The following is a 111991-nucleotide window of genomic DNA, read 5'->3' on the forward strand; positions in this document are numbered from 1 at the left end:
ACTCCCCCTCTCCCTCCTCCCCCTCCTCCTCCTCCTCCTTCTCCTCCTCCTCCTCCTCCTCCTCCTCCTCCTCCTTGTGATGAAATATGCCTAACATCAACGTTACCATTCTAGCCATTTAAAAATGTACAAATCAATGGCGCCAAGGACATTCATAATGTTGTACAACTATCATTATTATCCAGTTCTGGTAAATCCCCGTCTCTCCCTCCCCCAGTTCCTGGCAACCACTAATCTGCCTTTTGTCTCTGTGAGTTTGCTTATTCTGCTTATTTCCCATGAAAGGAATCCTACAGTGTTGGCCTTTTTCCTCTGGCTTCTTTCACCTAGTGTGATGTTTCGAGGTTCATCCATGTTGTAGCATGTCAGCACTTTATTCCTTGGACCATAGGCTGTGCTTGTATGTACTACATCTGGCTGAACCATGCATCAGGTGATGGACATCTGGGTTGTTTTCTACTTTGGGCTGTTCCCAGCTGGAATCCAGGGCCCAACGCCAGACCCTGCGTGCATCACCCCTGAATGAGGCAAATGGTGCCGTCTGTAGGTTTCACTGAACTTTGAACTTCTGGACAAACTTCATGGAGCTTAAATCTTCATAGGATGGGTCATCAGGGCACACACTGCCTGTCGAGACCTGGCGGGCAAGACCTGCAGGAAGGTTTCCCAGGTATTCCTTGGACAGCTTGGCACCTAGTAATCAATGCTCTCTGTGGGTAACAAATGGGATCCTGCAAGGAGTCACTAAACCCCTGGAGACCACCCTTGGGTGCAGCCCATTGTGACCTTGAAGGAGTTCCTGGCTCAGGCAGCAGCAGCTCTGAGCCAACCCGTTTCCCAAAAGCAGACCTCCTGGGCCCTGCTGTGTCAGGCGGGGGCATCTACCGTGCTGAACTGGGTGTTGACAGTTCCAAGGTGGATCCCCTGCTGGGTACAATTATCTTTGTCTGATCAGCAACCGCTCCCCCCCCCCCCCCCGCACCTGGTCCCTTAAACAAATTGTGAAGTCAGAAAGTGTAAGTCTTCCTCTGAGACAGGAAGTGCAGAATGACGATTATACAAATCTCTTTTGTTTAGTCTTCTTTAACAGGGAACAATGGCCTAGCCCGGTGGCTCAGTTCCTTAGAGTATCATTCTGTACACCAAGAAGGTTGCAGGTTTGGTCCCTGGTCTGGGTGCATCCGGGAGGCAACCAGTTGATGTTTCTCTCTCACATTGATGATTCTCTCTCTCTCTCTCTCAAATCAATAAACATATCCTTGGGTGGGGATTTTAAAAAAAAGGAACAATGGATCAAGCAATTTCCTTGGCCCAAAAAGAAGCATTGTGGTTATTAAAATAGTGTGTTTACTTTGTGCTCTGAGAACAGCTGAAGGCTGTTAACAGACTCATGGACTCCACAGAGCCCCGATTGTCTGACTCATCACACAAAGGTCCCAAGCACAATTAACTGGACCCTTTTCTGGTCTCTATCGTAAAAGATTTTCTGTGATTATCTGGCCATTCCATATAAAGAGATGAGAATTTTCTTGTCACTATTTTCTACATAGTCTGCCTTTCCTTTATAAAATATAACCCTTGATATCTCTGTACCTCAGTTTCCTCATCTGTAAAATGGGGCAATATTACTCCATAGGAATACTTTGAGGATTTAAGAACTATAAATCACTTAAGAACTGTGCCTGGAACTTAGAAGCAATAAATATTTTATCATTATCATCACCATCATCATCAATATAAATTTTAGATAATTGAGTGAAATCATAAAACATGGCTAGTATAGGGTGCAGTGACCATCCTCCGCCTTCCCGTCTACACTGACACCCCTAAAGACGCATCCTCTGGCCTCTCCTCTTCTCCGTGCATCTCCCAGATGATGACAGCCCCTCCCACGGGGTTGGTGACCACCGTCCTGCCAATGATGCCCAAATCGTTCCTGGTGCTCAGCAGCCTGGCTGCTGGAGCCAGGATGATCTCATTCCGAGATTGAATCCAGTCTTTATGCTTAAAACTCAATGGTGTGCCGTTGCTTAGAGGGTTCAGCCCAGACTCCTGGGTCCAAGACTCCTTGTCATCGGAACCCTGCCTATCTCCCCCTTGGTCCCCTCATCAGCCGGCCCCACATCTCAGTCCGCCCTGCCCCGCCAAGCAATGTGTGTGTCCTCGCAGGATTTCCCGACTCTCCATCCTTTGACTTGTAGTCCCCTCTGCCAGAACACGTTTGCCCCAGGAGAGTCCCACTCACCCCGCAGTAGTTATCCCAAACACAGCTCCCTGCGTGAGGTTCCTCCCCGCCCCCACCTGTGAACGTTGCCAACCAGAGCACTTCTCCTCCGAGTCGCTTGGCTTCTGTCTGCCCATCAGCACTGCATCTGGTATGTGATGTTTGTGAATTAATTAATGGCCAAGCTGAGCCGACCCTAAGGTGGTCCTGAGGACACTCAGTCCTGTCACAGGTCCTCCTGGTAGAACCTGCCCAGAGCTGAAGGGGCTTTGCACCCCTCCCCCACCCCGCTCCACCGCAGCCTCCCAGGGCCGTGCCCAGCTGGCCAGGGACTGTTGATCAGGAAGCTCAGGCACAATCCCTGGCACCCTCCTAACCTGTCCTCTTGAAAGGAAAGAGCCAGGGCCACCTCCTTTCCTGCCATCCTGAGATGGAGCTCGGGGCCCATCAGCACTGCCTCCGGCTGAGGCAGGTGCTCTAAGCTCACATCCCTGCTCAGCAGCGCACCGGCACCCCCACGTCCTGCGGGGTGGCGCAGTCCTGCGCTGTGAAGGCGCCCACAGGCCACGTCTGCTGGGGGCTGTGTGGCGGGGGCAGGGCGTTCAGGGTGGGGTGTTAGGGAAAGGTAAGTTAGCTCACCCCCGGTATGGGTTGGACTGTGTCCTCCAAAAACACATGTTGAAGCCCTGACTCCCAGCACCTCAGAATGTGACCTTATTTGGAAACAGGGTTGCTGCAGAGTAATTAGTGAAAATGAGGTCATACTGGAGTAGGGTGGGCCCTGAGTCCAGTGTGACTGGTGCTCCTGTAGAAGGGGGTGAGGTGCAGACACAGGCGGGGACAACACCGGGTGGGACAACACCGGGTGAAAACAGGAGCGGAGATGGAGTTTCGCGGCCACCAGCCGAGGAGCACGGAGCAGGGCTGGGAGCCTGCCGCGGCCGGGAGCACGGAGCAGGGCTGGGAGCCTGCCGCGGCCGGGAGCACGGAGCAGGGCCGGGAGCCTGCCGCGGCCGGGAGCACGGAGCAGGGCCGGGAGCCTGCCGCGGCCGGAGAGGGAGCCAGGAGGCCACTGGGGCTTCCGAGCGAGCCGGGCCTGCCGGCACCTGGCTCTGGACTCCGGCCTCCAGGACTGACCAGCAGGGTTGTTCCTTGTTACGTCCGCCCTAGAAGCGAACACACCGGGCGAGGAGAGGGGCCTCAGCTTTGGAGATAATGTCTGATTCCCTGCCGGGTTGTGGCACCCCTGTCATGCCTGGTTCATGTCCCCACTGGTCCTCCCTGTGAGGCCGACAGGAGCGAAGACGGAGCGATGGGATGGCTGGGCGGAGAGCCCGGAGCCCGGGCCGAGCGCTCAGGGAGAAGAGAAAGCCGCAGGCGCAGCACCTTCTCCACCTGGGTCCCTCCGCCAGCGGCGCTGGCCCCGCCCTGGCCACTCCCACGGGCGACCTGCTGTCCCCTCAGCACTCCACTTGGGCTGGGATTCAGACAGGCCTGAGCTAGGCCCAGCCCGTCTCCAAGACTGGGGTTTCTCTCCCGTTAGCTGTGGCGCCAGAGGCTCCCCAAGTCTGCCCCACCTGCTAGGCCCAGACAGCCCCTCCTCCCCATCCCTCCGGAACCCTCCCCAGGTGTCCTCATCCGTCCTGTTGCCACCAGACAGCTGAAGAGGCCCCCTGGTGTCGTGTAAAGAAGGGGAAGAGAATCAGACACACCTGCCTTCTAATCCAGGGGCCGGCTGGTCCCACCTTGCGTTGTCTCCTGTCTTCCCCTTTGTAAAGGAGAGACCCCTGCAGGGCTGGGGGGGGTGGGGGGGGGTAGCGAAGCAAGCTCGGGCCAGCTTCGGATGTTCTGTGCAGGCGTGGAGGCGGGTAAATACTGTGTACCCTCTGCACACGTGGCCCTGAGGAGAGGGTCCTTCCTTTCCTCTGGGTCTCAGAGGGGTCATGGACCCCTGCGTGAATACCGGCACCCAGAGCCCCCCGCCCCTGCCTGCTGCCCACCTGGCTGAGCATCCCCCCTCCCCCGCCAGGTCCTTGCATCTTGCTCTCAGGTACATTTACCACGTGGCACTGTGGTCTGTCTCCCACACTCTTGGAGGAGCGGGGCTCACGCAGCTGCATCCTTGTTGCCATGCCTGACCCAGGGGTCGTTCACCCAGTAGGGTCTTAACAGTGTCCCTTCTCTTCCGACCACTCTACCCCACTCTCCTGGACCCTCGCTCCCAGCCTCCTTCCCCGCCACCTCCCCTTCGACTGCCCTTTAAATGTCTGGCTCCCGGGGCCTGCGCTCCCCCACCCTCTCCCTGCCCTGGCTCCTGTGCTCAGGGCTCCTGCTCCACTCTGGCTGAGCCACACCAGCTGCTCTGACGCACGCCCCAGCTTTCGTGGCTCACAGTAATGCAGTAGCAGCCTTTCTTCACATCAAATCCAACTGGCTCCGTGCTCCAGCCCAGGGACCAGCCCCTGCCATCTACCACGTGGCCTCCACGGTGGCCTCGGCGTCTGCGTCAGCCAGCACCCTGGAGAGGACAAGGAGAGTGGTGTGGGAGGTTTTATAGTCCTTATGGTAGACACACACGTCACCTCCACCCACTTCGTGGTGGGAACTCCGCCGGCTCAGTCCCCTGGGCCGCTGTAACAGAAAACCATGGACCCGGAGGCTGATAAGCAATGGACATGAGTTCTCACCGTTCTGGAGGCTGGAAGTTCAAGGTCAAGGCACCCGCAGAGCGGTGTCTTTCTGGTTCACAGCCGGCTCTTCTCACTGTGTGCTCACACGGCAGAAGGGGTGAGGGAGCTCCCTGGGGTCTCTCCTAAGGACACTCATCCTGCCCATGGAGGCTCCACCCCCTGACCAACCACCTCCCAAAGGCCCCCTCCTACCGGCACACTGCAGGCCAGGATCTCCACACAGGAATTTGGGGGGGGACACGCACACTCAGCCCACAGCACCGCCCATGGCCACATCTAACCGAGGAAGGTGGGCCCTGTGGCCTAGAGGGGCTGTGGCAGCAGAAGGTCAGGTAGGGTGAGTGGCTAACTAGTCCCTGCCACAGGCTGCCCATCTGGTCACCAAACAGCCGTTTCACTCTTTCCGTCATATGTGGAACACAGTCATCACTCCCCTAAGAGACAGCTGAGTCCATGCCCTCACTGCCTCTGGGGACCTCTGTCCCAGGCTGGGACCTCCAGGGCATGCGTGGTCGTCTCTCCAGGTGCCATGTGCTTCCTTGAGGTCTGCAAACCAAAGAGCTGAAAGAACAAGTTACCTGTGCCCTTCCCTCCCCATCCCTCTCTCTCTCTCTCTCTGTCTCTCTCTCACACACACAGGCACACGTGCACACACGCATATACAGGCACGTGCACACACAGGCACACGTGCACGCACACACACGCGCACACACATGCATACACATACTATTCAGTAGTAGGGCTCGGACAGGAAACCCACAGTACAACACCCCAATCAGGAGGACTGAAGGTACAAACAGGCTCTGATCACAGGTGCTGGGAAAGCCCCTACTTAGGGGGTTCTTCTCGCGGGAGAAATTGCGCCATCCTGTCCTCTGTGGCTCCAGGGTCCTTCTTGCCTCTTTGCTCCAAGGCCACACGTGAGTGTCAGGGATGTGCCCTCCTGGGTTGCTGCTCATCTTTTTTTGGGTTACAGCTCCTGCTGATAAAAGGTTTAGAGCCTGAAGGTGGTTTTAAGCCCAAAAGGTTAAAGAGTTTTTTTCTTTTAGTTCAGGCTTCTGGTTGGTTTGACAGGACATTTCCCTGGAACCTGAAGGGCCCTCATCTCTCTGCTTCCGAGTCCGTTGAGGCCCAGCGACCACATGCAGAGCTCACTGCAGACAGCTCTCCAGTCTGCCTTTCCTGTTTCCTGCACTCAGGTGCTCCCCCGCGGTCTGCTCAGGGGGACCCCGAGGCTCCGGGCGGGAAGGACACTCTTACTCTCTGACCCACACAGGCTAGGCTAGTGGGCTCTGCTCGGAGGGCTTAGACATGGTCTCCGGTTGGGCCTCCAAAGGCAGTCAGCTTCCCAGCCTAAGCCCCACATTGCCGGACTCTTTCTATTTCATTCGTTTTGCTGGCAAATCAGCCCATTCTTGCCTGGGCTCATCTCACTCCTCTGATACCTGCTAAATTCTGCCAGCAACAACCAAGGCTCACCAGGACCTCTACAACCTCTTCCCGAGACGGACAGAGGGAGAGGACAGCTGGCAACCGCTCCACCAGACGTCCGGGCCCAGCTCGGCTCCATCTCTCCAGGCTACACCCCGGCCTCCTCACTACCTGCCCCCGACCGCGAACCAGTACCGAGCGTCACAGGACTTCATTCCTGGTACCAGCTTCTTCTTCGCTAAAGTAACACTGGTGTCTAAAGGAGATAAACTCCCAAATTTTATTTCTAAACACACTGGAAGTTTATTTTTCTCTCATATGAAAGGCAGGACAGGGGATGGGCGCGAGGGATTAGGGGCCTGTTTCTCATCGTCCTCCAGTGACTCAGACAGGCTGAGTCTGTGCCATTTTCAATATGTGGCCTCTGCGGGAGACCTGGATACCGGAGCCGGCAGCAGACGGAAGAGGAGAGCAGGGCTTGGCCTGATTCTGCAGACAAAGCTTTACTGGGACACAGTCAGACCTGCTCATTTGCATATTGCTATGGCTGTGTTCCGGCTACTCCCAGAGAGCCAGGGATTAGTAGCTTGAGATCGTGTGGCTCACAAAGGCCGATTGCTATCCGGCCCTTTACAGAAACGTCCAGGCTCTGGTGGCTTCGGGTTCAGCGTTTATGGGGCTGACTTCTTCCCTAAAACGTCAGATCCGTATTCCTAACAGTGTGCCAGACTTCTCACACTTCATGTCCCCAAACACAACATGGTCCTCTTCCCTCTGGATCTGGTTCTCTTTCTGGGGTTCGTAATCCAGTTAGTAGTCCGTCATTCGCTCAAGGTCCCACACTAGAAGCCCCAGGATGGCCCATGACCGTCCCAGTCCCTCAGCTCCATATCCAGTGCTAAGTGTGTTTGAATTGAGGGTCTCCCAAATCTTCCCCCCTTCCCTGTACCCTGCCAGGCTCTGGTATTCACACCCCCCACCCCGGAAACTTGCATACAATGGAGTCAGCACCTTCACAATCGAGGTGGCCTGAATTGCTTCGCTGCATGAACTTCTGCTGTCTCCCAAGGACACAGACACCTCTCCTGAGGTCATGCACCTGGCATTGGCAGAACCCAGCCGGGCACTCTACTTTATGAGCCTTCAAAGCCCAGCTGTTCCACTCCCCCATTCTTTGCAGGATAAAAGCACCAGGAAGCACAAAGAAAATTCTTTGCATAGCAGAGCTCGCAGACCAGTGCAAAAGAAGCCCCTTCCCACACCCTCAGAGAAGAATCTTGCTATGGGCTGAGCGTTCTGCTCTGTGCCCCGCCTCTCCATTTCTACCTGTTCTGTCTGTCAGAGATCCCTCACACCCAGAGCTCGATAACCGGGACATCTTCACAGAGTCAGCCTGCCTCGAGACTCCTAGGATGCCAGCAGGTCCCTGTGGGTCCAGTCCTCCTCCACCCCTCCTAATGACACAGCAGCCACTTGGGGGGACAAAAAGAAGCCAACTGGGCTGGGATCCCTCTGGGGAGTCTGGGTTTGGTCCTTGGGGCTGCGTGGGTGATCATCCTGCCCAAGCGCCACTCCCTCAGTCACTCTCGGCCACTCTCCAGTGTTTGCTTGTAGCACATCCTTCTCCAGAATAGTCGCATCTTTACGTGTGTTTGTTTATTCATCACCCGTCTCCCACTGGAAAGTGAGGTACCAAATCAGAGTGCCGCACTGTCTCTCTCCTCTGCTGTTCCCCAGCATCCAGAAAGGTGTCCGCCATATGCTAGACACCCAGGACATTTTTGCTGAGTGAATGAATGAATGAATGAATGAATGAATGAGTGAATGAATGAAGTGGCTCACGACACTCTGGCGGCCTCTTGCTGCCCCCACACGGTGGAAGGTGGGCTCCTCAAGCCTTCACATTCCCCCAGGTTGCAAAGACCCTGTTCTCTCGGAGGACTTTTCATGTCTAAAACTGGGCCCTGACAGAAACTCCTATCTTAGCAAACAGCAGGTTCATTTGTCTGCTTGTTGAGACTAAAGTGCCAGCCATCCTTGACTCCTGCCTCCTCTTCCTCCCATGCATCAGCAGATCCTTTTGGGTCCACCTTCAAGGTGTATCCCGACCGACGGCGCCCGGTGGCCTCCATCGCTACCACCAACTCTCTCCTGGACGACGCCAGCAACCTCCTAATGGGGCCCCCACTTCCATCACAGGTGGCCTTTGGGAAACAGAATCTGGATGCCCCCCCTCTGCTTGCCACCCTCCCTTCACACCTGGAGTACAACCCAGAGTTGTCGCCAGTCCCACAAAACCCCACATGGCTGGCCCGGCGACCACCATAATCTCACGTCTTGCTCTCTCTGCTCCGCTCTCTGTTCCAGCGGCCCGGGCATCACTGTTCTGCAAGTGCCGGCCACCCCAGAGCCGCCGGGGGCCTTCCTCCCCGCACCCGCCCGCAAGGCCGCTCGCGGGCTCCGTCAGGTCTCGCTCGAACCGTGGGCCAGGCCTTCCCTCACTGCTGCCTCAGACGGAGCCTTCCCTGCTGCTTGTTTCTTTCTAGCACTTTCCGACCGACGAGAGCCCTTCGCAGCACTTTGCTTATTGTCTCTAAAATGTGAGCTCAGAAACGGCAAAGGCTCTGTCTCTGTGAGCTGCCGTGGCCCCAGGGTCTGGGCAGTCAACGCTTGCTGGCTGGCAAGAAAGGGCACTGCTGGGGTGATACTGGAGGGGGAGGTCGCTGCGCCAGAGGCAGGGTGGGATGGGAGCTCTGGTCAAAGGGTCTTGGTCAAGTGCACAGAGGCCCATCCGTCCTCACCCTCCCTGCTTCCTCAGCATGTACACCCACGGTCCTCGTGCCCCTCCCTTGGCCTGTGGGCTCAGCCGAAGGCCTCGCTTGGCCAGTAGGATGTTAGCAGAGGAGACAGCAGCGGGCTGTCCATTCCGGCTACTCTTACCCTCTGCTTCGCTGTGAGAACATGCCCAGGCAAGCCTGCTGGGTACGGGGAGACCCGTGGGTATGTAGGGGAGAACATTCTGGGCTGAAGGAATAGACAGAGCAAAGGCCCAAGGGCAGGAGCTCGCCGGGTGTGCTGCAGAGACAGTAGCGGGCCCGTGTGACTGCAGCCCAGTGCCAGGGGTCAGTCGCAGGGGAGTGACAGGGGCTGGGCTTTGCAGAGCATTATAAGACTTGGGTTTTTCCTCTGAGCAAAATGAGAAGCAGAGGCGGGCATGGCTTGACTTGGGTATTAAAAGGATGGCTTTAGTGCTGGTGGAGAATAGATACCCAGCTGGGGCAGAAGCAGGGAGACTAGGGGTCCGAGGGATGCTGCAACAATGAGACCAGGGTGGCCACCAGTCTGGAGGCCGCCAGCTGTCTCCCTTCCAGCAGCACCGGTCCTTTCTTCTCATCCCGCAAACACATTGAGTTCTTTCCTGCCTCAGGCCCTTGGCACTTGCTGTCGCCTCTTTTCCCTTCTCTTTGCTGGGCTAAATTCTTGTCATCAGGGTGACAGCTTAAAAGCTTCATAGAGACCTTCCTGGGACCCTCACCCCCTTACCCTCTATGGTCTTCTCTGCTACTCTACCCTGTCCTTTCCCTTTCCGGTGCTCATCATAATAATGTCCCCAGCCCTGCATTTACTGTCTAATGTTTAATGTCTGTCTCCACTGGATTACCAGAGAGCGGGGCCCTTTTCTAGCTGGGCCCCAAAGATAGGCTCACTGGATTCAAGTCCCCATTCATTTTGACCCATGTGAACCTGGGAAAGCGAATGAACCATCTGGCGTCCGCTTCCTCCTTGGAAAGACGGCAGTGACTTCAAGGGTAAGACCCAAGATCACCGGCACACAGCACTGAGCTCAGCACCGGGCACACTGCAGTAAGCTCGCTGTTACGCCAGCCATGGGAAGAAGACTGGCGTAAGGATGATCCAGAAGCACTTGGTCTGTTCACAGCACGTGGCTGCATTTGGAAGCTCACGGAGCGGCATCAGCAGCGCTCCGGGTACAAGACTACCTAAACGAGGCAGGCTGGAAACTGCCTCTTGGCAAATGCACGCTCAGGAAAAGGAGCTGTATGGGATTTGTTGTTTTCAGTTGCTTAGCATCCAAACAGCCATGGGAGGGTGAATCCCTGGATGGCGTGAGGCGGTTTCCCCAGGGAAGTCCAACAGGGCGGGACTCCTCCTAGAGGCCCTGGGAGAGCTCCGCTCAGCCTGAGCCCGTCCTGCCCAGGACTGTTCACACTGAGGAGGGTCACAGAGAAGTGGGACCCCTGAGATGTCACTCCTCTGGTGTGTGAGGGCCAGCAGGGGGCACCACGGGTCAGCTCTGGCCATGATGTCGGCAAGCCCATCCTCACCAGTCCCAGCCTGTGATCCTGCCCCCCACTTTCAGGGCTGTTGCCCAAATGATGAGCCCGGTTCTCTAGCCTACCCTGTGGTTCTGTGGGCCACTCATTATTTTTCCAGAAATTTCCTTTGGGGCCGGAGTTAACTAGAGTTGTTCTCTGTTGTTTGCAACCAGGAACTCTGACTCATCTGTCCTCCCAAACAGGGCTGAGCACCAACCCCTAGAAAACCTCCGCGGGCACCCTTGGCCCCACCCTACACGTTACCAGGAGCACAGCACTTCCCTGGGGGCTGGGGGCTGTGAGTCAGCCGGACTGAGCGCCCAGAGAACAGGGTGAAAGGTGTGGCAGGCTGCTGTTTGGAAACATCGCTGGGCTTCCTTCCTAGAACGTCATCCCCCTCTGCCCCAACACGAATGGCATCAAGGACATCCCCAGGAGCACGCGGGACTGTTCCAGAAGAAACAGAGAAGCAAAAGGAGGTAGGTCTGGAATACTGAGCTCAAAGTTGAGGTCAAAGCACGCGAGAACCACCTCATCGCATTCTCTGGGCTGGAGAGGGGGTACCACGGAGCTCAGGGAAGAGGGGCCTGCTTCCCGGGTGAGGGTGTGTAGGTGCCATCCTCTCAAATACCCTCCATGTGTTTACACGTGATAGCGTGGCTTATCTGGCAGAGAAGGCCTGAAACAGCCCCTCCCCCAAGTTCCCTGTAGAAATGTCTGGGAGAGGGTTCTGGGCCAGAAGAAGGGCAGAGGGCAGTAGGGATGACACAATGAAAAGGAGGCTGGACAGCGTATGGGCCCTCTTCGTGAATGCTGGCAGGTGCGGGCACCGGCAGGGTGGACGCTGGCATGGGCAATGGGGCCAGAGATCACCTTTACAGATGCCAGCAGAGACCGCGAGAGTGGCCAAGATCAGAAGCCCTCTCCCTCCTGACAGCACTAGCTGGAACCCCAGGGGGAAAGGGAGGCGAAACCGGAATGACTGAGGAAACCCTGAGTTCTACAAGAAAAGGTTTCTGCACCATGCAACGCAGAAAATTCAGGTGGAAAGTAAAGTTGGTTATGGAGCCTGTCCACACATCTGACTTTGTGGCCCGGAAGGTTGCACCTGCCACAAAGGCGTCCCACCCCCAGAGGCCCGCCCATCACTGCCTGAGAGAACAAGGGCAGGTCTTCCTCTGGCCTGCGGAGCTTCTGGGAGCGTTGTGGGCGAGCCATTAGCAGGACTTTCATGCTAAACACTAAATACATTGTTTCCGAACTAAGTGGAAAATTATTTCCATTCTGCAATTGAGGAGACTGAGGCCAGGAGGTATTGAATAGGGGCGCCAGGATACACTGGGCTGATCTCCCACAGGATGGCTCAGGTGGCGGTGCCTGCACAGATAGCTTCCTTGGGTAAACTGGGATACTGTTCTGGGGCTTTATTGAAACCAGAAGGTATTGCTGGGAGAGATGGGATATTTGGGGAGGACGAGATTAATTCAAGTGCAGATTCTTGCAGGGAACTCAGGCAGGAGGACGGCGGCCCCTGGTGGACATGAGGGGAATGGCAGCTCAGGGGCTCTGCCCAGCTCCGACAGGGGCCCTGAATGGAAAGGGAGGGCAAAGCTCGAAGCTGTGCTGAGAGGGGCCACGTGTGGCGTGGGGTCTGGGCGGCAGTCGTTACTCCAGGAGGGTCGAGTCTGCCAAGGAGCATTCTGTCAGGAGAGAAAGGGAAGGAAATGGGCCTTCACTGAGCGCCGACCGTATGCCTAGGAGAGAAATGGGAAACAGCGCTATACACTTTAAAAATGGGCAAAGATGCACAGGCATATGCAAACCAAAAGAAAACCAAGGGCATAACCTGAAGATCAAAATTTAAAAATTTAAACAAGTTAAATTTAACTCAGGAAGAATTGTATGGGACAGAGCAGATCTCTAATTTCTCAATCTTAATCTTCTTCCAAACCCCAGAAGACAAAATGTGCACCAAATAACATTAAAAAATGTATATTAAGAAAGTGAAGACAACCCACAGAATGGGAGAAAATACTTGCAAATCATATATCTGATCAGGGACTTGTATCAGAATACGTTTTAAAAAATCTCTTACAGCTCAACAACAAAAAGACAAAGAACCCAATTTTAAAATGGGTAAAGGATTTGAGTAGACATTTCTCCAAAGAAGATCTACAAACGGTCACTAAGCACATGAACAGAAGCTCAACATTGTCCGTCATCAAGGAAATTCAGAACCACAATGAGATAGCACTTCACACCCACTAGGATGGCTAAAATGAAGATAGGCACTAACAAATATGGGCGAGGATATAAGTACATTATAACCTTTATACATTGTTAGTAAGATTATAAAACGGTGCAGCCACTTTGGAAAAGTTTGGCAGTTCTTCAAAATGTCATACATGTGACCTGGCAATTTCACTTCTATAAACATACTCAAGAGTAATGTAAAAAACAGGCATCTATACAAAAATGTGTATAAAAATACTCATAGCAGAATTCATAAACATCCCAAAGTGGAAACAACCCAAATGTCCATTAACTGATGGATGCATCAATAACATGTGGCAACTCCATGCAATGGAATTATGCGTTAATTAAAGGGAATGAAGTGTGATGCATTCACAACATGGATAAACCTTGAAAACATTATGCCAAGTGAAAGAAGCCCGACACAAAAAGCCACACGGTGTGTGATTCCATTTATAAGAAATGTCCAGAATAAACACATCCATAGAGGCAGAAAGTAGATTAGTGGTTGCCATGGGCTGGGAGGGAGAATGAGTGACTGCTAATGGGGACAGGGCGTCTTTTCGTAGTGATGAAAATGTTCTGCAGTAAGATAGTGGTGTTGGTTGCACAAGACGGTAAATATACTAAAAACCACTTTAAAACTGGTAAGTTTTATGGCATGTGAATTATATCTTAATAAAGCTATCATTAAGACAACACATATAAAGCAAAAGCTTTAGGAAATGCATTAAAAAAAAAACAGATAAGGGAAACACCCCTCATCCCTTAACTGATCAGATATTTGAAAAACAAAGAAAAGTCTATGGCCATACCACCCTGAGCGCGCCCAATCTCGTCTGAAAAACAAAGAAAATAATCATGTTCCTCAGAAGTTACATGTTGCAGACAAAGAATACACTTTACTCATCTACTCCTTTAGTCGATCAATTTATATTGAGCACCCACCATGTGCCAGGTATTGTGTGGAGCCCTGGGGAGAGACGGGGACGGGGCAAATCTCTGCTCTGGGATAGCTCACATTCTAGTAGTAACATGATGTTGATAAACATTTACAAAAATGACTTGGGCCTCAAAGGAAATGTCAATAAATTCCGAAAGAAACTACATACGAGCCCCATTCTTTGCCACAATGGAAAACAACAGAAATAAATAATAAAGGTGAAAATGAAACCCTCCAACCACTTAGAAACGTTAACGCGCTCTTATAAACAAAGAGGACATCAAGACCGCCCTGCAGATGGTCTTACGTGCTTAAACTTTGGGGGTAGCGGCACTGGGACACGCAGACCACCCACCACTCCAGTTAAGCTCTTGGACCTGCCTTTGTTCCCTTCATCCTGTGTTCAAATCCCCAATTCGCACAGCCACCCCAGGACTCTGCTCTGCCACCCACCCTTGTAGTTCAAACACTGTAAGGTGGTTAATAGCATGTCTGTCCATGATCAAGTCAGCATCCTTCTCAAGGGAGCCATCTTGCTGAGTTCAAAACCAAACAACAACAAAAATTATATGGTTACATTGGTGCCACATAGCACTAAGAAGAAAACAAACAACAGGTGAGGGAAGGTAGGGCAAACTGGTTAAGGGCCTTTGGTAAAAGACCTGTCCCTGAAGAAATGGAAGCTCCCTTTCTCTCCTGCCCCCTAGTGGTCAAGGTCCTCATCTGAATTGGTTTCTCTAAGGCCACAGGGGTTCTAACAAGCAATGAAAATAGACAACAGACACAGAGCTGTCTCTGCAGGTGGAATAGGTGGTATCATTTTTATCACCCATGGTATAGATGAAGACACTGAGGCTCAGGGAGAAGTTAAGCAAACCGCCTGCAGCTCCATACTTCACATAACAGATAGGCCTCCTCCTCCTCCTATCCCCTCCTTGGGTTCTCAGAAAGTCAGACTAGAAAATTACTCTGGCATGTTACAAGAGTGGACATTTTATTTTTATTTTTTCTTAATCCTCACCCAAGGATACTTTTCCTTTGATTTTTAGATAGAATGGAAAGGAAGGAGGGAGAGAGAGAGAGAGAGAGAGAGAGAGAGAGAGAGAGAGAAACGGTGATGTGAGAGAGACACATTGATGGTTGCCTCCTGAACGACCCCAACCAGGGCCGGGCATCAAACCTGCAACCCAGGTACATGCCCTTGACCGGGAATGGAACACGTGACCCTTCAGTCTTCGGGCTGATGCTCTAATCACTGTGCAAACTGGCCCGGGCGAGCCCAGAACACCTTGAAGTGCCAGAAAGCATGCAAGCGCTCATAAATGAAGGAGATGCATCACAGGGCATGGAAAACAGTTGCAAGCAGATACCATATAAAGTTGGGATAATTTGAGCATCAAAATAAGTAATGATGGTAATCCCACTGAATAAAATGAAAATCTGTCAGCCCATGTTGGTAATAAATTAATGAATGAGAAGGAAAGCTCTTTCTTCAGAATACCAAATAATTAATGCAGAAAGAATAATGGAGCCCCGGCCAGTTTGGCTCCGTGGTTGGAGCGTCAGCCTGTGGACCAGAGTCCCGGGTTCAGTTCCCACTAGGCCCTAGCGGCTAGGGGCATGTACCAAAAAAAGAATAATGGAATTAGAGGGTCACCATTTTGCAGTCATCACGGTAACAGTTGATTCAAGCCAAAATCTTCAACGGATTCTAAAAACCAAAAGGTGAGGATTTGAAGACTAGGATATCTCCATGGTTTCACAATCTCTCCCCATAAATTACAGGTTAATTACAAAGGTTAAAAGACAAACTTTACAATGAAAAAACCTGGCAGACACCTTTCACAAGTGATGAACGTTACCACCCCCTAAAACGGGACAAAACCAACGTGTCTCCCCGTGCGATGTGCTGAGAAAGACATGCCAGCCCTTCTGTGGCCTTCCTGCCGAAGCGGTAATGTGCATCCAGTCACAGGAGACGGACAAACCCAGCGGAGCGACAGGAGAATGAGGGCGAGGCGGCAGAACTGTGTTTCCATCTCCAGGCCTCCACACCTCAATGCCCATCCGCTCAGGTGACAAGGTACAGAATGGCTCTGTTTATAGCTGGTCACACCCTGGTAGCTGGGTGACCAAGGTGCATTTTCTTCCCTCTTCTCAAGTCAGGCCAGGAGGACCCCTGCTACTTCCTCCTGCCTGCGGGGTTCTTCTCTGCATGGGGCAGAAAGGCCCCCTGGCATGCTGGGCGGCAGCGCCAGGCTGGCCACCAGGGCCCAGATCTAGCCCCAGGCCTGTCTCCAGCTGGCCCGACTGTTGGTGAGCATGTCCCTACCTTGGACGGGGTTTTCTCCATTTGTTCCTTAAGCATTTTGGCCAAATTAGCGGTTCTCAGACTTCGGCCACACATTAAAATCTGCTGGGGACCATGAAAACATTCCAGGGCCCAGACGGCGCCCCAGATCAACAAAGTCACAGTCTTCAGAGGGGAGGACCCAGGCACCCAGGGTTTTTATGGCTTCCCAGGTGATTCCAATGCAAGCTAAATTGAGAACCTGTTGGCCATGATCTCCATGGTCCCCTCCAGCTTTTTGATGCTGAGGCCACCCTGATGCCCTGCCCAATGCCCTGTCTTCTGCCACTGGAGGGTTAAATGAAAAGTGAGAATCAGCCCAGCTGGTGTGGCTCAGAGGATTGAGCACGGGTCCCATCCCGTGGACTGAGAAGTCTCAGCTCCATTCCCGGTCAGGGCACGTGCCCCGGTTGCAGCTCGAGCCCCAGCAGGGGGCGTGCAGGAGGCAGCCGGTGGGTGTTTCTCCGTCACATCCATGTTTCTCTCTCTCCCCCTTCCTCTCTCTCAAAAAAAAAAAAAAGTCAATAAAAGTGAGAATCAACCCCCCACACCCCCACCTGTGGGTTCCTAGCCCAGCCCCACCCACGCTTTGCTGAGCCTCCTGCTCCAGCCCCTGCCGCCTCCATTGTGATGTGTGGAATCCAGGGTCCTCGCCAAGGCGGTCGTCCAGGTATGGGTCAGAGTCTTCCTGGTTTCTTGTCCCGCTGAAGGAAAGGGAGAAATAATTGGGGAAGAGGGGGAGCTGTTCACTTCAAGATACTAAGCGTTTGGCTTTTCTTATGCCCGAGGCAGCAGCTGCTGACCTTTCCCAAGGAAGGCTGACTGCCTGGGTCTGGCCGGCTGCTGCTGCCTCCCAGGCCTCCCGCCCAAGGGGCGCCGTTCCCTGGGTGAGCTCTACCGGCCTGCACTATCTCCCAAGGGCACAGCCTGAGGAGGGAGGAGGGAGCCTTGAATTCCCCTCCCTCCCTCCCTCCACTTGCTCCATCCTGTGCAAGTCACACAACAGTGAGCTTAGTGTAACTATCTGTAAAACAGGCCGACACCCGCCCTCTCTCATTGGGCCAATGACAAGAACATGCTGACCCACGCAGACAGGGGCACTGAGGCTGCAGGACGTGCTGTCGTGTTGGCCGGGAGCTAGTGCATACATGTGGGAGGGCCTGCAGACCCGACGAGTACAGAGCTGACCCACGGCTGAAGCCCAACAGGAGGCAAGGGAGGAGCTCACAGGTGAGTTTGGAAGTCCTGTGTCCAGCAGGGGCCTCAGGGAGGATGGGGAGGGGCCTGAGGAAGGGAGGCACAGGGGTGATGCTGCAGCCACAGGGCCCGGGGTGTAGTCAAGGGCAGAGTGAGACCAAGGGTCCTTTGGGGGAAGCAAGTGTTGCCCTGGCCGGTTTGGATCAGCGGTTGGAGCGTCGGCCTGTGGACCAGAGAGTCCCGGGTTCGGTTTCCGCTAGGGGCACGTACCAAAAAAAATGGGGGAAGCAAGTGTCAACGGCTATGATAGACCCCGTGACTGGTGCTCCCTGCATGCCAGGAGAGGCTGTGCTTTCTCATCTGCTCATCTTGCGATGTAGAGATTATTGACCCCATTTCCAGATCAGAAAACGGAGGCTCAGCAAGGTTAAGTAGCTTGTCCCAGATTTCCCTGCTACTAAGTGGCAAAGAAGAAATTCAGATCCAAATCTGCCTGACTTCAGAATGCGTGCTTTCTGATCCCTTTGAGACCCTGTTCATCCACAGGGTAGCCTCATCTGACAGCGTAATCAGAGAATAAAATGTTTTTCAGTGCAGTGGGCCAGGCTGGGGGGAGGAGGTGGGGGAGGAGTAGGGGTTGGGAAGGTGTTTTGGGTCAGGTGCCAGGTCTCTGGGGGGCTGAGGCCCTGGACCCAGGGCTGAGCTCCCTCCAGGGCCCAGACCAGAAGGGCAAAGACGAGACTCTGAAGATCCCGTGTCCTGGGAAGGGCCGAGCCGGCAGGAGCATGTCATTTCGGAGGCGGCATTCGGCAGCGTGGAAAGAGCTGGCCTGAGCCCTCAGCAGGACTGGCTTCATGGGCTGTGATCAGAGCACTGGGTAGGGCAGTCATTTTCAGTGTTTTTCTTCTTGTAGCACACATAAACTAATTACTGAAACATTTTTTTGTTTTTTCAGATCTGACCAAAAAAGGGGGGGGGGGGTAAATTTGATTCATCCACACCAGATGGCTGTTGTTGTGCTGGCTGTTGTCATTTTTTGACAATCTAAGGAGAAAGAGGTCAGTGCCCCTGACTAGTCTAGCCGGGTAATGCATGTTTTCATAATTCTTGGGGCACACCAGTTGAAAATTGCTGGGGCAGGGCCTGTATTCAGAAAGGCCCCACACTTGAGGTTGCACACTCTGTGGTCTCCGTCCTGAAATGTTTAATAATTTCACTTTTAAGTTTATTTTGTGAGTGAAGTCATGTGTGTGGTCCCACTCTCAGCCCACTGTCCCTCCCCACAACTGCTGTAACCTCCACTGGAATCACGCCCCCCCATCCGGGTACTGGCACATTCAGGTGGGGAGGTTGCCATTCCTTTGGGGGGTGGGGGAGCCCATCTGCCTGGGTTTAGGAAGGTGGCTGGTGGGAAGCCATTTGGCATTTTTTTGCACTGGGCTCCACTAATTATGTAGCTGGCCATGGTCACATCCAGGTCCTGCCATTTACTAATGGCGTAAATTTGAGCAAGTTACTTTACCTTTCTGTCTCAAGTTGGTATTTTTTCCAAGATAGTGGCGTTTCTGTTTGCAAAACAAACAAAAGCACAAACCAAAACCAAAACAAATTCTAAAATGCATGTCTGATTATAATACCCCCTTGCTGAAACCGCCTCGTGGCTTGGGGTTGTTCTAAAGACAAAAACCTTTCATCTAGACCAGGACTGTCCAATAAAATTCACAATGAAAGCCACATATGTAATGAAAACTTTGCTAGCAGCCACATTTTAAAAAGTAAAAACAGGTGAAGTTAACTTTAATCGATTTACTTGACCCATAGGTCAAAGTCCAGTGTGTATCTTATACCTAGAGCGTATCTCACTGCATGTGACTAGTGGCTACTGCTGAGACAGTGCTGGTCAGCCCTTCCATAACCTGGCTGCTGCCCGCGTCCTCTCGCTGCCCCTAAAGCCACATTGGATGGCCTTTCTTGCATCAAAAGTGCCACTGTCCCTCCCCACTTGGGGCCCTGTGGTGTTCTGGGTCCTGGAAAGCTCATCTCTTTCTCTTCCTTCTGGATTTAAAGCTGACTCATTCTTCAGACACCAGTTCAAATGCCCGGCCTTCAGATTCCTTTCTAGAACTCCCTTCCATGCATTCATATTTTATATCTTGCCCTCACTGTGCCCACAATTAGAATTTTACATGTACTTGAGGCCACTTGATGAGCATCTGTCTGCCGACTCTCTCAGCCTGCAGAGGGTCGTTGCAATGCAATGAACTACAAGCAGACACTGCTTGGAGTGAGGGGGATCATCGCAAGGGAGCAAATGCTCCAGATCTCTGGACGCAGTCCAATTTATTTGCAAAATGGTTCCCTAGGTTACATGGTGTTTTACGTAATTAAGTCCTTGAGATGGCATCTCTGCTGACCATACAGCCAAGTCCAGTCTATTACCTGTCTCTCTCACTGTTCAAAGGAGATACAGTGATACCTCGGTTCTCGAACGCCTCGGTTTTCGACCAAATGGAGATTCGAGAAACTTTTGTCTCGGAATCCGAACAAATATTTGGAACTCGAACTTCCGAGATGAGCCGAGTTGAGTCGAATGGCATTCATTCGGCCCAGCGCGCCTTGCTTGCGTCATCAGTGTGAGTGCAGAGAGAGAGTCACGCTTTGTGGAGTCACGCTTTCCTATTGGTTTCATTGCTTCGGTTCTCGAACAATTTGGTTCTCGACCGTCCTCCTGGAACGAATTATGTTCGAGAACCGAGGTATCACTGTACATCAAAATAAATTCATTCACACCTGAGCATATAGCCCATTGTCTCTTTGGGGCGGTGGTCCAACCGTTTGTCATGCAAACCTTAATCTATTCACGCATATTCAATACATTCAGTTCAGACAGGGTGGCATTCCAACCCTCCAGGCACACCTTATCTAGTCACACACATACCTTGATCCTTGGCTGGCCAAGTCCGAGAGAATGTATGCCTCAAGGTTACATTTTGTTCATCCACCAAACCCCCAACCCTACATCTGTCTCTACTGTTAGCTTGTGAACTCCAGGACAGAGGGCGGGGGGGGGGGGGGGTGGCTTTTGTTGTTTTAATAATTTCCAGCTTTAGCACACTGCCTGCAGCAGAGTAGGCTTTCGGCTTCCTGTGGGATGGAGATTGTGAGTTACTCTGTGATGGTCATTCCTTCCCCTGCCCTCTGGAAACTTCTCCTTATGCAGGGACTCTTCTAGCTGTATAACTCTGCTGGAGACTGGAGACACAAAGCCCTCGGTGCCAAAAATATTTAAGTAGACATTTAAGCACACAGATTATAAATATTTCTTCCCCAGGTCACGCACCACTTAAAAATACTGTCTCAGCTCCTTTTCATGATTTGGGCTGTGATTAAGGAAAATTACTCTTCAAGCTTGAAAGTAATTACTACCCCTATTGTGACTGTTTCTCCCTTGAGGAGGAGGAGCTGCAGAGTAGGAAGTGGAGATCATTGTCCCTGTTTAACTGGCAGATTTGGCCCAGAGCCAAGTGCTGGGGTGCTGCTGGTTCTCCACTCCTTCCTGTTCCCATGTTCCCATGTTTCCCCAGGCGAACAGAAAGAAGAGAGCGCAAACCCACGGATGCGAACAGATCCAGGTGATACCAAACCGTTAACACCAGTCTAGATGAGGACTCAAGCCCCTTGGGCATGTTGCAAAGCCAAACTCAGCATTTGGCTTCCTCCACCTTCAGTCAATACTGCTCCTTCCGAGGACAATAAGTTTGCAGACTCCCTCTATGCCACTGTTCCAAAAACATGGTAGAATTATCCACTTCTCAGGGCCGACTTCTCACCTTGAAGTCCCAGGGGACTGGTGGACTCACGTGGGAGTGAGGTGCATCTCTGCATGACGGCTTCTCAAGGATAGAGTCTCGGGGCGACACATTTCCTTGAAGTTTTCCAAAAACCCAACCAAGTGCAAACAACTCCCAGGTGTCGTGCAAGGGTGATGCATTTAAATAGCCACAGCATGTTTTAAATCCTAGCCTGGCCCCACACTGCAAGCTTTTTGTCTGTGGTGGGTTTAACAGGGTATACACCCCAGAGCCTGCCCAGCACTCCAAGAAAAGCCTCAGATGATGGAAAGATTGTACTTGTGATACAAGCTTCATGTCTACTTATTATTCAGTTCTTGGGATTTTCTGTGCTGTAAAACTTGATAATGCTGAAAGGCTTTAAAATGGGTATTTTGTTTCTTTTACAAATGATTTTGTGAGTGCTCTACAGCTGGTGCTTTAAGTCAGAATTCAGAGTCCCAAAGAAAATGACTTCATTGCCCTGGCCGGTTTGGCTCAGCGGTTAGAGAGTCGGCCTGTGGTCCAGAGGCCCGGGTTCGGTCCCCACTAGGGGCATGTGCCTCGGTTGCGGTTTGTCCCTGGCCCTGGTTGGGTCGTGCGGGTGGCAACCACTTGATGTGTCCCTTTCACGTCGATGTTTCTCTCTTCCTCTTTCCCTCCCACTAAACAAAAAAATGTCCTCAGGTGAGGATAAAAAAAAAATGTTCACTAATTGAAAAAAAAAAATAAGGCCCTGGCCGGTTTGGCTCAGCGGTTAGAGCGTCCGCCTGTGGTCCGGAGAGACCCGGGTTCGGTTCCCGCTAAGGGCACATACCTCGGTTGCAGTTTGTCCCCGGCCCTGGTTGGTCGTGCGGGTGGCAGCCACTCGATGTGTCCCTTTCACATCGATGTTTCCCTCTCTCTCTCTTCCTCTCTCTCCCTCCCACTCTGTCTGTACAAAAAATGGAAAAATGTCCTCGGATGAGGATAAAAAAAACAAAAAAAAAAACAAAAAAAAGAAAAAAAAAATAAGAAAATGACTTCATTGAAGCTGAACTGAACAGACAAGAGCTGAGTTATCAAAATCGTCTAAGAATGAGTTGCTGTGACCTGGGGATTAACCCAGAGCAAAGTGGAGATCAGAAAGGTACCAGACACACTGCTCAGAAAGGTCGAGTTTACAAGTTTCTAAATGCAGACTGGGCTCAGTAAAATTATGTACAGTGAAGCCAAATAATTTATTTAGCTGTTGCATTTCTTTGTTTTTAATCCTCACCTGAGGATATTTTTCTATTTAACTTCAGATAGAGTGAAAGGAAGAGAGAGGGAGAGAAAGGGAGAAAGAGACATTGACACATCGTGAGAGGAACACATCGACAGATCGCCTCCCGCACAACCCCGGCCAGGGCCGGGGAAGAACTGCAACTGAGGTACGTGCCCTTGACCGGAATCAAACCCGCAACTCATTGGTCCGCGGGCCAATGCTCTACCCCTGAGCCAAACTGGCCAGGGTAGCTGTTGCATTTCTAACATAAAAACAAAACTCAAGAAATGAGAAATTGTGGTTACAGGATGATCAAACATGGCAGCTAGGTAACTATCAATCTGGTGCTTTTGCAGATTTGCACACTTAGTTCATAAACCCTTTAGAATTCTCTGAATTACAATGAATGCCCAAATTTAAGACCCTAGTTCAGTATGTGATGGCCTGCAAAACGGATTGGTTAACAACACTGGCGTGGTCCCCAGGACAGAAAATACAAGCCCATCCTTATTTGTTTAGCAACAGTCAACCTTTGCAGTTTCAAATATTCTTTTTTTGCATGTTTAAATATTTTCAAAACTCAAAAAAGAGATTTCAATTTTTAATGCCAGAAGAAAAATCTGATTTTTTTGTGCATTACTTTAAGGCTTTCAAAATGCCTTTAGCAATTCTTATGGTGTCTTGGGTAAGGTATCTTCTTTATAAACTAACAGTAAGTGGCAGAATGATCATACTTTCTGGTTAGCTTTTTAAAAACATCCTGGCCCAAAGACTTTTCTTGGGCAGTATTAAATTGGGACTATATTTCCATTTGGTCCCTGCAACAGGTACAAAACAAAAGTAAAGAGAAGACTTCTCAACTGCTAAATCTTCTTGGTTATGGACAGGCAGAAAACAATACAGAACTTAGTTTAGGCAAGAACGACAGATGCTAGCCAGCATTAAGCCTTTTTATCTGAGTAATTCCACATGGTATTTGTAAACCATTCTATAATTTTATATTAAGGACAGATAGTCTGAGACCATGGGACTTTGAGGAGGTAGACTAATTTCAATGAGAAATAGAAGTTCTGAGTTGATTAGATCACACACCATCTCAGAGAAGCCCTGCTATAACAGCAGTGCTGCAGAAACGAAATTAAAAAAATCCCAGAAATGAAAAACTGTTATCTGTCTTTTGTAAACAATGAAGCCTGGATCCACATACAAGTTTGCTAGTTTTGTGTGTATACTTAGAAAATTGTTTCCAGCTTCTCTGGGCTGGGAAGAGAGGTTGAGCGCTTTGACAGGCGTTAAGAAAACTAATATGATGCCAAGGATAGTTTAACGTGTAGTTGTGCCCCAGTCCTGACCAGGCATAGGTATGTACTGCTGAGACTGTCAGAACAAATGGCCTGGCTCTGGTTCCTGTCAACTCCCTCAGGGCAGGGTAAGCTGATGGAGCTGGGCAAACCAGGACACACTTGGCACGTTGGTTCAACCAATGCTTTATTTTTAAAAACATCTCATATCATTTCCTATTTACACACTTACCTAGGAAATGGCATGACGTGACTCAAGTGACTACCTGTGAGGCTTATTTTATTTTTTATTCTCGCCCAAGGACATTCTTTTGCATTTATCTTTAGAAGAGGAGGAGAGACAGAAACATCAACATGAGACACAGAGTGGCTGCCACACCCAACTGGGGCTGGGGACAGACCGCAACGGAGGCACATGCCCTTAGCAGGAATCGAACCTGGGACTCTCTGGTCCATAGGCTGACGCTCTAACCGCTGAGCCAAGCTAGCCAGGGCCTGTGAGGCTATCTTTAACAGGCAGCTTGCAGAATGACCACAGCACATGCCACAGCATCTCTATTACAAACAGGTGAGAAATACAAGTTGGGGCCTTCACCAACTCACTCAAAAGTGTGGTTATCCCATCCCATCCCATCCCATGTTAGGTTCCTCCCTACCACACTAGCCAGTATTTTCTGGGCCAACTCTGACTTCTTATAACCCCTTACACTGGGTGAAGTGTATGCACACCCGCATGCTTCACTTTCCTCCGAGCAGCATCAGGAGGGGTACCCGAGCCCCACTTCACAGATGAGGAATCAGGCTTGGATGAAGTCATCTGACCCCAGTGCCTCCAAGGGGAGAGCTAAATCTCAGCTCCATGTCCGTACTTTCTGCTGTGCCAGGCCCATTGAGCCGCCTGGTCTACAGGACAGTGTCCCATCTCATTCATGGACTGTAAGGAGTGAATCTGAGACCTGCAATTTGCTCAGTATCCAGAGCCCCCTTTTTATAGTCACTTTGTTTTAAAACTGTCACCCTGGTGAGATGACTGATTTGGGTACCCAAAGGCAAGCTCTCCTCCACTCTGCCACCAGCTCAGGCCCGGGGCAGTGGGTGAGCCTCCACAGCCTTACAGTAGGGGCACTTCCGCACAAACTCCTCTAAGTCACATTGTTAGGACAGTCATTCCACATAGTGCTGTGTTCCAGAGGACTGTGATACAAAATGACAGGTCAATTTCCAAGTGCCACTTCCATTAGGTATTTTCAATTTTGTTTTGAAATAGTGAGGACAATTTTACTTAGGCAGGGGCTCAGCTAAGGGTTGGTAATGTTTTGGGTTTTTTTATCCTCACCCGAGGACATTGCATTTATCTTCAGATAGAGCAGGAGGGAGAGAGGGAGAAAGAGAGAAACGTCAGTGTGAGAGAGACACATCAACTGGTTGCCACCCACACGACCCCAACTGGGGCCGGGAACAAACTGCACCACGGTATGTGCCCTTAGCAGGAACCAAATCCGGGTCTCTCTGGTCCGCGGGCCGACGCTCTAACTGCTGAGCCAAACCAGCCAGGGCATGGTCAGTAATGTCAATAGCCTGAAACCATCATTTGTTGAAGCGTGTGATTTCAGGCTGTATTTTTTAGTGAACACAGCAGAATAAATTTGAAAAAAATTACTGTTGGGAGGAAAGCTTACACTATCCTAATAGAATATTCACAGGTTTTGTCTGGTGGTTAATTACAGTAAGATCAACAAGGGCAGCAATTTAATTATCACAAGGATCAGAAAATTCAATACCCATTCCAAGTTGTTCAACACAGCCAGCACCAAAAGCATTATGAAAAAACATTTCCTCTGATAAACATGAACAGTCTCAAGGTTGCAGATTAATAATAAAAATGAGGAGCTTCAAGAGTAATATTTTTCACTTCATCCAGACTGTGAAACCTAATCTGAGTAAGGTGCAATTCCACTGAAATTTTTTTGTCATTTTAAGATTTTTAAGAAATTGAAATGAATCAAGTACCAGAATGCTATCTTTCAAGTTTCAGAACATATTTAGGTTAAATACAGAATTACGTAGAATTGATGGTCTTTCCCACCGTTAATTTACAGTGGGGTGACTGCTAACTCCTAATACTGCCTCTTTACACCCCTCGGAGCTGAAGCCCTTCGGGGAGGAACACCTGGCAGTAATGGCTGTCAGTGATGTCTGAATAAATTGATGGCTAAATCCTGAGCTCACACCAGGGGGATCCCAGTCTCACCTGGGGAGCATGTTTGGGGGCAAGAGGGCCACTGCTATCTAATAAACCTGTAACACTTCGTGGTACCCCTACTAGTAGAACAAGGCCAAACAGCAGGCTCCCTGCGGTGACCGTCTAAGTCAAACAAAGGGAAGGACCGCGCCGACTATGGGCGAGGAGTCCGACTCTTCTCAGCCAGCAGTTTGCCCTCCCGGAATGGCATAAACCTGAGAAAAGCTTCCTTGGAAGTTGCTTCAACAGCAGAACAAAAGCAGCAGCTCCCTGGCTGACACCCAAATGAAGATTATGTCAAGATGAAAAACACAGTTAAGTCTTGTTTCTAGCTTTAAAAAAAACTACAATTAAGACCCTAAATTTGGCATTCAAGAAACAGTTCTCTCTTAAATCTGCCACAAATTGAAGGAGGGTTCAGTTCATGAAATATATTGTTTATACATCTATTTTATTAGGCACTACCTACACCATAACCTGTCCCTTTAACTTGAAATTTTATTAAGAAATATCATACAGACAAAAGCATATAAACGTACAGTTAAAAGAAAACGCCCACCCAACTTCATTTATTTAAAAGCCTAGTTTTAACCCTCGCAGAAATAGAACCAGAGTGGGTGTTCTTCTGTAACTTGCTTTTCTGACCCCAGATGCATCCATGTTCACACCTGTAGTTGTAGTTCAGTTTGACTTCTGTGGAATTCCACTGTGGAACGTATCGCAGTGGATTAGTGAAGGACATCTGGGGTCTTTCCAGTTTTTTTTTTTGGTGGTGGTTGTTTCCTTTTCTTCCTACTACAAATAATATTATGACATTTTTAAGTCCATCTCCTGGAACACAAGTGTCCAGTCTCTCTAAGGTAATGTATCTAGGTGGCAGAAGAGCCACAAGAGAAGTTATGGCACAGCCAGTTACACCAACTGGTTTCCACCATTCCTAAACATTCTTAGATCTGCTGACAACTGATCTAATTGGGATGGTTAAGGGGAAGAAAAAGATCAACTAAGAAACTCTCACTGCATTTTTAAAGTAGGAACTAAAAATCTGACATAACAATTTCACTTCTCAGTGTTGGTATACTTGAAATGCACTGCTCTCCTCCCATGTTTCAAATGGTTCTAAGTATGAGTGAAACAGCAAGATTCAGAACATGTGGAATATTATCATATATTTTTAAAATCTATACATGTATGGTTACATCCCCCAAAGCCCACCTCCCCACAAAACACCACCTGGAAGAACTGTTAACAGTCATAGCTCCTGGAAAGGAAGAACAGAAGAACAGGAGAAGGAAGACATGGATCACTAAACACTTCCACTGATATATTGTTTTTGAAATTTAAAAAAAATTTATTTTTCTACTGTTGTTTTTTTGAACCACGTACAAGCATTATATTGTAATACAAATTTTTTTTAAAAGTAGTCACCTGGGGTTCTTTCATAAACAACTAAAAATCAGTCTGAACTCAAACTTGAAAACCTGGAATGAAGTCCCATTCCGTAGAAAATATACACAATAAATTCTCAAGTGTATTTTCCGTTTCATGCACTTTAGAAAAAAATGTTTTAAAACATTCACACAGCTCATCTACAATGCATTTTTTAAAAAGCACAGAATGGACGCAAGCCCAAAAAACTTCTAACCTACATTGTTCAGTTTTAACATCTCTAGAAACTTAATCAGCAGGTTGCTGAACTCAGTGTGTTTGTGTGCACATATATATGTGTATATATATGATCATCGTGTTCTCAAACCTTGACTACAGGGTCCGTTACCCACTGTGACATTAATTATATTGAAGAAACCGAACAGATCATCTGCAGATGAGTGCACTATAAGGAGAGGACATAAATACCTAAGGCTGGGCGATATGACTAGTTCAGTGTAAGTTCAAGAAGATAAGAAATGTGTTTTCATTCAAACTAAAAAATATATGTACTGTGATTTAATTTTAAAAAGTCTTAACAAAAGGGGTAGGATACAATGTAGAAGAGTCTCTACATTGCAACGGGGAGGATGCCAGAGCAGGAGACTCAGTTCCTGGGGCCTCTTGAGAGGCACAATTAAAAAGTAAGCTATCAGACCAATATTATAGGTGATAAGTGGCCAACTAAAAGTTCACCCCAGCCCTGATCGGTCTGGCTCAGTGGTTAGAGCATTGGCCTGCGTACCAGAGTCGTGGGTTCGATTCCGGCCAAGGGCACGTACCTTGGTCGCCATTTGGGCCCTGGCCCTGGTCGGGGTAATGCAGGAGGTAACCAGTCAATGCAACACCCCCCCGCCCCCACCTGAAAATAAATGGAAAAATATCCCTGGGTGAGGATTAAAAAAAAAAAAAAAATTCACCCCATTTATTTTAATCAATGAATTATTATTTAAACCCTTATCTTTTAGAGATACATGCTGAAATATTTACAGATTAAATGGTACATCTGAGACTTGAAAATAATAGGGGATAGGGGATACACACATGAAATAAGACTGGCCACTGAGTCTTACTGGTAGTTACTTTTTTAATAGAGGGTAAGGACACTGGTTCTACTATATAAATGTTTTTGAAATTTCCAAAATAAAAATAAATCAGTTGCTTTTATTCCAATTTTATGAAGTAACCTGATTAATAAAAATTGGCTCCCGCACTGGCTGGTTTGGCTCAGCGGTTGGAGCATTGGCCTGTGGATCAGAGAGTCCTGGGTTCGGTTCCTGCTAGGGGCACATATTAAAAAAAAAAAAAAAAGGCTCTCCTTAAAGGCTTTTCAAAAAGGAAAAATGGCCCTGGCCGGTTTTGCTCAGCGGTTAGAGCGTCAGCCCGGGGACCAGAATGTCCCTGGTTCAGTTCCCACTAAGGGCACATACCTCAGTTGCAGTTTGTCCCCAGCCCCGGTTGGGGTCGTGTGGGTGGCAACCACTCAATGTGTCTCTCTCTCATTGATGCCTCTCTCTCTCTCTCTCTTCCTCCCGCTCTATCTCAAGTCTGAAGATAGATGCAAAAATGTCCTTGGATGAGGATTAAAAAAAAAAAAAGTAAATATGCATTAATCAACTAACAACTTTTAGGTCTGCAAGGCAGAGATGTTTTTTTCTTATACGGAGCCTTTTTATATTGGATTCTTGTGAATTTGTTTACTAAGAATCATTTCCTCTTGAACCTGATAAATTTTGGGTGTTTGGAGTGACTAGACTTCTAGATCTCCATAACTAAGACCAGACATTAACAATGGACACTTTAAGGGGCCAAGCCTCCCCCTCAAATCCCACATAACTTCAAATATGACCTAAGTGTTTGTAGAGATGAAGATTTTTCATAAACTCATTTCCTATACATCATTAAAATGTTAGCTATAAATTCTAGATGAAGCAGAACAGAATAAACCTAGCATTTTAATATCTTGATAATTTAATATCTTAATACTTCAGTAAACTATCACTTTAAATTCTTTCTTAGCACAACCACAATCTACACAAAGCAATGCTTTGGAGGTGGGAGGTGGCTGATTTTGTGTAAGATTGCTTTTCCATCTCAGTCCTCACACAAATCTTCTCTGACAAATTCAGAGATAACCCATTTGCTGCATTTTCAGGATCAACTAGGTTAGCCAGGAATGCACTGTCCTCAAAGCAATATCTCATAGAGCCTCTGAACTGGCAGTTTCATTATTTTCCAAAGTGCGGTAGAGAGTATTTTAGTACATTCTGCAACAGTTAATTATGCCTACTGAATAAATATAGTGGCAGGACAGTGAGGCACTGGACCATGAGGCAGATTCCACGTCCTAACTACCCAATATGGAACCAGATGATCTTGGGTAAGTCATTTAACCCACCTACTCAATTTTTTGCCTATAAACTGATGGCAATATTTAAAAATTATAAATCACAAAATATTACTATGACATTGTAGCTGGAGATAATAGTTTTATACAGTCTCTGACAAAGCGGGCTATCAACAGAAACTTGCTACCAAATTTGCATGTGTGACCAAAGGAGGGGGGGGAATCATGTTTCACCATCAGCTTTTTAATCCTGTTATATGTATTACACACCCCACAGAAATAAATACATTTGTATTCTGACAAGATCAAGTTAAGAGAAATCTTGATACAGGATTTAAAACAAAGGCCAAAAATGAGTTTAAAGTTACCGAATGCTCTTCTACATCATTATATTATGCTACATGATGATAGTGCAGATTTTGAATTTACTACTACTAAACTAAAGATCTCTCAGGGATGTAAAAATAGTTTCTAGTTTACTGTACACTTTTGCTATTTAAAATCAAAATTCAAATTTATTCATAACTACCCCAAATTGAAGCACCATTATTAAAAACATTTCAACTGTGGAAATTCTATAAAAATTAGTCTTAAACAGAACAACTAGATAAAACTGTACACCAACACCTCTAGTAACAGTGTACCTCTTATATTTAAAACAAGGGACTAGTTCAGAGTCAATACCTTTATTAGAAAAAGATTAATACTAAAACTTTTCAATGACAGAGACAATCAAATTTGTAACAGAAAGTCAGAGATACTTTATTTTCACTTCTAAATCCAAAGGCTAGGTATAGCAGTTGTAAAAATGGAATCCCACTTAGTCTGATTCACACGAATACTAACGTTTAATCCTGTTTTCAAAGTCCAAGAGTGAAAACTTGCAATTAAACACTGAGCAAGCCACATATTTAGGTAATATTCCTTAAAAAGTCTTAAAGAAAAAAAAATATGATACATGACCTAAGTTTTCAGTGGCATATATATGATATTAACACATGTTCTGAAATCTGGTAGGTCACATCAGTCCTGAATTAATTTTTAATAAAAAAACAAACAAACAACTAACTGAGCTTTATACTTTTTCTATGCCACTATAGTTTTCTTTCACCTCATTTTAATGTTGGTCTTCACTTTATGCCGTTTTCAGTTTTCTTCCAAAAATCTTCTAACAGTAGTCCTATAATGCAAAATTTGGGGAAAAATGATAATTAGACAACATGTAAAAGGCAAACTTTTATGACTAAGTGTTGGCCCAGTCACTAACTACTACTAATATATGTATATGGAATGTTTTTGTATTCTTTTTCATTATAAGGCATCAGTGTGGTCTTAAAGCCATGTGCCTGTGTATGCTTGCCTATGTGGGAATGGCTCACACAGACATCACATTATATTACTGTCCTAGAAAAGGAATGCCATCGACAAATCAACTAATTGGTACTTCCTTTCATCAGGAATATTCTATCCCATGCCACTAGCCCAAAGAATGAACAGTTTATAGGTTTTAAGAACTCTTATAAAACCTGACTTTTAGTAGTTCTTTAAAAACCCAAATTCATTCTATATGGTTCAACAGTTCTTTGTACTTCACAGATTGAAATGGCTATCCCTTGCTATTCACTGCTGCTTTAAATGTATCAGCCAGTGACTACTCCTATATACCTATGGCTGACTGCAAAATTCTCCTACACAGTAGGAAATATTAAACACATACCTCTTAAAGACTTGAGAATTGCATTGAATGTAACAAGGCGAATAATATGAAGTGTTTATTGTATTTAAAATTCTTTAAAGATATCTAATTCTGGGCACCACTGCATCCCTACATACAGTTGAAAAAAAATTCCATTCTGTTAACATTTGATTTATAAGTTTTCACGCAATACACAAAAAACCCCTCTGTGCTTCTTGTAAAGAACAAAAAAGATACACAACAGTTAAGAGTAAAGATCACAGGCAACAGCATTCAAACATGGATGTGGGTAGAGAAAGGAGTACCTGGCATGAGTACCTGCTTAGTTTGACTGAATCCTTGATTTTTAATTTGGCTTTTCATGGGCCGCTCACAACACCAACGCTGTGTGAGGTATGGTAGTCAGCTGCAATAATTCATAAACCCTACACTTCCATCAATCCAATGCTACTGGCTCTCGAGTTACAGAACAAACTGCATTAGAATGCAAGGCAATAAAGCAAAAAACTAGAAACATCCTTGACAAAGAAATAACTAGCAGTTTAATTAAAACAAAGTAGTCCAACATGTGCCTCAGAAATATTTAAGTTTTTAAAGCAATGTCTCTGCCAATGTACCAACACAAGATGGACTTAATAGCAAAAAGAAAAAAAACAGTTCAACCTTTTTATTAAAAAAAAAAAAAAGAAATGACAGCAAAATCCCTAAAAAAAGGATAATTAACTTTTCAATGGCGACTATATTACAAATGTGGGCAATAATTTCCAAAGAGGCACACTAATGGGGGCACGAGTCTGCTACAAAATAGCTGAGACAAAACAATGTACCTCAAAATGTTTTGCAGGACTACACTGTCTTTTCCTTCAGAAGATGTATGTCTTCTTACTCGGCTTAGTTCCATCTTCATCTGTGCATACTTACGCTGCACTGTCAAACAGTAACAAAAAGCCCTAATCAAAGTGAGAAACAATACACTTACCTCTGTCTGATCTGAGGTCTTATCAGATCAGTTTTAATTGGACTGAGTGTCACCTTCAGATTTAATGTCTTCACTGGTCCCATTGACCTCATTCTTAGTATCACTTTCCTTTGATTCAGTGTTTGTGTCTTCATTCTGTTTTTCTCGACTACTGGACTTCACACTACTTTTTTTATCATCAGATCCCCTCTTTTCTGCCATAAAAGAAGACATTGATCATGGATTTTAAAGCAAAATACGATACATACATGCCACTTTGAAAAGTGAAACAATCAAGAGATAAAAAGACAATCACTTCCCACCATCTACAAGTACAGTTTGGTCAATCTATCAAAGAAATAAAACCTGTAGTTTATGAAGGATCAGGGAATCAGAGAAAGTAAAAGGTAAAATAGTGGGCAAATTCTCAAACTAGCGAGAAGCTCAAGTACAGGCAACTCCAAATCACTGTAGAGTCTAAAAGACAGTACACAGAAGCTGTGTTCACATGAAGTAAATGTATTAAGCTAAAAAGGTAAAAATAGTTAACTGCAAAAGGTGAAAAAAAGTTGAATATTTAATAGGCACATTTCCCCAACTATCTATTTTTAAATGCAAAAGATTACTTATCTATATATTTGAATGCCCAAGAAGGACAAGCCCAATGAAAGAAAATCGATCTTGAATCCTAATCCAAGTACTGAACTTTTATGCTTTGCTAAGTAATATACAGGCCAACTCAAGAGTTGTTTTTCCAAAAGGAGAAATTAAAGTTCAACTCAGCCACAAAAAAAACCATGAAAAAGTGAATCTTGATGTTTTCCTTGGAATGGGTAAGTCTCAGAATAGTGGTCAAAAGCTGTACACAGAGCAAGTATATTCTAGCCTTTTCAGTTCCAAGTATTACCTAACAAAATATTTCTACAGAAAATGTTAAAGCAAACTACAAACTTTCTGGAAAAATTTTTTATCTTACAACTAAGTTAAGAATGGCTGGTCCAGCAGACTAGTTCATCAGATAGACATTTTAAAAGAAGCAGAATATTCCACAGAATCTGGACAAAGGTGTTAAGATGTATAAAATGGTAATGAAAATAAAATATGGTATGGGGGGCACCCAAAGAATGTAAGAATTGAAGATCTCATGTGAAGGGGCATCTTCAGTCCATAACATTTGCAGAATGTACAAAACAATGTCCAAGAAGCTGCCTGCAGGACTTGCTTCATGTCTGTCTGTCCACTTATTAGAACTGTGCCAGCACAGTGTGCTCTAACTGACCTTGTGGAAAAGTCCTCCCTTTGTGCCTTATGGGCTTCTCCGGTGCACAGGTAGCTTCAATGAGGAAGAGTCGTCTTGTTGCCCCGTAGAGGACTAGTAGTCAGTCCAATAATCTTATCTTCTGCCCTATGTAAATATGGTAGATCTTAATAGTCCTAAGGACATCCACAAAGTGTGGTGGATTTTAGGGCTATGGATTAAAAAAAGGAAAACTCTCCTGACAAAGAGAGCATGCCTAAATTGCTTGGTGTTAAGAAAAATAGGTTTGTGTAAGAATCCACTTTTCATTTGCGGGGTTAGGTAAAGTGCTTCCATCACAGCACCTGGAGTAGTGAACTCCCTCTTACTCATTTGCGTTATCAAATGTTTGCTACCGTTCATATCTGGCCTCAAAGTTCAGGACTTCTGACAATTTTATACCTGGGATTGCCTAAGTGGCTACATGGCATTTTCAAAAGCCAATTAAATCATATCATCACTTCTAAAAGACCCCAAAGTTTAAGATAATCCATCACAGCATACCCAACCTTTCAAGATGGACCTGACACAGTTTTCTCTTAATCAAGTCTTCTATCCTTCCTCAATATCTCACCAGGAAAATCCCTATTTGTCCATATTCTAATCACAATGTATCTATTGTACTTAAGAGCTTTATTACATTCCATGATGTCATTACTACAATCAGGATTAATAAGCAATCCAGATCATGTTTTTTGCTCTAACCAGAAATTACAAATACGTCTGTTTTAGTCAGGCCAGTGGCATTTATTGCTCAGAAGTTGGCTATGAAAGCTAGCCAATTTCTGTCCCTGAGAACCAATCCAACTATTTTAAATAATACGAATGATGCCATACCAGAGTTTTAGTTCTCAAAGATAAGTGATTATATTTTTTAATAAAGTACACTTATTTAAGGAAAAATAAAATCCAAACAAAAAAATGTTTGTGCTGCTAGTTCTCTAATTCAATCTAGCAAAAAACCCAAGTATGCCCCACACTAAAAAAAAACCCACCACAGGATAGTTCCACAAAAGAAAATAATAAACAAGTATCACACGAAAGTCCAGTACAATAAACTCAAACAGCAGCACACCTATTATGATGATGATCAAACATGGACACAGATAGGCATAAACAGGATGGAATAAGCAAAGCCATGAAAATTAGAAATAAGCCCTTTCTCATTCCTAAAATTCATGCAAAGCAGAACAGCAATTAAAAGATGCTCAAAGAATCTGTAGAAAATATAGAAAGAAGACCCTGGTGATTAAAAGAACTCTCTTTCAATAAAGGCTAAGTTAAAGGATGGAATATCCTTGTGAAAACATGCCAAAGACAAAATGAGATAGTCCGTTAACAGTGCACAGTAAACCAAATACTGGAATGCCACAGAAAACCAAAGGAAAAAATAGAGGGGAAACAGTTTGTTACAATAGAAAACACGGTTAAGACACATTAAGATATTCAACTTCTGTGAACTTAGAAGTTAATTACTGAATTAAATGAATGTTATACATGAAGACCAATGCAACAATGTACATTTACTCTGCAAGACACATTATGGAAACACTACAGCAGGTTTTTAAAAAATGTGGCTAATAACCAAGTTAATATATTCTACAGCCTAAAATCCCTGAAAGGTAATGCAATACCTGGAAGACTCTGGATGCTAAAACTTCAAGTTATCAATTGAATACTGTGGTTTTAATGTGTTTTAAGAAAACATGTGGTCAACTGTCAGTCTCACAAATCAGAGCAGGAGAGGGGAAAATGCCTATCTCCCACTGAATGGTGTTCACTGTTAAGTGAAACGGTGTATAGCTTGAAATGGAATGCTGCCTATGTCCAAAGAGTGAAGAGACAAGAGTGTGAAAACAGTCTCTTAATGAATCAAATTCTCACATAAACTAACCTTTCTCCTTGGATTTTCTATCTTGTTCTCTGTCCCGACTTTTGCTCCTGTGCTTATATGACTTTCGATCCCGGCTTTTTGATCTTCTTCGATCCCGACTACGAGATCTATGCTTTCTTTCTGATCTACCATGGCTTCTACTTCTTCGGCGATCTCTACTTCTTCATTTAAAATAAAAGAAAACTAATGTCAGTTGATATTACAGTAAGAAAAAACCTTGAAGAATTATACATCATTGAACTAATAACAAGATTAAACTAAACTTAACCCTTATAAGGCAAATAATTATCTACTACTAAAACCCATTTATACCAAAAATCTTAACTGAAAATCTAACTTCAATTTTTCAAATAGTGTTAAGATAGTTATGACTGTGCTCTTTATGATCCCTCTTCTTCAATCACAACTCTAATTAAAACAGTAAAATTTCACATTTTTGTTTTTAAAGAATTAGTTACATGACGTTTTAGTTCTTAGTTATGCTTGATATTGTTCAAAGCAAAAGAGCTAATCTTACATAAAAAATTTATGGTTTAGCCCTGGCAGGTTTCGCTTAGCAGTTAAGAGAACTGGTCTGCAGTCCAGAGAGACCTGGGTTCGGTTTCCGCTAGGAGCGTGTACCTCAGTTGCAGTTTGTCCCCAGCCCTGGTTGGGTCATGCAGGAGGCAGCCACTCGATGTGTCCCTTTCACGTCAACTTTTTTTTTTCTCTCTCTCTCCCCCCCACCCACTCTATCTGAACAAAAAATAGAAAAATGTCCTCAGGGGAGGATAAAAAAAACCCCAAAACTTCCGGTCTAAATGTCTTCATAGGACAAATAAAAGCAGCACTTAGAAGACCACCAGTAAACTCACTGCCTAGTAGGACTGCATCAAACCTCCCCAGACTGATGGGAAACAGCAAAGAATGTGCCTTGAGGCAATTTTCATAATCCATCCTAGTGCTTAATGAATTTAAGACCATCCCAAGTACTAAGAAATAACTCTAGTAATTACTACTCTTTACTGCACACTCACTGTGCACCAGGCACTGTTTCACGTGCTCTACAAACCTGCTTCGCCTTCTTTCTCTACTTCGCGATCTTTTGTGGTCCCTAGACCGGCTGCATCTTCGGTCAGAAGTTCGGCTTGAGTGCCGACTTCGTGAACGACTTCTCTTTCTTCTCTCCCTGTCGCGAGCCCTCTCTTTTTCTCTTTCTTCCTCCTCTCTTCGTCTTTTCCTTTCTCTTTCTTCTCTTTCTCTCTCCCGCTCTTTTTCTCTTTCTTCTCGTTCTTGTTTCTCCTTTTTTAAACGCTCATCACGATCAGGTTCTTCGGTTCTTTTTCTTAATTTTTCCTATAAAAATCAATTTTTACAGAACCTTTAAAGACTGTCAAACAATGATTACCTAATGTGAAGCATCTGTAAACTAACTTATGAAATGTTATGCCCTAAAAGGAAAATTCTAACAGCATGTATGTACACAAGATATCATTACTTGACTAAATCTTCAAGAAAATTCTTTCCCCCAAATTCCTGGCACTAAAGAGTGAAGAAAATAAAGTATTTTGCTAATCTAACCGACCAGCAAATTTTATAGAGATTATCACTGCTTCAAATAACACATATCAGCAAAATATCAACAGGTCTATACCTATGTAATCAACTTTTAGTCATAATATAATCTAGTATTAGCTATAGCTAAAATACATGTTTAAAAGACACTTACTTTTAATTCTTCTACAGTAGTTTTAATTTTGGCATAGCCCATGTGCTGTTTTCCCATTAAATGGTCATCTACCCGGGACTGTGCATCTCCTACTATCAAAAAAGCTCCACACACTTCACAAACTTCCATTTGTTTTTCTTGGGCAGCAAAACTTTCAATTGTCTAAAATGACAAATCAGTTATAAGAATGAGGGGGGAAAAAAACAAATTCCAAAAAGGTACTTAACATTTAGAATAGATTTTCATTTTGTGAATTGCTATTTTCCATCCCACCCCTACCCCGTCCCTGCCATAATACTGAGTAGCAATTGGTCAACTTTTAGAGAGGGGAAGGATAACAAGTTAACCAACTCACATCTTATCCAGGAAGTGTTAAGTTCTCATCACTCAACTATAACCATTGAATTAACTGCACTGCCTTGAAGAAGTAAAATTATCTTTCTGAAACCTACTCATTTTAGTCTAAGTTCATTACTTGCTTAGGTTCAAGAGACTAAAGGTGTCATCCTCCATATTAAAAATGTTTTTCAAAATCATTAAGGAACTAACTGAATATAATCTGAACACATCCCATTCAATAGTTGTGAACCAATGACCGATTACATTCTATCATCAATATCCGTGTCTGGCTGGTGTGGCTCAGCGGTTGAGCTTCAACCCATGCACCAAGAGGTCGCCAGTTTGATTCCCAGTCAGGACACATGCTCAGGTTGTGGGCCCGAACCCCAGTGGGGAGCATGCAGGAGGCGGCCTATCAATGTTCTCTCTCATCGGTGTTTCTATCTCTCTCCTTCTCTCTTCCTCTCTCTCTAAAATCAATAAAGAAAAAAATAAAAATAAAAGATATCCGTAACATATATATTCTCTAATTAAAACAGTTTTTAAAAAGTTACAGAGCCCTGGCTGATGTGGCTCAGTGATTAGAACGTCGGCTCGCGCACCAAAGGGTCTCGGGTTTTATTTCAGGTCAAGGGCACATACTTGGGTTGCAAGTTTCATCCCTGGCTCCAGTTGGGGCACATGCGGGAGGCACCAACCTATATGTTTCTCTCACATTAATGTTTCTCTTTCCCTCCCTCCCTTCCACTTTCTCTAAAAATCAATGGAAAAAATATCCTTGGGTGAAGATTTAAAAAAAAAAAAAGAAAAAAAGTTGAAGTTATTTTTAAGAGTATTACCAACACTGAATATTAGTATGTACTGAATAACTTATTGTAACAAAATAAAAAAAATTAAAAAAAAAAAAAAAAAGCCCAGCCAGTGTGGCTCAGTTGGTTGAGCGTTGCCCCATGCACCAAGAGGTCACCAGTTCGATTTCTGGTTAGGGCACATGCATGGGTTTCGGGTTCGATCCCCAGTAGGGGACATGCAGAAGGCAGTCAATTGATGCTTCTCATTAATGTTTCTCTCCCTCCCTCCCTTCCTAACTCTAAAATCAATTTTAAAGCATAAGTCAATAAATAAATACAAATAAAAACAATAATCCCAGCTTGCCCACATTTTCACTAACACTTAGTATGGTCTTTTTCATTTCAGCTATTCTTTTTTTTTAATCCTCACCCGAGAATATTTTTGCATTCATCTTCAGATAGAGCAGGAGGGAGAAAGAGAGAGAGAAACATCGATGTGAAAGACACATCGACTGGTTGCCACCCACATAGCCCCAACCTGGGCAGGGGACAAACCACAACCGAGGTACATGCCCTTAGCGGGAACCGATGAACCTGGGACTCTCTGGTCTGCAGGCCAACACTCTAACCGCTGAGTCAAACCGGCCAGAGCCATTTCAACTATTCTGATGGGTGTACAATACCCAAGTGAATACTCATGATATAAGGCACCAGTTGGCAAGCCATTAGCTGTTTTTGTAAATAAAGTTTTATCAGATACAAAGCCACACTGTATTGTCTGAAGTAGCCTTCATAATATATAGGCAGAGCTAGGTAGCTGCCTCAGGACAATATGGTTTGCAAATCTAAACTATGTACTATAGTCTGGCCAGTTTAGCCAGTGGCCTGAGCGTCGCCCCAGGGACTGAGAGGCCCAGGTTCAATTCCTGGTCACGGCACATACCCACGTTGTGTGCTCCATCCCCAGTAGGGGTGTGTGCAAAAAGCAGCCAATCAATGTAGCTCTCTCACATCGATGTTTCTCTCTCCCTTCTCCTATCTCTAAAAATCAATTAAAAACATATTAAAAAAAACATTTGCCTGGCTGGCTCAGTGGTTGAGTGTTGACCCGTGCTCCAAGAAGTCGCCAGTTCAATTCCTGGTCAGGGCACATGCCCAGGTTGTAGGCCTGATTCCCAGTGGGGGACATGCAGGAGGCGGCCGATCGATGTTCTTTCTCATCGATGTTTCCATCTCTCCCTACCTCTCCCTTCCTCTCTCTCTAAAATCAATAAAGAAAAAAAAAAACTTACTATGCAGCCCTTTGTGATCAAGGTTGCTGACACTTGATTCAGGACACTAGGAAATTGTTTACAGAGGTTCTCCAACAGGAATAGGTCCTGGTAATTTGCAGCAAACAGCCTGGGTAAATCAAAATGAAGTTGCTACTCACCGATGTCGTGGACCTAAGCAACTCTCTCTCTTCTTTCAACTGTTCAACTAATTTCATCATTCCCTGGGCTTCTTCTACTTTTCCTTCAGATCCTAATTCTTCAATCTAGGGTGGATTAAAAAAAAAAAGTATTTAAACTCCTTTCTAACCAAACTATCCAAATATGCACCCCCACCAATGCTTCATTAGAGTGGTGGTTTGGGTCTTTTTGTTTGGTTTTGTTCACTGACGCCTTTTTGTGTTTAATTTATCCCTTTGATTTTTTTTTATAGCATTAAGAAAGTGTACTTGATAAGCAATAAGCTTACTTATTTTAAGGTGCACAATATGTAAGTTTTCACACCCATGAAACCAATACTTTCATCTAAATAATGAAAACATCCATCACCCCAAAAAGTTTCCTCATGCCTCTGTATTACCTCCTCCCCAAGCAACCACTGATTTGCTTTCTTACCCTATAAATTCTGCATTTTCTAGAATTTTATATAAGCGGAACTATGCACCTTGGGAGGCAGGCAGCGACCTGGCTTCTTTCACTCAGCCCAATTATCTTAAAACTTATCATACTGTTATAGGCAGTTAATTCTTTGTCTTACTAAATAGTAGGAAACATCACAATTTGTTTATCCATTCACCTGTTGATAGACATTTTGAGATGTTACCAGTTTTTTACCTATTATGAATAAAGCTGCTATATACATTGGTATGCAACTCTGTGTAAACAGGTTTTCATTTCTCTTGGGTAAATATCTAGGAGTGAAATGGCTCATGGTATACTCTTTAACTTGTAAAGAAACAGATAAACTCTTCTCCAGAGTGGTTGCACCATTTTGTATTTCACCATCAGTGTATCATAGTTCCAGTTTGCCCACATCTTCACAAACACTTGGTATGGTCAGTCTTTTTAATTTTAGCTATTCTGATAGGAGTACAAGTATCTCGTTGTGGTTTTAATATGTATTTCCCTAAGGACATTGAGCACCTTTACATATATTTATTTGTCATCCTTATATCTTCTTTGGTTAAGTGTTTATTCCAAATATTTTCTGGTACTAATTCACACAGTCCTTACCTGTTGCAGAAGTACATCAATTTTGTCTGTTAGAACCTGAATTTTTTCTTCATTTTTGCCTGTTGGGCCAGCTGCCTATTGAAGACAATAAAATGTATTATCAAACAGTAAAAACAAAAAAATATTCAAACTCTCACATACCATATATATTTTTATATCTAATAATTAAAATGTCAAACCACAAGAATTGTAACTCAGTTATCTTCAATTTGTTAAGTGGATTACATAGTGTCAGTTACTGATATTTAAGAGAAAAACCTTATGATTAGCAAAATCAGTATTACATTTACTAATAAAGACTGAAAAAAATGCCTTTTAAAGTTTATGACATTCTAAAAGGACACAAAGTAATGAATGAACCTGAATACAAGTTTCAATTCAAGAAAGGTCTCCAGAGAACATGGACTCTTTACAAAGACTGTAAATTAGTTTCATACTCACCCCAGAGGACTGCTGGTTTTGAGATAATGCCAAACGAGCATGGCCTCGTCTAATTCTACGTTCTACTTCTGCAAGTAAGCTCTGTAAGTATCGCAGAAAATCTCTCTCATAGCCAACTTTCATGAAACGAGAACTTTTCTCATACCTGATAAAAATGAAAATAAACAAGCATTACATTTTTTTCAAATCTGTATTCATTACAATTCACACACACTATCTTAACTAGTCCCTCAGACAGTTGCATTTCTAGCTGTCCCTCCTCCTGGTAAAGGGAAGGTAGTATTTAGCATTATGTTTAAATTAAGAGCACTGACTATAAAATCAGGCACATCTAGGTGCTTCAACACCAGCTCTACCACTAATGGATCTATGAACCTAGACAAGTCTCTTTTATAAAATCGGAGCTGTCAAAAAGCCACTGTAGTGCATCATTATTGAAGCCTTTTGACTTTCTACTACTCCCAGTTAATGAATAGGACCTCTTTCAGAAATTCATTTTACACTAATTCCAGTTATTTCTTCAATCCTTGTCCCCTTTAAACCAAATAATGACTGGGAAGAAAGAGGGGAGAGGAGGTGACAAAAAAGTAACTTACTGTTTTCGTAGATTTTCATCATGAATTTTTTCACATGGACCTGAAAAAAAAAAAGAGAAACATGAACGAATATTAAGTATTGGCGACCTTAACTCTTTCTCTTGCTAAAACAAAAGGAAGTTCTTTCTTCAAAAAAAGAATAAAAGATTCATTTTATCATCTGAATACTCAGTAAACACCTAAGTTGAGCCTAATGGAGCAACATGCCCAAATAAGCACATGAAAATTGTTTTCCTTAATCTTCAAGATCAATATAATGGAGAGCAAGTATATGTTAATAGGGAGGGGGTAGAAAGAGAAAATTGTTCCTTACTGCCACTCAAGACAAAAACTGATAAGGGTGAACCACTGGTCAGAACCACCACTGACACCTTATTAATTCTGAATATGTGCACATGTAGTCAAACAGTACAAGACTAGCAACCTAATCTCATCCCTTCCCACCTCTAAAAGGCTACCAATTTTAACCCTTTTAGCTATTCTGGATATTTATAAATTCTCCATATTTATAAACTCTATGCTTATTTTTCTTTCTCCTGGTTTGTCCTGGGCATCAAAATTTTAAGTTAAATATTCAGTGTTTATAGTTTGACTACGCAAGTACTATTTTCACTGCTGAGCCAAACAAAAGGTGCATTATGACATTTTAAATACACTTCATACTTTGTGGGAATTTTTCATTTGTTTAGTTTTCTATTTACTTCAAATTCTTCTTAAACACTTTAACTCAGTTATAGAAACTATCTCAATACTAACTTCCCTCAAGATTCAAAACGCATCAGAAAATCAGCTTCATTTTCTTCCATGAGCTTTCTGAACTCTTCACTCTGGGCTGCATATTTTCTAAGCTCACTAACCGAGGCATCATCCTGAGAAATTCCTTTTCTGGTCTGTGTTGGATGCAGTTTCCTGGATCTCTTGTTTTTCTCCTTCTTGGTTTATGCTTGTGTGTCGGTCGAGTTTCCAGAGAAAAGGTTCATGGGAGATAAATTTGTTGAGACCTTGCATGTCTGAAAAATCTTTCACCCTCACATACTTTCATTTTGGCTATAAAGCCAACCTACATAAAAATATTTTTCAGTCAGAATCCTCGAAGTGTTTCTCCAGTGTCTTCAAGCTTCCAGTGTTGTTACTGACAAATCTGAGGCCATTCCAATTCACAAGCCTGTGCGCCCCACCCCCACCCTTGGTGTTCTGAAATTTCAGTGGTGTCTTGGTATGGATTTGAAGACCACATTCAATCTAGAAACTAACATGCTTCAGTACTGCAAAACTTATATTTTCTCTCTTCTGTTTATCTAGACTCTTATTTAGCTATATATAAAGAGAGCTAGACTGACATTTTTTTTTTTTTACTCAACACTGCAGCAAATCTCTTTGATCTTATTTTCAAACTTTCCCACTGATTTCATTTCAGATTTTTCATTCTAATTTCAAGAGCTCTTTTTGGTTTTTCAAAAGTTCAATTTTTATATAGCATCCTATTCTTCCCGATTATCTTCTCTTATTTCTAATACTAAATCTAGTTAAAACTTTTACATTTTTTTCTCCTGCCTTCCCCATTATCTCTAACTCTACTAAATTCTTTTCTACTGCCGGTTTTGGTTAATCTTTCGTGTTGAAGGTTTTTCTTCAAATGTCTGACTGGTGTCCTTGGCTGGCAAAACACTTCCAAAATCTGATTGGAAGTTGATATGCACAGGCAGGGTTTGTCAACTAATATGAGCTTTACCCACTGGAAAATCAGGCAGCAAGACTTTCTTTTAGGAGACTCCCCAAGGGTCAGTACCTGTAGATCACTTCTCTGGAACTGTTCACTTTCTCTAAAGAATCCTCTTCTCTTCTGCCTGGGGAAAAACATCTGGCTGTATTCTTCTAGGAACAGGGCAGAGGAGGGAATGGGAAAACCCCACTATTAAGAATATAGACTCATTTAATCTCTTACAGTCTCATTTTTACTCTTTACTGCCCTGTGCTTGTGTCTAGAATCCCAATATCTAGACTTCTCCAGCCCTGTGCTCCTAATGCTCTTGGGCAAACATTGTGCTTAATGAATTAACGTCTCTTTTATAAATCTAAAATACTAGTTATGTACCATCCTTGGGAGAATAGTCACTCAATTATTATTATTTTTACATTTTGTGGTTCAGTTGAACTAGTCTCTTTAATTGAATTTATCCAGAAAGCAACCCTCTAGTCTCCTGGAGTATAGGGGTATGAGAGCAGAATCACTATAAGCACAAATTTTAAGAATCAGACTACCAAAATTAGCAGTCCTCAACAGAGGGGAATTATGCTCCCCAGGGACATGCGACAGTGCCTGGAGACATTTTTGGGTGCCACAAGTGGGGGGCGCTACTGGCATTTAGAGAATAAAGGCCAGGGATGCTGCTAAACATCCTAAAAAACACAGGACCCCTAATATAAGAAAATAACCCAGCTCAAAATGTCAAATGTCAAGGTTGAGAAACCCTTAACTAGACTAATCTGTCATTTTCAGCCCATGACTTAACTCTGCCTTCTATGGTACCTGGTGCCTCCAAATCCTGAGCCTGTCCAGGGTTTTGCTGATCAAACACTGGCTTCTGTTTAACATCCCCTTCTGCAGGCTTTTAGGGTACAGGTTTCTCTGCTCTGTTGAGTTTGCTGCTACTCTTCCATCCACTTGTCATCTTCCAAAAATTTGTTGACATCTCTAATGTTATCTCCTCTTCCATTTACACCTTTTTTGTTTTTAAATTTTCATTTTAGTGAAGGGAATTCAGGAGGGAATGTAAATAGACATGAATTGTATAATTAACTAAACTGACATTTATTAATATATTCAAAAATCTAAGCAAGGAAAGAAATTACTTTATCAACAAACCTTTAAGAGAAAACTTTTCAGAATGATAAAGTACCAGTTTTTTTAAATAATAAATTTGATAAGAGTTACATAGAAAATTCACTTACCAAGATCTGAACGAGTGTTTGTGAACAATTCCGCAGGACAAAAACCACAGAGATAATATTTACAAACCTAGTGAAGAAAAACAAAGGTGCTTAACTTTTTTAAATAGTTCAGCTTTAAAACTATATTGGAAAAGGTGCCAAATAACTATTTTCTCATTTCTGGATCTTCATCTTTCAACCAAGTAAGTGTAAGAACAACTTCATTTGTTAGACCCTATTAGTTAGGTGAATTAGTAACTTGTGGACTCCTGCATTTCAGTAAGAGATGTGTAAGACTGACGAAGAGTTACCAGCTTTTAAAATCACTAACCACCCCCTCAATAGCAACAATTATGGGAAGATACCCAGAAAAAAAGAAACATTTTATTTTTATTAAAAACAAACAAACAAACAAACAAACAAAAACACACCCTACACTGTTCTTATTGTTCTAACATTGTTAAAGACCAGAACCAATTTACAAATTAGGATTTGGGAACCACTATCTACATTACAAATTGAACACTTCTTTAAAGCAATCTGGTTTAGTATTTTCACTTAAGTGATCCTGTAAACTGCCCTAAACTGTATTGAATATTTTCATATATACCAGCACTTTACTGAGTGCCTTTTTAAAAAAATTTTTCTTTATTGATTTTAGAGAGGGAGGGAGAGGGGGAGAGAGATAGAAACATCAGTGAGAGAGAACACCCACTGGCAGTCTCCTGCATGCCCCCCACTAGGGATTAGGCCCACAACCTGGGCATGTGCCCTGATTCGGAATCGAACTGGTAACCTCTAGGTGCATGGGTCAATGCTCAAGCACTGAACTACACCAGCTAGGCTACTGACTGACCCCTGATGGGCTCCTGTGGTATGGGGAATTAATATGAAATTGACTTAATTCTCTCCCATTAGTTTTGTAACTCCTTTAGCTATATTCTAAGAGTATATTATATATATATATATTTTTTATTATCCTCACCCGAGGACATTTTTCCATTTTTTGTTCAGGTAGAGTGGGAAGGAGAGAGAGGAACAGAGAGAGAGAGAGAGAGAGAAAGAGAAAGAACTATCGACGTGAAAGAGACACATCGAGTGGCTGCCACCCGGACGACCAACCAGGGCTGGGTACAAACTGCAACCAAGGTACACGCCTTTAGCGGGAACTGAACCCGGGTCTCTCGGGACCGCAGGTCCACGCTCTAACCACTGAGCCAAACCGGCCAGGGCAGAGTATACTATATTTAATTCTGTAACACTGCAAACCAAAACCTGGTAAGCAAAAATTCCAAAATATCTCCCTTCCTTCATATAATACTTGTTATCAGATAATCTATCAATGTACAACTATGACATATGAAAGAAAAGGTATGTTAAATTTAAGATTGAATGAGAGTTCTCTCTAGACACTTTAGGAAATAGATGTTAAATATGAAGTAGTTTTCTGTCTCAAAGGCCAATTGTTTTACACTTGTATGAAGCAATGTAACTCCATAAGGTATGTCCAGAAAAACTAAGGTCATAAAGAACAATCAGCCCTGGCTGGGTAACTGAGTTGGTTCGAGCATCTTCCTGACATGTCAAGGTTGCAGGTTCAATCCCTGGTCAGGGTACATATAAGAAACCAACCAATACATAAATAAGTGGAACAACAAATCGATGTTTCTCTCTCTCTCTTCATCCCCCCTTCTCCCTCTCGCTCTAAAATCAATATTTACAAAAACAAAACTAAAGATTCAAAAATCACATCTAAGTATAGAAAGATTTCATGTTTTTGTAAATACTCACCCGAGGATATTTTTCCATTGATTTGGGGAAAGGGGGGGACACTGATGTGAGAGAGAGACACACACATGGATTGGTTGCCTCTGCACAACCCTGGCTGAGGCCAGGGGTTGAACCCACAACCCAGGTATGTGCCCTCAACCGGAATCAAACCTGAGACCCTTCAGACCACAGGCCAATGCTCTAACCACTGAGCAAAAACAGCCAGGGCTAGATTTTGTTTTAATAGCAAATATATATATATACATATCTCCATATCCATAAGACATAATATCTTTGTATCATTTTCTTTCCTTCAGAAGTTCTTCTAATACTTGATTTTTACAATGACTCTTTGAAACTTAAACATTATTCTTACAAACAATTAAAAGGATCTAGCTCCAGCCAGTGGCTCAGTTGGCTGGAGTATCATCCCATGTACTGAATGACTGTGGGTTCAATTCCTGCTCAAGTCACATACAGGAGGCAACCAATTGATGTTTCTCTCTCCCTTCCTCTCTAAAATCAATGAAAAAAATATCCGTGGGTGAGGATTTAAAAAGGGGGAGGGGGGTCCTATATGCTTGAACGATTACTGGTTTTTCAAATTATTTCCAAACCTCCAATGCTCACATAAAATGCTTTAAAATGCTATATATATCCTAATTACTAAAAAGTGATTTGTTAAACTTTGCATCCACTTTAAGTGTGTTACAATAAAATACCCATGCCAATACTTAATTTAAAAAAAGATTAAAGAATCTCTTGCCCTGCCGGTGTGGCTCAGTGGATTGAGCATCGTCCCATGGACTGAGAGAAGTCCAGGTTCCATTCCCAGTCAGAGTACATGCCGGGGTTGCAGGCTTGATCCCCAGTAGGAGGTGTGCAGGTGGCAGCCAATCAATGTTGCTCTCTTTTTTTCCTTTTTTTTTTTTTTTTTATCCTCACCCGAGGATATTTTTCCATTTTTTGTACAGATAGAGTGGGAGGGAGAGAGAGGAAGGAAGAGAGTGAGAAACATCGACGTGAAGGGACACATCGAGTGGCTGCCACCCGCACAACCAACCAGGGCCGGGGACAAACTGCAACCGAAGTACGTGCCCTTAGCGGGAACCGAACCCGGGTCTCTCTGGACCGCAGGCCGACGCTCTAACCGCTGAGCCAAACTGGCCAGGGCGATGTTGCTCTCTTAACATTAATGTTTCTCTCTCTCCCTTCCCCTCTCTCTAAAAAACAAATAAATAAAAACATATTAAAAAAAAATTATTCAGTCCCTGATAACATAGTTTCACGTTTCAACTATATTGTGATCACACTTTCTATAGTCATTCATTTCCATGCCTTTTATCACATATACACCTTTGAAGTGATAGTTCAGTCTTTTTATTGCCCACTTTACAAACTTTTGGTAAAATTTTAATCAATTTTCCATAACAGCCGGATAGTAAAATTCTCTCCTGCTTAGAAGTCTTCAATTGTTTTCCAATGTAATTTAGTTTCAACGTTTAATAAGACTTAAAAAACCAAAACCATGTTTGTACCCATCTATCCACATACCCCCTCCCCTCAATGAATACAAACAAGGACCCCAGCTGTAACACTATTTACAATTTCTCAGGCCTATGATTTCCTCCAGCTCCTAGTAACATTTGTCTTCTCTCCCACTCCTTCAGGCTAATTCCTACTAATTCTTTAGGTCTCAGTATTTAAGGGTCACTTTAAGAGGCCTTTCTGGAATACCCAAGTCTAGGTTAGGTGCACCTCTCATGTGTGCTTTTCCCCACTGTGGCATTTATCACATTGTGTTATTAAAAAAGCACATTTACTCCTTCATATATGCCACTCGACTGGTGGTTCTCTCAGGCCAAATGCTGTATCTATACTATGCTATACTACTATAGCTTAAGAGTGATACATTTTTGTTGAATAAATGAATAAAGGAATTTCCCCAACTTACAAGTAACAAATGATGAGAAAATTAAACATATTTCATAAAATAAGAAAGCAACACATTACTAACTTAAGCTACTTTCTCCCTTTGTGAAGAAATCAAGTCGAATATTAAGGAAATACCTTAATAGTTTCAGTGTGATAGTAATGTGGTCCTTTTTTTATTTTTAGTCTTTGTATTTCAGAAGTACACAGTGATCTCTTTAAGGTTGAAGTGATGGAATTCTCCAAAATAATGGAAGAGACCAAGAATATAGAGGAAATAATATTGGCCATGTGTTGATAATGACATATTGTGTGTGCGTATTTTTCCCCCTTCCTCACTGGAGGATACACTTTTCATTGATTCCAGAGAGAGAGAAACATCGACATGGAGAGGGAACCATCAAAGTGAGAGAAACATAGATGGGTTGCCCTCTGTCCATGGAACTGGAAACCCAAGCGTGTGCCCTGACCCGAAATCAAACCCTTGACCCTTCTGTGCACGAGACAATGCTCCCAACTACTGAGCTACACCAGCCAGGGCTTTTTGTATAAGTTTGGGGAAGAAAAAGCAAACAGCAGTTAAATACACACATTAAACACGGACTGCTGGCAATTCTGAGAAGCCCAACACTTAATGATGTATTGAATAAAGCAGGAAATGCCTGCATTTCCTACAGAAGAACATTTTGGTGACTCTGAATTAAAATTATCTAGTAAAATACTTAAAAGTTCACAAGTAAACGTGGACAGAAGCCTTAACTGGTTTTTCTTTTCTAAATAACTTCCAGTGTCAATGACAGTATTTGCTAACATTCTGAAGATTTTAGAAAAGAACAGTTCAATTCCCTTTTTAAATAATTAAATCTTCACTTAACAGAGAGTATACTTAATTTGACAAATGATAAAAGAAATCTCATTTTAGGTATTATCAGAATCAGAGTTAAATCAACAGTTACATTAATTTCACATTTGGGTTGATATCTACAATGTAAAAACCTCAATTTGAACTACAAAATTGCTGTTATCTATTCAGATTAATAACAAGGCTTCTAATGTCTTCTCTGGAAATCTCATGTGGACACTAACTGAAAGGTGCTTACACTAGGCAGTTAAAATCACATGCTTTCTTCATTACTGTGGTTGGTTAGGATTAACAAAGTGGAACAAACTGTTTAATGCAAAATACTAATAATCTCAAGGAATAAAATATTAACAAGCAAGGCAAGGTGTGCCAACGAATCCTTGGAACAGTAGCATTCAAGCTGATTTCACTTCAGCTGAACACTACTTTCTCTCAGATCCAGGGTAATCTGCAAAGAAGTTGGAAAGGTCTGGTAAGTACTAACCCCAGTAAGGCACTTTCTGAGATTCAACTTTGATAGTGGTAATATATACATTGTTACAAATAAATGAAAGGTTGATAATTTGTATCACAGATGCATCCTTCACTTAAGAACAAGCTTTCCCAAGTGGCTACTCACAATTAAGAACTCATAGGTGGGTCAGAAAGCAGTGTAATGCATAAGAGGCCATTTAAAAATATGCAGATGTCTAGGGCCTTTCCTCAGACACACAAAATTAGAATGGGGCAGAGGTGAGATGCAGAAATCTGAACTTAAAACAAACTCTAAAGGTCTGATAGGTACATTTAGGAACTATGTTTATCACAGATAACAGGTTGCATACTGGATCCTTGGTCAGGGCACATACAAGAAGCAACCAATGAATGCATAAATAAATGGAACAAACTGATGTCTGTCTATGTCTCTCCCCCTGCACCCATCTTTCTCTCTCTCTAAAATTAATAATCAAATAAAAAAAAAATTTAAACCTGCCCAGCCGGTGTGGTTCAGTTGTTCAGCATCGACCCATGCACCAAGAGGTCGCAGGTTTGATTCCCAATCAGGGCACAAGCCCAGGTTGCGGGCCAAATCCCCAGCGGAGGCATGCAGGAGGCGGCCAATCTATGTTTTCTCTCATCGATGTTTCTATCTCTCCCTCTAAAAAAAAAAAAAATTCAATTAAGAAAAAAAATGTAAAAACCCCATTAAGGTGAAGTTTCCATTTCAATTGTTAAACAAAAGAACCCCACCCAGCTGAAAGTGCTTTTCCCAACTAGTCCAAGTCTTGCAAAGACAAATTTTCAGATATAATAGGAATACAAAAATATTTTTATGCCCTGACCAGTTTGGCTCAGCGGTTAAACGTAGGCCTGTGGACCAGAGTCCCAGGTTCGGTTCCCGCTGGGGGCATGTACCACCAAAAAAATATATGTATATATTTTTAAGTATTAGGTTACAGTGATGGTGAAACCCCTTACAGTATATGCTGGGGTTGTCCATTACTCCAAAATTTTAGCACTAACAGCCAACAGCATAAAATAGGCAAATAACCCAGAAGTGATGCCACAAACTTCCCCAGCTTTATTATACCCTACATTAATTCCGACTTCTTTATAAGAGGCCATGTGCTTTGTTCCTGATCGATGGCAGCCTTTCCTCTGCAGTCCTGAATGTGAAATACTAGGAACTGACTTTTTCAAATCCCTGAACCTAGAATAAAGTGCAATCTGTCATTTAATGTTGGTGACAAGCACCAAAAGTTTAAATCAGTGAGAAGCACTAAAACTGAAAGGAAAGCAGATTTATTACAGCTGAGATGACATAAAACCTAAACTGCTATTCTGAGAGCCTCACTGCTAATGTTATAAACCAGTAACATATAATGCAATGTGGAATAAAACCACTACAAAAACAAAGTTTCTCCACAACACTGTTCAAAAAACCAAGGCATAGGCATACGCTGATCCAGTTGATAAGGAGGCAATCAAAAGCAATTTTCTCTTGGATTCAAAATTGATAAATGTCCTATTTACACAGCAACTAAGTCATAATGTCTTCTGGCAAAGTCTAGATGGAAAGATGACTGAGTTAAGTGGTAAAATAAAAAGTTCCTTTACTGTGACAAAGAAATGTCTACCAAAAAAGGGTCAAGACAAGCAAAAAGATTACTGTTTCCTATTTAGACAAGTAGGGGAAAAACCCCAAAATATTAGATATCTATAAACCTTGTTTGTTAACACTCACCCAAAGATATTTTTCCATTGATTGTTTTTTGAGAGTGAAAGGAAGGGAGAAAGAGGGAGAGAGACACACACACAGATCAGTTGCCTCCCAAACGAATCCCAACTGGGCCGGGGATGGACCCTGCAACCCAGGTACATGCCCTTGACTGGGAATCGAACCCGGGACCCTACAGTGTGCGGGCTGACGCTCTAACCACTGAGCAATGCCAGCCGGGCAAATACCTATTAACCTTTGAAAAGCTTCACCTCGCACCTCCCTTGAGGTCAATGCGGAACATGTGAATCTGACCCCACACAATGAATTCTACCATAACACTTCATACTACTTTGGAATCACGTAGCATTCCAGTACTTTAAACACTTATTTAAAGTACTTGAAAGGACTCATGTAGCATTAACTTGTTTTTATGCACTGCAAAAGAGATTTTACTCTGTCTAAAACCTATGTTTAAAGAGTAACCAAGTAACTTTTCAAAATATATTTATTTGTTTATTCCTTCATATTTTGATTAGCAACTGCCTTTAAGTTACCATGCTGTTCGATTATAACTGCAAGCCGAGTAAAATTAAAACCCTACATCTGTTCTTCAGGTAAGGCCTGAAATAAACTAGTAACCTGCATGTTCAAAACATCTGAAATACATCATGGTTTTTTCAGAGAACCAATTGCATAGAATTGTGGAAAGTGAACAGGATCACAAAGATTTAGTCTCGCCACTTAACTTGCCAACACATCTTGGGTGAGCCTCTCAGGTCTCATCTGTGAGACTGGGATTATAATATTTACCCTTACTCACAGGGTTAAGAGAACCAAATGAGTTTAACGTGAAAGAAAAAGCGTTGACAACCGTCTACGTGAAGGGCTAACTAAAACGTACTGTTATCAAACAAGTTTTGTAAATCATGACGGGTAAACCCTAGCAAGTTATGACCTCTTTTAAAGATTCACTTCCCCATATAATCGTCCATTCAGAAATTGGACCATTACTGAAATATACTGCCACGACTTTTACCACTAATCCTGGCCAGAAATTTCGGTCTAAATACGACGCTCAACCTAAACAACGGAAGAATTTGCCCTTTTCCCTACTTCATTGAGGTGAAAACTCTGAAACCTCCAATATAGAATAACTCCTTCCTTTCCCGCGTTTCCCTGCCTCATTAAGGTTCTTTTCAATTCTGCCAAGGGCCCCCTACGCTTCCTCGACACTAAAAACAAAAACAAATCATCCCGTGTCCCAAGATCCGGGCGGACTCCTCCCTCCCAGTCCATGCTCCCAGCTCCCTCCGGCCACGGGGTCAGACACTCGACAGCGTCTGGGTCCTGCCCCCCGCCCGGAATCGCGCCGCGGGACCCGCAGGCCCAAGCCCGCGCCGCTCCCCTCCCCCACGGCGCCCGGGCACAGGCCCAAGGCCCGCGGGACTTACGCTCTCGTGGTCCCACCGCACGTTGCTGCGCTTCTCATCCGGGGCAAGGTTTCGGTCCCGGCCCATTAACTCATCCAACAATTGCGCGGCCGAAATCATGGTGCTTCCCTCGGGCGGCTGCTCTCGCCAGCCCTGGCACCTGCTGAAGAAAACGCCGGCGACACCGTCGCCAACCTCTTCGGCCGGCTCGCAGGCCGAAAAAGCCTCCTCCAAAAAGGAGCCGATAAGACAAAATGGCCGCCGCGCGGGCGCTTTCCCAGCGTGCAAAGCGCGCGCGTGCGCCCTAGGGATACTCCCAAGTCTGGGAGGCGAGGTCGGGCCCGCTTCCACCGGCCCAGGGGCGGGGCCTGCCGAGGCTGGGCCGCGACTCCGCCCCTGCCCGGTGGCGCCGCCCCACTCCCGCGCTTTGCGGACCCAGAGGCTAAGGAGCACTGCTAACTCAGCCCACCCACTTCCTTGAGCACAGGTCTTCCCGAGCTCTTTCACAGTGAGAAATAGGAGCCTAGGTCTTGAAGCTTCGACACCGTTCCGAAATGGAGAAAAGCGCAGTGTGTCCCTTTGTCCCACGCGGCGCACTCGTTGCCATCTTCCAGTGGAGGAAACTCATTCCTTGTTCAGACTCCATTTTTCCCGGCACTGCGCTCGCGCCTTTTCTACATGGCTTGGTCCTCGCACCCCGATTGCCCTGATTCACTGGGTGGGAAAGCAAGGCAGAGATAATGCGGTTCCTACAACGTAGCGCAGAATACAGAGATTCTGTCCTGTACCTGATGCTTCCCAGTCTGGAATATTTTTTAAATTGTTGATACACTGCCCGGGCCGGTTTGGCTCAGCGGTTGGAGTGTTGGCCTGCGGACCAGAGAGTCCCGGGTTCTGTTCCTGCTAGGGGCACATACCAAAAAAAAAAAATTGTTGATACATTTATTTAACAATTACCTGACTATTTACTACGTGCCAGGTAAGCTCTTGAAGCTAAACTCTGAACCTTTCAGACGGCCCCTGCTCCCGCAGACCTTGAGTATTAGTGAGGGAGACAGTCACTAAAGAAATAATATCAAATATGTTAAAATAAGTCATAGTAAATTAAAGGTACGGATGCGAAAGCCAGATCCCTGGTTTAGTAATCCCAGCTCTGTCATTCTGTCTTCCTTTCCCTATCTGCAAAATGGGGCTTATGATAATAATAGTCCCCTACACACATGAAGTTATTGTGAATATTAAATGAATTGATACAATGTGAGGCATGAAAAAGAGGCCCAACACATTTTGAGTCAATTTAATCACTAGCTCTTGAAGCAGGGGTCTGACAAAGAGCAAATGAGAAGCTTCTCTGTGGAAATGACTTAAGACATAAAAGGTGGTAAGACTCCAGCCAAGCAAAATGGATAGAAAAGAATTCAAGGTGCCCTGGCCAGTTTGGCTCAGCGGTTAGAGCGTTGACCTGTGGTCCAGAGAGACCCAGATTCGGTTCCCACTAAGGGCATGTACCTTGGTTGCAGTTTGCCCCCAGCCCCAGCCCTGGTTGGGTTGTGTGTGTGGGAGGCAGCCACTTGTTGTGTCCTTTTACGTCGATGTTTCTCTCTCTCTGTCTCTTCCTCTCTCTCCCTCCCACTCTATCTGGACAAAAAATGGAAAAATGTCCTCGGGTGAGGATAAAAAAAGAAAAGAATTCAAGGCCTTATCCCCAATACTTCAGAATGTGACTGTAGAGAGGTGGCTAAATTAAAATGAAGCCTTTAGACTGGGTCCCAAATCAATCTAACTGGTGTCCTTACGGGAAATTTGGACACACAGAGAGAAACCAGTGATGCGCAACACAGAGGAAAAACCGTGTGAGGATGCCGCAAGAAGGCTATACTATATGCAAGCCAAGGAGAGAGGCCTCAGGAGAAACCAAAACTGCTGACACCTTGATCTTGGACTTTGAGCTGCCAGAACTATGTGCAAGTTCCTTTACGTTAGACACATTTCTTATTCATCCTTGTATTCTCAGATTCTGGCACAATATATAACATGTAGGAGGTAGCTCTGATTCACTCCTAACCCCATTGATAGTCTGGCTGCCATCCCCACCATTCCATGGCAAGTTCCCTTTCCACAGTCACCAGCAACCTCCTTGGGGATAAATCCATTCTATACTTTTTGGTCCTTTTTTTTTCTTGCTTTTTCTATAGGATTTGGCCCTGTGGATCACTTTTTTTCCCTTCACACCCTCTTACTCCTCTGCTTTTCCTCCTACTATTCCAGCTGCTCCTCTTCAGTCTCATTTGAGGATTTCTCCTCTTCTGTCCATCATTAAAATGTTGGGTATTTTTTGGGTTCTATCTTTGGCTGTCTTCTCTCAGCACTCGATACACTGTCTTGGGGCCATCTCTTCCCTTCCCATAACTTCGGCTAGCACCTTTTGCTGATGACAGCCAAATCCATATCACTACCCCAGAACTCCTTCCTAAATACCATACCCATACATAACTGTTTACTGGGCATCTCCACTTAAATGAAAATCAGAAAAGAAAGCACGGGCTCTCGAGTCTAACTGCTTGAGTTCAAAGTCTTGCCCCGTCACTAAGCTGCTTGGCATTAGGCAAGTTACTTGCTCTCTGTGCCTCAAATCACCACCACCATCATCATCATCATCATCATCATCATCATGGAGTTGTTGTGGGTACTAAATGAGATAATTCATAGATAATTCATGTGCAGCACTTAGCATAGTAGTAGTGCCTAGCAATAGTAGTAATAAAAGGTCTTCAGAAAGCTCAATTCAACAGACTAAAAAATGAATTAATCACTGTACCTGAGACCTTCTCTTCATGCTTTGTCCCAAATCTCAGTAAATGGCAGCTCTATCTACTTAGCCAGAAACCTGGGTGCTATCTTTGTTTCCTGACCACCACTGCCCTCCAATCCTATCAGGGGCTCTTTCTTGACTTAAACTTGTTGGAACATACCTATGATCCATTGTTTCCGATGTAGGCGTTACACATATGCATTCATTCATTCCATAGAACAATCCTGCAAAATAGATACTATTATTATCATCCCTATTTTTCAGATACAAAATTTGAGGCACAGAAAGATTAAATAGCTCATCCAAGATTATATAAAAGACAAAGCTGGGATACAAACAGGCAATCTGGGAGAGGGAGGGGGGAATCAGTGGGGGAAACAGAGGCAATCTGGTTTCACTCTCTATGCTCACAACCACTATGCCATATGCCAAACTGTTTCTATTGTAATACTTATCACATTCTGTTGTTTCCCTCTTCTTTCCTGATAGACTGTGTATTCTTTGAAGTCAGCGCTGATTTGTTTGCAGCAGCATCTTCGGTGACTAGAACAGTGCCCAGCAAAAAGGTGCCAGCTTACTAATTCCATTGAGTTGAATAAAATATAAATAATATATATAATTTAAAGACAAAATATAAATAAATGGAAGCAACAGAATAGCCATTGGCTTCCATTCAGTTATGGCCAGGATTAGAAATGTTGCTTGTGGAAAAGGTTTTGCTTTTGTTTTTATTTTATTGTATTTTATTTTTTAGAAGTTTTTTTTTTGGTATGTGCTCCTAGCGGGAACTGAACCCGGGACTCTCTGGTCTACAGGCCAATGCTCCAACCACTGAGCCAAACCAGCCAGGGCCTAGAATATTTAAAAAAAAATTTTTTCTTTATTGACTTTTTTTTTTAGAGAGAGAGGGAGGGAGAGGGAGAGAGAGATAGAAACATCGATGAGAGAGAACATTGAATGGCCACCTCCTGTATGCCCCCCACTAGGGATTTGACCCACAACCTGGGCATGTGCCCTGACTGGGAATCCATCCAGTGACCTCTTGGTGCAGGGGTTGACGCTCAACCAGTGAGTCACACAGGCCGGTCTTGCTTTTATTTTTATATGTAAGGATAACAAGTAAAAGATTGGAGTTAGAGGTAATTAGAGGATGAGTTTAAGGAGACATTAATATTCACTGATTCAACAGTCATACTAGGGCACATGCTATAATCCTTTGAAGAAAGGGATATTTGACAAACAAATTCTTATAATAAGAGCTCACAGTTTTTTTAGCACAGTCACTACCAAATTTTTTAAACTGCTTTTTTGAAAAAGAGGCTACTACCTACTTCCCTGTCACTCAGATAGTGTTAAAGGACCCAATTTCAGTGTCATGCAAGGCAGTTCAGATGAAGTATCATGTTGGATCTGAGAATTAAATTTTAAATTGGGGGACAAATAAAAATGTAAGCTCAGAGTGCCAATTTGCCTTGGAGGTCAATTTCAGTGAGCAGTTAGTTTATATTCAGCACCACCTGGTGTGCACTGTTACTGTGTGGATTATCCTATCACAATAAACAGACTTGTTGGTTTTCTTAAACTCTAGCAAGAAAAAAAAAGCTTGCTGTGCAGGCCCTGGGCAGCCCCAAGAGAAGAAAATGAAAACTCCATGCCTAAATGTGTCCCTTCCTAGTTCATCTCCTCTCTTTGTTCAGGCCTTCCTCCTTTTCACTGCAGGGTTATTTCCTTAATCCTCCTGACCCCATCTGCAAGGTTCCATCCTGTGACACTGGAAAATCTCTCAGAGGCACCTGAGCTCGGCAAAACAATATCTTCCTTTTAGCCCACTGGGTAGTAAAGCAGTGCCAACCAGGCTTGGAGCCTCATTAGATTGACTAGGCAGAGTCAGGCCAAGTGCTGTTTATATCCACACCATAGCTTTCCCTGGAGCTCCTGGCATCAGGACCAGGATAGCTCCAAAAAGCTTCTTTGGTGTTCTTTTCTTTCTTTTTTTCCCCTTACATGGCCTTCATGAAGAGTAATTAATTATGATTTATAAGCAGTAATAACTTACAGTTTATGGATTCTAGGCACAATATAAATATTTTCCCTGAAAGCTGAGTTAGAAGAAATTCCTGTTAGAAGAAATGAGATGTAAAACAACGGCAATAGAAAGAAATATTCGAACTAAATGGTCCCAAGCACTGTCAAAAGAAGAAAGAACAGTGTAATCTATCTCTGCAATAATGGACATATAATAATAGGATCGCTTTTCAGCCCATTTCCCCATCCTGCTGGGCAAGAGTTGGCGCAAATAAGGAAAAAGAGCCAAAGGAACTGGAGGGAAAAAACCCACCAGTTATTTGTGATGCCTGGTAAACAGCTTGCGCCAAAGGATAAGGCTTTTCTGGCTCTCAAATGTGCTTTTTAAAAATTTCTATGTGTCTGGCCTCCTCCCTTGAAGCTGTGGGAGTGGAAAGGTCTAAAAATAGTCGATGAATCACGACAGATAATGTTGTGAAGCAGTTACATAAACAGCCGGCCCCGGCGCCGGGACCGGGGGTAGGAACGGAAAATATCTGGGTCAGGGTTGTCACTCCGAATAGGGTCCCCCGGAGCGGGCCTGCGGGAGGCGCGGCCGGGGAGGAGGCTTGGGCCTGCGGGCGGGGAGCAGCGGGGGAGCGGCGAGAGGGAGCCGAAGCCCCGGGACGGGCGCGGGCGGCGGCGCGAGCAGGGCGGGCGAGCCCCGCGCTCTCTCCCCATGGCCGGGAGCGGTCCGCGGCGGCGGCGGCGCTGACAGGCCCGGGGCAGGGCGGGCGGGGGCCTGGGGCCGCGGGGAAGATGAGCGCTCTCCTAGAGCAGAAGGAGCAGCAGGAGAGGCTGCGGGAGGCCGCGGCCTTGGGGGACATTCGGGAGGTGCAGAAACTGGTGGAGAGCGGGGTGGATGTGAACTCTCAAAATGAGGTCAACGGCTGGTAAGTGGGGAGCGGGGGAAGACCAGGGTCAGAGCAGCGGGCCTTGCCGTGGGGCGGTCGCCCGTGACCTCGGACGCCAATTATGGCGTGGCCTGGGGCCTCCGAGGTTGTGCGTTCTCGAGGCCAGCCCCGGTCTCCCTGTCTGGTGTCGTGGGCCGCGCTGCCTGCCGAAATCCTGGCCCACGTGGTCTTCCCCGGGCAGCGCCCACTCGACCCCTGGCTAACTTGGCCTGAGCGGTGCTGGCTATGGTTCTCACGCTAATTTGGAGTTCACCCCAGTTCAATTGTTGAATTGTTTTGCCCTAGGTGCTTTTGCAGAACACATCTGTGGAGCAAAAAGCATAAGTAACTGAGCAAATACGAATCTTATAAACTAGCACGATTTCTTTTCTCAAGACCAGAAATAAAATCACTTGCATCACTGTTCTGCTTCTCTATTGTCTCTGCAGCAGTGATTGCTGCTGCCTACAGCTGCGTGTGGAGGGAAGCCTCATTCATCTATTCTACAGTGTTTTGCTTTGTTTTCCTGTTACAGTTTCTAATAGAGAATTTGATCCAAGGCGTTAGATACCTGCCTGTAACTGATTCCTTCCCAATTAAATGAGTCATTTTGAGATGTGCTGGTGGTCAAATTTTTAGTGTTAAGGTACTGAATGTGGTATTGTCCCCTCTTCACGTTTAAATTCAGTTTTTATTTGATCCTGCCTATTTTGCTAGCTTAGAGTTAAAGTGAGTTTGCAAATGTTTTATTTTTTTTAAGTGGAATCATACATTTGCAACAGTAAGGGAGATTGGAGATGGGATCAACCCCAGAGAATAACTTGCCATAGGTCTCACAACTATTAATGTCATAGCCAGGACTAGGAACCGGTTTCCTGACTCCTCACAAATCTGTCTTCCTCCTTATCCTAAAGAAAAATGCCTGAGTAGCTGTTGAGAAAGCCAGGAAACTGGATACTGCTGTTTTGGTTTGTTTAAAAGTGTTTGCAAACAAGCTTGCTGTTAGTTCTGAGTATTGTTGGGTGGTACACAAGCTGTGAATCACTGTTCTGGCACTGGGAGGCAGTGTTGTGTAGATGAATGAGCCTGGTCGTTCCTGCAGGTTCTCCATTCCTGCCTAGCTCTTCAAACTTCCTGGAGTCACTTCATTTTCCAATTATTTTAGAAGAGTGTTGTGAGCATCTAACGAGATGAGGTATAATATAAATAGCTAACATTTGCTGAGCTTACTCAGTAGCACAAATGAGGTTCTAAGCACTTTACATGTATTGTCATTCACAACTACTCAGGGACTTAGCTTTGGTTATTCTCTCCATTTTACAGATGAGGAAACTGAGGCCCAAAAGATTAAGTACAGTAACTAGTGGAGCTGGGAAATGAGCCAACCATCGGACTCCAGACCCCAATTTTCTAACCATAGTGCCTGCCACATTATAGGTACTGTTTGAAAAAAGGAACTATAGGCCCAAGGACAGTAAACCAAGACTTTATTGCAGTTTCAGCCCCTCCCAGAAATGTGACCTTAAACCAGTCAGATTAGGAATTACCTGATCAACACTGTTGAGGTTATTTACCTAGTAAGAGTCCTGCTGCTCCCAAAGAAAAATGCACTTGCCTGGGGAAAAAAGATCCATTCTTGCCATATGCCCATAACTTTCTTGTCCCGCTCAATTTCTGCCTATAAAGACCTTTCATTTTGTACAGCTTGGAGCGCCCTTCTATTTGCTAGATGGGATGCTGCCCGATTCATGAATTATTTAATAAGGTCAATTAGATCTTCAAATTTACTCAGTTGAATTTTGTTTGTTTTTTAACGGTGTTTAGTTAATGTAAGTTGAATCTGAAGTAACCTGAAGAGGCTTCTCATAGATTTATTGGGACAGATACCTAAAAGGCACCTTAAATTCAATGCATTAAAGATTGAACTCCTGGTCTGCTTTCATCCCCTAACTGGCTCCAGCCCTGCTCCTCGGTGTCCTCCTCATCTAAACACCTGAGGTGCTCAGGCCAGAGAACCCTCAGTGCTAACCTTGTTTCTGGTCTTTCCCTCACCCCACATCCAGTCAATCAGCTAATTCTGCCAGACCCACCTTCAGCTATAGTCAGAATCTGACCACTTCTTACTGGCTCTACCACTACGCATCTGGCACAGAGCCACCCTCATTCTGTCACCTGGATCATTGCAGTAGCCTCCTAACTAGTCTCCTTGCTTCTGCCCTTATCCCCAACAATCTTTTTCAACATAGCAGCCAGAGGGATCCTAACTTAAAGCGTAATTTGGATCATTTCACTCTGCTCAGAACCCTCTGATGGCTCCCATCTCACTCTAAGTAAGAGCCCACAGAGTCCTACAGTTTCTACTCCTGTCTCTTTTTTTTTTTTTTTTTTTTTTTTTTTTTTTAATCCTCATCCGAGGACATTTTTCCATTTTTTGTACAGATAGAGTAGGAGGAAGAGAGAGGAAGAGAGAGAGAGAGAGAAACATCGATGTGAAAGGGACACATCGAGTGGCTGCCACCCGCACGACCAACCAGGGCCGGGGACAAACTGCAACCGAGGTACATGCCCTTAGCGGGAACCGAACCCGGGTCTCTCCGGACCGCAGGCGGACGCTCTAACCGCTGAGCCAAACCGGCCAGGGCACTACTCCTGTCTCTTGATCCTCCCTCCTTACCTCTATGCCTCATCTCTGGATTTCTCACCTTGCTTTCTGTATTCTGCTCCCCTGGCCTTGCTTTTCCTGAAACATCAGGCACAACCCTGATTCAAGGCCTTTGTGTTTTCTCTTCCATCTAAAATGTGTTTGCTCCTTCACCTCCTTTAGGTCTTAGCTTAGATGTGACCTTGGTGAGCCTTTCTTTGGCCCTCAATTTAAAATTGCACCATGCCTCTCCCCTACCTCTGTTATCCCCTAATTCCTTTCCTTGCTTTATTGCCCCTATAACACTTAATAACAATACTTCATAACCACCAACCATACTATTTGTTTTGCTTATTTATTTACTGGCTGCCTCAGTTTCTTTATCTGGAAAATGGAGGGAACTTTGATAATAGTACTTAATTCATGGGTTGTTTAGAGGATTAAATAAGTTAATATATGTATTGCTTTGAGACCAGTGTCCAGCATGTAAAGCATTATATCTGTGTTTATTTTATAAGCAGTGTGCTGGATAATGGGGTATAAAGATTAGCCTCAAAAAGCTTACTCTCTAGCATAGAAAAGCAGAATGGTTACTGCTTTCGTTCTTAGTTGCTCAGTAACCACAATTTCAGCACTGATGAATGATGCCCAGGGCTTCTGGTCTGAAATACTTCCCAGCATTAATAGGATATTCTGACTGCAAATTTAAAGCTTAGAGAGCTAAAGTTCAAAGATAGAACTCCCACATCAACTATAATTTAAGTGTCATGCACACCCCTTGGCTTTAAGGAACAAGTATAATGGCTCAGGAAGAATTTGAAAATATTGCCTGGTTGCAGTGGCTCTGAGTTATGACTGCTCAGAGCCACACAGGTCTGGACTGTAAATGATGATCAGTCAGGGCGCAGGGCTGTGGGATGGGAGCCGTGTTGACTTAACCCCATTTTACATGGTGATACTTTAGTTAGTTGCTTTGTCCCATAGTATCTCAAACCCACGGGCAGTAAATTACCTCCTTCACTCTCAAGCTTGTCATGAACAAGTTTGTCATGATTTACTATTAGCAAGTGAGCACTTATTTCCAAAAGGGAACATATTTTTCTCATCATGCTTTATTCATTCTTTTTTTAAAAAAATAGTTTAACCTAACTTATATATAAATTAATTTCAGAGACAGGAAGGGAGGAGGGAGTGATAGAAACATCAATGAGAGAGAAACATGGATCGGCTGCCTCCTGCATGCCCCCAATCAGAGATTGAGCCCACAACCCGGTCATGAGCCTTGACTGAGAATTGGACCCGTGACCTCCCTGTGCATGGGATGGACAACAATTAACCAATTGAGGCACACCAGCTGGGCAGCTCCATTCTTGAGTGCTCACTTATTATAATTACTTACTCTCCAAGCCTATGCTATAGACATCTGCACACAAACACACTGTTGGCTGCAGTTTGCCCAGAGTCAAGGATGCATTTTATCCTTCCACTTCTAGCAATATCTATCTTGTCTTGGTTCACTCATTCAGCAAATACTAATTAAGCACCTGTATGCCCAAACAGATTCTTCCTTATCTTCATGGAGCTTATGTTGTAGAAGTCTAGATCAAGACTCTTTCCTTATTTTTCCCAAATTGACAGTCACTTTGTCATAGAGTGTACCTGAAAAGCACTTGACTAGTCTAATTTTAATGAATAATATTCTAGAATGTCACTCTGAAACATCAGTGGTGTTGCTCCCAGCCAGTCAGATAAGCTAGCATTCTGTAAGTCATAAATGTCAGGGTACCCAGCTTTTTCCTGGAACCAAATGAACTTTCTAGATATTCTATCTCCCAGGTGAGTGACCTAATTCTCACTATTGAACATATCTTCTATTCTTTTTATTTTTTTGATCCTCACCCCAAGATATTTTTCTGTTTATCTTCAGATAGAGTGGGAGGGAGAGAAAGGGAGAGAGAGAGAGAAACTTCGATGTGAGAGGGACACATCGACTGATTGCCTACTGCATGACCCTGACCAGGGCCGAGGATGAACTGCAACCGAGGTATGTGCCCTTGGCCGGAATCGAACCCATGACTCATTGGTCCATGGGCCAATGCTCTACTGCTGAGCCAAACGACTATTCTTTTATATATATTTATTGATTTTAGAGAGAGAGGAAGGGAGACGTGGAGGAGGGGGAGAGAGAAACAGAGAGAGAGAGAAACACTGAAGTGAGAGAGAAACATTGATCAGTTGCCTCCTGTACATACCCTGATCAGCAATCAAACCTGCAACCTGGATATGTGTCCTGACTGGGAATTGAACCGGCCACCTTTCAGTGCATAGATGACGCTCAACTGAGCCACATAGGCCAGGGCATATATATTCTATTCTTTATCATACCTGTATTTGCTTATATGCTCTAAAGATATTTATCTCAGTTCAGCCCTGGCTGGTTTGGCTCAGCGGTTAGAGCGTCAGCCTGCGGTCCAGAGAGACCCAGGTTCGGTTCCCGCTAAGGGCACGGACCTCGGTTGCAGTTTGTCTCCGGCCCTGGTTGGTCGTGCGGGTGGCAGCCACTCGATGTGTCCCTTTCATGTCAATGTTTCTCTCTCTCTTCTTCTCCCTCCCACTCTGTCTGAACAAAAAATGGAAAAATGTCCTCGGGTGAGGATACAAAAAAAAAAAGATTTATCTCAGTTCAATTAGAGAGTTAGTAAATGAGGACATTTGAAAACAGTGGGAAAAAGTCTTTTCCTTCCATAATATCATACAGCTTTGATAACTGGGGATGAATTTAGTAGCTCTGAATCCTTTCATTTCTGTTAACATGGAGCTCTGGCTGGTTTGGCTCAGCAGTTAGAGAGTCGACCTGCAGTCCAGAGAGATCCGGGTTCAGTTCCCGCTAAGGGCATGTACTTAGGTTGCAGTTTGTCCCCGGCCCTGGTTGGGTCGTGTGGGTGGCAACCACTCAATGTGTCCCTTTCATGTCGATGTTTCTCTCTCTCCCTCCCACTCTATCTGAACAAAAAATGGAAAAATGTCCTCGGGTGAGGATAAAAAAAAAAAAAGGATGGAGTTTTTGCTGGCATGCTAATTATATGTCTATACAGTGTTAAAATAATAGCCCTTCAGTGTGTGCATAACCTCTATGTGCACAATATTAGTTAGTTTTACTTAAATGAGTCTAGTATGGTAGAAGAGTTCTTGAAATTGTGGTGGTTGATACACATTTTTAAGATGCCTTAGGAATGAAAGTCTGTGCGGGGCTTTACATTTAAGCAGATGAGGGTATGTTTGTAGCCTTCTGGAGAGAAAAAGAGAAGCCAACTTTTTAAAAAATGGGAATTTGGAAACGTTTTTTGGTGTGTGTGTGAGTGTAAAGGAAAGAAAAAGAAGAAAAGGGAGCAAGCAACTGAGATTCAGACAGGAATATTCTCTATATTACTACTAATAATTTTAATAGCAGAGCAAGCTTGTAGATAAGAGATGGTTATTGGCCTGGTAATATTTAATCTTCAAGTAATATCTGATACATATAAAGCAAGTTTCCATAGTCCCTAAAAAGGAATGTGGCACCATAAAGATATATTTCAAAGGGATTGTGACAATCTAATGAGCAACACTGATAGACTAACACTCAGCAATACCATTAGTTATCCAGCCAGCCAGCCAGCCTGTCAGCCTTCTGGAAGCCATTGAAATTAAAGCTCCCAGAGAAATTAGTTTCTCCCAAGGGCCAGAAATGAAATTTAAAAATAAATTTGAAGCATACTAAATATTTTGATCATCTGCTTTCTGTAAAGAAAAGTTGAGATTACCAGCCTGGTTTCCTGGTTCCAGCTGAAATCTTGCATATATTTTATTTATTAACATGTAGAATTTGAAATCCCAAATCACCTCTCCTCTTTTTAAATCACTCTTTTTTCCCCTTTTTTTTGGGACAGGACCTGTTTACACTGGGCATGTAAACGCAATCATAGTCAGGTGGTCTCTTACTTGTTAAAATCGGGAGCTGACAAAGAGATTCTTACCACAAAAGGAGAAATGCCGGTTCAATTAACATCAAGGAGAGAAATAAAAACGATGATGGGAGGTGAGTCTGTGTTTTGGGGCAGCTTTTGATTTTATCAAACTAATTTAAGACTTGTGGTATTATTGGCTGCATTCTTGATGCCATTCAAACAGCCAGTCTGTTTCTAAAAGCAAAGACTGTATTACTGTGCCAAGATAGTAATTCTGTGTTGTTTCTGGAAAGGTAGGCATCATAAGGTTTTATTTTTTTAATCTGTAAAATTTAAGATGATAAAAATGGTCATCATAAACATAATGAAATATTCTTTTTCTCCTGACTTAAAGAGGCACTAAATACTGACCAGAGTATTTGTCATATACCAAAGAACACTAGCTTTCACAAGACACTCTTTTCTTGGTAATTTTTAAAGGACTATGTAAAGATTCTGTGTTTTCTTTTTTTTTTTTAAGTGGAAGATGATGACAATGGTGACAACCTCCCTCAGATGAAGAAGGAGTCAGAACTGCCCTTTGTTCCCAATTATTTGGCCAACCCAGCCTTCCCTTTTATCTATACCCCTGTGGCAGAGGATTCGGCCCAGCTACAGAACGGGGGCCCCTCCACACCTTCCGCATCACCCCCTGGAGATGGCTCTCCTCCATTGCTCCCCACTGGGGAACCTCCCCTACTAGGGGCCTTTCCACGAGACCACACCTCTTTGGCACTGGTTCAAAATGGGGATGTGTCTGCCCCCTCTGCTATACTCAGAACACCCGAAAGCACAAAACCAGGTCCTGTTTGTCAGCCTCCAGTGAGTCAGAGCCGATCTCTGTTCTCTTCTGTTCCGTCCAAGCCACCAGTGTCTCTGGAGCCTCAAAATGGGACATTTACAGGACCAGCGCCCGCATTCCAGCCATTTTTCTTTACTGGAGCATTTCCATTCAATATGCAAGGTAACTCCTCATCAGCAACCGCCTCTGCAAACAGGCAGAGGATCCAGAGGGCTAGTGCTTCACTTCCTGGTTTTCTGCGGGTGGGATTTATTTATTTTGAGTACAATTAAAGATTTACAGAAAACTTGCAAGACTAGTACAAGGAACGCTCTTTATTTAGATTCACAAATTATTTACCTTTTGCCCTTTTACCCTGAACTGCTTAAGTATGTATTTCTTAAGAACAAGGATAGTCTTTTATATACTTATCCACAGTACTGATCAAATTTAGGAAGTGTAACCTTGATATATAATACTGTTCTATAATCCATAGTACATATTTAAATCTTGACACTTGTCTCAACAATGCCCTTTATAGCTATCTTTACTCCCTCCACCCCTGCCCCCTGCCCAGGGTCACCCATAACATTTAGTTGTCATGTTGGTTTAATCTCCTTTAATCTGGAACATTTTCTCAGTCTTTATCATTTTGGACCTCAATATTTTTAGAGTACAGGTCAATTATTTTGTAGAATATGATTTTCATTATTTATTAGTTGGTGTTCTACTGTAAAGGGCTTTCCCTTCTCCTCCATTTATGTATCAGTATGAACTCAGAGGTTCTTGTTTGCTTCATTGGGTTATAATCCATCACTATTAGTTTAAATTATGCCACATTTGTACAGAGGGAGCTTCTTCAAGCCAGTTCTCGTGTCTCTTGGACATGTCCCATCCTTCTTGGAGAACTACCTTACTTTCTTGTACAGCAAGATGTTTACTCCCAGAGCCAAAACTCCTCCTTTATTAATGTGTACTGTATTCAAATCATAATTAGACTTTAATTTTTATTAGTAGCTTTTTGCCCTTTTACTGTGTTTAATAAAGGAATTGCATATTCCATAAACACCTTTAGATCCAAAATTGGTCACCCTTTTTAGAGTAATCCACGTACCGTATCTTGCCCATGATTCTTTTCAGTGCTCTTCTCCTTTCCTTGCTTATGTGCAGCTTGACTCCCAAACCCATTCTTAAGCCTTTACCTCCCTAGTTCCAGCAGCAGAAATAAATTATCCTCTATACAGTTGTGAGGGTTGTGCCCTCCCCAGCCCACCTCCACCCCGCTCTGTACTTCTGAAGCACACACAGACTTAGAAGTAGAGAGGACAGTGCAGGAAGCTGTGCCAGCAGAACCGGGACTGGGCTCGAGCAAATCTTGCCGATGGTGCCTAGTTTCTCTCATTGGGTGGCACAGACGTGAGTGAGTACAGCCATCTTCTGGAAAAGATCTTACATTACATGGGCTGATTATGCCAGAACCACTCATTAACATTTTCCCCTTTTTTTTCCCCAGAGCTAGTACTCAAAGTAAGGATTCAAAACCCATCTCTTCGAGAAAATGATTTTATTGAAATTGAACTGGACCGACAGGAGCTCACCTACCAAGAATTGCTCAGAGTGAGTTGCTGTGAGCTAGGTGTTAATCCAGATCAAGTGGAGAAGATCAGAAAGTTACCCAATACTCTGGTAAGAAAGGTAAGGAAAGGTCTGTCAAGCATGGGTGGTTGGTTGCTTTTTTGCATTTGGAAAAGACCCAGTCTCCTTCTTGGTTATATGAGTCATAGTTGAAGAATAAAAAGATAATAGAAAAAGAACAAAGGGTGGTTTTCCAAATACAATCATTGAGCTTTCTTTCCCTCTACTGGGTCTATAGGGACATTGGCCTTTCTGAAAGTCGTAGGATACCAGAGAGAATTTTCTGAATTACCATTCACACGTATCTGTTTTCAGTTGTTTCTGTAGTGATCTAAAAGGATTACCTTAGTGCACTATCAGAATGAGGTTAAATTATAGGGCAAACCCACATAGATACATGTGTGGTCCTCCCAACATCTCTGGGTTTTTGGAACATCAGGCTTCTGGCTTCTCAGAGCACCTGAATAAAACTGATTCCTGCATTGCCTCTCCCTTCATGGTGTGCTCATCCTGTAGCAGCTGCTGATAAGGGCGTCTACTTTTCCAACCTGGCTCACACCCCTGGGGACATTCCTACGCTGTCACTGACAGCCTGCCATGGGGATTTTTTCTTTTTTTTTCCTTCAGGCTTTAAAATGAGCCAAGATACTGGTATCAACTCAACACAGCATACCAAATATATAGAGACAAGTGGCTCCTCTTAATCTGATTAACCTATTTTTGTTTTAGGACAAAGATGTTGCTCGACTCCAAGATTTCCAAGAGCTGGAACTGGTTCTAACAATAAGTGAAAATAATTTTCTGTTCAGAAATGCTGCATCCACACTGACTGAAAGGCCTTGCTACAACAGGAGAGCTTCAAAACTGACTTACTAGTGCAGCAGGGACTTCTGTCACTGAGTATCATGACAGTGCGTGTCACCTCTGGGCCAAGGACAAGCCATTGATCTAAATGCCTTGGATGCTGGAGGGCCCCTGGTGCCACTGATAGTGTACACTAACATTATTCTGCCAAGGTAGGAAGCCCCCGACCCCCACGCAGCGGTGCCACTCTTCCAAGCCTCTTGGTGCACAATAAATCTATTGCTCGAAGCTGTGAACAGTGGAGAAGTGGTATGGAGAGGCAGAGCCGACGGTTCTGTATTCCAGTGTTTTACGTGCAGAATGTAAGACAGTTGTCTAAGCAGAAGCTGGGAGAGCGGAGCCTATTTCTAGCCATTCCTGTTGACAGTGCTCCTGAAGGGCCAGGATGCGCTTTTCTTGGTATTGCATGCTCACAACTCTCCTGAAATGTGAACTGATGGGAAAGCGCAGGTACTAGACAAATGGGTTTCAGTGTGACTTGTGGCTGTGAGGTTTCATATAACATATTTATAAATGTTACTCAGGTTAAAAGTATTTAAGAATACAGTTACCTAATTGTAAATATGCTGTTAACCAAAAGAGCTTCCCCTCCCCCACATTTTGCTTTGTAAACACTCATGACTGCTTTTCTGTCTCTAGTCAGCCATTGCCTAGCCCTAGACAGTCATCTCTGCATTAACTCCCCTGTGTGGTCACTAGAGGGCTCTCCGATGCCTTCCAAAAGAGCAACCACTTTTTTTTTATAAACTGAAATGATTCCTGCCATCTCTGTGTTTAATTGCACCATATGAGAAGAGCACAAACATTGCCTGTCCATGTTCTCCACTTTCATTTTCCACTAGAAATGAAAAGCAATTTTTGAGACTGAATCTGTAGCTGTTTTAAAGGTTATTGTGGGAAACTGAGCTAAAGGAGTTAGAATATTTATTTTTGTATCAAAGATAAAGGTTATTTTGAAATTATTAGAATTTTTACACAATTCTGAAATCTGTTGCTTTTTTTAAACAAATTGTTTGATCTTAGGGATCCCCCATGACCCCCATCAATCCATTATCCCTAACAAAGTCAATCGTGAGTCTACCAGACTTTGTTCTGGAAAAAACACACAGCTGATTAAACTCTTGAACATGGCATAAAAATTTTTTAAAAGAATGCATTCAAGAATTCTTTTCCTTCCCTCCAGTGTCATTCATGTGAAAAGAAACGCCACAGTCTTGTTGAAACAAAAAGCTTAACTTGAGAGATAAGAATGAGCACAGAGTCAGGAGAGCAGGGTTTGGGGCCAGCTGTTGAAGAGCATCTCTGCTGTCTTAAGAAGATTTTTCCCCATAGTGCCTATAGTTTCCAAAGAAACTTAACTTCCTAACTGTTAATTTTGTTGGAACACGATTGAGAGAGAATGTGCAGAAAATGTCAGTGGAAGAGAATGTGGTGCTAAGATGACAGCCTCCTGCTGCTGCCCAAATGCTGAGCTGAGGTTGAGGTGTTTGCAAGGCCAGCTTCATGGAGTCACGCTGTTCAGTGACTAAACTGTATTCCAGCATTTACTGATGGTGACTTACCCTTGTCCAGTGTTTGCATGGCAGAGTAAAGGTTACTTATTAATCCCTTTCTCTGAAGTACTTTAAAAAAGAAACCTCCCTTGTGTTTCAACCAATCAGAAGCTAGTTTATCTAGACATAGTAATCTTTCCCCCACTTTCCTTTAAAAAAGTTTAATGATAAAATTAAGATTAGTTCTGTCCTAGAGAAAATAAATTCAGTATTAATTCATGTCTAAATCACTGGGGTTAAATCTCTTCTAGCAATTAGAGATTCAGAAGCAGGGGAGGCCCTTGGCTGGGAGGTGGTCTGCAGAGGAGTAGTCCAGGCCATTTCCAGGGCTTACGGAACAGAGGGAGCCAGGGGCTTGGCAGCTCAGATGAGAGATGGACCGCACACCGGTCTCTCTTCTGTATAAAGTCCTCTGTGGTCCAGTGACTCCTAGGTATGGCCGTCGGATAAGACTGCACAGTTGCTGGTAGGTGAGTTTAAAGTCTTAATCTATGCATTCAGAGAAATATTTTTATATGCTTTGTGTAATTTATAACAAAGATTTTTTTTTAGTTTTGTTAACTGTGAATTCACCCCACCTCTCCACTGCATATTTAAAGCATGTGTTCATACTGTGGGCAAACACTCACTGAAGATAATTTTCTTTGTGCATTGCTGACTGTTCAAATATAACAAGTATTATTAAAATTAAATATTGACTGACCGAGCCCATATTCTTTAATTTTGGCCTCCTAAACAGCAGTATACTTCCTTTTTTTTTATCCTCACCCGAGGATATTTTTCCATTGATTTTCAGATGGGTGTGTGTGGGGGGGGGAGAAACATCAATGTGAGATAGACACATTGATTATTTTCCTCCCTCATGACCCTGACCAGGGCCGGGGATCGAACCTGCAACCAAGGTACATGCCTTTGATTAGAATCGGACCCGTGACTCTTTGGTCTGTGGGCCAGCAATCTAACCACTGAGCCAAACTGGCCAGGGCAACTGCTCTATACTTCTAATCATAGAGTTTCAAATTGTTGGACAGTCTGCTCTGGAGGAAGAATGGGAGGACCGGTGTCCCCCCGTCCCCAGCCTCCTCCGTGCTGCTGCTGTGGTGCTCGTGCCCGTCAGTGGCACCGGAGACATATCTGTGCGGTGTCTTTCCTCCTAGTTCACAGCAGTCAGCTTCATTTCCCCGGAGTAGCTGAGCCAGCTAGATGGGGGTCATCCTCTATTAACCACGTTTTCTGATTATCCTATTTACTTCACACAACTGAGCCTCTCCTTTGGGCTGTCAGCACCTGTCAGGGCCTCAATGCGCTCAGAAGCAAGCTCCCCAGACAGAAGAGGGAAATACAGCTTTACACCTTCAGATCCTCAGCTGAGAAGGATGCTGAATGAAGCTGTGTTTCTGTTGGTTTAGGCAGCTAGAGCCTCACAGAGCAGACGTCATGCCAAATTGATCTAATAAATCAGGGAGCATAGCAGAGACCTTCTCTTAGCACCAACCAGAGGAAGAATAATTTGGGCATTTGTGCTTTCATACTTGCTTTATCAAGGATGGAAGTCTTCTTCCATACACTCATAAACATCCTGGGCCAAAAGAGCCTGCCAAAAAAAAAAATGTAATTAACCTTTAACAAATGGTCCTGCAGCACAGGCTGACCCAATGCAGGGAGCAAAACCAGACCAAGGGAACCATCGACACACCTACTGCAAACCATCACCCATCAGTCACATCACGCCCAGAATGAGGACATGAAAGGGGAGACCAGAAAACTTGGGTAACAAAGAGGAGAGATCCGTTCCAAATATAAGGTCTTGCATACAGACTGACCCGCAGAAAATAAATCACTGGCTTGCTCAAGAAAGCAGTTATTTCACCCGTCCTGTCATTTACCAGCCTGGGACTGTCAAGGCAGGGGCAGCCTCTGGGCTGCCCTGTGCTCCTCTCACATTCAGCTTCAGCCGAACTGAGGGGGCCGAAGGACTCGGAGGCCTCACTGGTTATGGGGACCTGTCTCGAACGGACTTCTAAAGAGGGAGGAATTAAAGCACCGGGCACCTTCCAGCCCCTAGAGAAGCAGGCTTGGAGGTCCGAGGGAGGACAGAAACGTGGAGGTGTTCACACAGCTTTCCCAAGAGGCCTCGGGTCAGCTTTCAGGAGCTTTATTTCTCACCTTTTTATAGTATCTGCAGAGCAGAGCAGGAACTACTGGCGAGGACCCAGTGAATTTTGGCTGTGAAGACAACATTTCCAGCCCAAAGCTCTTGGGTCTGAAGCCTTCAGATAATTCTAACCATGTAGATGGATAATAAAGTCTACCTCCGCTCCCCCCCTTCCTCCCTGCCTCCTCCAGAGGTCCTAACCCCCACACCTGTGGCTGGGCAGAGAAAGCTTACATCGGGGTGTGTGTGTGTGTGTGTGTGTGTGTGTGTGTGTGTGACTGACCACGCAGCTTCATTTCACCAGTGCAGCACTTTTAATGGATTCAGGCCAGCACTCCCGAGTACAGGACTCAGTTCTCAGGGACGGCCTGCCCTGGCAATCTTCTGGAAAAAGCTTTATTTAAAAAAAAACAACACTTCAGAATATAAAATATGAGAAATCATCCAGGGATAGGGAGGTCATTCCATGAAACGACTGCGAGCAGTATAGTGGGAAAAGAACAAGAGACTGGGAATCAGGAGACCCAGGACTGGTCTGAACTTGGCCTTATACCATCTGTGACCTTGGGCGTGTCGGGCACCTTTGGGCCTCACTTCCTCATCTAAAGCATTTAGCTCGGTTACCCTGTGAAGAGCCTCACAGGAGCAGAAATCTAGCATTTGCTGTCAGGTTTATTCTGCAGACATATTTGGTGTCCTTTCCCTTTCTGAAGAAAACCAGGAACGACCAGGAGGAAATCCCAGGAATATATTTTAGGCAAGTCCAGCGTCTCTGGCCATCCCGTAGAAGATGCCTCTGGCTGCAATGAGGTTGGTCGGAGAATCAAATTCAGCTACTGTCCCTTTGTCTAAGACGAGGACCCTAGACAGAGAAAAGAAGCGGTCAGGTCTCTGTCAGCCCGGACCTGGCCTCGCAGCCCAGCCTCGCCCTTCTGGGTACTGCTTAGGCCCTGCAGTGACATGCCAACTCTCCCACTGTAGCCAACCCACCCAACACAGCTGCGATGCCACATTTGCACACTTGCAAGGCTGGTTATTTTAGCCTCTCCGTTTGCTCTCCTAGCAGATAAGGCAGTTTCTAGGATCAAACACAAGGTTCCTATTCATCTCTTTTGGTCAGAGCTCCAAAAACCTTCCCTAATGAGCCTTTCTTCTGGCCAGGGTCACAGGACTATGCATGGGGGAGCCACGGGCCTGTGCGCTGGGCCCTGTGTACTTCCCTCTGCTTTGTGCCAACTCACAAAGGCACACGGCGGGAAACCGGGCTGCAATGAGCCCTGACACTGGAATCTGGGGCTTTGGCTGCAAATCTGGCCGCTGCCGATGGGTGGATCTCCCCCCGCCCACACACAACCGTCAGACCTGGGCCCGGGATAATCACAGGGTGCACCTAGTACAGGGCCGACAGGCTGGCTCCTAGGGTGAGGCAGGAGTGGAAAAGGCTCTTCTAAGCCTGGGGAGATGCCTCTGGATGGGAGGGTATAGACTGTACTCTGTTTCCCCAGCTATGGGGCACCCAGAAACATGTCCCGGGAAGGAGTGTGTCTGTGGGCATCACTGCCTGGCCACTTCCCATACTGGAGCCCAGGAGACTGCCCTCTCCCTTCAGGGGCTTCTCATTGCACTTCAGGTATGTGATGCTTTACCATGGTCCTAGAAAGGCAGCAGAGTGGGGTCTGTCTCTCTCTTCCTCATCTTGGTTCTACTGCCATCTTCACTTTTTGCACCCTGGCTCATGTGCCTTCCTACCTCAGGGCCTTTGCATGTGTTGCATCCTTGGCCTGACATTTTCAGTTTCCTCCCTACCCTATCTCTTCCCCTGCTTCCCAACTCCTACTCATCCTGTAGGGCCTGGCTGGGGCTTCCCTTCCTTAGGAGAGAAAGTGTCCTGGCTGCCCTGGGTAAACTGCCCCCCGCCCCACCCCGCTCCTCCGGACCCCTGCTTCCTTCCTGAAGGCTCTGATTACATGTTCAGTGGCATGATTATTTGATTCATTTCTGTCAGCCCCGCTAGAATGAATAACTTCCCACTCCCAAGGTTAGTTTGAGCCTTCTCCCCTCAGGGCTGCTGGTGAAAACCATTTTCCGTTAGGTCTCAAAACAGGTACTCTAAGCCAGCCCTGTCCCTTATCTGGACCCAGCGCCCAGTACTTTCTGCCCACCCTCCCTTCTCTTCTTCCAGTGGGGTCCTGGATGGGAATGGGGGTTGGGGTGGGGTAGGGATGGAACAGACAGACCATAGCATAGGGCATCCGTAGCTCGGTGCCCAAGCCCCTGGGGGCTGTGTGGGAACACTTCTGAAAGAGGGACAACAGCTGCCCATTGCCCTGTCCATGGCACCGTCTTCGCCTTCCCACACCCCGTGGGCATTGGTTCTGTGAATGAAGGTCTGTCCACGTACTTGCACCATCCTCCTTCAGCAGAGATTTGTGGCTGAGTCCTGCCTCCTCTCCTTCATTCCGAGTGACCATTTCCCTGAGGGGCCAGCCTGCGGAGCCAGCACCAGCTCACTTCCATGAGGCTTGAGTCACTCAGACCCTCCCCTTGTCCTCCAGCACCACACTTTGACATTGGGCACAGTGAAGGAATAGGTCACAGTCTTTCCTTTTGGCTGAGTGAGCTGCCTCTCTAAAGAAGCCATAAGATTCCAAGGACAAGGCCTCCTTCCTAATCCTCTGACGAAATGGTACTAGGGAGAATTACAGTAAGGAGCTGGGGAGGAAACCAACATTTCCCAGGATCTCCTGCACTCGGGACGCTTTACTTCATTGACTCTTGCTATAACCCTGAGAGACAGAGGTTCAGGAAGGTGCATCGAATTGCCCAAGGTCACACATCCAGATAACCTCCCCAGTGGCCCAGGTGACCCTACCACGGCCCTCCCTGCTTGGGTTCTGGTGCCCCACCTGGTGTAGTCCATGATGGTGTTGAGCCGATGTGCAATGGTCAACACCGTGCAGGTCTCAAACTGGGTGCGGATGGTCGCCTGGATGAGGTCGTCGGTCTCCAGGTCAATGGCAGCTGTGGCCTCGTCTAAAACCAGGATTCGGCTCTTGCGAAGGAGGGCTCGGGCCAGGCACATGAGCTGCCGCTGACCCACACTAGGAATGGGGAAGGCAGACATCTCAAACTGGGCACCCTCAACCTGCCCCCAGGCCTCACTCTCCAAACTGTCTCTATCTCTGTTCCTACCCAACAGCCCAGGACTGGCTTTCTGTCTAACCTCTTTCATTTCTACCTCAGCCCTGTCCTCCAGGACCGGGAGTCAGAGTCAAGGTCTGGACACCGCAGGATTAGTGAGGGGCCTTGAGGGTAGAACCCGTACTCAACAACACTAAGACCTCCAGTCTGTCTCTGGCACCCGCCTCTTCTTTCTCTGCTTTCTTTCTTTTTTTTTTTTTAAACCATCATTTGAGGACATTTTTGCATTCATCTTCAGATAGAACGGGAGGGAAAAAGGGAGGAAGAGAGAGAGAGAAACATCGATGTGAGAGAGACCCATCGAGTGGCTGCCACCCACACAACCTCAATGGGGGCCAGGGACAAATTGCAACCAAGGTAAGTGCCCTTAGTGGGAAACGAACCCGGGTCTCTCTGGTCCGCGGGCCAACGCTCTAAGCACTGAACCAAACCAGCCAGGGCTTTCTTTGCTTTCTTGCCCCACCTTACTCCTCAACTAGTGCCATGATGTTTCTCTGCTTCACTCTATCAGTCATTTACACCTTAGTAAGAATACACTTAAATGGCTCTTCCTGGATATTTGCACACATATGCCATCTTGCTGAGCCTAATATCACACAATTCAGACAGTCATCTCCTGCTCCCATGGGAAATACAGGCCAGGGCTATGGGAACAAGGAAGGAGAAGGGCAGGGAAAGACCCGGGGACTCCCCATCTGGTCACTGGGAAAGTGGAGGAGGGACAAGATGCATATCTTCAAACTCTTACCTTAGAAGCCAGAGCTGGTGAACAACGACAGGCTGTGTTCCCAACTACAGAGGCTGTAGCACCCCCACACCCAAGGACAAATACCTCAGCTCTTCCCAAAGGGGTGAGTCACCACAGCCCAAGTGAAGGCCAGGCTCTCTCCCTGGCCCATTCCCGCAACTAATGAAGGTTTTGGCAGCAGAATGAGCCACCAGATAGAATTCAGGACTGATTTATGGCGGGACTGGCACAAGATACAGGTTATGCTTAAAGCAGCTACAAGCTCAGCGAGGGAGGAGGGGAGCCCATTTCTGTCTTAGATGCTGATGTACCTAGGGACGGAGGGGATGCTCTGGGGGAGGTGCTGATGGAAGGCAGGAACAGGAGGATGGGCCAAAAAATAATTCTGGGGTGCAGCATCTGGAAGCTCAGGTTTGTCTGCAGCTACCCCCAACACAGCTGTAAAAGTGAAAGTCCATTAAATGCACACGTAGTCTTACAAGGCTGCCTGGGGAGACAGGGGTGTCCTGTGGTGGCTATAATGCAGCAAAACAAGGTTTGGGACAAAGCCCCACTGTCCTGAGTTCCTGCCTCTCCCCTGCTGGCTGAGCAGCTTTGAACAAATAATTTTATACTTTGGAGCCTCATTTCTGGCCCACAGGACTGTAGTCAAGATTAAACGAGATAGTGGGGACCTCAGTGTTTTGAGCACCACTAAGTGCTGGGCAAATGTAAAGGAGTTTTGCTTTTGTTTCTGAGGTCTGGCGAGAGTCCTTGGGTATGGACCAAGTAGAATAATAAGAATAGATAGGAACAGCTAAATTCCTCAGGAATGTGTGTATATATAGATTAAGTGCCTTCTATTTAATCACAATGACCCTAAGACTACTCTGTCCACATGGTAGCCACTGGCCACCTAGGACTATTGAGCACTTGAAGTGTGGCAAGTTGGAACTAGGATGTGCTCTAAATGTAAACATACACATGGGATTTCAAACGTAGTGCAAAAATATATAAAACGCCCGAATAACTTCTATGTCAATTACATGGTGAAAAGCTAATCCTTTTGATACATTGGGCTTGATAAAATACACTATTAAAATTTATTTCACCTGTTTTCTTTTTCTTTTTAAATGTGGCTACTAGAAAACGTTTTAATTACGCACACGTGGCTCACATTATATTTTTATTTTTTTAATCCTCACCCCAGGATATTTTCCCATTTATCTCAGATAGAGCGGGAGCGAGCGAGCGAGAAAGAGAGAGAGAAACATGGATATGAGAGGGACACATCGACTGGCTGCCTCCTACATGACGCCGACCAGGGCTGGGTACCAAAGGTGCGTGCCCTTGATCGGAATCGAACCCACAGCTCTGGTCTGTGGGCTGACGCTCTAACTGCTGAGCTAAACCGGCCAGGGCTCACTTTATATTTGTATTGGGAAGCGCGGTACAAAGAGCTGTGGGACTGTTATTATTTCCATTTTAGAGTGAAAGTAAAGGAGGCACAGAGAGCTTAAGCAACTTGCCCAAAATCGCACAGCTAACAAGGTATGGGACTCTCAAGCCTTTAGATTCAGTAAGAAGAGATTGCTGGCTCTCCTTGATGCACAGCAAGAGGCTGGGGATATAAAATCTAGGGCTACAAGAAAGCCAAGATGGGCCTGGAAAGCTGACTTTGCCCGTTCCTAAACGACAGACGAGATTGCATCCATCTTGGAAAATATCTGTGCTTTGCCTAAAGCACTGTAGGTTCCTCTGGCCTGCTCCCCGGCCAGTATGGCGCTGAAAACCTATAGGACAAGACTGAACAGGGCTTCGGAATCTCCCAGACCTGGTTCGTATCCCAGGCATACCTTTTCCCAGCTATGTGATCTGGGGCCTGCCTCAGTTTCCTCATTTTTCAAGTGGGACCATGGACCACCTCTAGGGCTATGGGAGGAGTCGGTGAGATGGTTCCCCATGCCTGGCACACAGAATGTGTGCAAGACAGACAATGCCTCCCAAGTGTGCCCAGGCTGAGAGGGAGTGGGGAGGCTGGAGGGACTGGCCTGGACCCGCTGCCATTTGACACTAGCTCCCCTAGCTCCGCAGGTGCTGTTACCTGAGGTTCTCCCCTCCCTCGGAGCACTGGAAGTCCAGGCCTGCAGGCTGGGAGCTCACAAATGTGTGCAGGTGGGACAGCTCCAAGGCCCGCCAGATGTCTTCCTCTGAGTAATTGCCGAAGGGGTCCAGGTTCATACGCAGGGTCCCCGAGAACAGGACAGGGTCCTGGGAACACAACAAGGTCTTAAATGGAGGCGACTTGGGCCCCATAAGGAGCCAGGGGCCCCAGAACCAGGAACAAAGACAGGGGTTTGCGGTGGCAGCATTCCCACTCTGCCCCCGGCCCTCCAGGAGGGAGGCAATGGCCAAGGAAATAGAAAATGCCTGTAGGGATGTGATAAACCTCAGCTTTGCCAATTACAAAGTCCTCCGCTAAAGCAGAGTCTTGAGCGCTAATCTGACTCCAAAGTGTCCAGTCAGCAGAAAAAATATCCCAGAGGAGCCAGAAAAAGTGAAATGCAATTTGGAGCTGGGAAACAACGAAGCTGGGGCAGAATGCCTCAGGAATGGGATGCTCCAGGACTCCTAGGGTCCTGGCCCCACTTGCTGGCTGAGGAGGTTGCAGGACAAGGACACATCTGACCCTTCCAAATCCATAACAGGTGGCCGCTCTGTGACTCCTCCTGCTGCCTAACTCTCTCGCCTTACGGACAGAGGTCTCAGTCTGGGACCTCAAGCTACAGAATAGGGGTGGGGTCTGCCCCCAGGGTCATTGGCCAGTGCGACCAGTCCACGTCCGATTCATACCTGGGGGATGATGGTCAGCTGAGAACGCAGGTCATGGAGTCCGATGTCTGCCACGTTGAGGCCGTCGATGAGGATTTCACCCTCTGCGGCCTCAAGGATGCGGAACAGGCACAGGGTCATGGACGATTTGCCAGCCCCAGTACGGCCCACGATTCCCACCTGGTGGTGTGGGGAGGGCAGTCAGAAGGAGGCAGAGAGGTCACTGGGGACATCTCCTGGACTCCCCTAGAGAGGCCAAGCAGACATCTGGGATGGAGCACCTGCTCTCCCAAAGACCCCCTCTCCCCACGAGGAGTATAGCCACGTCCCAGGCACAAACCCACACACACCTTCTCACCACCTTTCACGTGCAGACTCAGGCCCCTCAGCACCAGATCCAGGCCTGGCCGGTAGCGCACAGAGTAATTCCGGAACTCCACCTCGCCCTGGGTGGGCCAGCCTGCAGGAGGGCGGCTGCCCTCCACCACCCAGGGGGCCTGGCGTGAGGGGAAGATGAATAAGAGTGGGGACCTGTGTGAATGTGCAGGTCACACCCATGAAGCCAGCCTCGCTTGGGGGCAGGGAGAGCCAGACTGTCAGCGGTCAAAAAGCAAAGCAACCAGTCCAGACCTCCCTTTCTCAGGGAGGTGTCAAGAGAATGAGCAGCAGGGTTGGGGGGGGTGGGTCAGAATTTTTTAGGATATGGAGACAGGAGCATGTGTATAGACAGGGGAAATGGGAATGCTAGACACAAAGAGGGAGGATTTGAAGATCCCAGCAAGTGGGGGGTGATGGAGGATGCCCTACCCCCGGAAGGCAGGGGTAGATGGGGCCACAGGAGCAGGAGAGGTCCGGCTGGCAGGAGCAGGTGGGGTGGCGGCTCAGTGGAGACTGACAGGCCAGAGCTCCAGTCACAGAAGCCATGACTTCCAAGGAGTCATCTCAGCTGCATGTCACTGACAGGTTGAATTAGATGAGAACAGAAAAGTGCCCCCTAGGTTTGGAACCAGGGAGGTCACTGGTGAGCGGTTTCAGTGGAGTGATTGGGCCAGAAACCAGACAGATGAGCTAAACGATGACAAGGAGAGCGTGTGTAGACCACATTTTAATTATTTTTTTATCCTCACCTGAGGACATTTTTCCATTTTTTATTCAGATAGAGTGGGAGGGAGAGAGAGGAAGAGAGAGCAAAACATCGACGTGAAAGGGACACATCGAGTGGCTGCCACCCGCATGACCCAACCAGGGCCGGGGACAAGCTGCAACCGAGGTACGTGCCCTTAGCGGGAACTGAACCCGGGTCTCTGTGGACTTCAGGCCAATGCTCTAACCGCTGAGCCAAACCGGCCAGGGCTAGACCATATTTTAAAACAAGCTTCAGGACAAAGAAGAGCAGAGAAATGGGGCAATAGGGCGTAGGAGAAGGGGAGGGTCGGCTTGTATGTCTAGAATGGAAGATATGATAGCATCTTTTAGCACGTGGATGGGAATCATCCAAGAGAGGGCGGAAGACGGACGATGCAGGAGGTGGAGGGTACCACGAGGAAGTGAAGTCCTTGAGTGGCCGTGTGAGAAAGTGTGTGCGTGGACGGGACTTTGAAACCAGGAGGGATGTTTCCTATCACAAGACAAAGGAAGAGTGTGAAAGGGCCACGGCAGGTCTGAAAGAAGGTTGAGGGAATTCACATCTTATCACCTGTTTTCTCATTGACATTGACATGTCAGGCGAGGTGGATGGCGGGGCACAAGGAAGGAGACGCGGGGGTTTGAGGAAAGAAGGTCCAAACAGATCTTTCTGAAAGTGGGAACACGTGGAGAAGTGAAATACCCAGCATGGGGTGTGGTTAGAAATTTGAAGTGAAATCAGAGATTTTCTCCTGCACGTTTTAACTGCCGAGTGCCGGTATGGGGAAGGCGAACAGGGGGGCTCGCTGGGGTGGGGTTTTGTGGGTGAGTACAAGGGACTTGGGAGCACTGGTGTTGGTGGAACATAGCATCCAGGCCAGATGAGCTGATGGACAGAGGGACAAAGGCAGGTCACGGGTTTGGGACTCCCGGTGAAGACAAAGTGCTGTGATAGCAGAGGGCTTGGAATACGCGAGCTGGGAGGGATGGGAAGGATGGTCTAAAAGAGGGATGCTTGCCCTGGCTGGTTTGGCTCAGCGGTTAGAGTGTCGACCTGCGGTCCAGAGAGACCCGGGTTCGGTTCCCGCTAAGGGCACGTGCCTCGGTTGCAGTTTGTCCCCGGCCCTGGTTGGGTCGTGCGGGTGGCAACCACTCGATGTGTCCCTTTCACGTCAATGTTTCTATCTCTCTCTCCCCCCCCACTCTATCTGAACAAAAAATGGAAAAATGTCCTTGGATAAGGATTGAAAAAAGAAGAAAGAGATGCTTGACACAGAGATCTCAGGGATGGTGCAGCCCCTGGGCATGAAGAGGTGTGGGGTGCGACCATGGGAGGGCATGATGCAGAAATCTGGACGTCCCAGTAGAGGACGACTCCCTTTCCCCCAACAAAGGGCAGGCTGCCCCACCACTGCTCCTTCAGCCAGGCTGGTGTCCGTGGCCAGATGCTCACCTTCCCTGATCATCCCAGCCGAATGATCATCTTTGGGTGCCTCACCCCTGAGCTCTGGTCTTCCACCCCACCACCCGGCACTATGTCTTACCTCTCCCACTACATCAGAATCTGTTTAAGGGCGGACCCTGTCTTGCTCTCTACACCTCCTAGCAAAGCCCTCTGGTTGATGCTCAATAAGGGCTGAATGGATAAATTAATAAATGAAGAGCCACCTGAGTCACTGGCTTTGGGGTACAGTGATGGCAGCTACCAAGCACCCTTCCCCAGCTATTCCAGACTCCCCCCACCCTAGGCTCATCCCGGTACCCACCTCAGTCTCTGTCTTGGAGTACTCCTTGACTCTCTCCACAGCCACAATATTAGACTCCAAGTCTGATAACATTCGTACCATCCAGTTCAGAGAAAACGTCACCTGGCCAAAGAGACTGGGTCATAAATAGGGTGGTCTCTTCTCCCCCCACAAAGGCTTTGGGAGGAATGCAGACTCCTTGATTATGCTCCTATCCCATCAATGACCCAGGTGGGCCTGGGCAAGTCCATAGCTCTGATACCCAGGGCTCCAATCACCACTGTACCTCAGGCAGTGACAATGCAGACTTAATCAAGGGCCACCTAGGCCAGAGTTTCCCAAACATTAATATGTACAAGAAAGAGTTCCCAGAGAACCTTGCTTCTGACTCAGCAGGTCTGTGGAGGAACCTGAGATTCTGCATTTCTAACAAGCTCCCAGCTGATGTTGACCCAGTTGGTCCTTGGACCATACTTTGTGTAGCAAGGAGTCTTGACAGACATCCAGGATCCTGAGCCCCATCCTGGGCCATTGCACCAGAATCCACATTTTCACAAGATCTGCAGGTGATTCATGTGCACAGTAAAGTTTGAGAAGATTGATCTGTCGGCATTGTCCTTTGTTTACCAAAGCTTTCAAGACTTGAGCCACCTGAGGCATTGAAATGTGATTTGCTTCACAAAATTCCAGTTGCCGTTAGTGACCTGCCCCGCTTCCAGCCCAGTACTTCCCTGCCCCGGGAACCGTCAGGTGCACCTTCTAGATCTTGTGCACAGGTGGGACACATTCTGGTTGTGTTTAGGGGCCAAGCTCCAAGATAATTTCTCCAACACCCCAAGGTGGAGCATCTCCTCTGGGTTCACACAACATTTTGTTCCTCCTCTACCAAGACCTGCTCACCCAGCAACAATCCTCTGCTGGGGGGGGGGGGGGGTGTATCTCTCCAGGCTCGACTGCGACCTGACAATCCTGGAGAGCAGAACCTGGGCTGGACCCCACACTGGGCAGAGCGAGGTGCTCAGGAGATGCTTGTGACTGACACCTGTGTGGCCTCTGCCCCAGTGGTGGTGGTCCTGCCCCGGGGCCCGGACCCCTGCATACCTGTAGGGCATAGGACACAGAAAGGCCCACCATCCCTGGGCTCAGGCTGCTCCTCCCAATCACAGCAAAGAGCGCAGCAAAGAGCACAACACAGTTCCCCATGAATTCCACTCGGACCCCCAGCCACCTGCAGGGATCAGACAAGGAGGAGCTGGGGCAGGTGCAGGAAGGGGCAGTTTTCTGCTTAAAGGGAAAAAGGCTAGGACCCTGAGCACCAGGGTCTCTCCTGCAGAGACCCTAATGGGAGCTCCTGGAGGAGCAGCGGGTGGGGGGCGGGGAGGCTTCTGACCTGTTGGAGAAGATGCTGGGGTAGCAGCTCCTCAGGTTGGTGTCCACCTTAGCATCACTGATGGCCTCAAAGTCCTGGCTGCGGCCATAGGCTCTGATGACGCTGGAGCCGGTCACCGTTTCCGAAAAGTGCGAGTAAATGGGCGAGCGGCTGACAGATTCCAGTCGCTTCAGTTGCCGGGATGTGGCCACATAGAAGCGCTGGTGGAGGGGATGGAGGGTGGAGAAAGAGCTTGGGGTCAGGACCGTGGAACCCCGACTCAGTCCTGCATACTCTCTGAACCATCTGGACCCCTCCAGCCATCCCCACTCCTCCAGGAAATCTTACTCCCTTCTCTTGCCCCAAAGAACCTAAGACTTGGGGTCCTGATCTGGCTCCTGGAACTCCTTCCCCCCTTTCCCTCCGCTCAGCTCAGCTCAGGCTTCCGAGCCCCTGACCCTCTCGGCTCTTGACCCCTCACGCCCTGCGGGGCCGGCGTACAGTGCTGACCTTGCTTGGCCTCCTAAGTCAGAGAATATGCCCACTTCCACTCAGGGGCGTTAGCAATGTGTTCACACACAGTCAAATGTATTTGCAAAATTTGCAAAAATAAGATGATTTTGTATTCTCTTTCTTTAAGAGCCTCTTCCTCCTGTGCCCCAGTCCAGTTGTTTAAGCTTCAGCCCCACAAAAATATTGTTCTGCCGTGGCCGGTTTGGCTCAGCAGGTGGAGTGTCAGCCCATGGACCAGAGGGTTGAGGGTTCAATTCCCCATCAACGATACATATCTGGGTTGCAGGTTCAATCCCCAGTCCCAGCTGGGGTCGTGTGGGAGGCAACCAACTGATGTGTCCCTCTCACATCGATGTTTCTCTCTCTCCTCCTCTCACTCTATCTTGGGGAATCATTAGAAAAATGTCCTCAGATAAGGACAAACAAACAAAGAAAGCACGGTTCTGCCTCCAACTTCTATCCTCTACCCTGTGGACCCCAAGATGGCAGAGCTCTGGGTGATGTGTGTCTGAGAGTCCCCTGTCTCAGCCCAGAGTGCAGCCCAAATCCCAGTCTCCACACACAGGGGCTTCAAGCCACCTTGTGGATGACCTTCATCAACTGATGAATTCATGACAGGACAAGGACTCAGCAATACAAATGCCTCTCCTAGTTAGCTGCATCTGAAAGTTACTAACCCATCTTTAAAACATATATAGCCCTGGCCAGTGTGGCTTAGTGATTCAAGTGTCAGCCTGTGCACCGAAGGGTCTCAGGTTCGATTCCCGATCAAGGGTTTGTACCTGGGTTGCAGGTTCATCCCCGGCCCTGGTCAAGGTGTGTGTAGGAGGCAACCAATCTCTCACATTGATGTTTCTCTTTTTCCCTCCTTTTCCCCCTCCAGTCTCTCTAAAAAGCAATGGAAAAAATATCCTAGGGTGAGGATTAAAAAAAAAACAAACCAACAAAATACATATACATACATGTTTAGAAATGCATAAAATGAGCCCTGGCCGGTTTGGCTTAGCGGTTAGATCGTCAGCCTGCGGTCCAGAGAGACCCGGGTTCGGTCCCTGCTAAGGGCATGTATCTCAGTTGCAGTTTGTCCCCCGCCCTGGTTGGGTCGTGTGGGTGGCAACCACTCGATGTGTCCCTTTCGTGTCGATGTTTCTCTCTCTCTCCCCCCCTCCCTCTCTATCTGAACACATATTGAAAAATGTCCTCGGGTGAGGATTAAAAAAAAAAGAGAAAGAAATGTATAAAATGAAGGAAAAGATAATGTGTCTCAAACTGTTAACAATATTGTATTTCAAAAATAGCCAGTAGGAATAAGTTCTGGGGCCAGTCACAATTCACAAGGATTTCATTTTATCCTAGAAACAACCCCATGAGGCAGGTTCCATGATTCTCTCTGTCTTACAGGAAAAGAGAACGCATTTCAAAGAGGAAAAGTAACGGACTGCTAACCCAAACCAGCAGCGCCCCGGCTCCTGCCCTCCCTAGGTCCCACCCCATCAGCAGCCCACACAAATGCTCCACCCACTGGACTCCCGGCCCCCTGGCAGCCATGCCCACCCACTCCCTGAGCACCTGCACCAAGATGTAGACGACAGCCAGAGGCAGGATGACCACAGTGAAGAGCGGCGTGCTGGCCACGACGACCACGAGGGTGGAGATGGAGGTGTAGAAGGAACTCAGCAGCATGAGGATGGTGGGGGCCAGCACCTCATCGATGACGTACATGTCCTTGGAGAAGCGGTTGAGGATACGGCCCGACGGTGTCGTGTCGAAGAAGGACTGTGGCGAGCGCATCTTGTTATGCAGCAGAGCCTGGTGAAGCAAGCGCGCAGCCCGGACACAGCCCACCGCCATCATGATGGACGACAGCACCACCAGGAGCCCTGTTGGAGGAGGCAGAGGGGCCCTCACCCACCTGGGTCGGGTGGCAGGTTTGGAGACAGGGGATAGCCACCTGTGGGCTAGGCAGGCTCAGAGGCAAGCTGACCGCTAGGGTGGGTGAGGAAGGCACTGGGCAGGGCAGTGGCTGTGATGGTGGAGGGAAGGACGTGGTTTGGGGACTCAGCAGCTCGGGAGTGAGAAAGGGGCTACTGGAGCCCCTTCCAGGGATCTCTTCAGGCTCACCTTGCAGAATTCCCAAGGTGGCATAGACACCCAGCCTCTGGGAGGTGTTATTCTGCCGGCCATCCACCATCGCCTCGTTGGTCCAGGCACTGAGCCATATGTTGGCTCCAATGGCAGCGGCACTTTGACCCGCATACAGCAGACAGATGACCAGTGTGGTAGAGAGCCCCAAAGCCTTAGCATAATCCCAGAACACGCTCAGCTTCACCTGCACGGCCATGGTGGTCAGGGACAGAGAACTCCCGTGAGCCCCAGGACTGCTGGGCCCTGCCCACTCTCTCCAGCCCTCCTTGTCCACCCTACTCACCTTGCCCACCTCCACCTTCTCCTCTTCAATCAGCGTCCCATTTGCCTTCACCTCTGCTGCCGGCACCGCCTTTTCTGCTGGACTCAGGCGCCACCGGGGCACAGGCCGACCTTGGCTCTCCCCCTCCGAGGACATGGTGCTCAGCTGTCTGTGGGAGCAGCTGGTCAGGCCTGGAGAGGAGGCCTCTCACACACCCACAAGACAGAGCCCCAGGAGAAGGATTTAGGCAGCAGTGGAGGCCCAGGGTGTGAGTGTCAGGGAGACGCTCTCTACCCTACTTGGCAGGGCTTGGGGAGCCCTGACACAGTGTCCCAGGAGCTCACCTCATAAACTGCTTTTGGACCTCGTATAGGACTGGTTCATTATCCATCAAGTCTGTGTGGCTGCTCAGCGTGTCTTCAATCAGCAGCACCTCCTCATCCTCTGCATTCTCCAAGGCTGCTGCTGGGTGGGAGGAAGGAGGCAGAGGTCAGCTCGCTCCCTATAAGCCCCCATCCCTTCTTCAGTGAAGGAGCCTGAACGGACAAGCATGAGATAACTACGGTGAGAGAGGTTGAAAGGGCAGCAAGAACAATAACGACAAAAATAAGTGACCGAGTTTGTGCTGGAAAAAAGAAAAGGGCAGCAAGAAAGACTTGGGTTAGACAAGAAGAAAGACTTCCCATCAGGGGCTATGGAGAAGGGGACTCAACTATAAAGGTTAGGAACTTGGGCTCCGGAGTCAGACTGGCTGAGCTGAAATCGTACTTCCTCACTGTGTGACTTTAGGCAGGCATGGGAAATGGGGATAATAATAGTATCCATTTCATCATGTCATTGTGAGAATTAAAGGAACAGATGTGTATCAAGTGCTTACCAAGGGGCAGAGCACTTAGTAAGTGCTCAAGACATGTTAGCTATACATAGAGCAGTGGGCAGGAAAACCCAGGAAAAGGTCAGTGAGCCAGCCCAGAGTTTGGGGTTGAGGAGCTGGGGCTGGATGACAAGGGGCAGGGGACAGGGGTGCCTCATGTTCGATGAGGATAGGAATTTTTCTCTGGTCCTAATTTTTTTTTTTTTTTATCCTCACCCGACGACATTTTTGCATTTATCTTCAGAGCAGGAGGGAAGGGGGAGGAAGAGAGAGAGAGAGAGAGAAGCATCGACGCCAGAGAGACACGTCAAGTGGCTGCCACTCACACAACCCCAGCCGGGGCCGGGGTAAACTGCAACCAAGATACGTGCCCTTAGCGGGACCCGAACCCGAGACTCTCTGGTCCGCAGGCCGACGCTCTAACCGCTGAGCCAAACTGGCCAGGGCGAGGACAGGGATTTTTCTGTTTGCTGTTATCTCTGGCCATAGTCATTGCTCAATAAATATTTGTTGATAAATAAATGACATTTCTAAGTACTTATACAGGATCAGACAATTTACTATGGAACAGCCTTGCTGGACAAGGTGGGCTGGGCCCCTCCGCCCTTTTGACCCATGGGAAAACAGGCTCTGACAAACCAGCTGCTGATCCAAGGTCGCACAGTTAGGGAAGAGAAGGGATGGCTACACCCAGTTCCCTTCCCCTCTTGGTGATGTCTGAGGATCACACAGAGGGCCCGAGTTCCCCAGAACCTCCTTGTACAACACAGTTCTCAGAGACCCACAGACAGGGGAGATGCTGGTAGGGCACAGGCATACCGGGCCTGCTGTCCTCCTCCAGGTGTTCCTCGCTCTCATCAGGTGCATAGTTGTGGAGGAAGTTGGCGAAGGAGCCATTGCGCTGCAGGAGGGCTGGGTAAGTGCCCACCTCAGACACCTGTCCGTCAGCTAGCACGATGACGAAGTCTGTCTGGGGCAGGAAGCTGATGCCGTGCGTCACCAGCACCCGTGTCTGGGGAGAAGGCAGCGGGCTGTCACTCCCCCTGCCCTGAGCACACCCCACACAGGAGGCACAGGGCCATGGAGCGTGTGTCAGGGAGCGTGGACAGGCACACCAAGGATCACCTGTGCTCCCCGCAGCCGGCTCAGTGTCTCTGGGCCGGGACTTCCACATGGGTTTCCCTAGCCGCCCATCCCATACTCCTGCTACTCACATTCCCACACCTCCACGTCTCCCCCAAACCCCCTCACCTCCCACCAGTTCTCTCCTAAGGTCCTAGACCTCACTCAGCCCCTTAGCTCCCTGGGGGCCTCACCTTGTTTGCCAGCACACCTTCTGGCCCAATGACTTGGTCAAAGATGTGCTTGGCCACGTGGGAGTCCACAGCTGACAGTGGGTCATCCAGCAAATAAATGTCGGCATCCCTGTAAACAGCTCGGGCCAGACTGACCCGCTGCCGCTGGCCCCCAGACAAGTTAATACCCTGGGTGGAGGAGACAGGTAGGAGGTGGGTTCTGGGTAGAAGGAAGTCAGACAGGCACAAATGGGACGAGGCCCTGCCCACTGTCATTCAGTAAGGCAGACCTCTAAATTCACCTTTCATATGTCTGGCCCTGAACCATGCAAAGGGTGGTGGCTCTCAGAGTCCTCCTGGGACATGTGAGGACATCCTGCTCCCTTTACTCCATCACCCTGCTCAGCTGGTTTCCCTGCCTGCCGCCTGCACACTCCGGGAGGCTGGAAATCCCCAGGAGGTCCTTTAGTCAACCTTTGAGTCTTTCGTCACCCATACAGTTTGCAGATGACTTTCATGACAATGATCCCATTTGGCCCTCATGTCAGTCCTGGGATGCATCATTTTTTGTTGTTGTCCATCCTCACCCGAGGATCTTTTTTCATTGATTTTTAGAGAGTGGAAGGGAGGGAGGGACAGAGAGAGAGAAGCATTGATGTGAGACAGATGGATTGGTTGCCTCCAGTATGACCCTAACCAGGGCCGGGGATCGAACCTGCAACTCAGGTACGTGCCTTTGACTAGAATCGAACCCACAACCCTCAGTCCGAGGGCTGACGTGCTAACCACGGAGCAAAGTAGCCAGGGCCAGGGAGGTATCATTAGCCCCACTTTCTAGATGGAGAAAATAAAGCCCAAGATGTTAATGGCTTTGTCCAAGGTCTTGAACAATTAAAGTCAGAAGCAAGGACAGAAACCCAGCATCAGCCCCAGAATTCATCACTGAGATTGTTCATGTGCCAGAGGGGAAGTAAGATCTCTCCTTAAACCCACGATGGGGAAACTGATTCAGAGAGCAGCAGGGCCGGGCCCAGAGGGAAGACCCCAGAGGGATGGCTTGCTTTCTTCCCACCAGCTTTTTGGGGTACCCTGAGAAACTGACCCCTGGGGTGAGCAAATGTGGGATGGGAACTGGAGCTGGTGGGGAGAATCAGGTGTAGTGACTGAGGCATGTGAGAATGCCTACATCCAACCAACCTGCCTTTCTTGAGTGCCTACTATGTGCTGGGCACTAGATTAGGTTTGTGTGTGGGCACGAGGTCATGGGTCCAAGAAAGATGGGAAGAAGGAGTAGTATCATGGATGAGCAGTTCTTCTCCGGGTTCCTGTAACTTTGGATCCTACTTTCCCATTCCCTCTTCTTAGGCTCAGGTCCTCATCATTTCCCCAAACCACAGGAGAGCCTCCTCACTGGGTCCTGCGACTCTGAGTCCCTCCACACTGTAGCCAGAGCAGCTTTTCAGCTGTCCCTGCTTAAAACCCTTCACTGACAAATTAAACATCAAGATAAATAATGAGCCCTGGCCGGTGTGGCTCGGTTGGTGGGGTGTCATCCCCTGCACTGAAAGGCTGCTGGTTTGATTCCCGGTCGGGACACCTACCCAGGTCGTGGGCTCGATCTCCGGTGGGGGGCATGCAGGAGGCGGCCGATCGATGTCTTGCTGTCACAACAATGTTTCTCTCTCTCTCTCTAAAGGATCAATACAATAAAATAAGATAAATAAGGATGGTACTGGATTATAACCCATTGGATCAAAGAAGAATCCATGAGAAGATATTGATATAAAGGAATTAATGAATAAGTAAAAAAGGGAGAAGAATAAAACACCAACTAATATAGAATGAATGGAGGCAGAAAATTACCATTTGGCAAACATCACAGCAAACACTGACTCAGGCGAGAATCATCAGTGAAAGTTATAAAATAAAATGATCAATGAAAACATGCCACCTCAATCAAGTGATCAAAGTTAACGTTGTTGATATGGCACATATTGACATCATGTGCCCCATCACAGGGTGCATCAAGAGGGACACAACATTACTTCTTTGGTATTTCCCCTGAAACATACAATCTGAATCTAATGGTGTTCAAATTGAGAGACATTCCACAAAATAACTGGCCTATACTTTTAGAAGTGTCAAGGTCCTAGAAGACAAAGATTGAGGAATTATCCACATTGATAGCGAATCAAGAAATGTGACAAGTAAATTCAACTCATGATCCAGGATTAGATCCTAGCCCAGGGAAGAAAATAGCTAAAAAAAGACATTTCTGGGACAAATGATGACATTTGAGTACAGACCGTGAATTAGATAGTAATATTATATTAATGTTAAATTTTTTATTTTGATAATTTAACTATGGTTATGTAAGAGAATGCCTTGTTTTTGAAGAAATACACACTGAAATCTTTAGTATTAAAAAAAAGAGCTAAAACTCGCAGAAGAAAAGCATAGGGAAGTTTCATGCCTGGATTTGGCAATGATTTTTTGGATACGACACCAAAAGCACAGGCAACAAAAGTAAAAATAGCTAAATTGGATCATATCAAAATTAAAAGCTTCTGTGCATCAAAGGACACAACAGAATGAAAAGGCAACCTACAGAATAGGAGAAAATATTTGCAACTCATATATCCTATAAGGAGTTAGAACCCAGTCCAGTAAGTCCTCACCTACTGTAAGTCATTGTGACTTTAAGCTAAATGGATAATGACACCAATTGATAGGATTGATATAAACAAGAGTCAAGTTCCCAAAGCCATGTCATCATGTTATAACAAAATGACATTGAATGAAATGACATTATTTGAAGACCTGTCGTATACATAAAGAACTCCCACAATCAACAACAAAAAAACGAACAACTTGATCAAAAAATGGGCAGAGGACTCAAACAGACATTTATCCATAGAAGACATACAAATGGGCAACAAGCACAAAAAAAAGATGCTCAACATCACTAATCATCAGGGAAATGCAAATTCAAACCTCAGTGAGATACCACCTCACAGTCATTAGAATGGCTACTATCAAAAAATAGAAACGACCCCTCCCCACCACCAGTAGCCACAAGTGTTGGCCAGGAGGTCTAGGAGTTGGAGTCCTTGTGCACTGTTGGTGGGGATGTAAAATGGTACAGCCATGACGGAAAACAGTATGGCAGTTCCTCAAAAATTAAAAAAGACAGAATTACCAAATCATCTAGCAATTCCACTTCTGGGTATATACTCCAAAGAACTGAAGGTAGGGTCTCGAAGAGATATCTGCACACCCATTTCACAGCAGTATTATTCACAATGGCTAAAAGGTGGAAGCAACTCAAGTGTCCACTGGCAAATGGATAAGCAAAACATGGTATAAACATACAATGGAATATTAGTTAGCCTTAAAAAACAAAGGGATTTTGACAGGTATTACAACATGAAGGAACCTTGAGGATATCATGCTAAGTGAAATAATCCAGTCACACTCAAAACAGATGCTCTATGATTCCATTTATATGAAGTACCTGGAGTCAAATGCATAGAAACAGGAAGTAGAAAGGTGGTTGCCAAGAGCTGGGGAAAAAGGGGGATGGGGAGTTGTTGTTTAACGGAGTTTTAGTTTTGCAAGACGAAAAGAGTTCTGGACACGGACGGCTGTATGGCAGCTTGAGAGTACTGAACATGACTGACCTCTGCACTGGAAAATGGTGACGATGGTAAATTTTATATACATCTTGCAACAATTAAAAATAAATAAACTAGCCGTGGCTGGTTTGTCTCAGCAGTTAAGAGCATCAGCCCTCAGACCAAAGAGTCGAGGGTTCGATTCCCCATCAAGGGCATGTATCTGGGTTGCAGGTTCGATCCCTGGCCCCAGTCAGTGTTGTGCGGGAGGCAACCAATCCATGTGTCTCTCTCACATCGATATTTCTCTCTCCCTCCCTCCCTCCCTTCTACTCTATCTAAAAATCAGTGAAAAAATATCCTCAGGTGAGGAGCAACAAAAATAAATAAATAAAAATAAATAAATGAATAAAATTTAAAAACTTTCACGAATATCCCATGGTTTTTAGGGTAAATGACAAAACCTTAACCACAGTCTCAAGGCTCTGCCCTGCCCTGTACCCTCCCTGCCCCTTCCTAAGGAGTCTACCCACATTCCTCAGCTCACACCTTCAAAGACTTTCCATCCTTGGTAAAAGCCACACTCCTTACAGTGGCTTGCAAGGCATTATGTGAATTGGCTGCCTGGACACCTCACTGGCCTCATCTCCTCCTCCTTACCCCTGCTCCCTCCATTCCAGCCACACTAACCTCCTTACTGGTCCTTAGGTGCCCTGATCACACTACTGCCTCAGGGACTTTGCACTTACTGATCTCCCTGTCCCTAAGGCCTTTGCCCCAGGCATGGCCCCATGGCCCCAGACATGGCCCCCTCCCTCCCTCTGTTCGGTTTTCCGGTTCTCAATGAGGCTTTCCCAAGGCACCCTAACAACTCAGCCCCATACACATTCCCATATCCCTTCTCTGTTTCAATCTCTCCCCTTCGGAATTTATCTAATATATTACATATTTTACTTATTTATCTTGCTTATTGTCTCTTTTCCCCCACTAGAATGTAAGCTATATGAAGGCAGAGATTTTATTTTATTGTCTTTAAAGAATAGTTTATTGATTTTCAGAGAGAGAAGGAGAAGAGAACATCAAGGTGAGAACGTAACATCGGGGATGAAGCCCACAACCCGGGCATGTGCCCTGCTGGGCAACTGGACCAACGAGATTTCGGTGCACCGGCTGACACCCAACCAACTGAGCCACATCAACCAGGGCTAAAGGCAGAGGTTTTAGACTGGGGTGTGTATTCACCACTGTGTAATATTGCCTGGGATACAGGTATGTAATAAAATTTGATGAATGAATAAGTAGATGGATGAATAGATGAATGATGAGCCCTTCTTCCTCAGCTGTTAAGATTCAGCTCAAAAGTGATGCTTTTTGCTTTTGCCGACTTCCCCCTCCTGTCCTCCTTGTCCCCCGCACAGGCGTCAGCCTGGCCTGCAGACATTCTACAGCCGCTACCTGCTCACAGGTTTGCCTCCCCCAGTGACAGATCTGTTTCCCCAGAGCCTCGCAGAGCTGGGCATATCACATGAATGTGTGAGTGAATGAATGAATGAATGAATGAGTGCGTATGTGGACCTGGGCTGGGCTGAGGTGGGCAACTGTGCATGCTGACTCCCCAGGGGTTGAGAGGGGACCACATACCTTCTCTCCAATCTCTGTCTTGTCCCCACCAGGCAGCATTTCCAGGTCCGCTAGCAGGGCACAGGCCGCCAGGGTCCGCTGGTAGCGCTTGGGGTCCAGGGCTTGGCCAAACAGCACATTCTCCTGAAGAGTGCAGTTCTGGATCCAGGCCTGCTGGGGCACGTAGGCCACGGAGCCCTGGCCGCAGAGAGCCCCGCGGTTACCCTGGGCTTCGCCAAGCTCCCCTTCCCAGGACTCCCCACCCCGCTCACCTTCACATGCACCTGGCCTTCCAGCTTCTCCATCTCTCCCAGAAGGGCAGACATGAGGGAGGACTTTCCACAGCCCACAGGCCCTACCACGGCCACCAGGGCCCCTTTTGGCACCTGAATGTCTAAACTGGGAGACCAGGAGCCCAAGTAAAGACAGAGATGAGGTTTTTGATTCCCAACCTTCCACCTGGAGACCCAAGCCCTTTTCCCTTCCCGAAACCACCCTGGCAACGGAGGCTCCTCCGGCTTCCCAGGCCAAACACGTGGGGGCAGGTCGGGGGCCGGTTTGGCTATTTATTGATCTGAACTTTGGCCCCTTTTAGGCAGCTAAGAAGGGAAGGGAAAAGCTGGTACCTGTGCAGGATTGGGGGCAGGTCCTGGGCCCAGGTGAAGGTGCCATTGTCTATAGTGACTGCATAGCCTGGGAGGGTCAAAGTATACAGGGTGGGGGGTGGGCAGGGATCCCTGGGGGAGGCTGGAAGGAGAGGGATGGGGAGCCCTGGGGAAGGGGCCCAGGGAAACTTGGGGCACACTGGAAGGGACAGGAAGCCCTGAGGTTGAGGTTGACAGGGGCACAGGGAGTCCCAGGGAAAGAAGGAGCGTGGGAGAGGCCAGGGGAGGGTGAAGGAGGAAAGAGCAGAGCGCAGAAGAGGGTGAAGGCAGGCAGAGAGTTAAAGACAGGAAAGAGGAAGAAGAAAAGGGGTCACAAGAGAAAAGTTAAAAGCTTGGAACAGGATTTTCTAGAGCAGGGGCTGCTGCAAGAGCAGCCGAGGTAGGGGTGTCTGGACCTGGGGCGATGGTCTTTCTTTCCACACACTGGGTGTCAAGTTCATCTTGGCTCAGGAAATGCTGGATCCGTTTCAGAGACACGTTGGTCTGCAGGAGGGCATGAGTCAGTCCTGGAAGCCATGCTTTTTCTATCCCCTTCCACTCCTCTTACATTTGCCTGGCCCCCAATATCTGAGCGCAGCCAGACTCCCTGAAGGCCCACATGCTGGTTCTGGGGTCTCTCCTATGACTGAGTCTTCCCTGGCTCCCACTGCCAAGGACAGAGTGCGGGTCGGTAAGAGGAGGTTGTCCCCAAAACTCAGGTTTCCAGGGACCCTACTTGATCTCCTCTGACCCCAAATTACCCCTGACTCTAATGACTTCATTCAACTTGGAACAATTCTTCATAATGCCAGATGGCCCTTTCCTGATTCCAGGAACTCTCCTTGATTATCCCGACCCTAAGTGACCCCAACAACTTGCCCCTGACCCAGCAGAATCCACAGCCCCGCCGGGGGTTACCTGGGTCAGGCCACTGATTAACTGGGGCAGTACGCTGAGGGGGATCTTTAAGATATTGAACAGGGACACAGACACAAAGGCCTTCTCAGCATCCAGCACGTTGTTTGGGTCCACGCACACGTACACCCCCAGGGTGATGAGGGTTACCTGGAGAGCGGTGGGGGTGGGTGTCAGGGTGGAGTGTGCTGGGCCCAGAGGCCTGGGCTGCCCAGGTGGGAGGAGGAGGGCAGCCCCAGTAGGGGAGCCTCACCAGAAAGGGGGTGCAGACCCAGGTGAAGATGGATATGGCGTGGAGGTAGGCAGCCCGGCGCAGCAGCCGGAGCTCGTCCTGCCGGATGCCCTCCACCTGCTGCAAGAAGCTGGACTCCCAGGCATACAGCTTCAGCACCTTGATGCCACCCAGGATCTCGCTCATCAGCTTGATGCGTGAGTCCTTGAACTTCATTTGTTCTACCTGCAGAAAGAGAGGCTGTGGCATGCTCCACCCCCTACCCAGATCTCTACCCACAGGGCTGGTCCCCTCCATGCACTGGCCCAGGCTGCAGCCATCGGGCTGCTCCCCATTCCTCCTCCCTCCTCCCCGCCGCGCCAGCCTCCCCTCTCCTCCTGACAAACCCAGCTCCAACCTCAGTGCCAGTGCCATGGTCCCTCCCCGGCAGCATCCTCACCCCCTTCCCTGGGTCTCTAAGGCACGTTATACTTTCCTTTTGTCCCCAGAGTGATCCTGTGCACAGATGCTTCCCCAGTTAGACTGCTAGCCTCCTGACCCTAACCCAGGGCACACCATGCCAAATAAATGTATTCATTCAACCCCTATTTAATGAGTGCCTACTATGTGCCAGACCACATGCTAGACGTGGGGCAGATAATGCCAAACCATTCAAACAAGTCTCTGCCTTCATGAAGCTGACAGTGATGGGGAGGCAGATAGGAAGCAAACAATTACCCAAATCAGTGTTTAATAAATCAGTGTGTGTGCCCTGAAGGGAAGCAACAGGATTCTGTGAATCTAGGAAATCAGAGTTTATATTGGGAGGTGGGAGAAGGGAAGGAGCTGGGCAAGTAAGGAAGGGAAGAGCACTCCAGGGAACAGTGCGTAAGGTGGCCCAGAGGTATGCAGAGCTCAGTGCTTTGAAGAAAAGTAAGGCCAGACTGGCTGGAATTTGGCCATACCTCAGGGGGTGAGGGCTTGCAAGGTGAGCAGGGACCTGGTAGGGGGTCCTAGGGACTCTGTCATTTATTCTGTGTGCAGTGGGAAGCTACTGAAGACATCAATAAATGTTTGCAAATAAAGGACTGGATGACTGGCTATTCACACTCAGCACGGTGTGGCAAGAGAAACTCTCATGAGACCTAAAGACGCAGGTTCAAGTCCCAGCTCTGCCTGCTTCTGGACTGCCCTCACCTCTCTGCTCCTCCACTGCAAAGTGAGAATGTTTCTAAAACCTTCTCAGGGTTGTTGTGAGGATAGAGTGAGCTAAGGTTTGTGAAAGTGGCCTGTAGCCATCCATAGTCAGAAAACAAAATAAAAGTCCGGCTGGTGCGGCTCACTGGTTGAGCATCGACCCATGCACAAAGAGGTCGCAGGTTCGATTCCTGGTCAGGGCACGTGTCCAGGTTGTGGGGGCCAAATCCCCAGTGGGGGGCATGCAGGAGGCAGTCAATCGATGTTCTCTCTCATCAATGTTTCTATCTCTCTCCTTTCCTCTCTCTCTAAAAATCAATAAAGAAAAAAATAATTTAAAAAATAATTGAGGGGCCCCAGGTTAGTGAATGCCCTTCCCCAGGCACCTGGCCAGGTGCCCCAGGCAGAGACAGTGCACCTCTTAGAGCACCCACCTGCAAAGTACGCATCTTCATGGCCACAGCTCCATTGAGTGGGATCAGCAAGACCATGAGGGCAACTCCAGCCAGCACGGAGGGACCTAGGTTCTGAGGAGGCACAGGTGGGTAGGTGAGACAGATAACCAAAGTATATACGTAGACAGAACCCACAAACAGAGGCTTATTGATCTGAAACATGGAAGATGGGCAGGAAGCAATAGATGGTAGCCAGCCAGACAGTGAAAAGTGGACATATAGAGGAAGCCAAAATGACAAAAACATTTGCAGAAGCAGTCAGCCAGCCGATAATGACGATAGGCACAAACAGGCAGGCCTGGAGTGGTGTCCAGACACGCAGGAGGGCAAATACAGACAGACAATGACAGTTAGTCACACACACCCTGCCTCCTATCCCTCTTTTCTCCCCTGGGATCTTTGAGAAGAATAATCGCCCAGGCTGGAAAGACTTGGTTGTGGACATCAGCATCCTCGCCATCCTGCCCCCTGCCCCAAAAGCTCTTGTGTCCATCATGCAGCCCCTCTGCTGACCCAGAACAACCCTCTCAGCAAGGTCAAGGTCAGAGGAAAGGGGCAGAGGTCAGGGTTTGAGAGTCACCTGCCAGAGGAAGTAGATGGCCAGGATGATCTGCAGAGGTCCTGACCACAACAGGTTGAGAAAGGGGGCAAGGTCCATGAAGCGCTGGGCATCCACTGACATGAGGTTGACCATTTCTCCCACAGTGGACTCCCGTTTGACTGCATTGGTGATGACCAGAGCCTGCAGGTAGGTAGCAGGTGATGAAGTGGGCCCGTGAGGTTCTCCAAAGCTCCCAGGGCCAGCCTCCCCAGCCCCCGTGCCCTGCTCCAGCTGACCTTCCTGTAGATGACACCTATGATCCCTGTGCGAAGCCGCAACCCCATCACAAAGATGCAGTGGTAATACTGGTGCAAGACCAGAGTCTGCATCACGGAGCACACGAACATCAGCCCGGCCACCAGGAAGCCCCACCAGCTGGGGGCCGTGGGGTTTGAAATAAATCTGATCAGGATGCTGCAAGGGCAAGAGAGAAGCGTGGGCGTGGGGAGGGCTCCCTCGGCTGCTCCCTCTTTTACTGCCCTCTCCTTTCTCCTTCAGCCTCCACTCTACCCACTCCTTTGAAAACTCTCGGGTGGGAGCTGCTGGCCCACCCACCCCACACCAGGGGGACTCAGCCCAGTGTTGCCACATGACCATGACCCTCCATCCTTGCTCTCTTCTGCATTCACCTCCTTTTCTATCTGCTGTGGCTCCTACTGCCCCTTCCTTCTATCACTCTCATCACCAGCCTCACCTGCCTGCTTGGACCACATGGCAGGATGTAATGCCACACGCTCCTTGAGTTGACTTGCCTGTGCCTTCTCCCGGGAAGCAGAGGGCTCAGAGCCTACTGCATGACCACACAGACTCTTGCCTCTCAAATCCATCCTCTCCAACATCAGCCGGCCCCAGTGCTCCCGTGACCTTCTCTGGGGCCCTACCCTCCTCCTCTTCCACAGCCCTCGTTACTGTTCTTCTCTGACCTTCTGACCTGGTCTCATTCTCCACCCTTCTCAGCAGCTACTCACTTAAGTCTTCCCACTTAACTCATCCGTCGAGGACTTCCCACCAACCACAAACTTTCTTCCCAACACTTGCCCTCTTCCCATTCTCCTGCCTCAGGAGAGGCATCCCTCCATCTCTCCGAGCCTGCTCCTGCTCCTCAAGCTCTGGACCCCACCCATCTCCTCAGGACACGCTCCCTCATTGCCCCCTTTCCCCTGATCTTCAACAGCTTCATTCTGCTGGCTGCTCTGCACCTTCTCCTTTCGACCTCACCAATGCTCCTCCACGTCGGCACAAACCTCCCTGGACCACATGGGGCTACCTCCACGTCACAGCCATGCCTCTCCTTCTGGGGGTTGAATGCATCTCCCAAAAAGATACATTCAAATCCTAATCCCTGGTACCTGTCAATGTGACCTTATTTGGAGAGAAGGTCTTTGCAGAGTAATTAATCAAGTTAAGATGAGATCACTAGGGTGGGCCCTAATCCAATGACTGGTGTCCTTGTAAGAGACAGGAGAGGGAGATTTGCACAGAGAGGCGGATGCGTGTGCACAGAAAGTCCATGCGAAGACGGGGGCAGGACGAGGAGAGATGTGTCTGCGACGGAGGAAGGCCAAGGAGTCCCAACACCCGCTGGCAGCGAGGAGGAAGGCCAAGGAGTCCCAACGCCCGCCGGCAGCGAGGAGGCCCGGAAGAGTTTCATTCAGAACCTCTAGAAGGAACCAGCCCCACCAACACCTTGATTTCAGACTCCTGGCCTCCAGAGCTGTGAGAACACATTTCTGCTGTTTTAGGCCACTCAGTTTGCGTTACTTTGTTACAGTGGCCACAGGAAGAGAATATATTTTCCTTTACAGGAAGTTTCTAGACCTCCACAGCCCGTCTCCACTGTGGACCCTGCTCTCGGCTCCCCATCCCCTCCCCCCCGTCCCAGTCTCTGTGCTCAGCAGAGCCACTGACAAACTCCACGTTGCCCTCCTTGGGCTCTAGTTTATGGGCCACCTTGCTCCAAGGAGGCCACGCTTTTCCTTGGAGGCGCTCTGCTCCTCCATCCTTGGCCTTCTCCGAGCCAGGCTAACCCTCACCTGCCAGAATTCCCTCGGGCTCTGCCTGGGACCTCCACGTGGCAAAGCTTAGCCAGACATAAGACCCTGGGCTTCCACCAGTAGCCCTGAAATGGGATCTCCAGGTAGCCGGCAGTCGCACCCTGGGGGACCCAGTAGCACCTTAGGCTCATGTGGCCAAGATTCAACTGGCCATCAGCCCCTCCTCCCACTGAGTTCATCGTCTCAGCAAAAGATCCATCATCCTCCAGTCACCCGGCCAGAACCCGGTGGTCACCCTTGACCCCTCCCTCTCCTGGCAACCTCCCTCCCTGTGTCCAGAGTAGCTTCTGAATCCTACCTTACTCCTGGCCTGGGCTCGAGTCTACCCTGGCTGGTCCGCTTCCATCTGGCCACCTGCCCTATATCCCCCACACTCCTGGCACGGGATCCTTCCAAAATGCAAACCAGATGCCCCTCCCTGGCTGCAAATCCGTCAAGGATTTCCTTAGCTCTCCCCACCTCCCTTTGTTTTTCCCGCCCCTCCCTCGGTCACACTACCCTCCAGCAGTCTAGAATTGAAAGTCCTTGGAGCTCCTGAGTCATGCTGCCTCGGGTCCTTGTGACTCTGCCTCGCCTGCACCTGCGCCTCCTTCCTCACCTGGTTAACTAACCCCTGCTTGTCCTTCCAAATGTGATAACCTCCTTGGCTGGCGACTGTACCCTGCTCCTTCCCAAGCCGGCCTGACCCTCCTGGGGCTGTGCAGACCTGAGTACACCTCTGCCCGCACTGTGCTCTGATGGATGTACACGCTGCTTTCTCCCTCCACACATTAAGACCGCAGCTCGTGGATTTCTGTATCCCCAGCACCTGGCACCATTGGGGTTCCCTGGGCTCGATCGGTGTTCATTGAATAAATGAATGCATAAATGGAGGGGCGCAGGGCCCGCTGCTCGGCAACGCTCTTCCCACCCCCTTCAAGTCCCAGCGGCTTGCTGACAGGGCCTATTGTCTGGAAAGAAAGCTGTAGCTGAACATAGCCGTGTGCCCTTGGGCAAGTCACTTCACCTCTTTGAGTGTCTCCTTCCTCACTATTTTTTTTTTTTAATTTTGTTTTTTCTGCTTCCTTGTTTGTGAAATGGGAACAGGGACACCTCTCTGCAGGAGTTAAAGAGAGACCGTTTGTCAGCGCACCCACAGGGAGCCCGGCACACAGTGTGTACCTGGTAGATAGAAGGTGGATGTGAATGGGGAAACTGAGGTGCAGAGACACTGCCACTGCCAAAGGGCACCCAGAAAGTGGAGAGCTGGTTCCTGGTCTGGGCTCTTTTCACTACATGTTGTCCCTCCCTCTGGGCTCAGTCCTCAGGGACAGCCAGCCATCGCCCCTGCCCGGGGAAGGGCTGCAGCAAGAGGGAGTGTGGTGAGACCTGAGCAGCTGCGGGTTGACGAAGGCCAGCAGGTCCTGGATCAGCATGTAGCATGTGCTGATGAGGAAGCTGGGGCCAAAGGTGGCCAGCAGGGCCTGCAGGAAGGAGGGCTCCTGGGGTCTGGGCCGGCCCCCTAGCAGGTCCTCATCCTCACCAGAGGCTGTCTTCCCAGATGCCACCGTGGCCTTGTGTCTGGTTGGGGAGGAAGGAGCTGTGAGTAGGAATGGGCCCCATGAAGCCAAGCGCCTGGGAGGAGTGAGGAAGAGTGGGGAGGATGGGGAGAAGTGGGGGGAGTGAAGAGGGGGGAGCAGTAGGAAGAGGGGGAAGTGGAAGAAGTAGGGGGAAGGGGAAGGAGGGGGAGGGGGAGGAGGAGTAAAGAGAGGGGAGGAGTGGGAGGAGTGGGGATGAGGAGGAGAGGGAGGAGAGGGAGGAGAGGGAGGAGAGGGAGGAGAGGAGAAGGAGCAGGAGGGGGTAGGGGGAGGAAGAGGAGGAGCAGGAGGGGGTAGGGGGAGGAAGAGGAGGAGCAGGAGGGGGTAGGGGGAGGTAGAGGAAGAGCAGGAGGGGGTAGGGGGAGGAGAGGGAGGAGAGGGAGGAGGGGGAGGAGTGGAGGAAAAGGAGGAGGGGAGGAGAGGGAGGAGGAGGAGGAGAGGAGGAGAGGGAGGAGGGGAAGGAGAGGAGGAGGAGCAGGAGGGGGTAGGGGGAGGAAGAGGAAGAGGGGGAGGAGAGGGAGGAGGAGAGGAGGGGGAGGAGAGGGAGGAGGAGCAGGAAGAGGAGGGGGAAGAGAGGGAGGAGGAGCAGGAGGGGGGGAAGAGAGGGAGGAGGAGGCAGAGGGGGTATGGGTAGGGGGAGGAGAGGGAGGAGTGGAGGAGAGGTAGGATGGGGGGGGAGGTAGGGGAGGAAGGGAGGAGGGAGTAGGAGGGGTAGGGGGAGGAAAAGGAGGAGGAGTAGGAGGGGGTAGGGGGAGGAAAAGGAGGAGGGGGAAGAGAGGGAGGAGGAGCAGGAGGGGGTAGAGGGGGAAAGAGGAGGAGAGGGAGGAGAGGGAGGCGGAGGAGGAGAGGGAGGAGGGGGAGGAGAGGAAGAGGAACAGGAGGGTGTAGGGGGAGGAAGAGGAGGAGGGGGAAGAGAGGGAGGAGGAGCAGGAGGGGGTAGGGGGAGGAGAGGGAGGAGGAGGAGAGGGAGGAGGGGGAGGAGAGGGAGGAGTGGAGGAGGAGTAGGAGGGGTTAGGGGGAGGAAAAGGAGGAGGGGGAGGAGAGGAGGAGGAGGAGCAGGAGGGGGAGGGGGAGGAAAAGAAGGAGGGGGAGGAGAGGGAGGAGGAGCAGGAGGGGGTAGAGGAGGAGAGGGAGGAGAGGGAGGCGGAGGAGGAGAGGGAGGAGGGGGAGGAGAGGAAGAGGAACAGGAGGGTGTAGGGGGAGGAAGAGGAGGAGGGGGAGGAGAGGGAGGAGGAGGGGGAGGAGAGGGAGGAGGAGAGGAGGAGGAGAGGAAGAGGAGGAGGAGCAGAAGGGGGTAGGTGGAGGAGAGGGAGGAGGAGGGGAGAGGGAGGAGGGGGAGGAGTGGAGGAGGAGCAGGAGGGGGAGGGGAGGAAAAGGAGGAGGGGGAGGAGGGGGGAGGAAGGGGAGGAGTGGAGGAGGAGCAGGAGGCGGTTGAGGGAGGAAGAGGAGGAGGGGGTGGAGGGGGAGGAGTGGAGGAGGAGCAGGAGGGGGTAGGGGGAGGAGGGGGTGGGGGAGGGGAGGAGGGGGAGGAGGAAGAAGAGGAGGTGGGGGAGAAGGAGGGGGAGGGGGAGGGGAGGAGGTGGGGGAGGGGGAAGAGGAGGGGGAGGAGGAGGAGGGGAGGAGGGGGAGCAGTGGTAGTGCAGCAGGAAGAACAGCGGAGCCAGACAACTGGGTGTGGATCCCAGCTCTGCCACTACCCACAGGGGCTTTGGGTGGGCCATTGAGCTCTGTGTCCCCATCTATAACAAGGGGACAGCAGAACAAACAGCGTAGGGCTGTTGGGACTGAGTTAAGCTCCATGCTCAGGGCCATGCCAGGGGTAGAATATGGGCCATGAAAGTGACAGTCATTCTCTGGCCTCAGTGGAGCTGGGGAGAGCTGGCCCCACGCAGGCCTAAGTGTCCCACCTCAGGACCACCCACACCCGCTCTCCTCCCTAGCCCCCGCCATGTGATCACCCCAGGTCTAGCAGCCTCCCCTGCAGGACACCAGGGTGCATTAGGGGGCTGGTGGGGAGGGGGTTCTGGGAGGGCCTCACTGTGCTGCCTGCTTTTGCTGCTTCCGCCAGGCCTCCAGCAGCCTCTGCACCACCATCTCGGAGCGATCCTCCTTGTTCAGGGACCAGAGGTCCTGCTGTTCCAGGGGGCGCCGGTAGCCGAGGATGGCCAACCTGGGGCAGGCAGATGGCCTCACATGGGGTCAGAGTTTAACAGCCTGGAGCCTGGGCCAGGGTCTCCGAAGGGAGCGTCTCCCTATGGTGCTGTGGTCAAAGGAGGTATCTCTACTGCCACAGTGAACAAGCTGGAGGTCACTGCCTCCCATCCCAAGTTCCTATCTCAGGCCCCTTCTCTTCGTCTTCCTCAGATCCCCCATTGACCCCTGGGTGCTAGCAGTGAAGTCCATGCTGGCTGGGCCCTCTTCAGTGCAGCACGGTTCGTGAGCTGTCACCCAGGTCACAGACACAATGATCTTGTTCAAGCCACTCCGGTGGGTGGCCAAGGAGATGACAGAAGAGTTGAGAACTAATTACGGTTTCCTTCTAGCCCCTGGGCCTGTCCTCACCACCTGCCAGATGCGGGCTGACCTGTGGCCTGGGATCGAAGCTGGGCCAGGCCAGCCTTGCCCTCAGCCTCCAGTCCAAACAAACAGGTTTCCCTTGCTCTCCTGCCCCATGGCCACTAAGGTGGGCGTTTGGAGAAGAGGAGCCAGCCAGGCCCATCTCCTCAGGCCCCTGAACCTCTGGCCTGCTCCCCTTCCTCCCTCTCACCCATCCCAGGCTAGAGGGAGAACCAACTCACTTTGTGAACCACCAGAAAGATAGGCGGGAGAGGAAGCCAGCGTCGGTCTCTGGGCAGGGGTTCTAGAAGGTGAACGTGGAATGGGAGAAGTAAGGAGCACCCACCACCCTCTCAAGGCAGAGTAGAAGGAGGAGGTCCCCTCACCCTCCAGCTCCAAGCCCCGGGGGGCACGCCGTGGAGATGACCCGGGGATGGAAGGGACTGGAAGGGGTGGGGAACGCTGGTAAGGGCTGGCTGAGGGGTGGGGTGGGACCTCCACTCCCACCCAGCCTCCATGGAAAACTCACAGGGTCAACATTCTTTGGGGAGAAGAGTGGTGGCCTCTCCCTGAAGCAGGACAGGATGAGGGCGAAGAGCACCAGGACAAAGTAGATGTAGAAGGTGGTGAAGCGGAAGGGGTCCAAGATCTTGCCCTGGGGGGACAATGGGGAGGAGCAGTCAGGCCCCTCTAAGAGAGGGGAGGGGTCAAAGGGGCCGCTGTTCAGTGAGGACTTGTCCTACGTCAGGCATTGTGCCAAGCACCTCACCTGTCTCACTTGGTCCAACCATCCTTGTCACCTCCACAAGGTGGGGCATCTTTAACAGTGAGAAAATGAGGCCCCAGAAAGCTAAGGGGTTTCCCCAAGACCACACAGCATAAATGGAGTATTTCAAGTCTGTGCTCTTAAGAATATACTTGACAGCCTCCCCTTGAGATGGAGAACTGGGGAGGCACCAAATTAACCCCCACTGTTCCCACCACCCACCATCAACCCCACCACAGATCAAGAGGAAGGCCAGCAATGGAGGAAGGTGGGAAGAAAGGGGAGAACAAGATCATGGGACTTCCAGGTAAGCTAGAACTATCCATGCATGTCTGCAAACATATGTTCACTCCACAGACTCTCACGGACACCCCTGTCAAGACATTGCAGTTGGTGGTGGCTACAGAACAGCGTCCAGCATTCCCATGACTATCTAACAATGGCCCCATTCCCGAGTCACACTGGTCCTCAGCCTGACTCCCCCAGTCTGCTTCCTGGCAGAGATACAATACATAGAGCACGACACAAAGAGGACTAAACAGCAGAGGAGGTCCTGGGAGCCGGGGAGGGGCGGAGGGGAGGAGCCTGGGACCCGGCAGGGAACTTGAGCCCTGAGTTCACCCCTAGACAGGGCTGGCCTGGGCAGGTGCCCTTCCTTCTCCTTACCGTTGCCATGGCGGAAAGGATCTTGGAGCGGAAAGGGATGACAGCACAGACCACACACAGGAACCAGAAGATGATGAGGACCCCCGAGGACCGCACCCCCTGCAGCCGCTCATACTGGATCAGCAGGGTGGCCAGCATCTGTGCAGGGAGGGCAGGCAAGCGGGGCCAGAGCACACACATCTGGACTTGCCTCCATTCCTCCCCATCCCACATGGCCAGATGTTTGTGGGGTCACCCCCATCTTTTTGCCACTGCTAAGGTGTCCAGCCTTCTCCTCAGAGCCCGTGGTTTCTTCCATCACAATCCCACAACCCACTGGAGACCCTCCCCCACTGAGCTTCCAGGGTCCCACACTGACCATGGTAACCCCCACCACCAAGGGGGTGACAAAGAAGATGGGGGCAGGGGCCCAGCCGTGGACCAGTCCATGGAAGGAGTAGAAGAGGTCAGCCCAGGAGATGCACCACAGCAGGACACCCAAGACCTAAGAACAGGGCACAAGTTGGAGTGTCCATCCCCAGAGGCAGGGACAATCACTTCTTGCTCCTGAAGCTAGACCTGCCTGGGCCTGGCCCTGAGGGCTGGGATGCGCACTGGCTGGAAGCTTCTCCAGGGAAGAAGAGCCTTGATGGACAATCTGCTTGCACCTCCCCCAGCAGGGAATGTCTCAGTTGCTGCAGACCCTCCTGGCAAGCTGCCATGGCCCCAGCACCAGGTGGTGAGGCTGGGAAATCCTGTCCAGCTGCTGAGGGCGGGGGAAGGGACTCATTAAAAAAGGAGCCCCATGCCCTGGCCAGTTTGGCTCAGCGGTTGAGCGTCGGCCTGTGGACCAGAGAGACCCCAGTTCGGTTCCTGCTAGGGGCACGTACCACCAAAAGAAAAAAAAAAGAGCCCCTTGCCCTGGCTGGTTTGGCTCAGCAGTTAGTGTCGGCCCTTGGACCAATGAGTCACAGGTTCAGTTCCAGTCAAGGGCACGTACCTCGGTTGAAGTTCGTCCCTGGCCCTGGTCGGGGTTGTGTGGGAGGCAACCAGTCAATGTGTCCCTCTCACATCGATGCTTCTCTCTCTCTCTCTTACCCCCTCCCCCCACTCTATCTGAAGATAAATACAAAAACATCCTTGGATGAGCATTAAAAAAAACGAAACAAAAAAACCCTTCCCCAGGTCCCAGCCCCACCCACAGGAGAGCCCCAAGCCCCTGACCGTCTTGAGCCTGGAGAGGTGGGAGAGGACGATGTAGCCTTGGTGGTGGTACCGCAGGTAGAACATGTAGCAGGGCAGGGCGGCCCACAGGTAGATGCAGGGGACCCAGGCCAGCAGGGAGTTCTGGAAGCAGGGAGTGAGGTCCGGGTTGTCTGTGTGCACGGACAGATTGGAGTCCTGGGGACAAAGGGAACAATTCAGTGCTGTGGCCGCCTTCTGCACAATTGGGCTCTCCCTCAAGGACGGTGGCTGGACCAATGAGACACTTCATGTGCGACGGGGTCAGAAGGTACGAGAAGATGAGAGGGTAAGTGTGCAAAACAGCATGTGTTGTTCCAACTGTGAGCTCTCCTAGGAGGCCACGGTTGTCCCCATTTCCTCATATTCTCTCTAACTGCGGTATAATTTAAGTACAATAAACTGCACCCATTTAAAGTGCACAATCCTAGCTGTGCATACCTGCAGAACCACTGCCACAGTGAAGATGGAGAATATTTCCATCATCCCACCAGTTCCCTTGTGCCCCTTTACAGCCTTCCCACCTGGCAACCACTGATCTGCTCTCTGGCATTCTAGAGATCTACTTTTTTTAAAATTAACTTTTTATTTTATCAGAACCATAGATGCACATGGTTGAAGAGCCCACGTCCTCTCTAAGCCTTTTCCAAGAAGAAACAGAGCGCTTCCCTGAGATTTCCTGCCCCTCCTTTAAAATGGGAGCGGCCATCCCCAGCCCATCCACCTCCTCGCTGGGTGGGTGTAAGCTCAGCGGAGCAAAGGGTGTGGAGAGAGCCCTGTAAATTGCCAAGCCTAGGGTGACGAATCATCGCCGTTCGTGTGGGACTGTTCTGGTTCTCGCACCAAAAGCCTGGTGCCCTGGGAACCAGCGAGTCGGGACATGAGCCTCCTCTTGTCTTTGCCTATAACTCCACCGAAGAACATTTTGGAAAGAGAGAGGGGAACACATCCAAACACATATTTGACTGAAATTGTTTCCTCCGAGACCATCAAGCAAATAATCTTTTTTTCCTTTTTGCAAAGTATGAGACATTCTTTACAGAAAGCTCAGAAAATAGAAACAATTAAAAAAAAAAAATCCACAATTCCATCCACTTAAGAGACAACTGTTGACAACTGTTAACCCCCTACCTTCTAATTCAAAATTTAACTAATTATCATTTTAATTTTTTCAAAGTTATACATGCACATAATTTAAAAAGTCAAACTGTGAGAAAGAAAATGGTACCCTGCCTCATTATTCCCCACCCTTAATTCCATTTTCCAGGGGTAAATATGTTCAAATATGCTAACTTTCTTCTGTTATCTACTTCCATATTTTAAGCAATTTGCTTTTACTATCACTATTTGATTTGCCACTATTTGATAATCACCATTCTCTTTTGTTTTGGAAGGTGAGGCTGTACCTCTCTCATATCCTGTTCTCTTGAGCTTCTTCATCCTTCCAGTGTAGAAACATCACAGAATTTTTGTTAAGTAAATATTCAAAGTTTGCACTTATTGACCATGTATGTTCACTGCAAACTTCAGTACAACTGGCTCTACCTCTTTCAAGTGGTGTGGCCTTGGGCAAGATGCTGAATCTTCACTTCTCTGGGCCTTGGCTTGTTCAAGGGTAACAGTGGGAGGACCCTCAGCCATCCTGCCCGAGCAGGCCCTCTCCTCTCTCCAAACTGTTTCAGTGGGGTTCTGGTCTCCACCCGGTCAAGGCCAAAGGGCCCAGATCCTGTCCACACTCTTCCGGTCTTCCCCTTCCTTCTTGGTCTTTCCTTCTAAGTCTCTTTGCTGGCTTTCCATCTTGGCATCAGGGGCCCAGTGCTTGGTCCTCTCCTCTTCTCCATTTGCTCTCAGCCCCTTGGTGATCTCTAGTCTCATCTAAACACTAATCACTCTCAAGTTTATCATTTCCACCCTACTACTCTCCAAGTCCCCAACTCTACATTCAGTTGCCTACTGGACATCTCCATTTTACGCACCCTATAGGAGCCGACAAGGACCTGTGCAGTGTCCCTTTCCACCAACCCGTGACCTCTCTCACTGCCTCTCCTGCATCACTCCAGCCAATGACCTGTTCCTGAACACACCGGGCTCAGCGCCTTTGCACTCGCTGTCCTCTCTGCCTTGGACTCTCTTGCCTCAGACATCCTTAAGTCTTTGTTTCTCAATGGCGTCTACCCTGACGGGCCCTGTTTAAAACTGCTGCCTGTACCCCACCCCGGCATTCCCAATCCACCTCTTTACCCTCCTCTGCTTTTTCTTTTCTCTACAGTACCTCTCGCCTTCCAACATGTTACATAATTTACTAGTTTACTGTGTTTTCTCTCATCTCATCCTGCTGGTATGTAAGTTCCCTGAAGGAAAGAATCTTTTATTTACTGATGTATCTTAGGTACCTTGCACATAGTAGGTGCTCAACAAAAAATTTGCTTAAAAATTTGCTTTAAACATTTGTTGAATAAATTAATGAACAAGAGGATAATCTACCCCCTCCCTCTAAACCCTCAGTGGCTTCCTATTGCCTAGAAGACAAAGTCTAAGCATGTTACTAGGGCATTCGAGGACTTCAACTGGCCTTTAATTATCTATCTGTCTGTCTGTCTATCTACCTACCTACCTACCTATCTACCTGACCTATTTAACTATCTATATGCTTGAGTTCTCCCATCTTAAGAAAATATTTCAGCCCTGGCCGGTTTGGCTCAGCGGTTAGAGCATTGGCCTGCGGTCCGGAGAGACCCGGGTTCGGTTCCCGCTAAGGGCACGTACCTCAGTTGCAGTTTGTCCCCGGCCCTGGTTGGGTCGTGCGGGTGGCAGCCACTCGATGTGTCCCTTTCACGTCGATGTTTCTCTCTCTCTCTCCCTCCCACTCTATCTGAACAAAATATCGAAAAAAAACAAAAAAGAAAATATTTCATGGAGTGATCCGCACACCCTGCCTCCCTTTCCTCGGCCTACTTTCACTGTTTAATCCCATCCAGGCAGCCCTCTGCCCTCCTATGCCCTTGCCCCTGCAGCAAGATGACCCTGAAGTGCAGCTTTGTGCCCTTGGCCTCAGGCCCACAAACCTGTGGAGGTTCCTGCTGCTCATGGAGCCAAGTCCAAGCGCCACCTCCCTTCCCGCGGCTCCCTCTCCTACTGCCCATCACTTCCCTCTACCTCTCTCTGAGATGCCCACTCCTACCCTTTGTCCAGCCAGATCCCTCTTTTTCCAACTTGTCAAAATCCCAACAAGTACAGAGAAGGGTGATGGCCCCACTGAGCATCCACCTCTTCTGCCTTGAGCACCCTTCCTCCTCCAAGGTCAGCGCCTATCAAGGGAGCCATTTTGGAGTGTTAGTCTTCCACCTGACAGCACTTTGGTCAGGCAGTAGACTGGGCCATCTGGGGCAGACCTGTCCCTTGCCTTTGGGGACCATGCAGTGCAGGGACACACTGCTTTGGGGCATTTCACTCAAGCTCCAGTGGGCAGAGATTGTGCATCTTGTATAGAGGCCTGTATTCAGTAGTCGCTCAAGCAATGTGAGCTAAGGACCCACAAACTCCTGCTGAGCCCCCAGCATGCTGGCCCATGGCTAGGTACTGGGTCACAGAGATAGACACCCCACTAGGCCTGGTCAGGCACTGCAGGAGAACAGGGGGCAGGCATAGCTAATCCAGGCATGGTCCATGGCTTTGTTTTGTTTTTTAATTTTTAAAGAGGGAGCATAGGGGGTGGGAAGAGAGAGAGACATCGATGTAAGAGAGAAACGTTGACTGGCCACCTCTAGTATGCATCCCAACTGGAAGTGGAACCCAAAAGCTAGGTATAGGCCCCAACCAGGAATCGAACCCATGACCTTCCAGTGCATGGGATGATACTCCAACCAACTGAGCCACATGGGCCAGGGATGGCCCTTTTAATTTATTTTTTTCTTTATAAAAGCATTTCCTGATCCTTTTGTAGTTCATAAGAGTGATGATTGTGTGTTCACGTTCTAGTGTGAGATGTGTCTTCCACAAACCTTGCTACCCTCACCTGGCCGGTGTGGCTGAGTGGTTGAGCATCGACCCATGCACCAAGAGGTCGCAGGTTCGATTCCTGGTCAGGGCACGTGCCCATGTTGTGGGCCAAATCTCCAGTGGGGGGCATGCAGGAGGCAGCCAATGGATGTTCTCTCTCATCAATGTTTCTATCTCTGTCCTTTCCTCTCTCTCTAAAAAACAATAAAGAAAAAATATTTAAAAAAGGAAAAACAAATGTACACTCAAAATTAAAAAACAAAAAACAAAACAAATTTCTCGTCTGGCTTGTGTGGCCCAGTGGATTGAGCATCATCTCATCCCGTGGACTGAGAGGTCCCAGTTTGAATCTGGTCAGGGCACATGCTCTATCCCCAGGAGGGGGCATGCAGGAGGCAGCAGATGGATGGATGTTTCTCACACCAATATTTCTCTCTTTCTAAAAAAAACCAAAAACATTTCTTAAACAAGTATAATAAATATACTTACAGAAAAGCACACACATCTGAAGTATACATGAAGTGAATTTTTACATAGCAAACATCTGTGTAACCCGAATCTAGGAACAGAACATAGTGGCACTCAGTAGCCCCCTGTGCCCCGTCCCAGCCACCACTCCCCCCAGGAAAATGCCACTCTGCCTCCTTTTGCCAATTTGGGATCTTCCTGTAAAGGAAATTGTATAGCATGTACCTTTCATGTCTGGCTTCTTTCATTTAACAGTGTGCTCGGGGGTGTCATCCTTGGGGCTGAGTGTGAGTGGGGACACCCCGTGTTCATTTCTGCACGGTGGTCTGTTGTGTGAATGGGCCCATGTATGCATCCGTTCTGTCAATGGGCAGCCCCCACTGCTTTCATCTCAGCGAGCCCACTGATTCCATCCACTTAGTTGCCACCCAGGACCCTGTCCAGGCCACCCTAACTCGGACTGTCAGGACTCCCCGCCTGCAGTGCGTGTCCCACCTCTCTGCACCCAGCCTGAGCTTCACCTCCTTCAGGAAGGCTTTCCGGGGCACGCCAGCCTCTGGAGGGGCTTTTCCTTGCTGCGTCCTGTAGGGCCTTGTACACGACTATTACCTGAGAGTGGTAAGGCCCTTTGTTTCATCAGCCCTTTGTTTTCTTACAGCACTTCTGCGGTCATTAACCGGCTGGCTGATTCAGAACGACTTCCAGAAGTAGAGAGGAGGAACAGTATCGGGCCCAGCTTGCAAAAGAGAAGGCAGGCTTCACCTGCTCTGGCAACGGGTCTGAGGAC

The 111991-nt window shown here is 47.4% G+C and overlaps 3 protein-coding genes and 1 non-coding gene across 19 annotated transcripts; 2 read left to right on the forward strand and 2 right to left on the reverse strand.

The window, feature by feature from the left end:
• Positions 1-30560: 30560 nt before the first annotated feature.
• Positions 30561-53419, reverse strand: LUC7L3 (LUC7 like 3 pre-mRNA splicing factor). Of its 16 annotated transcripts, none has more exons than XM_036268157.1 (13): positions 53190-53406; positions 44996-45062; positions 42044-42083; positions 41448-41592; positions 41007-41081; positions 39935-40039; positions 37373-37534; positions 36716-36999; positions 35665-35825; positions 32548-32688; positions 32343-32442; positions 31834-31899; positions 30653-30999 (listed from the first exon to the last, which is right to left on the reverse strand). In XM_036268157.1, exons 1-12 carry the CDS (start codon positions 53286-53288, stop codon positions 31875-31877), a joined length of 1404 nt encoding a protein of 467 aa, XP_036124050.1. In that variant the 5' UTR covers positions 53289-53406; the 3' UTR covers positions 30653-30999; positions 31834-31874. The 16 variants fall into 16 exon arrangements, 12 of the variants coding, with proteins under 12 accessions (XP_036124057.1, XP_036124056.1, XP_036124055.1 ...); XM_036268156.1 differs by having other exon boundaries at positions 30653-31644; XM_036268164.1 differs by lacking the exon at positions 53190-53406 and adding exons at positions 43833-43890; positions 44574-44766 and having other exon boundaries at positions 30561-32442.
• A 5384-nt stretch (positions 53420-58803) lies between these two features.
• ANKRD40 (ankyrin repeat domain 40) lies at positions 58804-71083 on the forward strand. The gene is made up of 5 exons (XM_036269603.1): positions 58804-58937; positions 65508-65656; positions 66046-66528; positions 67859-68040; positions 68710-71083. Exons 1-5 carry the CDS (start codon positions 58804-58806, stop codon positions 68854-68856), a joined length of 1095 nt encoding a protein of 364 aa, XP_036125496.1. The 3' UTR covers positions 68857-71083.
• A 1919-nt stretch (positions 71084-73002) lies between these two features.
• ABCC3 (ATP binding cassette subfamily C member 3) lies at positions 73003-107220 on the reverse strand. Its single transcript, XM_036268398.1, has 31 exons — positions 107179-107220; positions 106720-106896; positions 105875-106000; positions 105517-105654; positions 104614-104739; positions 104327-104388; positions 103567-103698; positions 101320-101511; positions 98134-98311; positions 97877-98038; positions 97276-97368; positions 95687-95890; positions 95437-95583; positions 94935-95022; positions 94501-94567; positions 94147-94273; positions 93896-94072; positions 88662-88829; positions 88165-88357; positions 86816-86936; positions 86493-86640; positions 86186-86393; positions 85634-85944; positions 83573-83772; positions 83284-83410; positions 82204-82305; positions 79663-79809; positions 79334-79492; positions 78585-78751; positions 75459-75653; positions 73003-73414 (listed from the first exon to the last, which is right to left on the reverse strand). Exons 1-31 carry the CDS (start codon positions 107218-107220, stop codon positions 73306-73308), a joined length of 4593 nt encoding a protein of 1530 aa, XP_036124291.1. The 3' UTR covers positions 73003-73305.
• A 3448-nt stretch (positions 107221-110668) lies between these two features.
• Positions 110669-110767, forward strand: LOC118635168. Its single transcript, XR_004960501.1, has one exon. It is a non-coding gene; the product is annotated as a small nucleolar RNA U13 (small nucleolar RNA).
• The last annotated feature ends 1224 nt before the right edge of the window (positions 110768-111991 follow it).

The sequence above is a fragment of the Molossus molossus genome, unplaced genomic scaffold (genome assembly GCF_014108415.1).
Source record: "Molossus molossus isolate mMolMol1 unplaced genomic scaffold, mMolMol1.p scaffold_m16_p_19, whole genome shotgun sequence".
Lineage (NCBI taxonomy): Eukaryota > Metazoa > Chordata > Mammalia > Chiroptera > Molossidae > Molossus > Molossus molossus.

Coding starts and splice junctions, on each gene's coding strand:
- LUC7L3 (XM_036268154.1), bottom strand. CDS start 53,288: ATGATTTCGGCCGCGCAATTGTTGGATGAGTTAATGGGCCGGGACCGA. Junction 42,084..44,995: donor AAACACTCGTTCAGATCTTG/GTAAGTGAATTT, acceptor TTTTTTTTTCAG/GTCCATGTGAAAAAATTCAT. Junction 41,082..41,447: donor AAAACCAGCAGTCCTCTGGG/GTGAGTATGAAA, acceptor TGTCTTCAATAG/GCAGCTGGCCCAACAGGCAA.
- ANKRD40 (XM_036269603.1), top strand. CDS start 58,804: ATGAGCGCTCTCCTAGAGCAGAAGGAGCAGCAGGAGAGGCTGCGGGAG. Junction 58,938..65,507: donor CAAAATGAGGTCAACGGCTG/GTAAGTGGGGAG, acceptor TTTTTGGGACAG/GACCTGTTTACACTGGGCAT. Junction 68,041..68,709: donor CCAATACTCTGGTAAGAAAG/GTAAGGAAAGGT, acceptor TTTTTGTTTTAG/GACAAAGATGTTGCTCGACT.
- ABCC3 (XM_036268398.1), bottom strand. CDS start 107,220: ATGGAAATATTCTCCATCTTCACTGTGGCAGTGGTTCTGCAG. Junction 97,369..97,876: donor CCATCTACTTCCTCTGGCAG/GTGACTCTCAAA, acceptor GTGCCTCCTCAG/AACCTAGGTCCCTCCGTGCT. Junction 73,415..75,458: donor ACCATCATGGACTACACCAG/GTGGGGCACCAG, acceptor TTCTCTGTCTAG/GGTCCTCGTCTTAGACAAAG.